Source organism: Uranotaenia lowii, chromosome 1 (assembly GCF_029784155.1).
Source record: "Uranotaenia lowii strain MFRU-FL chromosome 1, ASM2978415v1, whole genome shotgun sequence".
NCBI classification, from domain to species: Eukaryota; Metazoa; Arthropoda; class Insecta; order Diptera; family Culicidae; genus Uranotaenia; species Uranotaenia lowii.
The window spans coordinates 101,147,536-101,255,531 of record NC_073691.1 but is presented as its reverse complement, the minus strand read 5'-3'; the positions used below and the strand labels follow the sequence as shown (position 1 = coordinate 101,255,531).

The window sequence follows — 107,996 nt, the reverse complement described above, 5'->3', positions numbered from 1 at the left end:
AGCATAACATAAGGATTGTTAAAATGAATGTTAAAAATATTCTAGCCACTAGTAATAGTTACCAGCACTAGTAACTATGAAAAATTTACCATGAAATAGTAAAATTTCGCGAAAAACGCCAAATCGAAGAGCTTTACACAATGATTGTTAAAATGAATGTTAAAAATGTTCTAGCCGCAAAAAATAGTTACCAGCACTAGTAACTATGAAAAATTTACCATGAAACAGTAAAATTTCGCGAAAAACGCAAAATAAAAGAGCTTTACACAAGGATTGTTAAAATGAATGTTAAAAATATTCTAGCCGCAAAAAATAGTTACCAGCACTAGTAACTATGAAAAATTTACCATGCCATAGTAAAATTTCGCAAAATTCGCCAAATCAAACAACCTAACATAAGGATTGTAAAAATGCATGTTAAAAATATTCTAGCCACAAGAAATAGTTACCAGCACTAGTAACTATGAACAATTTACCATGAAATAGTAAAATTTCGCGAAAAACGCCAAATCAAAGAGCTTTACACAAGGATTGTTAAAATGCATGTTAAAAATAATCTAGCCACTAATAATAGTTACCAGCACTAGTAACTATGAAAAATTTATCATGCAATAGTAAAATATCGCAAAATTCGCCAAATCAAAAAGCTGAACATAAGGATTGTTTAAATGCATGTTAAAAATATTCTAGCCACAGGTAATAGTTACCAGCACCAGTAACTATGAAAAAATACCATGCAAAAGTAAAATTTCGCAAAAAACGCCAAATGAAAGAGCCTTACACAAGGATTTTAAAAACGAATGTTGAATATATGCTAGCCACTAGTAATAATTACCAGCACTAGTAACTATGAAAAATTCACCATGCAATATTAAAATTTCGCGTTTTTTGCGAAATTTTAATTAGCAATTTTTCATAGTTACTAGTGCTGATAACTTTAACTAGTTGCTAGGATATTCCTACATTCATTTCGACATTCTACGCGTAAGGCTCTTTGATTTGGCATTTTTCGCGAAATTTTACTCGTTCATGGTAAATTTTTCATAGTTACTAGTGGTGGTAATAATTACTAGTGGCGAGAATATTTTTCACATTCATTTTATCAATCCTTGTGTAAAGCTCTTTGATTTGGCGTTTTTCGCGAAATTTTACTATTGCATGGTAAATTTTTCATAGTTACTATAGTGCTGGTAACTATTTTTAGTGGCTAGAATATTTTTAACATTCATTTTAACAATCCTGATGTAAAGCTCTTTGATTTGGCGTTTTTTGCGAAATTTTAATAGTTCATGGTAAATTTTCCATAGTTACCAATGCTGGTAACTATTACTAGTGGCTAGAATAATTTTAACATTCATTTTAACAATCCTTGTGAAAAGCTCTTTCATTAGGCATTTTTTGCGAAATTTTACTATTGCATGGTAAATTTTTCATAGTTACTAGTGCTGGGAACTATTACTAGTGGCTAGAACATTTTTAATATTCACTTTAACAATCCTTGTGTAAAGCTCTTTCATTAGCATTTTTTTGCGAAATTTTACTATTGCATGGTAAATTTTTCATAGTTACTAGTGCTGGTAACTATTACTAGCGGCTAGAATATTTTCAACATTCATTTTAACAATCCTTGTGAAAAGCTCTTTCATTAGGCATTTTTTGCGAAATTTTACTATTGCATGGTTAATTTTTCATAGTTACTAGTGCTGGTAACTATTACTAGTGGCTAGAATATTTTTAACATTCATTTTAACAATCCTGATGTAAAGCTCTTTCATTAGGCATTTTTTGCGAAATTTTACTATTGCATGGTAAATTTTTCATAGTTACTAGTGCTGGTAACTATTACTAGCGGCTAGAATATTTTCAACATTCATTTTAACAATCCTTGTGAAAAGCTCTTTGATTTGGCGTTTTTCGCGAAATTTTACTATTGCATGGTAAATTTTTCATAGTTACTAGTGCTGGTACCTGTTACTAATGGGTAACGTTAACCTCCTAAATTAATTCTTATAACCCTCCGTCAAATCCCATTGCGCGCTTACATATATTTTAACTATCCTGTTGATAAAATGATACACACAGATTTCTCAATCGGCACTGCAAACAGAAACACTAACGAAACACAAGGCCCTCACTCGAGCCTGTGCGCGCCGCCCGGTGACGAAAAGAGGGCCGCCTCGGACCATTCGGAGAGCCGCCGCGCGCTGCATTGTGAGCCGCTGCGTCCTGTTCTTTGAGCCAAAAGAGAGGCCTCACCCGCCGCTCGATTAGGACGCGCGAGAGCTAGCCGTGCCTGTGTGACTCGGCCGCTCGCGCAGATTTCGGATAGTGCATCTCGTCGACGAGAACGAGGGGAAAAGATTGAGCGAGCGTGTTTTTGTTTCGAGCGAGAGCGCGTCAACGGCCAGAACGCAAACGAAGAAGTGTTACGCTCGAGAGGAATGGTTTGCGTGTGCCGCGCGCGTCTAAAAGAGTGCGTTTTGTTGAACCCTGATCGTCAGCAAACAAACGAGGTTTACCAATAAGATTGAGGTTAGGCAAGTCGTTTATGTAAACAAGGAATAGCAGTGGACCCAGGTTACTGCCCTGAGGTATACCAACTCTCAATGATTGGTTACAGCTTCTAATTCCTTTTATAGATACGTACTGGCTTCTACCGGTGAGAAAACTCTTTATTATTTCCAATGGTGTACCTCTTATGCCGTAGAATGAAAGTTTTTCGAGTAATATTTCGTGGTCGATTGTATCAAAAGCTTTTTTCAGATCGAGGAAAAGAAGTCCTGCGGGGTTTTTCTGGTCTAAGGATTTGTAGACATCTAGGAAAAGCTCGTAGGTGGCTGTTGTCGTGCTAGATCCTTCTCGAAACCCATATTGACACTCATATAAAACGCGTTGGCTCTTGAAAAAACTCGTAATCCTAGTGACCAGCAACTGTTCTAGGATTTTGCTTAAAGCAGACAAAATTGAGATCGGTCGGTAGTTGTTTACGTCAACCTTAGATCCTGATTTGTGAATTGGTATAACTTTGGCAACCTTTAAACAGTCCGGATATTTTCCTGTGTATAGGCTTTCATTGAAAACATCTCGTATCAATTCAGAGAAAAATCGATTTTTATCATGTCTTTTTGCATAGTAAATATCTCATACACACGTAAACTCAAAAATCTATCAAAAATAGGCAAGATAGTCCTTTTCATAACCAACACAACGCTACTAAATTTTTGCATATCCGAGCTCTATTAACGCAGCTATCACCAAAATAAAGTGCCCGGATACTAAATGATCATAGCCTTACCAAATATCCTCAATTTTTATTCCATATTCCACATCTTTCTTCTCCATCCTACAAATTTTATTTAATTTCTGCTTATCTTTCATCACATTTCTACATTCCTTCTCAACTCTATTCTCAATGGAATCTTTAATTTACCGACTTTTGTTTTTTTTTAAATAAAAAAAAATTGGTATATCCCTCATCTCAATTCTACATTCCATTCTCTGCAAAAGCTTTTCAAATCTTTTTTTTTTGCATATTCTTCATTTCATCCGAAAATATTCTTCACAAAAGCCTTCCCAATTTGTGCTTTCTCTGTCGCTTTGCTTTTATTTACCAGAGCCGGAACAATCCGCAAAAACACATTCTTGGCAACAGCTTTCTCAAACTGTGCTTTCCTTGTTACTCTGTCTCTGTTTACAAGAGCCGGAATAATTCGATAGTATTCTAAGAAACAGCCTGCCCAACCAGAAGGCTTATTCAAAACAAACAATCAGCAGCAGCAGCCTTAAATATCTGCGCTTTTAACGGCAATTCCGTCTTATTTCCACCGGAAGGCCAAATCAAAACAATCAGCAGCAGCAGCCTTAAATATCTGTGCTTCTAACGGCAACTCCGTCTTATTTCCACCGGAAGACCATATCAAAACAATCAGCAGCAGCACCCTTAAATATCTGCGCTTTTAACGGCAATTCCGTCTTATTTCCATCGGAAAGCAGCCTTAAATATCTGCGCTTTTCAGGGGCAATTCCGTCTTATTTCCACCGGAAGGCCAGATCAAAACAAACAGCAGCAGCAGCCTTAAATATCTGCGCTTTTCAGTGGCAATTCCATCTTATTTCCACCGGAAGGCCATATCAAAACACTCAGCAGCAGCAGCCTTAAATATCTGCGCTTTTCAGGGGCAATTCCGTCTTATTTCCACCGGAAGGCCAAATCAAAACAATCAGCAGCAGCAGCCTTAAATATCTGCGCTTTTCAGGGGCAATTCCGTCTTATTTCCACCGGAAGGCCAAACCCAGACAACCATTTGGTGGGTATTTCGAATTTGCAACGCAAATATACATGCAAATATACCTGTAAACATATCGTATATAATGTAGCAAAACCAGTATATACGTATCATATTGGAGGCCATATAGGTACATCAGCAAACATATTGTTGATTTGGATTGTATTAAATTACGATTTGCACGACTTGTCATGCGCATCATTTACGACTACCCTGATTCTTTTTGGAATATACTATGACAATTTACATCATCATATAGATGATTGAGGTTGTAATATACGATATTTTTCGTAACAATATGGAAAGTTTGACGACTTATTTGGTCGTCTTTTGCGACTTGAGTGCAGGGCTCTCATTTTCCGTCAGTTGAATAAAAAAAAGATTATTATTTTTTTTATACTTTAAATCAATCAGTTTATTCCTCCATAAAAATAATAAAAATAAGATTATTTCAAAGAAATGCGTTTTTTGCTGTCAATTTCAAGTTTATATCGTACAAATTTATTATTTGCCTGATTGCTGATTTTATTGTTAGTACCTGGACTTGATTCCCTGACCATACCATCTCATGATGATTCCTCGACGCTATCTGGAATAAATAAATTCAAAGGGATTTGCTTCAAAGGCATTAAACCAAAAGCAAATCGTATATTTCTATAACTTAAATCTTTTAAATCGTAGAACACGTCATCGATGATCTAAAAATAGACCAACATTTTGAAGCCTCCTTTAATTCGGTTCCAATCATCGATGTCCCATTATCATAAACGATTTTATTGAACTTTTTTGTATTCTTTTACAATTGCCAGCAAATACGTTTTACGAAAATCAGACATGCGAATTAATTTGCAAAGGTGTACGATTGCATGCACATTATTACGAATCAATGCAGCTATATATGTTTTTTATTTCGAATTATTTTATGTATAGCACGACAAAATTTCTCAGTCACGGCTGATCACCGTATATCGGTCGTTTCACGGATTTTTTGCGAATTGTCGTACACAAAGGTCGAGTTCATATGTACATAAATACGAGTCTCTCTTCTTGTCGTAATAAAATTATGCAATGCTTTTAAATACGAAAAAGAATATGCATGGACCGCACATTGTAGGTGCAGATATACGAAAAAGAGTATAAATAACATTCTACACGATGTAATCTGTAAATGAAAATACGACTTCTGGTTGTCTGGGAATCAAAACAATCAGCAGCAGCAGCCTTAAATATCTGCGCTTTTTAAGGGCAATTCCGTCTTATTTCCACCGGAAGGCCATATCAAAACACTCAGCAGCAGCAGCCTTAAATATCTGCGCTTTTCAGGGGCAATTCCGTCTTATTTCCACCGGAAGGCCAGATTAAAACAATCAGCAGCAGCAGCCTTAAATAGCTGCGCTTTTCAGGGGCAATTCCGTCTTATTTCCACCGGAAGGCCAAATCAAAACAATCAGCAGCAGCAGCCTTAAATATCTGCGCTTTTCAGGGGCAATTCCGTCTTATTTCCACCGGAAGGCCAAATCAACACAATCAGCAGCAGCAGCCTTAAATATCTGCGCTTTTCATGGGCAATTCCGTCTTATTTCCACCGGAAGGCCAAATCAACACAATCAGCAGCAGCAGCCTTAAATATCTGCGCTTTTCATGGGCAATTCCGTCTTATTTCCACCGGAAGGCCAAATCAAAACAATCAGCAGCAGCAGCCTTAAATATCTGCGCTTTTCAGGGGCAATTCCGTCTTATTCCCACCGGAAGGCCAAATCAAAACAATCAGCAGCAGCAGCCTTAAATATCTGCGCTTTTCAGGGGCAATTCCGTCTTATTTCCACCGGAAGGCCAGATTAAAACAATCAGCAGCAGCAGCCTTAAATATCTGCGCTTTTCAGGGTCAATTCCGTCTTATTTCCACCGGAAGGCCAAATCAAAACAATCAGCAGCAGCAGCCTTAAATATCTGCGCTTTTCAGGGGCAATTCCGTCTTATTTCCACCGGAAGGCCAGATTAAAACAATCAGCAGCAGCAGCCTTAAATAGCTGCGCTTTTCAGGGGCAATTCCGTCTTATTTCCACCGGAAGGCCAAATCAAAACAATCAGCAGCAGCAGCCTTAAATATCTGCGCTTTTCAGGGGCAATTCCGTCTTATTTCCACCGGAAGGCCAAATCAACACAATCAGCAGCAGCAGCCTTAAATATCTGCGCTTTTCATGGGCAATTCCGTCTTATTTCCACCGGAAGGCCAAATCAACACAATCAGCAGCAGCAGCCTTAAATATCTGCGCTTTTCATGGGCAATTCCGTCTTATTTCCACCGGAAGGCCAAATCAAAACAATCAGCAGCAGCAGCCTTAAATATCTGCGCTTTTCAGGGGCAATTCCGTCTTATTCCCACCGGAAGGCCAAATCAAAACAATCAGCAGCAGCAGCCTTAAATATCTGCGCTTTTCAGGGGCAATTCCGTCTTATTTCCACCGGAAGGCCAGATTAAAACAATCAGCAGCAGCAGCCTTAAATATCTGCGCTTTTCAGGGTCAATTCCGTCTTATTTCCACCGGAAGGCCAAATCAAAACAATCAGCAGCAGCAGCCTTAAATATCTGCGCTTTTCAGGGGCAATTCCGTCTTATTTCCACCGGAAGGCCAAATCAAAACAATCAGCAGCAGCAGCCTTAAATATCTGCGCTTTTCAGGGGAAATTCCGTCTTATTTCGCCATTGTCGTGATTTTACGAATCTCAATTCAGAGATTCACCTAAACACGCCTGTCGCTCGCAAGAATAGATCAATGACTGACTTTGTTTTGTTTGTTTGTCAAGTGCTGCCGAAATAGCAAATGTTCTCATAAAAATTTATTTTATTTTATTCATCTACAGTGTTGCCGAATACAACTATTACTTTATTTTATTCCTAATTAAATTTGATCTATTTTCTGTATATTCTTCATCTCATCCCTACACACACAAAATTTTCAAGGCCGAAATTTAGCAAAAATTTGCTCAAATTTGACCAGCTAGAAACTTAGCAATCAATTTAGCAATATTTTTAAACTATTATTTTAGCAAACGAGCGAAACGAGCCGCCGCAATTTTTACTCAAATTTTTAGCAAAAACCGGAGGAAAAGTTCGCTGGTTCTGAAATTTCAAAATTTATTGTTTTTTTTTTCTCTGGAGAATCAGGGAGAATGTTTGATTGTGAAATAGAATACACAAATTTCCTTCACTTTCATTTTATTTTTCACATTTTTTGCTATTTTCTCTCACACTTTTCGTACAACGGAAGTTCCGATTCCGGCGAGCCAACTGCCGAGCCATTTACTTCAACGAATGCACCGGAGTGTGTGCCGGATGCAGTTCGTTGATATTCCAGTTGTGGTCCCCCTTCATTTCCTGTCTGTTGCGAGTTTCCTGTTGCAGTTGTAACCTGGTCGGAAGAAAAACAAACAAACAATTTTGAATTAAAAATCGGAAAATCTGTACAATTCATAATCGGCCCCTACCTGTACGCATCCGGTGTCGATTTGGTTAGTATTTAGTTGTTGACTTAGCCACCTCTAGAACCACCAACATCGAACTTTCGGCAACGCGCGCTGTTTTTCTTCCAAAGCGGCTAGAAAACCTTCGTTTTACTAAAATCAAGCAAAATTTAGCTTTTTGCTAACTCAACAGTAAAAAAATATTTTTGCTAACGGAAAGTAACAGCGAAATTTTGCTAAGTGGAGCCCCGAAAGTTTTGTGTGTATATGTTTCCCAATTTATCTCACAATGAACTTAAATTTTCCGAGTAACCTTTCATTAAATCTACACACAAAATTTTCGAGGCCAGAAATTAGCAAAATTTTGCTCAAATTTGACCAGCTAGAAACTTAGCAATCATTTTAGCAAATTTTTTTAACTCGAATTTTAGCAAACGAGAGAAAAATTTAGCCGCCGCAATTTTTGCTCACTTTTTTAGCAAAAACCGGTAGAAAAGATCCTATTGGATTTGAAATTTCCATTTTTCCAGGAAATTCAGGGGAAATATCTGTTTATAAAATAGAATACCAATTTTTTTCACTTAATTTATTTGACACCTTTTTTTTAATTACAATTAACACTTTCTTCACTAAAAAACAAAACCGCACTTGGCCGTGGTAGCTGACCATCCGCCAAGCGGAAAACCGATGCGTCCAGATTGGCTTCCTTCTTGTCGATCATCCTGATGGCAATGCTGTCTATTATCGCCGGCAGCAGCAACCTGTAGAAAGAAAACAAAGAATTTTTCAAATTTAAAACCGGACTTTCCATTGGCCAAATCTGCTCTTACCTGTCCGCTCCCGATGTGAATTTATCCACCATTTCCGCATCCAACTGTCCATCACATGCAGCAATGTTGACCGGGCTTCCATTCCGTCGTTATTGTCAGCCCAGTCTCCGCAGGTTCCGCCAGCATCTAATTTACTCAACCGCACTGATTCGCGTCGAACTTTTTGTTCTCGAAGACGGCGGCTGCTTTTCGAACGAAGCGGCTAACTAGGCTGCGTTTTTACCAAAATCAAGCAAAATAACAATTTTGCTATCGCGTAAGTAAAACAACCCTTATTGCTAATCGAAAGTAACCCAATATTTTTGCTAAGTGGAGCCTCGAAAATTTTGTGTGTACACACAAAACTTTCGAGGCTCCACTTAGCAAAAATTTGCTGTTACTTTCCGTTAGCAAAAATAATTTTTTACTGTTGAGTTAGCAAAAAGCTAAATTTACTTGATTCTAGCAAAAAGAAAGTTCATTTTGCTTGATTTTAGTAACATGAAAGTTTTCTAGCCGCTTTGTGTACAGACAGCAGCCGCCGCCAGTTGGGGGAAAACAACAAACCAAAGTGAACCAGTGCGGTTCCGGTAATTGGATGCTTGCGGTTCGTTTGGTGGCTGATTCAACGAAGAAATGGTGGCCAAATGGCGAAACCGGATGCTGCAGGTAAGGGCCGAACTTGGAGTGAACATATTTTCCGATTTTTAGATTCAAAATTGTTTGTTTTTCCTACCAGGTTCCGGCAAACACGACGGTTTTTTCGCAACAGTTCGAAATAAAGAGAGACTACTACTGGCATGTCAACGCGCTGCATCCGGCACAACTCAGGTGCTTCATTGATGAGGGTCGACCTTTGGCAATTTAACGAAAAGTGGTAAATGAAGTTCCGAAAAACGTGAAAAATAAATTTAAAGTTAATTTATTCGTTATTTTTATTTATTAATCGAACATCCCTCGGAATTTGCAGAGAAAAAACAATAAATTTTGAAATTTCAGATCCGGGGCTTTTTTTTACCGGTTTTGCTAAATAGTGAGCAAAAGTTGCGGCGGCTAAATTTTTCTCTCGTTTGCTAAAATTTTAGTTCGAAAAATTTGCTAAATTGATTGCTAAGTTTCTAGCTGGTCAAATTTGAGCAAATTTTTGCTAATTTCCGGCCTCGAAAGTTTTGTGTGTACACACAAAACTTTCGAGGCCGAAATTTAGCAAAATTTTGCTCAAATTTGACCAGCTAGAAATTTAGCAATCAATTTAGCAATTTTTTTCTGCTCAAATTTTAGCAAATTAGAGAAAAATAAGCCGCCTGCATGTTTTACTAAAATTTTAGCAAAAACCAGTGAAAAAAATCCTGCAGAATCTGAAATTTCAATTTTTTATGTTTGTATCTGCAAATTTCGAGGGAATATTCGATTATTTAAAAGATTGCTCGGATAACATCACTTTGAATTTATTTATATTTTTCAAAACACCTTTCACTAACACTTTTCATAAAATGTTTGGATCCTGGAAACGCACCTTCCGGCTAATGAAACCCCAAGCGACCGATCGTCATTCATGCATCGATGATTGTGCCTGATGCAGTGCGTTGAAACTCCAGTTGTCCACTTCCGAACTGTTGTAAAAAACCCGTCAATCTTGTCGGAAATTGAAACCTGGTTGAAAAAAAAAACAAACAATTTTACAATTCGAATATCGGAAAATCTGTACACTACTTGATCGGCCCTTACCTGTTCGCATCCGGAATTGATCTGGCTATCATTTTGCCACCGCTAGGACCACTAGCATCGCGCTTTCAGAACCGCACCTTATCGCGTCAGTTTATTATTTTTCCCCCAACTGGCGGCGGCTGCTGTCTATAAACAAAGCGGCTAGAAAATCTTCGTTTTACTAATATCAAGTAAAATTGCCTTTTTAATTACTAAAAAGAAGCAAAATTTGCTTTTTGCTATCACATTAGTAAAATAATCCTTTTTGCTAATCGAAAGTAACAACAAAATTTTGCTAAGTGGAGCCTCGAAAGTTTTGTGTGTACACACAAAACTTTCGAGGCCGAAAATTAGCAAAATTTTGCTCAAATTTGACCAGCTAAAATCTTAGCAATCAATTTAGCAATTTTTTCGAACTAAAATTTTAGCAAACGAGAGAAAAATTTAGCCGCCGCAATTTTTGCTCCCTTTTCTAGCAAAAACCGGAGAAAAAGATCGCCAGACCTGAAATTTAAAAAATTATGGGCTTTTCTCTGGAGATTTAGGGGGAATGTTTGATTATTAAATACAATACTCAAATTTCATTCACTTTTAATTTGACACGAATGCCAAAGCGTTGGTAAAGTGTCACAAATAAACAAAAAAAAAATTCACTTTTAATTTATTGTTCACACTTTTCCAAAAAAAAATAACACTTTGTAGAACAGAAGTTCCGATCCTGGGGACGCACTTTCCGGCGAGCGAAATGCAATGCCATTCTTACCAACGAATGCACTAAGTTGTGTGTCGGATGGAGCTCGTTGAATTTTCAATCTCGGCCCCTTCCATTTCCAGACTGTTGAGGATTTCTTTTTAAAGTTGTAACCTGGTAGAAAAATAATAAACAGTTTTGAAATTAAAAAGTAGGAAAATCTGTATAATTTATAATTGATCCTACCTGTACGCTTCCGGCGTCGATTAGGCTAGTATATCGTAGTTGACTTAGCCACCTTTAGAACCACCAGAATCGAACTTTCGGAACCGCGCTCAATCGTGTCAGTTTTTTTTTCTTCCCAACACGCGGCGGCTGCTGTCTGTACACAAAGCGGCTAAACAACCTTTGTTTTACTAAAATCAAGCAAGATTAACTTTAAAACTACTAAAATCAAGTAAATTTAGCTTTTTGCTAAATCGACGGTAAAAAATATTTTTGCTAACGGAAAGTAACAGTGAAATTTTGCTAAGTGGAGCCCCGAAAGTTTTGTGTGTATGTGCAGAAATATTGTCAATTGCATGAATTTTTAGACTATTGAGAGAATCTGATTTGACAGGTAACAATTCCGCACTCACTAACATCATCACATTCTTTATATAAACTATCATGTGCTAAAAGTTGAAAAGGGACTATATGAAAAAAGGACCAACATCAAAGTTCAGTTACTTGAAATTATTTCTATCAAAAAATCAACTTTCATACGCACCGTGCCGTCTTCAACAAACTGCGCAGATTGCACCTATTTAGACCCCCGTGCAAATATTTTGCGCGCAGTAAATCTGCTCACAGACCTATACATAGACAATGACACATATCGATATTCTTTACATCTTTGGATAAAATTGAATTAAAAATAATTGCGACTGGTGTGTCAGTAAAAATTGTAAGTGAATCCATAATATTTTGGCTAATTCTTCAGTAATTCGAAAAACGCCCGAATAATGCATGATTTATTTGTTCTGTACATTCTTGTACCCGAATGTACATAATTCTGTTTTCTGTTCGTTTCTTTTCATTTGTTGATCGGTCAATTTTTGTTATTCAACTTCTTGGTTCGCATGCATTTCATAATAAATTTCGCCAAAACAATAACGATTATGCCGTTTGGAAATGTGATTCGAAAATCAGAAGCGAGCAACGGCTGATTTGAAAAACTGACACGGGTTGTCTATGTGTGCGTCAGTGCGAAAATATTTCTGCGTGGAAATTATTTGCACAGGAGTCTAAATAGGTGCAATTTCCGCAATAATTTACCATTAAAATAAAGTAAGTACCTAAGATGACATAAAAAACAAAAGCGAAAAACATTCCCAATTCTATCATGATGGCTGACAAGCTTGATTAGGGAGGCATTGGGCCTTATTCTGCGAGGCGAATGAAGTGACTCGGAGTCACATTAGTCGTAGTCACGTGACTCTAGTCGGGGTATTCCGAGAGGCGACTCACTCACGGTGACTAGTTCATTGCTTCGGAGGCAAATAGTTCATTTTGAAGTTTCAGTGGAAATGAACCAGTTTCATCTGGTTCACCATGCGAACTGTCAAACATTTAAGAACATTTAAAGAAGGTGGAGTGATATTCAATTTCTTGGATGACGTCACATTCACTTTTTCTTTCAACTAAACCTAAATGGAATACCAATTATCTTTACCATTTGCATTTATTAACTTGTTCAATTTCAGATTTAGATTCAAAATTCATAATACTTAAATAACTAAATAATTTCAAAAATAACAAATTCAAAAATCAAACTCAAAATGAAAACTCAGATCTGAAATTACATTTTATTTAGAAGGTCAATTGAGAAAATTGTGATTAAAGTTTATGTTAATTAAAAATGAAGGACCTCATATAAAAACCATATTTCAGATTGAACGTTAAAATGTCAGCGTTGGATTCAGATATGCATATAGACTCATAATTCAGATTTACTAATTTCAAATTGCATTAAAGGTACACAAATCCAGAGGAGTATTATAAGTTGTTGTAACTGTTTTTGAAAAAAATTCGTTTCAAAGTTGTTTTGGTTTTGTTCGTTTTTGTATACTTTTCGGAAAATTTCCTGTTCAATCAAAAAGATATGTACAAAATATTTTAAATATTTAAAATTAACATTAGATCAAGATGGAAATATGCCAGAACCGATTGGCATTATGAATTCAAATTTAATGATTTTTGAACTTATATTTCACATTAGGATTTCAGATCCGTAACAATTTTATTGATAGCTTACTAATACAAATACAAACAAGCGAACTATTAAACCTTAAAAATCAAGTTATCCATAACCCTTGACATTTCTTTGGATCAAAAGCTTGTTGGTATTTGTTTTCTTGAATATGTTTGTTTTTTTTACATCACATCGTGAAAAACTCCGTTTGCAGTTTTATAGAGTTTGAAAAACTTTTTTTTTTTTGACAATTGTGTAATAAATGCGACACAAATATACTGCTTGAATAAATTCAGTCTGTTAAGTTATACCTCAAGAACGTAAAAAATTTAATTTAAAAAAATAGTGTATTATGTGTATAGCACCAAACCGAATAGCGACAGTAGGACTATCGACGCTTTTTTACTAGCGAGATTCCTGTCATTCGCAGGTTTGTTTTTCTTTTTTCAGTCCAGTAGGCGATTTCGATGCAGTACTCGAACATTGTTTATGTTTAACGAGCCTATAGTAAACAAAGAGACGAAATGTCACGATTGGAATTTTCGATTTTCTGTCAGTGTCATTCCAATCGAGCAAAACCAAGCAGTCTTAAAGGCAGCCCTACAGCATGGTTGCAAGCTTGTTATTTCAAAAGGGATCAGACTGCGCCTCTTTGTATGTAGTCTCTTTATTTATGTTATTTACTGTACATTTTCCTTAGGCCATCATTCGCATGCTTCAAGTCTTCTAGGAAACTCGCGCTGCGTCGTTGTTATTTTCAACGTCGCGACGTATGCGACGTGTCGCTAGTAGGCAAAGCTGCTATGATTATTAGCGCTCATATTTTGGATTTTTTCTGCATGCATAATAACATATGAAACTCGTTTCAATGAAATTGAAAAGTTTTTGAAATACTAATACATATACAAAAACATGAATTGCCTACCTCAAAAATCAAGTTAATTTCATTGATTGACAGTTCTTTGAAATTCATCCGGAATGACTATTGCCCAACGTTCGTTCATACTCAGGTGAAGCAAATCAGATCAGTTTCCTGAACAATTTTTCACATCTTTTTATAAATTTTGAATGTGAGCGCATTTCGATTTGTTTGCCAAGTATTAAACTTTTTTTTTACAATGATTTCAACCACTCTTATCAACAAAAAAGTAACAACTCCGTCTGTTTTGATTACCATTAATTTTAAAAGTAAATATTCGCATCACCTCCCATTACATTCCATGGGTTTTTGCCACTGAGTTCATTCGCATGAACCCACCGAACTGTCAAAGTACCGAAACCCGACGGTTCCAAAAACAAACGAAAAAAAAAACGGCAAACATCCGGGCCCGGAAGGCCTTCAACAATCTACCGTTCGGAGGCAAGGTGACACATCTGCTAGGGGCCATCCAGGACTCGTAGATGACCGAGGATGCCCGGGTCATGGCCACGATTCTGTTACGGCGACTGTTCTGGGCCGAGTTTTAGGAGTTCTACAACACTGCCGCCGGAATCGAATTAACATCTCGAACAGCAGACTCCGCTAGAGATGGTGGTGTAGATTACCAAGAATCTAATCGACGACGATAGCATCAACCAGTGGCCGGAGATTTGCAGTTTCTCGGAAATGTTCCAGCACCATGAACATCCAGCGGGAGAAATAAGCACTGCGAATACTAGATCCCTCGTCGGATCCGGAGCTGCGGTTCTAGGCCGTTGGAACCTTAATTTCGATGAACGACAAAGAGGACGGTAAAAGAAAATCGAACGCGAAATAAAAAAAATAAATTAACGAGAATCATCTGATTTTTTATTTACTGAATGAAATTATCAACTTAGGAGTGTAAAAGTTACCGCAAAGCTTTTGGTTGCGTTAAGCAGACACATCGACCATTTGTCTGTTTCGAGTCGTTGAAAAAAAAACCTATCAGCCGGCGGCATACGACCCCCGCTGTTGCATTTGCTGCTGGAAAAGAACGTAATTTGGAGTTAGGGTTCATGTTACAAGTTTTTATTATAAGCATTGAATGATTTGATAAAATTTCCGTTCCAAGTTCTTATGTTTTTTTGGCCTTCCACTTTGTTTCCTATCGAGTCACTTGCGAAATAGGTTACGACTCCAAAAGTCACTTGGCATCGACTTGAGTCACGCCATTCGCCTCTGAGAATACGGTGACAGTAAAAAAAGTTCATTCAAGTCACCAAAAGTTCATTCAAGTCACGGCATTCGCCTGCTAGAATACGGTGACTATAAAAAACCAAGTCACTTCACGTCACTCGCCTCGCAGAATAAGCCCCATTATCACATGTATATTACTTTTCTTTAGTTTATCAGTGATTTCACTGAGAATAAATGAGAAATCTGTAAGTTGTTGCTTGTGGTTAAAAATTCCAGCCGAAAAATAAACATGTTTTTTAAATCTTTGAAACCGTATTCCGGATCCATGGTGTTAGCAAATGCGCGAGTAACAGAACAAGTGGATAATTCGAAGATATCTAAAGGAAATTGAGATATGAACGTGGGTACCAACCTAGTAATATTTTATTTCCGTGAAGACTTTTAAGAGTCACCTACGTATTGGGATTGTAACGTACGTTAGCATTATGATGCTCAACCTTTTTCTCAGTATCACATGTGTCTTCGCTACTAGACGTGTCACTGCTGCTACTTCCAATGCTCGAGCTTGTTGAATCTGTAGGACTGCTTCTGTGTTCTTTCGCTTTGTTGGACACTTGAATACTGGCCTCAAATCCACCGTTGACGAAATGTTCTGACACGTGTTGTCGAAGTGCATTTGCCGATGTAAAATGTAATAGACACAACTCACAAGAGTATTGTGAAATATTTGCAACCTCACTCTTCGAGCAAACCGCGCTTTCCATGTGGTTGTGTTCTGCGAACTTTGACTTAGTTTCATCTGTATCTTCAAACTCGTTTACGTTCCTAAAATAGTTATGTTTAAAATCATTCAACAAAAGTTACTTTTGCTACGTTCGCTATATTACCTTTGCTCAGTTTTCATACTGAAATTTTTCTCTTCAATCGCTTTTTGCATATCAGACCGCTCGTTCAATTTGTTATTATTTGGCAATTCAGAACCACTCAACTGCTTAACGTTAAGTTGTACTTCAGCCTCCGCGTGCTTATGACTTTTATCAACAGCTAAAAATTAGAGAAGAAACTGGGGATTATTTATCTTGTTACAATAAAATAATGTGTACATATTTAGATAATTTGTGAAATAGCTTCTACACTATCAAGCACTTTTGTCTTAAATATGCAATTTTGAAAATATGTAATCATTTTGAAAGTCTGCTGAACGTATTACATTCAAATTTTGTAATAAAACATAAGTATTGGAAAATAACAAATGTTTACTACACCTGCTATAGCGTAAGTAGACGGCGAGCGATGAGATTGTGACAGCCGCTTTACTTTACTCGGGGCTAATTGATCTGGTTGCCATATGTCAATTGGATTGCGAACCTTTCTTCCATCTGGTGACCGAAAGTGCCAGCCCCTATGCACTTGCAAAGCGTTCAGAATATGAAAAGTCTTTTGACACATATCGCACTGATAGGTAGCTTCCTCTTGAGTCCGGCCTGGAGGAGCACGTGATGATTGACCACCGTCGAGAGAAGAGATACGTAAATTGTCTGCATTCCTACTACCGACAGTTGTTTCGCTATGCGCATGTAAGGAATGATAGGACAGCTCTGTTTTATCGAAAAACGTTTTTGAACACAATTCGCAGCTTGATGGGTTCGGTACTTTAGGATGTTTTTTGTACCGGTGGACCCAGAGAGATTTTTTAGTACTATAAACACCTCCACAATCTTTACAAGAATGGTCGGTTTGATCATATTCTTCGTGCGTATTCATATGCATACTGAGTCTTTTACTGGTGTTGAAGCATTCGGAACAATAGCGACATTGAAACCATAACTGAATTTGTGGTGCGCTGGTTTCCGGCAGTCTGAAAGAGAGAAAAAACTAACATTTATCAATCATAAAGGAATCGGATCGATTACTTCATAATATTTCAAATAATGAAGATCCTATTGTTAGATATAGCTATACGATTAAAAAAGAATAATTGTTTACCTCTCCAAATTGCTGTGAACGGCTTGAGTGTGAGTATTTAAGTCTTCGTTCGTCATATACACTGTATGGCACACTTGACATTCGAATGCTGCTGGAGCACTATCGATCCCTACCGTTTCGTCAGCTATTAGTGCACCCTGATGTATGAAAGTTAATGGGTTCAGTAAGGATATACCTAAATTATTGGCGTGTATATCATCACGGATACCATGTTGGCGGAACAAATGAACACGAAGGCCTTTATCGTTCATAAACTTCGCATTACACTGATTGCAGTAGAAGAACTTTTTATCCATTCCATGAATTTCGCTCATGTGCTGACGAAGAGCATCGATATCTGTCAAAACAAAATCACACAACCCACAGTTGAGAGTTTTACGATGTACAGCCATGCTGTTATTTTCATCTAAACCACTGCCGGTTGATGAATTGGATACTTTCACCAAATCTTTTTCTTCGTTTTTTTGGTTTATCACATCGTCGACCTTCGTTGTGTGTTGTCCCTTTATGTGTCCTTGCAAAGCGTCAATAGAACTGTAGGTGTTTGAACATTGCTGACAGGAATAGAGCTGCACCTTTGTAACAGGAGTGAAATTATTATGGTCTTTAAAACAATGTTTGATAAACGGATCCCGGGTGTTACAACGGAAGTCACACTTTAAACATATAAAACTACCATGTTCTAAATGTTGATGATCAATCCAATCTCCCATTTGAGAAAATGGTTTATCGCACTCCATGCAACTGAAACGTGTTTTATTGCCCGTTAAAACCTGTTCCTGAACGGAACTCTGTTGCTTTGAATGTCTTGAAGCACTTTCACCATGTGTGCTTTGCATATGATCTCGTAGCTCCGTTTGCCTGGGAAATCCTTCAGAACATTTACAGCACTGATAGATTTGAGGCAACTGATTAGGATGTTTTGCTTCCATATGACGCAATACGTTATAATACTGAAAAGTATAGTTATACTTAGCAAATGACCGATCGACAAATAACTATTCTAGTTTAAACTCACATTATTGTATTGTTTATTGCAAACTGGGCAATTCTGAGGATTCCGCAATTGGGAAGACGACGTTACGCCTTCCTGATCAAACACATCATATCCGTATTCATCTTGTCCTACTGTTTGTGAAAGCAAACGGCACTGATGAACGTGATCAACATGTTTTGAATTATTATCGAAACGTTCTCCACACGAACAGCATAGAATAAAAATTATACAATCGTAATTTTTTAAATGCTCTCCAAGCAGACCGGGATTGTCGAAAGTTTGTTGACATGATTTACAGGAAGACGAAGAACTTGCCTTGTTCCTTTCAACCTCGGGATGACTCTCCAAGATGTGTTGATGGAGGTTGATCTTCTGTTTGAACTCTTGGTTACAAATTTTGCAACCCTGGAAATATAAATAACAAAAAACCAATATGAAACGTAGAATATAAATACCTAAATATATTTTGATGAATGTATGACATCACGGGAAGTATACGAAAGTAAAATTTTACCATCCTCCGCCCAGTTAAGCGGTTTTTCAACTTCTAACATGTGTAATAAAAAAAACGATTTCAGATTTTTATTCACTTTCTTTTCCAATACATCTCAAAACTCTTCTACTTCCAATAAAAAATTAAGTGGAATACGAAAAATGTACGCGATACTTGCGAATGATCAGAGGGCTCTAGGAAAAACTATCTCATCTGTAGGAAACGGTTCTTTATTCCTGATGTTTGCAATTTAAGCTTCCATTCACGAATAAAACACAAGAGCCACACACGAAATACCAAAACAAACAACTACTTACTGGGAGAATGTTCTTGGTGTGACAAAATGCGTCCATTTTTCGACTATTCGTAGAATTTCGCGGCATAAATGTCACACAAGGATTTTCATTGAAAAAACAGTTTATTTTCGAAAAAAAAATTATCGAGGCTCATATGACAGGAATATCTACGGCATTGAAGTCAAATGATAGGAATAATAGAGATCTATGGCATTGAAGTCAAAAATTGCGAAACTGTGCGATAACAGCAAAGTGTTTTTGTGAAACTTTGATTGCGTTTTTCTCGCTTTGCTTTTTGCACCATGTGACAATTATGCTTCCAACGGCAGAACAGAAGAGAATATATAAGAATAACAAGGAAAATTAAAAAAAAATGCAAGTTGTCTATGACCGGACACCATATTTTATTCTATAGCCGTGTCGTGATTTGCGCCTTCTTTCGCTCCAACGGGCTGCCTGAAATCAGCGTTTGTGGTGATCCGCTTTCCATTGCGCTCAAGTTTAGCGCTTATTATTGATTTCGGGGAAAACCTTAGGGAAAAGCTTCTTGGAAGAACCTTCTTCGGAAAAACATTCTTCGGGGAAACCTTCTTCGGAAAGCCTTCTTCGGGAAAACTTTCTACTGGGAAACCTTCGAGGAACCTTATTCGGGGAAGCCTTCTTCGAGAAAACCTTCTTATGGGAAATCCTTCTTATGGGAAATCCTTCTTCTGGTAACCTTCTTCGAGGAAGCTTCTTCGAGAAACCTTCTTCGAGGAACCTTCTTCGGGAAAGCCTTCTTCGAGAAAACCTTCTTCGGGAAAATTTTCTTCGGGAAAATTTTCTTCGGGGAACCTTCTTCGGAAAAACCTTTTTCGGGGAACCTTCTTCGAGGGAACCTTTCTTCAAAAGTGGGTGATGTTAGGCCGATGACATAGTGAGAGCGATGCGAATTGGCGAACGCGGCCAATGCGAACTCGAGCGGTGGAACAAATTGACATTACTGTGCGTTTAGATAAAAAAATTATAAACGTCGTTGGTGAAATGTATAGACACTATAATTTCATATAGTCTGGCAAAGAGAATGACGGGAGCCAATCGAACTGTCATTCGCGCGGAGCCAATCGAGCATTCTATGATAATGTTCAAGCTCTTCATAACTCTCTCCAGTAGCAAAATAAAAAATAGTTTCTAAGATTCGTAAATTACATGCTATTTTTGTCACTTCAACTCGAAATCGCTTTTGAAAAATATTTCAATCATTAAAATCTATAGGTGAACAAAAATAGTAAAAATTATGATAAATAACTTAAGTATATGTTAGAAAAACGTCAGAAAAGCTTTGTAAATCTCAATACTCCAACCACGGTTTTCCAATATTTAGAAAGTTTGCTCGATTGGCTCCGCGCGAATGACAGTTCGATTGGCTCCCGTCATTCTCTTTGCCAGACTATATGAAATTATAGTGTCTATAGTGAAATGGCATCATGGCTGACTTCCGACCAAAACACATTGAGTCCTTTTATTTAAGCGTGCGCCAAGAAATTTTCAAATCAACGTTGCCACAAATTCATTTGAATCGTTTGTGTATCTCATTCTTGCCCGTAAGAGTATATTTCACGCGAACACAAACGATTTCTGGCGAAAACAGCAAAAGCAACAAAAAAAACATTTCCACCCCGGCAGAGGGTGGTGGTTTGTACAAAATATTTCGATCCCAACCGATGTTACTCAAACCGTTTGGGCGCTCATACAAGCAGTGCCATACACGATGCAAATCGTGTTCACAGCGACAAAATTTCATCTAATTTCATCGCATTTGTACCAATGTTGTGTAGTCTGTGGCCCGCTTAATGTATGTAGAGATACTCTGGTGGATACACATTTATGTGTGGCAACGTTGCATATAATACACTGTTATTTTTTTAAAAACAACTGTCAAAAGTTCGGAAGTAAGTTCGGGATCGGAAGTCCGGACTTCCGAAGTTAAATTTAGTGCTGGCGCTATAATATGTTGTTGTTTCCCGGCCACTACATATGGGTACGAACACAGTGAGCGCGAAGCGAAATGCGAAGCGAAATATTCATTCACCGGATGAATTTCGCAAGTTCGTTTTTGAAGGCCGGCCACAGTGCACGCGAATTGCGAAGCGGTTCAACACTGAAAAAAAACTTCTGTGTTTTGCAAAAATTATTCACACGTGAAAAAATCTTTGCAAATTTATTTGCTTGAGCTTGATCAACTACGGTCCACCTGCGGCCCCTCCTGGCCAATGGCATAATGGTTGCACTCCGTGATTGGCTCGAGATAATCAACATTGGACAATGAACCAAATGAAAGGTGCTGGGAACAAGCGACACATTCTCACTGTCCAATTTTGAGAATCTCCATCTTTAACATGAACCAATAACGACGCCGGCCAAGTCCATGTAGTCGATAGGGGGAAAGGATGTGCAGCACATGTGATGATTTGTTTTGCGGAGACCGGCTGTACGCCATCCCTCCACAAATCTCACGCTGAGTAATTGGGGATAAGGGTAACGTGGCATGGAATATCACCTTGGTAAGTGATTGACCACTTCAACGCAAAACTCCTAAGCTCCTAACATCACAAGAACTTCTGATCAATCACAAAAAAAAAGAAATTTAATTAGCGATTTTTCACATGGTTCATCATTTTTGAGGATTTCAAAAACACTTCCCAATGTTGTTTCTTTCACGGGCTTCTTTATATCCATGACAGTCGGTCAGAATATGCTGCACAGTAGTTTGGACGCCGCAGAATTGACATATAGGCGGAGAACTTCTATCGAACAGGTACGCATGGGTTAGTCTTGTATGGCCTATCCTCAATCTTGTTATTACACGTTGGTCCGAGGGACATTTCCGGTCTGTATATTTTGATGGTGAATATTTGTTTTGCCTTAGGAATGATTGATTTGAACGCCACTTGTTTTCCCATGTCCACCACATGTTGGTTTTGATGGTGCGTATAGCGTCTTGCGCAGGAATTCTGGAATTAGCTGGAGGTTTAGCAATTGCTTCGGTAGCTTTTACTTAGCTCGAAATCAATCAAAGCAAAAGTCCAAAGCATTTGCTTAGTTTGGTATGAATAAACATTTGCTTAGCGGATGTGTACTAAAGTCTTAGAACATAGCTTTTGCTTCGAAAAATAGAGCTATCCAACCAGCAGAATCTGAAGTTTTCTAAAGTAAAATGAAAGAAGACGATCAGAAAATTGAAAAGTACGGCTAAAGTAGCCTTGAAGTCGACGAAGCGGGTGGTGGGTGTAAGAACGACCGGAATTTTTTGTTAGTGCGTGCTCGTATGTTGATGTTTAAAGAAAAATTAATACATATTCGAATATTGTCAAACAAAAAATGGTTCAACTTTAATATTTATCATAAGCTCTCCCATATCAACGTGCACAGCCCTCACCTTGGAAGTACCGGTGACGACAAAGACGAATTCTACGCGCAGCTGGAGCGTGAATATGACCGTTGCTCAAAACATGATATCAAGATCGTCATCGGGGATTTTAACGCTCAGGTCGGCCAGGAGGAGGAATTTAAACCGACAATTGGAAGGTTCAGTGCGCACCAGCTGACCAACGAAAACGGCCTCAGACTTATTGACTTCGCCGCCTCCAAACGAATGGCCGTACGTAGTACCTTTTACCAGCACCGCCTCCCACACAAGTACACCTGGAGATCACCGTACCAAACGGAATCACAGATCGACCACGTTTTGATCGACAGCCGGCACTTCTCGGACATCATCGACGTCAGATCCTGTCGAGGCGCCAACATCGAGTCAGACCACTATCTGGTGATGGTGAAGATGCGCCCAAAACTCTCCGTAGTGAACAACACACGCAACCGGCGCCCGCCTCGGTTAAATATCGCGCGACTGAAGCAACCTGATGTCGCGGCAGACTACGCGCAATCGGTCGAAGCAGCGCTGCCGGCAGAGGGCGAGCTTGACGAAGCCCCTCTCGAGAACTGTTAGGATACCATCAAGACAGCCATCAACAGTGCTGCGGAGAACGTCATCGGTTATGTGGAGCGATCTCGACGGAACGACTGGTTCGACGAGGAGTGTAGGAGGGTGATGGACGAAGAGAATGCCGCGCGGGCGGCAGTAGTGCAAAGAGGCACCCGTCGGAGCTCGAGGAGCTGGAGCAGCTGCATCGTTCCCAAGAAACACGAAAGTTCTATCAGAAACTCAACGCAACCCGCAAAGGCTTCGTGCCGCAAGCCGAAATGTGCCGGGATAAGGACGGAGGCATCCTGACGGACAATCGTGAGGTGATCAAAAGGTGGAAGCAGCACTTCGATGAACACCTGAACGGCGCACATGCAGGAGATCTAGACGGTGGGGGAAGGTACATCGCCGGCGTAGCCAACGACGTAGAGGAGCCACTCCCAACGGTGGGTGAAGTTAAGGAAGCCATTCGCCAGCTGAATAGAAAAAAGTCGGCTGGGAAGGATGGTATCGCAGCTGAACTCATCAAAATGGGCCCGGACAAGTTGGCCGATTGCCTACACCGGTTGATAGTCCGGATCTGGGACATAGAACAGCTACCGGAGGAGTGGAAGGAGGGGGTAATATGCCCCATCTACAAGAAGGGCGACAAATATGACTGTGAGAACTACCGAGCGATCACTGTCCTCAATGCCGCCTACAAAGTGTTGTCCCGAATCCTACTCCGCCGCCTAACGCCACAAGCAAACAGATTCGTGGGAAGTCATCAGGCCGGCTTCATGGAGGGACGGTCAACGACGGACCAGATATTCACATTACGGCAAATCCTCCAAAAATGCCGGGAACACCAAGTCCCTACGCACCATCTATTCATCGACTTCAAAGCCGCATGCGACACGATCGACCGTAACGAGCTATGGAAAACCATGGACGAGAACGGCTTTTCCGGGAAGCTGATCAGACTGATTAAGGCGACGATGGATGGAACGCAGTGCTGTGTGCGGATTTCGGGTGAATTGTCGAGTTCATTCGAATCGCGCAGGGGGCTTCGACAAGGTGATGGTCTATCTTGCATGATGTTTAACGTGGCGCTAGAAGGTGTTATTCGACGAGCGGTGGGCGAAATGCGGGGCACGCTGTTCAACAGATCTTGTCAACTTATCTGCTTTGCCGATGACATTGATATAGTCGGCAGATCATCTGCGGCGGTGGAGGAGATCTACCGCAAACTGAAACGCGAAGCAGGAAGGATTGGGTTGATGATTAATACGTCCAAGACGAAGTACATGCTGGCCTGTGGATCCGAGACCGACCGAACCCGCTTGTCCAGTAATAACAAGGTCACGATCGACGGCGACGAGCTGGAGATAGTCGAAGACTTTGTCTATCTCGGCTCACTGGTGACCGCAGACAATGACACCAGCCGTGAGATCCGGAGGCGAATTATCAGCGGAAGTCGTGCCTACTATGGACTCCACAAGCAACTGCGGTCGAGAAGACTTAGCCCTCGCACGAAGTGTAACCTGTATATGACGCTCATTAGACCGGTTGTTCTCTACGGGCACGAGACATGGATATTGCTCGAGGAGGACCTGCGTACACTCGGAGTATTCGAGCGACGAGTGTTAAGAACCATCTTTGGCGGCGTACAGGAGAACGGAGTGTGGAGGCGAAGGATGAACCACGAGCTCGCGCGACTCTACGGTGAACCCAGTATCTAGAAGATGGTGAAAGCTGGCCGGATACGCTGGGCGGGACATGTTGCGAGAATGCCGGACGACTGTCCTGCAAAACAGGTGTTCGCTACGAATTCGGTAGGAACAAGACGAGCGGGAGCGCAACGAGCGAGGTGGTTAGACCAAGTGGAGCGTTATCTGGCGAACGTGGGGTGCCCGAGAAATTGGAGAACGGTTGCCATGGACCGAGTGAATTATAGGAATTATGTTCGTCAAGTTATGTCGTGAGACGGTATACTATGTAAATAAAAATAAAATAAGCTCTCCCACATGTATTCGGATCGGGATAATCCGATGTATAAAAAAAATAGGCAATAGGCGGGCATTTTAATTTAGATTTTTTTTTAAATCTTAGGATTATAAAAAAAATTATATAAAAATGAGAGATCTGTATAATCTTATTATAATTTATTTCTTACTTTGAGCCAATTGGGACTTCTTCCACTAAAGCCGGATTTTTTTTAAATTTTGGAATATTTACTTATTGATTTGTTTATTGTCATCTTAGACGAATGATTTTATACAACGACAGGAATATGAAAAAAGTTGGGTTATCACTTCGACTTTTCTTTATCCATGTTGAAAATACCTTTTTGAATTGTTTTGAAGCGAAATATTGCTAATTTGATAAGTTCATGACGTTATTAAAGAATTTTTTATTGGAAAAGTCTGCTACCGAGCATGCTTAGAAAATAAAGCAATTACTATGAGATTTGTCGAGCAATTGCTTCAGATTTGAGCTTTATTCATACCAAACTAGCTTGTTCTAAAAGTAAAAGCTCCTGACTGAGAAAACAGCTGTCAAAAAAACTTTATTCATAACAACCGAAGCAATTGCTTTAAGCGACTGCTCGACTGCTCGATTCAGTTTAGCAAAAGCAATTACTAAGTTTTTTTCATACCACCCATTTAGTGGCATGAATTAGTGAACCTGTATATAAGAGAAGTGACATCTGAAACACAAAATTCCAATCGAGCAAAATAACTGTCAAAATCGATTCCAATCGATCCGAGCTTTTTGTCGCAGAGCTTTTACCTTTCTTATTGGAAACTCAACCAAGGGAGGTATTCACCCTTATTCTCGTTTACGACGTATCTGTCGTTCGTTCGAACGGATACTTTCGATCGAATTCGAAAAAGGTATTCTTGTTTTCGTTCGGATGCGATACTTTCGGTTTTGGTGTTACCAGATGAAGTAAGAAATTTCGAAGCCTAGAGATCTAGCAATCATCTGTCAAAATCACGAGTCAAGCATGTAAACAAATGTTTTTCTTTGAAGTATTGTGAAAATTTGGCCGAATCAGATGGACAGTTCGAGGCAATGTCGGGCTGGTCTTCAAGTTCCGGTCAGTCGAATTATCGGCGCATTTATGCAGAACGAGCCGGAGCCGGTGCCCTGCCGGGTGAAGCGATGCTTGATCGGAAACACCGTACGGGACCACATAACTTAAGAATCATCATTTGTGAACTAAAGTTGGCTATTCGGAATGATGCCTTGACTAGCGCCTGGCGGGCTGGACCGAACCGGATAAATCGGGGCAACGAGCAAGTCGACCCAATAAAACGAATCCAACATCAGCTGCAGCAGCTGCGACCGGTCGAGATTGGGGCTGCTTCTGAGGAGCCGCCCTGACGAAGGAGGGATAAGTTTCATGGCAAAACTCCGATAAACAAAAAAAATTAAAATTTAGTTTAAATAAAAATGACTTCTTCGAATCTTACATTTTTGTTTTGCAAAATTGCTCCAGAAAAATCCCATAATTTTACCCTCCTTTTGAAACCACCACAAATTTCATATACTGGCTTAAAATGTCTGAAACATTTGGGTCAATTCGATCAAATCTAATAATTATGAACAATTTTTTTTATTTTAACCACAGCCTAAACGGGCCCCTTTTGCAATTTCGTAACTTATTTTTTCCATTTTTGGCCCTTTTAACGAATTCCGCAGCATCTGCATTCAATTCCAATTGCTTTAAACGATCATCATTCGCAGCAATAGACTTGCGTTTGTCAGTCCATAGAAAAAATACTTACGATCGAAAACGGGAATGCAGTTTTTTGTTCGTACGAACGATGTTCGAAAGATCGAACGCCTCTCGTTCGTTCGAACGAAAACAAGAATGCAAAATTGCAAAACTTTCGAACGAATGCCATTCGATCGAAAACAAGAATAAGGGTGATTGTGATTGTTGTTATAGTTCAAACAGATAATTTTTAAGCTGGTCATAAGAATTTATGATTAGGTGCAATTTTTTTCAATGCTTTGGTGAATCGTGTTCCTAGTTAGAAAACTAACTAATTATTAACGAAATTCAAGTCATTCATACCGTTTATCGCGATCCTTCGGGCATCGAGTTCAATTTTGTTTTGTTGGATTGAAGGAGCGTTCACTTTAGAGCTTGAACATTGAGCCAGAAAACAGTGCTGGGGATTTTTTTTGTCCAAGATTTCGGCGATGTTGCCACATATTTTATTTTAAGAGGGATCAGATGTCGCTTCTCTTATATGAAGGTTCACTAGTATGAATAAGGTTTAGCAATTGCTTCGGTAGCTTTTACCGCAGACACCAGATAGTGGTCAGTCTGGGTATCTGGTGTCTGCGCTTTTACTTAGCTCGAAATCAAGCAAAGCAAAAGCCCAAAGCATTTGCTTAGTTTGGTATGAATAAACATTTGCTTAGCGGATGTGTACTAAAGTCTTAGAACATAGCTTTTGCTTCGAAAAATAGAGCTATCCAACCAGCAGAATCTGAAGTTTTCGAAAGTTAAATGAAAGAAGACGATCAGAAAATTGAAAAGTACGGCTAAAATAGCCATGAAGTCGACGGTGCGGATGGTGGGTGTAAGAACGACCGGAAAGTTTTTGGTTAATGCGTGCTCGTATGTTGATGTTTAAAGAAAAATGAATACATATTCGAATATAGTCAAACAACAAATGGTCTAACTTTAACATTTATCATAGCTCTCCCACACGTATTCGGATCGGGATAATCCGATGTATAAAAAATAGGCATAAGGCGCGCATCTTAATTTAAATTTTTTTTTAAATCTTAGAAAGAAAAAAATCATGTAAATATGGAAGTCTGAATTATGTTTTAAATTATAACAATTTTCTTCCAACTTCGAGCCGATTGGGACTTCTTCCACTATAGCCGGAATTTTTTTAATTTGGAATATTTACTAATTGCTTTGTTTAGTTTCATCTTAGACGAATCATTTCATACAACGACAGGAATATGCAAAAAGCTGGGTTATCACTTCGACTATTCTTTATCTATGTTGAAAATGCTGTTTTGAATTGTATTGAAGTATAATATTGCGAATTTAATAAATTCATGACATTGCTAAAGAATGTTTTATTGGAAAAGTCTGCTATCGAGCATGCTTAGAAAATAAAGCAATTGCTAGGAGATTTGTCGAGCGATTACTTTAGATTTGGGCTTTATTCATACCAAATTAGCTTGTTCTAAAAGTAAAAGCTCCTGACAGAGAAAACAGCTGTCAAAAAAAACTTTATTCATTTCAACCGAAGCAATTGCTTTAAGCAACTGCTCGACTGCTCGATTTAGTTAAGCAAAAGCAATTGCTAGGTTTTTTTCATATCACCTATTGTATCGACAAAATCTCCCTTTTAAAATGCGACACACACTCGCAACGGAACGTCTAAATCATGGGTGACCAAACCATCGCCCGCATCGAACTGTTTATTTGTCAAAGTGTAGTATTGTAGGCAGTTTAGAAGGAAAAATTTTCTTTATTTGTTAGCTTCCATTGAAACCAACGAAATTTCTACTGTAAATATTACGGGAAAATCGATACTCTATATGGCAATTTGTCTTCTGATTTTCACCCATTTTTAAAATTTGCTCATTTTTTGCAGATGGTACTATTTAATAGTTTTTGTAGCTTATTTATTATTTTTCACATAGATTTTTACTGCTAACATTTTTAAAATATTTCATTTAAAAAGTTGTTAACTTTCAATGCGTTTTGATGTGCCATGTTTTAATTTCTGCTTAAAAATTAAAAAGTAATGTGAATTTCAAATATGGTTTTTGTTACGGAAAAAGGTAATTCCCTTGAAATATTAATTTTGACAGCTGCAAAATATCATGTGTTTTAAAGTCGCAAAAATAAACATATTTTGTAATCTTTCGTAAATTTATAGGCTTGCCACACACCCGTCAGATTATAAAATTTTCCTCATATCGATGATAATGCTCGAAAAGTTCGAAACCATTGAAAATCTTTGTTAGTATTCTGTTGAAACTGTTAAAACAATTATTCTATTATAGATAAATATGTTAAAAATGTGCTGTCATTGTGAAAATTAGATCTTTGATTTATTTTTTAAAATTATGTTTCAACTATGATTTTTAAATTATTGCAAATTGTTAAAAAAAAAACAATACTAACAAAATTAAAAAATAAATCAAATGTGATGTGATGTGTGTGTGATGATGGAAAAATTCAAAAAACATTAAAATCAATAAAAGGAAGAATGTTAGCCATGAATATCATGATTTTTTGAATGATAAAACGAAGCTTTTTCGACTTTGCCGGAAAGAAAAAATATCGTTTGTAGTTCCGACATCTTTATCTCCAGTTTCGTTTTTAGACTTAAATTTTTTTAAATTCTGTTTAGGGTCAAAATTTGAAAAAAAAAAAAAAAGTATTCTCTGGATTTTCTATAGGCGCGGAAACTGTTAGAAAATCAAATTTTATAGTACGCATTTCATCTAAGACTGCATTATGAATTGCTGAGGATAGTTCAGTTTGTAAGCTATGATGAATGTGTGGTTAAAATAAGTTTCTGAACAATTTGGTTTGAAAAAGAATAAATGTTCATTAATTTTTGTGCAACGCTGCCGGTTAAACTACGACATCTGAAATAGGCATTCTTGAAGCAGTACGTACAAGTTAAAAGTGAGTTAAAATTTTTTTCAAGACGTTTGCAGTCAATACATATCCTCACATCATTTTGTTTGTTCTGATTTTTAAAGTAAGAGTTTGACAACTCAACGGGATACAGAAGTCAAAAATCATTTTTTTTTGTTTGAAAATTTTAAGACCATGATAAAAATCTAATGTACTTTGGAATTTCCACATTATTAGGCATTCCTGCAACAGATTTACCCGCTCGAATTGTAAACCATAAATTAAAAACTTATAAATTTGACATAATTTGACATCCTATCGATACTTAATTTGGTCTGGATAAACACGAATGTTATTTTAGTCGTAAAAAGTTTTTAATTTAGTAATAAAAATAATAATTTGGGCTGAGAAAAGAGCTCTTGAATACTTTTTAAACTATTTTTCCAGATGATCCAAGTAAAACCAGTAAAAACATGTACCGAATCAGCACTGAAAACCAGTTATTCATTTATTTGCTCTGAATACTTATTTGAAAAAAAAGGTGGTGTGGCCCGCCAGCCTATCTCATTTTCAAAATTTGGCCCGCTTGTTAAAAATGTTGGCCACCCATGGTCTAAATGGAGTTCTTTATCACTGCCTTATAGACAGAAAAACACTATTTCTTTGTTTAAATCAGCTTTCTCTTCAGAATAATTACTTAGTGCTTGACAAAATAGTACAGATAAAAATTAATCAATTCACCTGTTACTTTAAAACTGTATTTCCTTGACTCTAACTATGATTTTGTATCTGTGGGCTGGCGTTAAATAAATAATGAACAACTACAATCACACACAATGGTTTATGTTTTGTTTTGGCGATGCTCAGTGCCTGGATTGTAGACAATTATCATGATTTTATTAAATAAAAATTTTGAATGATTTTTTTTTTTGCATTTGTAAAGTTTCAGCATTAACGCCGCACGGCATTAAAATCGATAACTTTTATCATGAAAACATTTTGTTCCCCTACGTTCAACATATGTAGCTGACTCGAAATAATACTAAAGCATTTGTGATTATCTTGATTGCTCATCGAATCAAAAATAAAAATTATGTTTGTTGTTCGAAACCCATTTTTGGTCTAGTTAAGTAGAGAAGATAGTGACACTTTTGACAAGTGTTTTGATTATTTACTATAAATTCTGTTCTTATTCTAATGTTAACTCTAAACCTGAGATTTAAACAAGATGCATATTTTAACCCTTCATTTCATGATTTTTTATTTTTTCTCGAAAAAATTCTCAATAGTGCGCAATGATGAATACATGAAGGGAAAAATAAGGAAAAAATATTATTTTAACATAATTCGGTTATTTAGCAAAAAATATTAATTGTTGCATATTTGCAACAACATGAAACGGTTACACCTTTTTTTCTTCACACTTGACAACTGGAAATAAATGCTTATTCCTAATTTCTTTTGCACTAATCATAGTTTTCGCACAGGAACTTCGCAAATCTAGATTTCTGGACACCGGAAAGTTAAGAATTTATCTGGGAGTAGTTATGTATGTTGGTTTTCCACCATGGGTGCACGGATTCACCGCAGTTTCTGCCTAAGTATGTGCTCACATACATTCTTGGACCGACCCCATGGCTTCGTATGTAGGTATATTTTGGAAGAACGAGTCAATTAGGTTACTTAGAGGTATTCCGGCATCCGTGCATATACCTGGCCAGCTGGCAGCTGGTTAAACATTCAAATAATCAGTTATAAGAGGAAACACATCTTACCTGTCGGCTTCTTATGGGATTCGAACCCAAAAGTTGTCTCGCCGATACCGGGAATCGAACCCAGCCTGGCACATCGGAACCAGACTCGCACCAGCTTATCCACTAGACTACAAAGACTCTCGAGAAATTAGCTAGGAGTAGTTATGCGATAATATACCACCTACTGAGGAAATTATTTCTTACGTTTGCTTGAAGGTGCTAAAAAAACGAACACACACATATAGGATCTCAGTGAAACTTCATGTTTCTTTGAAGAGATCTAATTTACTTAACTCTAAGGCGTACATCTTTCAAGGATTTTATGGCTAGCATCTTACCACCAGACCACGGAAAGAGCACTATATGTGTCGTGATCGGAATTCGATCTCATGGACTCTGGCTTAGATGGCTGGAACGCTATCCTCTAGGCCACGACCGGCGGCAAAATGGAAAGCTTCTTACCTATACAACTTTTCTGAACATAACCTTGAACAAATCAACACATATCAATTCCGAAAACGTATTTAAATTGGTTCTGATAAAGATTCTTAATCTTAAATCATACCATAACTATATGCCAGTTTTAATAAACAAACTTGATATTGAAGAGCAAAGTCTCAATTTAGTTTTGAAGGAATGATCCATTACAAATTACATTAAACTATTAAATATCATTTGTTGGCAAAATTAAAAGAACAATAAAGATTTCTTCGGAATGAGCATTAGAATTTGGAACATGATTCTAAAATTAGAATTCAAACTTGAAATCAGTTTAAGAATAAAAAAGAAATAAAAATAAAACTAAATTCGAGAACAAAAAGTTTCAATTTAAAATCAACTTCCAGAGCTTCCAGGAAAAGGTTAAATAGTATAAATAAAGAGCATTTTTCGTCGATTGATAATAAGAAACGGCTTATACTTTAGTAAAAAATAATGAGCATTGTAATTTTCAATCAAATCATTCCTTCATCTCAAAGAAAAAAAAAAGCAAAACAATACTTCAAACCTCGGTTATCGAATGTTGGCAGATAGTACTGAATTTTCAAGTGGAAAAATAAAAAAGCGTATTCGTTGTTTGTTTTTAGATTTTTAAACTCTCTGGATAAAGCCCCGTACTTGAGTTTGAATCACGTTGAATAATATAGAACTTTTGAAAATTGGTGTATGCTTATTTTGCAAGTTGTGAAGGCATCCGACATTTTTTTTATTCAAAAAATGTATTTGTTATACCAATGGGCCGGGGAAAAAAATCAAAATAATGTGTTTAACATACGCTGAATTACAAATCCCAAATAAGTTAATTATTCGGACCCGTCCTAGTTTAAAGTTTGATAAATTTTGAACTTTTTATAGTATTTTTCTAGTTTTGATAACGGTTTAGAGCAAAACTTTTATTTTTTTCACCTCGGGGGCCCTCTTTATTCAGGGGGGGGGGGGCAATTTTTCTCATCCCCCCCCCCTCTTAATACGGCCTGAACATGATAATAAATCATTTATAACGAAAACATTGTCATCGGGAAACAAATACACTGTTTAACGGTGCAAGTTTCGAAAACACACTATGGAACCCATATAACTACCTAGGGTACTACCGTTGCATGGTGTTGCATATTTGCTACAGTTATTGAAAACCCATATCAGAGAAAAAACAAAAAAAAATCTCAAATTTTGTTTATTATGTAAATTACTTTAGTGGGAATACGAAAATATTTTTTTTGAGTCGAAAAAAAAATCTCAATATGAATTACACTAGGCCAAAAATTTGAAAAATTAGGCTTTTTCCACATTCCATATTTTTCAGATTCAAGTGGGTTTTTTTGGTTCCTATGAACACTAAAAATATTTTTTTTTAATTGAACGTGATCTTGAAATTATAAATATTATTCCCATCGAAAAAAAAAATTACTTTTTAGCTAAATGTGAAGTTTAGAACAGTTTTAATTAATTGTTGCATATTTGTAACTTTATGAAACGAAGGGTTAATTACTGTTGTCCTATAGTAGAAAATGCTTCTATGAAAATAAAAATTACTACCGTTTCGTTATAATGAATATTCACACCGTTTTCGAGAATTTGCGGAAACTCGCTTTAGGAAAAAGATTATTTTCAACAATTAAATAAAAAAAAATTAACATTCAAACATACGCTTAGTGAATGTCTTGGCAATTAAACTAAATATTTTATCTCTAAAGCATTGCAGTACGGATAGTTTCTGCGGCAAGAATTCCTTTTATTCCTATTACGCTCTGGATCCACACTGCTTCAACCAAGGCAAATTGCATCTTGAAGTGTATAAAATGTATTTTGTATTTCATTCGAAAATTTTTAAAACGTCTTTCATGCCATTTAATGATTAAAATTTTAAAATCTCAAAAGCTTAGATTCAATTAGTTTCCATAGTTTGGTATTTTTTTCCAAGAACATCATGTTGATCTTCCATAAGTACAGCTTTTTAAATATCAACGAAGGAATAAAATTTAAATTTTATGGAAGGAACTTCCGGGTTAGTGCAAACGATTCTACGATTGAAAATATAGTTAAAAAAAATAATACTTAGCTCTGGATTTTCAAAGGACTTCCTAAAGTTTTGTCGGGACCGCCCTCATCTTCATCCTGCAAATTTCCTTCCGAAATGTCTCTTCTATGATTGTTACCGGGAAACACTTTAATTTTTTGCTTCAAAAAACTTCTTAAAAATTTTCATCGCCAAAATCACGTCTGTCACGTACAAGCACAGCCTACCGAGACGTGAAAAAATCTTTGCAAATTTATTTGCAGAATAAAAACTGTGAGCGGGGAATACGTACCGCGCAAAAAAAACCGCGTTAATTCCGAAACCCCAAGATGGCGAAAATGGTAAAAAACACTGCTGAAACAGCATAAAACACCCATAATGTGGGTATTAGGTGAAAGGAATCTATTAGTAGAAGTCGAATTTTGCAGTCTGACGCTATGAAACGCCATCTTAAAATCCAATTTAGTGGCTTCCGCTCAACTTTAAAATAATTCAAATGACTGCAAATCGCATGAAAACAAATCTAACAAAACCATGACAAAAATATAACAAAATTATGAAAAGATATTTTACAATATTATGACAACAAAAATTACGAATCGCTGACAAAACTTTGTGAAAAATATGGCAAAGGTGATAAAAATATTAGAAAAATATACCAAAACTTTGATAAATTTGACATTAAAATGGCAAAGCCATGACCAAAATATTTAAAAAAAAATCTGACAAAAATTAATAGAATTTACTAAACTAAATAACAAAAAATATTATTGTAATATTTGTATAAACACGAAATAAAAACTTTGACAAATATTTGACAACATTATTGAAAATATAACAAGTGAAATATAAATATGACAAATATAATAACTAATCAAAAATTACAAATATGACAAAATTTTGCAATAAAATAACATAAGGCTGCCATTTGTCGTATTTTGTTCATGGTTCTGTCAGATTTTTGGTCATTTGATTGTAAGTTTTTTTTATAGTTGTCTTTTTTCGTTCGATTATAGTCGTTTTACCATCTTCTCTTCATACTGAAAGTCTTATCCGGTAGAACCGTGTTCGATGATTACTCTGTATTTTAACTCGCCAACTGAGCTACACATATCACAAGCCCATAGATTTGTCTTTGTCATATTTGCCATGTATTTGTAACACATTCTTCATTATATTTTAGGATTTTTGTCATTTTTTGTTAAACTTTTGTTATTTTACTGTCGTATTTGTCATCATTTTTTTTACATGTATTTAAAAGTGTTTTGTTATCTTTTTATCTCATTCTTTATAATTTTGTCAGATTTTTGTCATTATTTTGTCAAATTTTTGTCATATTTTTTATCAGAACTTTGTCATATTCTAGCCCATTTGTCTATTTTTTATCAATTTAATGTCAAATTTTTGCCATATTTTTACCACCTTTGAAATATTTTTTTTATAGTTTTATATATGTGTCAGTTTTGTGATTTTATTGTTAATTTTTTTTATTACTTTGTCATTTTTGTAAATTAGTTGTCAAATATTTATCCATATATTAGTTCTGTCAGGTCATTTTATTGTCAAATTATGATTATAATTTTGTCATATTTTTGTCTAATTTTGTAATATTTGTTATATTTTTCGGTATAATTTTTTCAGCACATTAGTCGTGTTTTATTCGAAGTTTTGTCATTTGTCATTATTTTGTTTGTCATATTTTTGTCATAGTGCTTTCAAATTTTTGTCCTTTGTCAAATTTTAGTAATAGTTATTTATATTTTTGCCACAGTTTTGTTATATTTTTGTCATTATTACTTTATTTTTTAACACTTGTCATATTTTTTGTTAATTTTTTTCAGTGCTTTTCTGCAGTTTTCTCAAAAATTTTGTTAAATTTTTGTCAATCATTTTTCATCTACTTTTTGAGCCCTTTTACTAATTACCTATATTGTGGATGATTCATGCGATTTTCAGTTATTTACTGCCCTTTGAATTAAGCGGAAACCGCCATCTTTGGTTTCAAGATGGCGTCGAACAGTCAAATTCGACTTCTACCTATTGAGCCCTTTCATCCAATACCCAGATGTTGGAGTTTCATGTGCTTTTCAGTCACTTCCAGCATTTTTAAGTTGAATGGAAGGGGACATATTGGATTTCAAGATGGCGTCGGACAACGAATTCCAACTTCTATCCGTTCAGCCCCTTTGCCCTATACACATATTGTGGCACCGGTCATTTATTGCCAGTTAGATTTTGTTTCAATTGAAAAAGACTGACACCGCGTTATTTGTGAAAATCCACGCTAAAGAACCGTGCATTTTTCATAACCAAAACAGAAACGGCAATGATAATTAAATAAATAAACTTTTGAAAAAGATTTTTTTTATAATTCTCATTTGCGATAAAAACATTCCAGAGAATATCTTCAGTGTATGTCCGGATGAACTGGATGAATTCGCGCGATCGAGCCGGCTCTTCGCGAGAAAATTCGCTTGCACTGTGGCCGGTCGATGTTTTTTCAACGTGTTTCAATGAGAAGCGGTTTTTCGCGCGAATTAGAAATCCGCTTCGCACTTCGCTTCGCGCTCACTGTGAATTCGACCTATGTCAGGTTTAAGCGATTCGCATATATTTTCTTCAAATGTGGTTACTTACTTACTTACTTAATGATCCCGCGCCGATCCTCCGGTGCATAGGGCCGTGGTAAAAGACCTCCACTGTTGACGATCCGGGGCCAGCGTCTTCACTTGGTCCCAGTCAAGATTCTCGTCGACAGTTCGGATTTCAGCGGCTAGGCTTCGCCGCCACGAGTTTCTGGGTCTGCCTCTTCTTCGATGACCTTCTGGATTCCAATCTAGCGCCTCTCTGCAAATCTCGTTTTCATCTCTTCGCAGCGTGTGCCCAATCCATCTCCACTTAAGTTCCCGAATCTCGATTTCTAGAGCCCTTTGATGACACCGGCGATGTAGTTCCTCATTCGAGATCCAGTTGCCAGGCCACCAAGCGCGGATGATATTCCGCAGGCAGCGGTTTACAAATACTTGCAGTTTTCGCGTCGTTACCGCATATGTGCACCAAGTTTCGCACCCGTACAGCAATACGGATTTGACGTTTGAGTTGAAGATTCGGATTTTTGTTCGTAGAGAGATCTGGCTTGACCGCCAGATGTTTCGGAGACTCGCCAACGCAAATCGGGCCTTTCTGATCCGGGTTTCTCGGGTGTCTTTCCTGGTACCACCATCAGGCGTTATCTGGCTACCAAGATACTGGAAACACTCCACTTTCTCAACTTGTTGTCCAGCTACCATGAAACTGGAGGGATTTCCTGTGTTGATCTCCATCGACTTGGTCTTTCCGACATTGACTTTGAGACCTGCTGCCTTGGAACTTTCGGTGAGGTCGTCGAGTTTGCTCTGCATATCCGGTTGTGCTTGGGCGAGCAAAACAATATCGTCAGCCAGGTCAAGGTCAAATGTGGTTCGCCGCATTAAATCGCATTCGCCGGTTCGTATCGCATCGCACTCACTATGTCATCGGCCTAACTCTTACGAGCTCCGAATTTTAAATGAACTCTTAAGCAAATGCGGGTTCATGATGGCTCTAGAGCCATCATGTACGGGTTGCGTAACGCTTCTAGAGGGTGAAGGAGTAAGTTCGAGCGTTACGAATTGTGACATAGGGGAGGGGGGGGGGGGAGATATGCTCATGGTTACGTAACAGGTTTTCCTTGTAAAATTTTATTTTATTTGCAGCTAGTTTGATGTCATGCAATTGTCATGGAATCTTCAACATCATTGAAACTGGTTTGTAACCTTTCCTCTTTGAAGATTCTGAGATAGGTTCCTTAACCTTCCTAGGCCGTTCGCAAAATTTTCAACAAATTATTTTTCGCTTGTTTTGACTAGTAAATTGATTTCGTTCCACTGGTCACATATCTTGACCGATAGTTATGACTTTAGATTCATTGTTTAGGTAATTTATTCAAGATTTTAAATATATAAAATTTAAATCGATTTGACTTAGCAGATGACCTATAGAATGCTTTGAACGGAAAACCTTCGAAAAAAGACATCATTTTAAAATTCTTATATCTGCAGTATATGTTGGTGTATCAATTTTTTTCTATATGTTTTGAAATTGTGAAAAATAAATCTTTTCAAAAATATATAAAAATTTCAGGGTCCCATGGGAGTTTTGGCCGTAATCTTGGAATAACCGGAAAAAAAATTCTCACTTTTCAAAAGAGGTAACATTTTTTCTTAGCAGCGCTGTATCTCATTCCTAATTGAACCGATTTCCAAAATTCAAATTTTAGTTTTATTTTGATTACATGATTATCATTTTCACTGAATACACATAGTATCTCAAATATTACTGTTATTCGTAATACGAGAATGAAAACAAGGAAAAAATCGTGATTTTCGAACCCGGCTGTTATGATGCGCAGATTTCTCATTTTGTTATCGTGATTTCTTAAAACTTTTCATAAAACCTGCCCACTTTTTTTATACCCAATGATAGATTTTAATCTCTACAATCGATTGATATGCTTTTTATGTGGTTTTTCAAAAATTTGTAGCAACGTTTTCTGAATTTACTAAAAGGTATCGGAATTCTACCAGTTTTTCAAACGTTTGTAGCAAGCAAGCACAACCCCCCGGGAGAATTTAGATCGAACAAAATCGATTACTCTCCCGGACGTGCTCTCGAAATCTGCCTTTCTATAGCAGACTGGAGGAATCGTCCGCATGGTTACGTAGGGTGGTTTGTGCTGATACGTATGAATATTTTTGAGTAATTCATAGCTAAGTCATTGTCTTCATCATTTTGATTGTTTTTCAGCTTTTCAAAGTTACAGAGACCTAGATCATAAATTATTTTATTTCGGAAGTGCGTGGATGTTGTTATATTCAAAACAATCACAACCAATATTACAACGATTTAATCTTTAAGTTTATAGTACTATAAATATAGGGTTTTAATTTACATGTGAAATATAAGACAAAATATGCATAAAAGTAGTTTAAATCATAATTGGAACTCTTCGTGGTGTTATGAGAATCAAAAGATGCTTTTAATGAATTAGTAATTGTCATATCATTTTAAAAAAAAAAAAGTCGTGTTTTAAAAGGTTAAGACATTGTGTTCCAGGAAAATGTCATATTGCATAATATTTTGAACGACATCTTTTTGTTCAGTGATATTATATGAAATAGACATTCTTAATTTACAAAGTGTGATTTTAATTATTTTACTCATATTTTCTTCAAAAAGATTCATAATTTTAACTTAATATCAGGATTAGACTGCCTCAAATTTGTATGGGAAATTCAAAACCTGTGAAATGTTGTGCGCTGCAAGCTAAAATTGATCCTAGGCCTAGTACAAGATCTCATGCCAAATTTGGGCCAGATCGGACCACGGGAAGGGGTCGCTCAACGAGCCTGAAGTTTGTATGGGATTTTAAGACATTTTGTTCGGGAGAAACATGAAAATCCAGTTTTTCATCAATAACTTTGGTTCCCGTCTGCCAATTTCTTTCAAAAACGGGTTTTCTCAAAGCCTGAATTATGACAAATATTCATGCGAAGACTGCATATCGATAAGAGTTAAGATAAAAAAGTTATTAAGCTTCAAAAATGGGGTAACTTTTTTTACGGTGGTATTCATCACTGTTAATGAGGCGTCAATATGTTCGACCGCTCCGACTCATTAACAGTGATGAATACCATCCTTAAAAAAGTTAGCCCATTTTTGAAGCCTTATAACTTTTTTATCTTAACTCTTATCGATATGCTGTTTTTGGATGAAATATTTGTCGTAGTTTAGGCTTTGAGAAAACCTGTTTCTGGATTTCCATGTTTCTCTCGAACAAAATGTCTCAAAATCCCATACAAACTTCAGGCTCATTGAGCGACCCCTTCCCGTGGTCCGATCTGGCCCAAATTTGGCATGAGATCTTGTACTAGGCCCAGGATCAATTTTAGCCTGCAGCGTATAACTTTTTCAAAAGTCGGGTCATTTGGGGCAGTCTAATCAGGATTCAGAACAAAAAATTGAAAAAAAGAATCGGAATTTATAATGAAAAATTTAATAATTTGAGACAAAAGAATTGCTTATTCTTAGTTCTGAATTCATAACTCAACAAAAATCAGAATTCGAATTCAAATTTGACATTTTTGAATTTAGTATCATAAATTTGAAACTAACAATTTTTGAGTATGATTTTTCAATCGTGAATTTATTCTTTTTTAAATCAGGGTTTAAAAAAGAATGGAAAATTGTGGACTTTTAATTCAAAATTCACCATTGGAAGCAGCTTATTATTATGAACAATGAATTTGTATTGTGAAAGTGAATTAGAAGCTCATAATTTCGATTTAAGAGTTTTGAATTCAGAAAAAAATAATTGTGAACAAAGAAATATGAATCGCGAGTATTGAATTATTTATTTTAAAATTTTATTCATTATTTGGATTTGAAGTTCAGATTAGAAATCTGAAATATAAACAGCATGTATGTATGTATGTAAAAGTAGTATGTATGTGTGTAAAAATGAGGATTCTTCAAAATATCTTAAAACATTACTGAACTAGGTCTCTGAAACTTTGAAAAGCTGAAAAACAGTCAACATGATGAAAACAATTAGTGGTATGAATAAGGTTTAGCAATTGCTTCGGTAGCTTTTACTTAGCTCGAAATCAATCAAAGCAAAAGTCCAAAGCATTTGCTTAGTTTGGTATGAATAAACATTTGCTTAGCGGATGTGTACTAAAGTCTTAGAACATAGCTTTTGCTTCGAAGAATAGAGCTATCCAACCAGCAGAATCTGAAGTTTTCTAAAGTAAAATGAAAGAAGACGATCAGAAAATTGAAAAGTACGGCAAAAGTAGCCTTGAAGTCGACGAAGCGGGTGGTGCGTGTAAGAACGACCGGATTTTTTTGTTAATGCCTGCTCGTATGTTGATGCTTAAAGAAAAATGAATACATATTCGAATATTGTCAAACAAAAAATGGCCTAACTTTAATATTTATCATAAGCTCTCCCACATGTATTCGAATCGGGATAATCCGATGTATAAAAAAAAATAGGCAATAGGCGCGCATTTTAATTTAGATTTTTTTTTAAATCTTAGGATTATAAAAAATTATTAAAAATGAGAGATCTGTATAATGTTTTAAATTATTACAATTTATTTCTTACTTTGAGCCAATTGGGACTTCTTCCACTATAGCCGGATTTTTTTAAATTTGAAATATTTACTAATTGATTTGTTTATTGTCATCTTAGACGAATGATTTTATACAACGACAGGAATATGAAAAAAGTTGGGTTATCACTTCGACTTTTCTTTATCCATGTTGAAAATACCTTTTTGAATTGTTTTGAAGTGAAATATTGCTAATTTGATAAGTTCATGACGTTATTAAAGAATTTTTTATTGGAAAAGTCTGCTACCGAGCATGCTAAGAAAATAAAGCAATTACTATGAGATTTGTCGAGCAATTGCTTCAGATTTGAGCTTTATTCATACCAAACTAGCTTGTTCTAAAAGTAGATTTCGAGAGCACGACCGGGAGAGCCATGGATTTTGTTCGATTTAAGCTCTCCCGGGGGGTTGTGCTTGCTTGCTACAAAACGTTTGAAAATCTGGTCGAATTCCGATATCTTTTAGTAAATTCGGAAAACGTTGCTACACATTTTTGAAAAACCACATAAAAAGCATATCAATCGATTGTAGAGATTAAAATCTATCATTGGGTATAAAAAAAGTGGGCAGGTTTCATGAAAAGTTTTAAGATGTTTTTTTAACGACTGTTACTTGAATTTAAGGTGATTTTTTCGGCTTTCAGTCAGTTCAAATAGCAAAAACGACTATTTATTTAACGTTCCAACGTTTCAATCCATATAGGATCGTCATCAGGGACTGTAAAATTTATTGTGTGTAAACAAAATTTCAAAAAGTCTTCACAAAATTAACCGATTCTTACCTAAAATGTGTCGTATTTCTTGTCAGGTTTGATTCGGCTGATCGGGTAAAGCTGTCATTTGTGTTGTGTAAAATCCGTACTTCCTCCTATTTTCTGGATTATATTTCCGCAGCAACGATTTTCCACAGTCACTACTTTTCACTTTTTGTTTTGCTTTGATCTGTTACAACTAGTCTGTGCTATTGTTTTTTGAGTGTTGTTGGATTTGTGTTTCTGTGTTGGTGGATTTATGTTTTTGGTTTATTTTTCGTATGTGTTGGATGGTTTTAAAAATGTTTGCGTATGATGTATGTATGTTTTCGGTGTCTTTTTTTAGATTTATTGCATGTTTTGTTGTTTTAATGTGGCAACTCTCCAGAATCAACAGTTTGTTTTCGTTGTCACATCTGTCGATGATATCCGCTTTATCGATGTCGAACAGATGATCCATAGCTATTTCATGTTCCAGTAAAGCTGTTTGTTGGCGAAGTTGTTGAATTGCGTAATCCTGTTTCGTGTATCCGATGTTCCATAATCGCTTGAGTTCGTTTGTTTGAGTCCTGTGTTGTGAAATCCGTTGTTTCAGTTTCCTCGTAGTGCATCCAATGTAGCATGCCTCGCAGTTTTCCGTTTCTTGTGTTTCCTCCTCTTTCCAATGTCCTTTGCAATTTATCCTGTAAATTACATTTGTTTGTTCGTCGCGTGGTGTTTTGTCTTTTATTATCGGGAAAAGGCATCCAATAGTCTTTGCTTGTTTACTTGCTGTTCGTATATTTGCATATTCCGAACGCAATGTTTTTGTTATGTTGGCGCTTAGGCCATCAATATTTGTGAGCGAGCGTGAAATTTTATTTTCTTCTACTACCATAGCTGTTTGGATGTCACTTTTTTCATTGAGACGATTAATAATCCCATTGATTAAACCAATTGGGTAATCATTCAATCTCAAGTTGGTGCGAATAATTTCGTTGATTTCATTGTTGTTTGCTCGGGATGAAAACAATGAAACACGTTTTGCGAAGGCGGTTGCTACGTTCAACTTTTGATGGAGTGGATGGAAAGAGTAGAAATTCAAAAAACGGCCAGACGCGATCGGTTTCATGTACCAATCGGTGGTGATTTTTCCTTCTTCGTTTCGGTGCAACATCATGTCTAAAAATGGCAAATTTCGATCTTTTTCAACCTCAACGGTAAATTGTATGTTACTATGTTGTGAGTTGAATACGCTTTGGACATATTCCACAGAGTCTTCGGGAAGAATCAGGAATAAATCGTCCACATATTTTCTTATATGTGGGAGCGGGATGGCACTCTGTGTGGCTGCTGAATCGAGCAAATCATCAACCACAATTTCAGTTGTTGCACGGCCATATTAATCGTCTCAATGAAAAAAGTGACATCCAAACAGCTATGGTAGTAGAAGAAAATAAAATTTCACGCTCGCTCACAAATATTGATGGCCTAAGCGCCAACATAACAAAAACATTGCGTTCGGAATATGCAAATATACGAACAGCAAGTAAACAAGCAAAGACTATTGGATGCCTTTTCCCGATAATAAAAGACAAAACACCACGCGACGAACAAACAAATGTAATTTACAGGATAAATTGCAAAGGACATTGGAAAGAGGAGGAAACACAAGAAACGGAAAACTGCGAGGCATGCTACATTGGATGCACTACGAGGAAACTGAAACAACGGATTTCACAACACAGGACTCAAACAAACGAACTCAAGCGATTATGGAACATCGGATACACGAAACAGGATTACGCAATTCAACAACTTCGCCAACAAACAGCTTTACTGGAACATGAAATAGCTATGGATCATCTGTTCGACATCGATAAAGCGGATATCATCGACAGATGTGACAACGAAAACAAACTGTTGATTCTGGAGAGTTGCCACATTAAAACAACAAAACATGCAATAAATCTAAAAAAAGACACCGAAAACATACATACATCATACGCAAACATTTTTAAAACCATCCAACACATACGAAAAATAAACCAAAAACATAAATCCACCAACACAGAAACACAAATCCAACAACACTCAAAAAACAATAGCACAGACTAGTTGTAACAGATCAAAGCAAAACAAAAAGTGAAAAGTAGTGACTGTGGAAAATCGTTGCTGCGGAAATATAATCCAGAAAATAGGAGGAAGTACGGATTTTACACAACACAAATGACAGCTTTACCCGATCAGCCGAATCAAACCTGACAAGAAATACGACACATTTTAGGTAAGAATCGGTTAATTTTGTGAAGACTTTTTGAAATTTTGTTTACACACAATAAATTTTACAGTCCCTGATGACGATCCTATATGGATTGAAACGTTGGAACGTTAAATAAATAGTCGTTTTTGCTATTTGAACTGACTGAAAGCCGAAAAAATCACCTTAAAATGAAAAGTTTTAAGGAATCGCGATAACAAAATGAGAAACGCGCGCATCGTAACAGCCGGGTACGAAAACTACGATGTTTTTCTTGTTTTCATTCTCGTATTACGAATAACGTAATATTTGAGATACTATGTGTATTCAGTGAAAATGATAATCATGTAATCAAAATAAAACTAAAATTTGAATTTTGGAAATCGGTTCAGTAAAGAATGAGATACAACACAGGAAAGCAAAAGTTAAAAAAAGAAACTTTTTTTCAGAAATTCCACGGTAGCAACCAAAAATTCCATATAACTTTCAATTTTTCTATATGTTTAAAAAGATTTATTTTTCACAATTTCAAAACTTATGAAATAATTTCATTACGTCAAAGCAATTAGAAGATATGGGAATTCTGAGAAGACATTATTTTCGGGGGTTTTTTCCATTCGGAGCAGAATCCAAACGTTCGGATAAGTTACATCAACTGAAATTTTATAGATTCAGAAACTAGAATAAATTTCCTAACTAATGAATGTAAAATCATGAAAATCGGGTAACATAGATCATCAGGGGAACGCACGCAAACTCTCGGGTCATATTGACCCGAACGGCTTATGTGTAACTTTTTTTTTCGGCTTGCCAGTTGTGGCATTTCCGGTGGTCACCGGAAGTTGCTTTTTCTACAGGCTATGTATCTCGTGGTTTTAGTAATATGTTCCAAATTTCATATTTTTCCGATTTTTTTCAAAAGAGTTATGACGATTTTAAAGTTCGCTTCGGGTCATATGGACCCGAACGGCCTAGGAAGGTTAAAATATATATTGAATATCCGTGACATAGCCGTTGGATAACTGAATATTAGGTACACTTACCCCCAAGAACTCAATTAAACCACTGACCATACTGACAGGACACTCGATTTCGTTTTCTGGATAATTTTTCCAACAGTACGCAATGTCAATTCCAGAGTGCACATCGATCGATTTGAAGAAATGCTATCCCAGTTAGGAAATGCCCCCTAACTTTTTAAAAAGTAAACGCCGATAAGTGCAAGTGAATCAGCTTTTTTAGAACCAAAAACTCTTTGGTCTTCGATTACGCTTTTGGTGGCACTCCGCTCGAAAGAGTTGTCACAATTAAGGATCTTGGAGTAACCTTTGATCAGAAGCTCTCGTTTAATCAGCATATCGCAACAACAACAGCTAAAGCCTTCGCTTTGTTTGGTTTCCTGCGACGAAATACTTTGAGCTTTTAGGACCCATACGCTCTCAAGACAGTGTTCTGCTCTTTGGTGCGTGTCTTGGAGTATGCGGCACCAGTTTGGGCACCCTACCACTCTGTCCATATCGAACGAATCGAACGAATTCAGAGAAAATTTCTTCGTTATGCGTTGCGTCAACTGCCATGGAGAGACCCTGTAAGGCTACCACCCTACCCACAAAGGTGTGCTCTTTAGTCTATACCGTCCCTAGGCCAAAGAAGAACATATTTGCAGCGAATGTTTGTATACGATATCCTGACAAACGCTGTAGACTGTCCACAATTGCTCCAAAGCTTGAGTTTGCACGCCCCAGCCCGCCGTTTGCGTAACCAAACCACCTTTTGGCTACCTAGAAGCAGAATAGTTTTTGGACAAAACCACTCGCTTATCGATGTTGTCAAGTCTTCAACGATGTTTCACTCTTGTTTGACTTCAATTTTTAAATGTGCAATCCGTAACGTTCCCTAGCTTTAACATAGTTTTAATTTAAACATAAGTTAATTTTAATATTCGGTCTGTATGGCAGCAGTCAATGACTTAAATAAATAAAAAAAAAACAGACAATTTCTACGATAAAATCGGGCTTAACAGGTACATTTTTCCTACAGGGCATTTATCGTCAAATTTTTCAGGTTCGCCACCTGCCGTCGGTATTGCGTATCTTCAAAATCTGACAAAAAAATTAGACAGAAAATGATTGAATTTTTGTTCTAAGTGTCATGTCAGTTTGATCAGTGATTAAACCTTAAGACGGAAATTTCACTATTTTTTCCCAATTGATTCAAAAATGCATTTTTGACTATCACAACGAACAATTCCTACGAAGTGGAGTATACTTTGCAAAACAAGTTATGCCCATTGAACAAAACAAAGCAAACAAGGTAGATCATCCGTAAACAAAAAAAAAGTAGATCATCAGTTCACAAGCACAGAGCAGTCGTAATAAGACAATCAATTTATTTTATCAGAGAGCTTTCATCAGTGAACACTAAGAAGCGATTTGGATAGATATTAATTCCGTTTTGAACGTTGAAAAATTTTATGTTAATTTTTTTTTGGGAGGGGGGGGCGCGTTACGTAATTTTCTTAGGGGGGTACGTTGAACCGTTAAGATTTGTGACATACGGGGGAGGGGAGAAGGTCAAAAAAGTGCATTTTTTGCGTTACGTAATTTATGGATGCCGCCTAACACGTATTTTTTTTAAATAAAACCCTCACCGAAAAACGCTGTTAAACGTTCGGAGTTTTTGCGGAGTGTCCGACCGGGCGAGCCGAAAAAAAGGGAGCGAACCGTGTTTATTAAAAAGTCCCGTGCGAAAGCCACTGTAGTGGGACAAGTGTGAGGTGCAGCTTAACACGCCGTCAAATTGTGTACGCTGCTAGTGCACGGTTCAATCCCCATCCGTCTTGGAAAGCGTTCCGTTGTTTCTGCGCGCTTTGCCAGGTTCTACATATCCCTTTTTTTTACAAGATGGAAATTTGACTTCAAACCATAACAGCCGGGTGTTTGCTGCCGTGAGTGGGTTCGTCCCACTAAAACCACCTTGGGCTTCGTGTGCCAGATATGCCCCTTGGTTTCACCCTATGATACTACATCAAGGAGTAGGCTGTTCTCATGCACTTATACATCTCACCCTTTTCCTCTTTCTCAATTTTTCCTTAATTTCTCCTTGATCATCGTTCTGCTTTATCTTTTTTCTCCTTCTCCTTTTCCTCTATCGCCAACTTCAGACTAGTACGGAAGACCCCGGTGTGCCGGTTAGGTAACGCTTTCAAAGTAACTCGCGCCCGTCACAGCAACCACTTCCGCAGGATTTCTAACCACCAAGGCATGGCCGATTGAGAAACTACCAAGCTAGAATCCCGACACGATCACCCCGAATGGTATCTCCGCTTTCTTTTGCTGCAGGAAAGATCGTAGCTGAGTACGTGAGACCTTTTAAGTCCCACCACACGTATGACTCCAGATTAGAGTTATACCGCGCCCTAAGATCGCGTTGCTTTTGAATTGAAGTGTCATACGAGGCCCAAGACCTTCCATTAGCTTGTCAAATTTGGTTGACTATCTCGCTCTCTCCGTTCATCATCTTTCCTGATTCTTATCAGATCGCGCATGATTTGTGAGATTTCGTCAACTATAGCACGCCACGACTACTCGTCGCAACACATTTCACTCACTATGTTTTCAGCGTTCAAATTTTGAAGTTGTTGACGCCTTGAATTGAACGTGGGGCAGACAAAGATAGCATGTTCTGCCGATTCTCCGTCTCTACGCATTCCGGGCAATAAGGCGAGCTGATAAGCTTAAACCGATGAAGGTATTGCTTAAAACACCCATGACCCGAAAGGAACTGCGTCAGGTAGAAATTGACCTCTCCATACTTCCGATTTACCCAGTCTGAAAGTCTCGGGATTAGCCTATGCGTCCATCTTGCGTTGTTCGATGCGTCCCATTGCTTCTGCCACTTGAACATTGACGCTGCTCGTTGAATTTTACGCACTCCTCTAACAGCTCTTGCTTTGTAACATTCCATATCCTCCGCCAGAGTTATGTCGATGGGAATCATGCCCGCGATGACAAAAGCTGCATCTGCTGATATGGTCCTGTACGCACAGGAAACTCGCATGGCTATCAACCGATGTGGGCTCCGTAATTTGGATCTGTTGCGCTCTACTTCTATCGCGGAGCTCCAGGCCGCTCCTCCGTATCGTAGTTTCGACAGTGCTACGCTCGCAGGGAGACGTCTCTTGCTACTCTTTGGACCAGTTTGGCATAATCCAGGCCAATGAATCTATGACTTTCGATGCACTTTCACAACAGTATTTGACATGCGCACCAAAACTTAAGCGATGGTCGACCATTACTCCAAGGTATTTCAGCTGCTGTTTCGAAGATGTCGTGTGCCCTCCAACAGTAATCTCCATGTGCACAACTCTTTTATTGGTCACGAGCAGAACTTCAGTTTTATGGTGAGCTATCTGAAGCTTAACTCCCTCCATCCAGATGCCAACCCTTTCTACGGACACCGTTGCAAGGTCTTCTACCTCCTCGAATGTTTCGCCGGTAATCATGAGCACGATATCGTCAGCAAATCCGACTATCTGCACGCCTGCTGGTAGTTTCAGCGTTAACACCTCATTACACATGGCATTCCAAAGCACAGTTCCGAGTTTCGTACGTCAGGATTCGATTTTCGAAGAAGCTTCCTATTATCCTGCAGAGAGTATCGGGAACAAGCATCCTGTGAAGCGCTTTGGCAATCGCTTCCCAGCTGGCATTGTTGAAGGCATTCTTAACGTCGATCGTCACAATGGCGCAGTGACGAACACCTGTCCGCTTCTTTTTATATGCGCGCTTCGCGTACTCTGTCACCATACGGATGGCGTCCACCGTAGATCTCCCTTTCCGAAAACCGAACTGTCTGTCCGACAGTCCACTTCCGCCTTCTGTGTAGAAAATAAGTCTGTTTAATATTATCCTCTCCAGTAGCTTACCAAGGATGTCCAGCAGACAAATGGGTCTATATGATGATGGATGCCCTGGGGGTTTCCCAGGTTTCGGTAGTAGCACCAACTTCGCCGTTTTCCACGAATCGGGAAAAGATCCCTCGTCGAGACACTTTTGTAGCACCACTCTGAAGGTATCCGGACCAGGGGCCTTATTCACCGCAAGTTTCTTAGCGAGAGCCACAAGTTCTTCGTTAGTTACTGGCTCGATGTCGTGGGCAACTGCGTCGTACGGGGTAAGTGGCCACTGCGTCGGGCCATGTTGCGGGAAAAGATGTGCAACGATCTCTCTCAGTTTTTCCGGACACTTTTCGGTCGGCGACCTTGGGCCACCGAATCTCGCCAGTGCAACTCTACAGGCTTGGCCCCATGGGTTATTATCTACGCTCTGGCATAACGCTCTGTAGCAATTTTATTTGCTTGTTTTAATAGCTCGCTTAAGTGCCACCTGGCTGATCGGTAAACGGCACCTCTCGTTCCTCTATCGGCTTCGTTTCTCGCCCGTTGAGCTCGTCGCCTGGCTTTTAGACAGCTAGTACGGAGCTCAGCTATTTCTGAGGTCCACCAGTAAGCTGGTCGTCGCCACCACTTTGATGTATTCCTTCTGGGCATGGTCATGTCGCACACCGCTACCATCATTTTCGTCAGCTGCTCAGCATTACGGACCTGCGATGCTTCCTGCATGTTAAAAGCTTCGGTGCACACTTCCTTATCGAAAACTTTGGTCTTCCATCTCCGCTCATGGACTGGCAGTTGCCTTACTGACACCGAATTTCGGTCTCCTACGCTATAACGTATCGAATGGTGGTCGCTGTGCGTATAGTCGTCACACACTCTCCAATTCATGTCAGTTTTTAGTGATGGGCTCGCAAAGGTGATATCTATCACTGACGTTCTGCCTGGCATTCCATGCTTGCGATAGGTGCTGGTAGATCCAGTGTTGCAAAGCTCAACCTCCAGTCTCGCGAAAGACTCTAGCAGACTGAGGACCCTAGGATTGTTTCCCCTACTACCCCAGTTAACCGCCCAAGCGTTGAAGTCTCCTGCTATCACTACAGGAGCCCTTCGTGTCAGTTCGTAAGTGAGTTCATCCAACATTGTGTTGAACTCCCTGATCGTCCATCTTGGTGGAGCGTAGCAGCTGCAAAAGAAGATGTCGTTGATTTTAGCAATCACAAATCCGTCCCGAGGATCTACCACTATCTCCTGGATAGGAAAACGTCCCGTGGCGTAGATAGCAGCTAAGCCGGACCTGTTCGCTGTCCAATTACCGTTTCCAGACGGAATTCTGTATGGTTCTGATAAAAGAGCCACGTCGCACTTTCTTTCGCCTACCGTTTGCTCCAGCAGAAGCTGTGCGACCTCGCTATGGTTGAGGTTTAGCTGGATTGCATCCAATTTTACTGGCTTGCCTTTGCCTCTTTGTATGCCTGGCAGTCTAAGCCACCAGTTTCGTGAGCATTGTCATCCGCCTGCTTGCACAGCATGCATTTCGGTTGATTTTTGCAAACTCTAGCGAAGTGTCCTTCTTCACCACATCTTCGGCAACATCGTTACCGGTCGGGTCCGTTGCAGTTTCGGGATTGGTGACCGAAGTCCCAGCAATTAAAGCAGCGTTGCATTTGTTTTGGTATCCTGGGTGCGGTTCTAAAGTGCCCCACTGACCATCCAACTCTTACACTCCCTGCAGTCAGTAGAATGTTGGCCGCTGTTGGCGAGAGACGAATCGTCGCAATCTGCATTCCACCATACGCCTTTCTCAGTTTTGTAGCTACTGATTCGTTGCTCATACCAGGTATGCTGGAGAGTGCTTTCTCGAGCTCTTCTGCGGTGGTAAACTCATCCAAGTCCTTGCATTCAATAGATGCGACCTGCGATAGCGGGCGAACAGTCGCTTCTTCGCCCAGGGTGCTTTCGACAAGCTCCTTGAAGTCGGCGCTCTTTACCGTCGGGTCTTTTTTTAGCTCGAAGAGCAGTTCACCTTTTTGGGTGCGTCTTGTTTTGGTGACGCTCTCGCCAGGAGCAGATAATTTTGGCTCTGCGCGTAGCTTCCGGAACAAGTCCGCATACTTTATGCCTTCTTTCGCTTCCACGATAAGGGACCCTGCACCCCTGGACAACACCCGTTGAGGTTTTGGTTTTGGGGATGGTTCTGGCTTCATGACGACCTTTCTTTTCGTGTTCTCCTTCCTATTACGAACCATTCGCCAGCCTCCTGCACTACTTTCTCCGTCTGCATCCTCGTAGTCAGTAACCCTCCTTTTTTTGGAGGAATCGTTTACGACGGGGGAGTCGCGATCTCTTTTCGCGGTTCTTCTCGGCTTGGACTCCTTCGAAGGTCCTTGAGAAGCAACTAATTTTACTTCCTCCAATCCCTTCTCCGCAGCCTCGGCTTTCCGCACCAGCTCTGTTCGTTCCTTGACGGCACTCTGCAGAAGCACCATCAATTTCGGCACCCAGGTCTTGATGTGCGTGTGCACGTTGTTGGTACTTCGCACAAACTCCTGCATCTTGTCGACCATGTCGGCTGCCTCCAAAAGGCCACATTTTTTTATGCCCCTTGGTGCACCTCTTTCTGCGACTGGGACCTGCTCCTCTTGCTGTGAACTACTGAGGTTTTCAGTGGACCCATCTGCGGCCGGGCTTCTCCCCGCTTCCTTGGCAACCTCCCTGCCAATCTCCTTTCCTAGCTCCTTCACTTCTTTGCTTAGTAGAGGAGACCTAAGGAGTCCTCTCTTAGCAAAGACCTCTGTCTGCGTTCTTCTACCTTCTCCTTCGTCCGAGCTAACGTCAGTTGTCTCGAAATTCCTTCTGTTTTTGGTGTTGTTGTTGTTTTGGTTCATTTTTAGTCCCACGAGTAGCTAGGAAGATATATGGTCCACTGCGCCAGTGCCCTGCTTTAGCGCAGTAAGAACTTCATTACTGTGGGGTGCGTCCTGGTGCCCCACAGGCTACCGTTTGCGACTGACACATTTTCGACCCGCCAGCCTTCCATCTCATCAGCACGGTCTTTCGCATGGAGGTGTTTCCACGCCCCCATGAGCGGCACACTTTGGGCAACCTTGGGTCGTTGTATCCAATAAGTTCCAATAGAAAAGTCCGAGTTCATTGCGTATTTCTTCATCTATAGAGGGGTTCCGTCAGTTCCGTTTACGTAGTCCATATCCATTGCATTTGTCTTTATAAGATGAGTTTCAGTTCCGTTTTCATAGTCCATTTCCGTTGCATGTGTTATAATTAGAAGGGGGGGGGGGGGGGTGGTTCCAATCTATTCCGAGTCCATAGTCCGAGTTCGTTTGCGTAGGTCAATTAGTGGGAGGAGCATTGCTGAATTTAGTCGCCTCTTACATGGGTCAGTGACCCCGGGGTAGTATTCTGATGCCACCACCCCACAGCATATCCCGACCGCAATGCTTACCCCATTTAAAGCAGCTCTGAAACGACGTCACTGCTGGTTAGGCCGGAATACACCAGAAGACCCACGGTGCACATCTTCATTGCCTTGTTTCGACTACCAGACCCCGGTCAATATTCACCGTAGCGTGGTTGGCCCATAGCAAGAGAATTCAGCGGACGCAGCCTTTCATATCAGGGCTGAATTGAGGAGGAAATTGGATAGCTACTCCCGGAAAACGAAGCGAACGATGGCCATCGAGACTGTGGACGGGAAACCCCGGTGAAGGCATAAAAATGGCAAGTTAAAAAAAATAAAAGTCAAAATCGTAGTTATCTTCTTGTCAATTTAGTGTTTAATGAGCCCTGTAATTTGTCTTGCTTTATTGTGTTGCCCGCTTTGTAAGCAGCGATTGGTCGTTTTCGTCCTCCCTGAGAACATGCGCCGACCCTGAGAACGTGAGTATTTGAGTTGAGCTGGCAGGAAGTGGATGACCAAGTCATAAACTTTCACTTTCAAGTTTCATAACTTTGAAAATCTTTCCAGGAGCATCGGGAGAATACACTAACATTGACCGACGTGTGTCGGAAGTGATATAATTAGATTAAATTTAGCTTAGTTTCAATAATATTTAGTTCATAACTTCTATTCAATTAAATCATGTTTCCCTTCAAAGGATTTCGAATCCACTGGGAAGCACTTTTTGTACATATTTTTGCTCACTTTCTTTTTTTATTTAATTTCTTTTTTATATGGGCAATAGACATTTAGTGAATTATTATTAGTATTTATTTGAATTTGAATTAACAACTTGAATTATTATTGCTATTATCATTTTTATATGCTGCCAGTTCGTCTATTGCCCCAAGGAGCCCACACCAGGCAGCTCAATTGAGCTGTTTGGTGGAGGGGGTGAGCGGAGGGTCCTTGAGCAAAATAAAAAAAAAAGTGTGAATTTTAATGTTTTTAATTAATGTTATAATGCATGTATGGAAATAAACAAACAAACATATACAGTAACTAGCTGACCCGGTAAACTTCGTTTTACCCGTTTCCTAATGAATCGTTGAAAAATGTTTACAGCTCTATAACTTTTCGTCCTCGTGAATCAGTTTTCATGAAAACCGTCTTCAAGTTGTTCGAGTTTTGTCCCGTTTCTAGTTCTAGATTCTTGAAACTATTATACAAACCATCTCGGACCCAAAAAACCCTCGGATACCAAATTTCACTTCATTCCGACCGACCATTCATACGTGATGTTGTTACAAAGAAAACGCCTCCATTTTTATATACAAGAAGAAGTTGATGTGAAGAAGAGATGATTTTGTATGGGGACTCTCCTTTCATAAAAAGTGAGATTCTTGAAACTATTATACAAACCATCACTGACCCAAAAAACCCTCGGATACCAAATTTCACTTCATTCCGACCGACCATTCATACGTGATGTTGTTACAAAAAAAACGCCTCCATTTTCATATATAAGAAGATGTGAAGAGATAATTTTGTATGGGGACCCCCCTTTCATCAAAAGTGAGATTCTTGAAACTATTATACAAACCATCTCTGTCCCAAAAAACCCTCGGATACCAAATTTCACTTCATTCCGACCGACCATTCATACGTGATGTTGTTACAAAGAAAACGCCTCCATTTTTATATATAAGATTACATGAAAATTGCTCGAGATGTGTCATGTTTGATAATGATTTGATATGAGAGCTCCTTCCCACTAAAGTCGGATAGTCTTGAAACTATAATATAACCCAAATTTCATGTAATTCTGACCGCTCGTTCATATGAAGGAAGAGTCTTCATTTTCACATATAAGATTTATATAAAACTTCTCTCCCCTCCTCTCACCTTTAGTTCAAAAATGGGGGGGGGGGGTTTATGGAGAAAGCGTTATTTATTACAATAAATCATATTTTACTGTAAATCGCTTGGCAATTGTTTAAGTTATGTTATAACTCACGTTGATTTTGTATGGGAGCCTCTGGTTTTAAAGGTAGGATGTGTTATTTAGTAAAATAGATTGTTTTTCCACATCAAAACATGCATGTGTACACAATTTCATGAATATCCCATGTGAATTGTATGGGTTGTATATATTTTTTTCAAATTTTTTCACATTTTTTTAAGGGAGCCCCACGTTTTAAAAGCGAGCAATTGCAGTCTGCATAGTGAATCAACTTCTTGTGTCTTTTCGATCTCGTGAACCAATTTTTATGAAAATCGCATTTAAATTGTTCAAGTTATCCCGTTTCAATTTGATTTTGTATCGGAGCCCCCCTTCTATAAATAGTGAGATTCTTGAAACTATTATACAAACCATCTCTGGCCCCAAAAACCCTCGGATACCAAGTTTCACTTCATTCCGACCGCCCGTTCATACGTGATGTTATCACAAAGATAGCGCCTCCATTTTTATATATAAGATTTTACTATTTAAATCAAGCTCCTCGCTCCTCCCAATCTTTATCATAACACATACTAGTTTCGTCATGAAACATTTCAATTTTACTAGGCACGAAGTAAAACAATGCATCATTTCATTGACAATTTTACTAAAACGCAGTCGAATTAACTATGCGCAGCCAAATTGAGCACTTGGTCAAATAGCTATTTAGTAGTTTTACTATGCTTTTTTGTGAGTTCGCTTATTAAGATCATAAAATCGAAGGAGTATAGGGTTACCAACGGGCTCAATTTTAAATGAATTAAACTTTTTGATTATTGTTTCTCATTATTTTCTTAACATCTTGCAATTCATCCTACAGGCCGGATAAAAAAATATTCAAAATTAAACATGATTTCTACTTGAAACCTTCATTATTTCATCTCTATAGTACACTCAAATAAATAATTAACAAAAGATAAGGATTCAAAATCGAAATTCATAGAAAGTTCAGCACTCAAAAACTCGTACTCACAAAACTATGCACTAACATAATATGATTTCTCTTACCACATGAATATGTATTAAAATAATGTTTTTCTAATATAGTTTACTGCCGTTGGAAGCATAATTGTCACATGTTACAAAAAGGCAAAGCGAGAAAAACGCAATTAAAGTTTCACCAAAACATTTTGCTGTTATCGCACAGTTTCGCAACTTTTGTTGACTTCAATGCCGTAGATCTCTAAAGTATATTCCTTTCTTACGAGCCTCGATCTAATTTTTCAAAAATGAACTGTTTTTTCAATGAAAACCCTTGTGTGACATTTATGCCGCGAAATTCTATGAATAGCCGAAAAATGGACGCATATTTGTCACACCACGAACATTTTCTCAGTAGTTGTTTGGTTTGGAATATCGTGCGCGGCTCTTGTGTTTTATTCGTAAAAGGAAGCTTAAATTGAAAAAACCAGGTCTGAATCGGATTATTCGAAAGCGTACATTATTTGGTGACAAACATGAAGTGTTTAAAGGGTTCGATCACTTAAGGGCACAGGGAGCCATTTGCGGCAGCTGACTCACTGTACATGAAGCAACATTTCTTCAAGAAACTGTCAGCTGCCGTGCTGAAAACGTCGCAACCGCGAGAGAAGCGATACCAGAAGAGGACAATCAATCCGTTTCAAGTGAATACGGTCCGGAACAAGTTCCGGATGAAGTTACTCTGGCGAAATAGTTTGTAAACATTAAAAAACAGACATCTCCGGTATTTTGCAAGGTGCGTCAAAATAAAAACTCAAAGCAAAACCAAAGAAGAAATAGTCTGCTAAAACCACCGACAATCACTTATGGCCATCCTGGACAATTTTGTATTACAGTTCCACGGCGAAGGAAGAGTAATATTTGACTAATGTTGTGAAGTGGGTTTCGTTTGCATGCACTTTTCCAAGCGCCAGCAACGAACCCGAAGCAGTTTGCAGAGTTCTTCTTGCACATACTGGGATGTCGCGAAAACAGTGACCCTTCCCCCTCTTTATATTTCCATGATCCCCTCCCGACTATCAAGGACACGTATGCCAAGTTTGGTGAAAATCTATTTAGACGTTCCGAAGTAATAATACATTCATTTATTGAGTGTGACAAATATGCGTCCAATCGTCTCAATGTGACAGTTATGCGTCCATTTGTCCCAGTGTGACAAATTGACTTTGAATTTTTCTCGAAATTTCTAGAATAAACTTTATGTTTCGACAAAGAATTTCGATAATACGTATCAAATTATCACGATTGGCATCAAAAAGTCAAAAACGTCGAAATGTCACATGTGACAATTATGCGTCCAACGGCAGTTTAGTGATCATAATATTGATACTCTTCAAATGAGTAGAGGAATCAATATTTTCAAAAATATATTTTTAGGTTATTGCTTAAAAACCTTAAGTGACCGGTAGTAGTCAATTTCCTCATACTATCTTGTAAGCTCTGCGACGTAGTTCCACCTCCCCGTGGTGCAGAGTGGAAACGTGTCTACAGAATTGACCACCTGTAGATGTACGGCCAAAAGAACTACACGTCACACTTGGTACAGTCAGCTACCGACGGGCTGCGTGCCGAGTGTGGCAAAAACGTAGTGCGACTGGGCACCCTGGTACCAGTGCTCAGTTGCAAGAGGGAGGGGTCGTAACGTGTATAGGGTAGTCGCGACCCCGATATGCGGGACGACCAAATGTTTGGCTAGTTGCGATCGATCTGCCTTTCGGGGAGGTTCCTGGCCCCGATTCGCGGATACAATTGACTCACGACAGACAGAGGGGCCTTGTGCCGTAACATGTGGCGCCCAGTGGGTGGGCCTCAGGTTGAGTCTCGAAGAGTCGAGATGGAGAAATAGGATGTGTGGTTATCTCCAGACCCGAGGAGAGGCGAGTTGTTCTCGTCTCGAATTGGATCAAGAGACGTTATGATTGAGGGCTCTAAAGACACGAGGAGAGGGGAATGAGTGTACTCTCGAATCGTGTCAAGAGGATGAGTGTTAGAAGGTCTCGAGTCACGAGGAGAGACGGGTCAAGACGGCTCAAATTGTGACAAGAGACCGAATGTGTGGGACTCGAGTCACGAGTAGCGGCGAACGGACTGCCAACCCGTAAGTCGTGAATCGTGACAAAGAGTGGACGATAATTGCTGGTGTAGGACGTATAACACGAGTATTTGCCGTGGAGCGCATTGCGCGAGTATGGTCTCCCATCCCTGGGTACAGCCTTCGTTGCAGGTCCGGATGGGAATTATGGCCAGTGGCCCCAGGTGGATTTTATGACGTAGGGGTACATAGTATCATGAGTCGTCCAATTGCACCCATGGACCCAGAGTAGCAAACTGGGGGGACGCGGTGGCTCGCCGTGCCTTGGAATGCAATCCGTAAAAAGGATTTACCACCTGGGTGATCAACTAATAAAAAAAAAATACTATCTTGTAAACAAAACCCCTTATACATTCGCTAACAGGTGTCGAATTTAATCATTTGGCTAGAAACGAAGAAAAATGTACTTTATTCCTGGTAGTAATAATAAGATAAGTGCTGTTTTTTAAGTGAAATGGTAGAACAATGATGCCATCACAGAATAATGTCATGGGCGGTGAATGGCTAATTGATAGTAATTCACTTACATAGCTTTTATTGTTGGCGGCTTCGTCGGTAAAAGGATCTATACTTTTTACTTTTTCAGAAGCCATTCTAGATAAGGATTCATCCGCCATAACCACTGCATACAAGTTGATACAACTTTTTCGTTTCAAATGTCCGATGAACTGTCCCTTACTTCCAAATTGCCTCAAACACTTGAAGCACACATTTCTTGGCAAATTACGATATTTTTTACGCATATGACTCATAAAATACTTGTAGGATGGATATCGTTTATTACAACAGTTGCAGCTCATGAGTTGTGCCTGCTGCAGGAATTCTGCATTGTTCAGGATGAAGGCCAGTTTGTTTGGTGTGACAAGATGGCTATACTTAATCGGGTTGCTGTAATCGTACGACTCGTTTTGAGATTTCAGTCTCATTTTTATCTTTTGCTTGAGATCGATTCTTGGTATACCAGTCGAAGTGCAAATACTGGCCGTTTCTTCACCTTCGTTGTGCTGGATTTGAACCAAGCCATGGATGTTGCGCTCATGACGACGAGCGTTGGCTCGATTGGAAAAGGTTATATCGCACACTGAACACGCGGCTATTTGCTGGCGTTGATCTCTCTCGCTCTCGAATAATGTCTGCAAATGTGGAAACTCGTTTTGTCATTCGGAATGTTGAACTACCTTGAATATTGTTTATTGTCGTTATACAAGTGTAAGATAGAGTGGCATTGAATGTATGCAAAAAAAAAACAACAAATAACCCATTTGCCAATGACACAAAAAATATAAAAATGATAAAAACGTCAAAAAAGAAAAAAAAGCTCAAATTACAGAAAAGAAAAAAAAACAAACCTTCAGACAACCTTGTACAGTACTTTTATAGTCTACATCGAAACTGTTGCCTAGATCTTTACTGTTGGTATCGAGGGATTCCGCAAAAAATTGAGAAGAATCTAGTTCCTGGACCGCATCACGCTAGAAAGAAAAGCAGAACAACAAGATTATTATAAGCGTTCTTAAGTTATCAAAAACTACGATACATGGAAAATTAATTGGAGAGGGGAAAAAGCCCATATAAAATAGATTGGATTCGTCTCACATGCGCGTCATTTACATCAACAGATTACAATAATTTAAATCTATATGATACATCGAGTACTTAAATTTATCGCACAATTCAATTAACGCTATTTTCTCTTAAATCTAAAATTGCGGAATTTACATTTAAGTGTGTGTGTTTCGAGAGATGTGAAAATCAACTTCCGATGAAACGCGGTTGAACGTTCGGATTGTTCTTATGAGAGGTGCATTTCGACCGTAATTAGTGGGAGCACGCGGAACAACCGGAAAAGATTGAATGCGAAAATCTCTGGGTCTACTGTTAAAATTTAAAGTTCTAAGATTTCAGGGACAGTCTATATTTATGTCAGATATAAAAGATGCATAAAAAAAGCTCGACAGAACAACAGTGTATCCAGTTCAATTGAATCGCATCTGTTATCATCAGAGGACTGAACCAGCTGTCAAATCGCTTACAAACGCACCGAACCAAATTTTTGGTACCAGAACGTCAGTGTGGTTCCCGTAATTAAACACTTCACCCCATAACAGACTCGAAATAGGGTAACATTTTGGTTGCCAAACGCATCTGTTGTTGTCATACTGCAGATTCAGAATAAATTTAATAAGGATTATGCTGAAAACTCTGCATTTTGTGCCAAACCATAATTTATTAATGTTACCAAAGATCCCTTTGATTGACATTCCCGAGCCGCTGATATCATTTTAAGTATTATCAAAAAATTGCCTCTGGTTGAAATTGTTTCAATGAAGACGGCCATGTTGCCCATATAAAGCATGGATAATCATGAATCTGGACGCACTGTTTATTATACCATAGCGCCCCTAGTTATCGGATCTGGAATGTTTTGACAGTATTTTGTTCGGAAATGTTTCCTCTATTAGTGCTGAAAATTTAATAACGATTCGTTTTGTTCCAAAAAAGTTACACGTGATGGAAGCTGCGAGACGAAAATTAATTTAGGACACCCTCGCAAAAAAACCCGACGTGGTCGGGTTCAAAAATCGCGAAATCCGTAAAGATGGTCAAATCGACTGTGTGCAGCGTTCTCAAACGTTTCCGTGAGATGCATACTATCGATCGGCAGGCTCATACCAAGCGTTTTAGTGGATCTAAGGATCGGAAACTGCATTTGAAGGTGTTGAGAACGATCAAGGTAAACCCAGGGCAGTCGAACTATGACATCGCCAATAAATTCTGCGCTAAGGAGTACGATCTTATCGGGCCAATAAGCAACCAAACCGGTCATTGAAGAAGAATTTAGCAGCCAAAAGACGGGCCCGGAAGTTGTACAACGAAGCACGACGGATGCATCCTCATGGATGACGAAACGCACGTAAAGATGGGTTTTGGGCGGCTTTCTGGCTAAAGCCACTTGTCGAGGTGATGTCTCCACCAAGTTCAAATTCGTTTTGGCAGATAAGTTTGCAAGAAAGTGTTTGATCTGGCAAGGTATTTGCATCTGCGAACGAAAAACCCCGGTTTTTGTGGAAAACAAGACCATGGACTCCGAAATGTACAAGGAGTAGTGCCTGAAAAACGTTTTTTTTTCGTAAATTAGATCACACAAAGGACCAGTAAAGTTTTCGCCAGATTTGGCAAGCTGCCACTACAGCAAAGAGGTATGTACATTGGTATCGGGCCAACGGGTGGATTTTGTCGAAAAGGACATCTACCCACCCAACTGCCCTCAATTCCGCCCTGTCGAAAAATTTTGGGCAATTGTCAAGCAGAAGATGAAGAAGAATGATAGGACGACTCGGGAGCAACAGAGATGAAGAGATTGTGGAATAAAATGGTCGCTGAGGTCAGCGAATAGGGTGTCCAAACAATGATTAGTGGTACTCGACGAAAAGTTCGAAATTTCATCAAAACAACATCGGAATATTTTTTTATTATTTTTCCTTTTAAGTGCTATAAAAAACCTACATTTTTAGTACAAAACATTTTTATTTCGTTTACAGAGCTTCGAGATAGACTCTTATTAATGCGTCCAGATTTATGATGATCCATGCTTTACGTGTTTCACTCGTTTCAATTTGCTTCTTAATGCGGGTTTCTTGACTGAAAACATGATACGGAAATGTTTGCTTTCTTCAGCCCCTTGGTTATCATATGCAGGTAGATTGACAGGATCGTCGACGATAGACTTCCCCGCCACGAGTTTCTGGGTCTGCCTCTTCTTCGATGACCTTCTGGGTTCCAATCTAGCGCCTCTCTGCAAATCTCGTTTCATCTTTCCGCAGCGTGTGCCCAATCCATCTCCACTTAAGTTCCCGAATCTCGATTTCTAGCGCCCTATGACACCGGCGATGTAGTTCCTCATTTGAGATCCAGTTGCCAGGCCACCAAGCGCGGATGATATTCCGCAGGCAGCGGTTTACAAATACTTGCAGTTTTCGCGTCGTTACCGCATATGTGCACCAAGTTTCGCACACGTACAGCAATACGGATTTGAAGTTTGAGTTGAAGATTCGGATTTTTGTTCGTAGAGAGATCTGGCGTGACCGCCAGATGTTTCGGAGACTCGCAAATGCAAATCGGGCCTTTCTGATCCGGGTTTCGATGTCTTTCCTGGTACCACCATCAGGCGTTATCTGGCTACCAAGATACTGGAAGCACTCCACTTTCTCAACTTGTTGCCCAGCTACTATGAAACTGGAGGGATTTGCTGTGTTGATCTCCGTCGACTTGGTCTTTCCGACATTGACTTTGAGACCTGCTGCCTTGGAACTTTCGGTGAGGTCGTCGAGTTTGCTCTGCATATCCGGTTTTGTTTGGGCAAGCAAAACAATATCGTCAGCCAGATCAAGGTCGTTCAGCTGCTCCATTGTTGAAGGATTCCACGGCAATCCTCGGTTCGGTGCACAGTCGATCGATCCAGTCAGAATCTCATCCATTACGATGAGGAAAAGTAACGGTGATAAGATACATCCTTGTCTCACTCCAGCAGTTACCGGGATTGGTTCGGACAAGACACCATTGTGCAAGACCTTGCACGAAAATGCCTCGTATTGTGCTTCGATAAGATGGACTAGTTTCTCTGGGACCCCTCGTCGCCTTAGAGCCGCCCAGATGTTTTCATGGTTAAGTCGGTCGAATGCTTTTTCGAAATCAACGAAACCAGCAGAAGAGAGTCCTGGAATTCGTTGATTTGTTCTAGTATGATTCGTAGCGTTGTGATGTGGAAAAAAAAACGAAAGATCGGGTCGATTAACGTTTAACTCCGGATGCCAACCCGGAGTTTTTTTCGTAGCTTGCTGTGATTGAGGTGTCGAATAATTCGATTTCGATAAAAATTCAAATGCTGGTCTGATGGAAAATTTAAACGAGTAAAAAATGGATAGAAGTTATATTCGAAATTGAGTTTGCATTTCCGGTTGGGCCCATGTTTTTTTGTCTTTTCGTAAATAATTCTATTAAAACATTGCAACTGAAAAATTCATAATACCCAAAAATTAAATTTAAAACATTTGGTATTTTGCCTCCAGTTGAAGAATCGGAAAAACTGAATTTCAGGAAGGATGAAATTTGAAATTTTAACTATTGGATTTTGGGAATAAGCTTCTATTAATGTTAGTGAAATATTTAAAAAAAATATCTGCACTCAGAAAAATACTATTATGTATGCCATAAGATTCTCTTGTGAAGTGGCGCCATAAGAAAAATCATTGAAATTCATAAGATTGTCTTATGACGCGAATGAATTTTGAAGATGAACGCCTATTGCAATGAGAGGTTGTTGCTTTTCATAAGAGGTTCTTATGGAAACAGTAAATCACTTTCTAATAAAAATAATTTTAGATATTTCATGCTGAAAACATCCCCTTTATTATTTGCCAAATTTGATTGAAATCAAATCATTTATGGTCACCATCAGCAGTGCATCAACAGACGCTTCCATCAAAGTTTTTTTTTTGCCGCATCCCAATCTTCGACCTTGTTAGATCAGATAGCTGAAAAGTAAACAAAAATGTATTTCAAATTACTAATATGTCGCTCACATCAGAAACAACATATCGGACTTACCATTCCGGAAATGACAATAACATTTATCTTTGAAGTAAAACTAGTAACTATGAGCTGGCGATTGCTTCGTTCTGTTAGATGATGAAAAAACTGTTGAAATGAACGAATGTGTTCATTACTTTCACACAATGCCGTTTCTTCTATTTTTCATAAGAACATCGTATGGAATTTGAAAGAATTTCATAAGACTGTAACGAATGAATTTGTCCCAACACTCAGCCGCTTTAGCGCCACCTTCGGAATAGAAGGGCGGCTGATGCGTGTATTTAGGGTGCCCGGCTTAATCCTCCCTTCTCAGGGCGGGTTAAAATAGTTCAAACGCACTCAATTTCATCCAGCGTTTCCAACGTATACCAATCAGGGGTCCTAACACTTTTCCCCAGGATAAAAACAGATTTAGCCTCCACAACGGTGCAATTATTCAGTAAATTTAAAATCCCCCCGGAAGATTCGTCAACCATTCCCCAAGTAGAACCCCAATAGGCATACTTTTCACAATTTTGTATTGGTCTGACCAAGTTTCTGCCTGCCTATTCGTGACGTCACGTTTAACTTTCATACAATGATTTTCTCTTACAACTATCAAACCTGTGCAATTTTTTCGGTTCCATCTTCCGGGTAGATCTGGCATCAATGCCGAATCGGTTCTATGAATCCAAGGCAAGAACCTAGTTGGGTGGCTGCGATGATCTCTGCTTCCGAATTGAACTGGCTCCGTGAACTTTGAGCCAAGACAGCTTTCTACACTGAACGAAGAGGTTAGTTCTGGTTCCGACCACGTGGTAGCGGGATAAGCAATGGCGGCTAACACACACAAAGCGCCGGCTGAGACCGGAATTTACAAATGGAAAATCTTCCCTTGCGATCTCAGAAGTTGGTTCATCAATACTAGGAAACGATTGAGTTCCAAGTTTTCCCTCTTGATGATTAGGGTTACCAACTTCACTCCTTTGAGGTCGTCGCGTGCAGTTTTTGGCGGATTGTTGCACTCCACGTGCGCCTCCACGTTGAACAGTGGGAACTACCTGTTCAACGGCGTAATTAGCATTCAACAAATTGAAATTCATAGATCTTATCAGTTTTTAATTGTTCTTACCTCAACTTTCTGCTTAATAGTTTTTTTTTTCAATTTGGTTTTTAACAATGTGTAGTGCCTAGCGTTACCCTAAGGTAATGTCTAATTTTGAAAACGAAAATTTATTAGTTTTATGCTCTTACGTTCGAAACTAATCACTTACAGAAATCGCACTTTAACTTTGCACGCAGATTTCTCGCTATTCAGACGTACAGAGAGCTATAATAGAATTCTAAATAAAAGATTCGTTTAGACTTTGTTCTAACAGATCACATTAGACTAAGTAGGACTCACTTTTTCATCCCGTAAATTTGGTAATTTTGATGTGGAAATTTAAATCTTTCTCGGCTTAGAAAGATTTCGTGTGCCTCACTTTCAGTAGGTACTATCGGCTTCTGAGAAATTTTGGGAACAAAACAATAGCGCCAAAATAAAATGGACGAAAAAAAACTTTAACCATTATTCGAATATTTTAACAGCATGCTTTGAAGTTTTTGTTTATTTCTGGTTCATTTTTTTTTCGTCAGTTGTCAGAGCTAGCGTTTAAACCTGCAGAAAAAGGAACAGATTATCGGATCAAAATTTTTAGATCGTATACGACATGTATCACGACGTGAAGAGAATATTAAGATTATTTGTTTTCTAGGTAAGTTCGCTTAACATAAAGAAGAGTGTTCGAATCAATGCTAAAATTTTGTTTTGCTATCACAGCCGGAGATATTGATCTTGCCCGACGAGTGCATCCCCGGTCAAGTTACTTAAACGGATTCTCTTGGAACATCCTGACTGGACACCTGGTATGTTGTTCAGTTTATAAAAATGTACAGGTAAACAATTTTTTTTTGTAGTGAACAACAAGGGAGCTATTTTCGTGGAAACTCTGCTGGCTGATTCGTCGACCGTAAGTTGATTATTATCGACAATACGCGAATTCCAACGACGAGCTCTGTCCGCTCAAAAACTCGGAGCACAAAATATTTCAAAAATTGTGTTTGAAATTTGTTGTTTGATTTCTTGACGTACTTTTAAAAAAAGGTTATGTTGATTTCATTCAGATCCCTCAAGCAAATGGAAACAAAAACCGGCAATCGGTCCGTTATTGCGGCATCGAATTTATCCATCTCTTAAACACAAAGCCAATCAAAGCGTGCGAAGAACGGAACATTAAAAATATAACCCTGAGAACGTCCTGGAGGATTGTATAGGATTAACAGATCCCACAGATACCAATCGGGAAAGTTTCGGTTCTCGGTTTAAGAATCCTACTTGGAGGAGAATCCGCCCTGACAGCATCAGGATCAATCGGCATGGCAGGAGGCATATACAGGGTGGCCAGCGAGTTTCAATTTCAAAAACCCGGTTTTCCCGAATTATATTTTATGGTTTCCCTCGTTTCAAAATGCGCGAATAAATTTGTCCATTTGACCAAAACTGAAGATATGTTTAAGTTGAATGTAAAAGTGTGAGAGGACTTAGTTCAATCTTGAAACTCAAAAGTTATTCGAATTATGGTGATCGTAATACGGTAAAAAAAAAAATCTAGTTGTCCGAACCTTAACCGAAAATTGTTACTTTTTTCAGTCTTTCATATTATCTTCGTTTTTTTATAAGAGAAACTGTTATATTTTTATTATTCGCATATATAAATCATAGTTTTGATATGATGTTTATATTTTTATTATATTTTTAAAATTTCAAGTTGAAATTCTAAATTTTTCTATTGAAATCTACTGTTTGACATTCTGATATTTTTTCTTCTAAAGCTCTTAAAACAGATTCAGATGAACCTTATTCATGATAAGCTATCTGATATTTTATTTCAGTTCTCATATTGAATACTGAATCAATTGGATACCTTTGACATTTTTATCAGAATGCGCTGAGTTCTAGATTATATGTCCTATCTCAAAAATGCATGTTTTCATTCCATTTTTTATGTAATGTAAACAAGAACCACACAAAAACTTGTTTTCTTGTTACTTGTATTCTGTGCGTTTATCAATAAACCGAATAAAATGGTGGCATCTTTCAAAAGTTAAAATTGAACTAAATATTAGAAGAAAATATTTTCGCAACCAAATAAAATAACTTCTTCGAGGTCATGTCGTTTGTCAGAATTTTTATTTTTGAACTTACGTTTTTTGACAATTTTTCAACGCAAACAAAATATTTGTTTTTTTTTTAAGATTTTTTTTAATGTTTTATTAATCAAATGAAAATTTAAAGTATTGTTATCAAATATTATCGATTTTTGAGGTACTGGAAACTAAATTGCAAACAGCTGAAAATAAGTAAAGTCAGATAAAAAATTATCATTGTTCAATCTATTCAGAAAATACCATTGTTCATTAGATTTAAAAAAAAATAGCTTTTCAGTAAATTGTCGACCGAGGTAAGACTTCACCTAAGGTTCTATTAAAATAATTTTTTTTCATCAAATAATCCGTTTTTTTTCCTGTTGGGAGAGAGAGTCCACTGCGACCATTAAGTTGATCTACACTCAGAAATGAAAAAAATATCAAATTTATTTTTATATATTTATCCTGTAATTTATAGGCGAATAATAAGTTCAGTCATTAAAAAATAAGTATCGCGATATTATTTTTTATGCATTGGAAACATTTCTGCGTGAGAAATAATCCAGTGCATAAAATTTAGATCCGAAACATTTCAAGCTGTCACTTTTTTCTTTTTTTGGCGCTTGATGTTTGTTGCTGCAATTCAGAACTCGAAAAATTTATCGTCTTCTCCGGTACTGCTGGTGGCGCAAGTAAATGTTTTCGGGACTATTTAATACAGCAGAATCATGCTCGAGAATGAAAATGTAAGTACCACTGCCATCCGGAGTCTCATAAAATGAATTGAATAGTTTTTTTTCCCATTCATTCACAGATTAAATTGTCTGAAAATGTTGCTGCAGCAGTTCCGGTGTGTTGGCCATTCTTCTGGAGCAGCTCGGAAATTTTTTGGCTCAAGTCAAACGACCGGGTGAAGGGTTCATATTATAAAACCCACAGGAGGTGTCCATTGCCCGGAATGATATTCCGCTGGTGATTCCACGATCACTAACAGAACTTTATCGAGAATGTTCGCCATCAGCATTTCGAGTGAATCAATCGATTCGCTCGGCGGTGTAGTTACGTTACGCGGGCACATCCAGTAACAGTTGCAGTATCACTGCAATTTCTGTTTTTTTAAGTTTAAATTTTGTTTTTATATTAAGCATTGAATAAATAACATTTTAAAACATTTATCTCTTTATTTTATTTGTTCCGAATTTTTTTCCGGAATTTTATTTCATAGGACTGCTATAAACGCCGTTTAATTATTTTTACGACCACCAGATGTCGTTGTTGTCCATTTCTCAATGCATAAATTTTAATCGCAGAAATATTTCTCAGTGAGAAATATCGCAGTAATTACACCATGAGAAATATCCTTGTGCGTAAAGAGGGAGAAATGGGAAAATACCTAAAAAATAATTGTTTGATATTTTATTTATTTCTGAGTGTATTGTGGTATTACCCCGCGTTATAATTTTTACTTTGCTATGCTACTTGACACCCCTGCACTATTGGTTGAAGTTGCTGTTGTTTACCGGTAGCACTACGAGCACACACATAATTAGGCAGGATCTCCAAGTGCAATCTAAGTTCCCTTGAAAAGATCCATCCACATGCATGTGCTGCATTATTGAGGCGTACAATTCCAAGGTATACATGGCTAGCATTTCACTAATGCTAAAACCACCAACCTTCATCATACTATGTGTGCCAGGTTATGTCACGACCGGGATTCGATCCCATGAACGTTGGCTTAGAAGACAAGGATGGTATTCTCTAGGCCACGATCTGCTGGCATCCGATATTTTAGGACTTTTCAAAATAACTCCCCCAGTGTAAATGTGTTTGATAGATTTCTGCTAATTTTTCCAAGTTTCGTTTCAGTATAACGTGTTTTTATGAAAAAAAAATGAGCGCCTGAAGCCGATTCGAACCTCGTCAATGGATCGATGGAAAAAGCTAATTTTCCGAGTGGAGTCGCAACAAGCGCTCAGAGCTGTCAAACCTCATGATCAAAGCAGAGTGCATCCAGCTACGGGTGGATGCATATTGAGGAAAAGTAGGCAAGGGGTACCAAAAGTTTCTCATTGGTGGGGGTGGAGACGGAGCGCTTTTTGACAGCCAATTGTTCGCCTACCATGCCTACGATTACGATTGCCTATCACAAGATGGACGATTCCGTGCATTGGTATAAGAACACACCCGAAGCTTTACCCGCCCTGGATCAAAGTAGCAGAGAAAACACAGAAAAATCAACAAAACATGGCACTGTGTTGCACTAATAGAACTCACGCGGACAAAAATCGGAAAAAAAAATTCAATTAAATTTTTATTAGAAGGAAGACACACCTCTATGAAAATACAGTGTTGAGATGCTTCAGAATCACTAATAAGAATATGAAGTATGAGAAAATGAAGGAAATCAGAAAAAATTAAATAATTAAATTTTTCGGACGAGATCATTTAGATCCGGCTGATTTTTTTCATGTTTTACGTGGATATTTAACAAGTTCTGAAAAGTTCAGTTCCAATCTCAAGATTTGAAGCTTTTTTAGAGTTTCACCAGTCTCAGTTTTTTTTTACCTATCCTCTATGAAAAGTAATTATGAAACGATCGGATCCGTTTTCCAGATTTCCAGGTCACCCGTCTTTGACTGTTAAACTACACTGCAAAAATTCGATACATTAGGGGTATGTGTCTGCCTATATAGATTTTTGCAATTTGTCTGCCAATTAAAAAATATGTGCCACACATAGGTTCAGGAAATATTTCAGTGGTATATGTAAAACATGAACATTATTAAACTTCACACATAGGTTTTAAATGTGTGAAATATTCGTTTGTAACTCGTTTTTGAGTCTACTTTCTGCCGTTTAAAATTGTGCAGACGATGTTTTGTTTAATAAATTCGATTTTTATGCTGATATAATTTATTTCACAAATTAAAACATGATTTTTATAGTTCAACACCTTGACTGCTGTCCATCATCGGCGGGTCATCATCTGAGCCGTCCGTTTCAAGATTTTTTTCCAGAATCCAAGTCGGAGGTTTGATAATTTTGATCTGAAAGCAGATGATTTCAATAGAAATAGAATCAATCAAATCGATAGAATTAAAAACTCACCTCTGCAAACGATTACCATCCCAGGGTAGTATCATCTGTGAAAGGCCGTTCTCTACTCCCACAGACGGTAGAATCTTTGAAGTGTTTAAAGCTTAAACAAAAATTGCGTGCTCCTTCGGCAGCTTAATTTTTTATCCCTGCTATAACCGAACCAAACTAACTATTTCGATTAAGGGATATCGGAGCGTAAAATAAAACGCATGCTTTTGATGCGAGACAAATGACTGAAGTGAAGTTTTATTTGATAGCGGTATTACACGGTTAACTTATTTTATTCAATTTGGGTAAAACCCAACATCTCTCCCTAGCTTAACAAAATGTGCCCTAAACTGTGCGGACATTGGCTTAGGAGGGAACTAACTTGCCAACTGAGTTACACATATCACAAGCTCATAGATTTGTCATGATTTTGTCATTTGTTCGTCATATTTGCCAAATATTTGTAACATATTCATCATTATATGTTCGTCAATTTTTTGTCATATTTTCTTCCGAACTTTGTCACATTCTAGCCTATAATTTTTCATTTTCATGTCAAATTTTTGACATATTTTTACCACTTATGTAATAATTTTTTTATAGTTTTATACACCTAGGTTTTTTTACGCGGTTTTTTTTACACGGTTTTTTTTTACACGGCTTTTTTTACACGGTTTTCGGGAATTTACACGGTTTTTTTTTTACACGGTTTTCGCGAATTAACACGGTTTTTGAGAGAAAATATTCTAAGTCCTTTTCAAAGGAAAACACTTAGAATCTTTTTGAAGTTGGGAAAATCTTAGCTCTGAGACTAAGAACGTGAAACATGAGACCTGAGACATGAGACTTGGGACTTGAGACCTGAGACATTAGACCTGAGACTTGAGACCTGAGATCTCAGACACGAGACATAAGACATTAGACCTGAGACATCAGACCTGAGACATGAGACCTGAGACCTCAGACACGAGACACGAGACATGAGACTTTAGACCTGAGACATGAGACTTGAGACCTGAAACCTGAGACCTGAGACCTGAGACATGAGACATTAGACCTGAGACATGAGACATGAGACCTGAGACTTGAGACCTGAGACATGAGACATTAGACATGAGACATGAGACATTAGACCTGAGACATGAGACATTAGACCTGAGACTTGAGACCTGAGACATGAGACATTATTATTATTATTGTATTTTTTTATTTATGTAACGTAAGATTACAATATCTTTTAAATTGTTACAATGTGGTTGACTTCTTGATGTAGATTACTGAAAACTAATCGTTCCTTGTTCGCTTTTAACTCTATCTTTGTCGTTTTACTCTATGTATTCCTCTAGTAGACCCCTTTTGAACTCTGATTTCTTATTTAAAAGTTTTAAATGAGTTGGAAGATTGTTCCAATTAACAATACCCCGAACGAAAAATGATTTACCATAATATGATGAACTATGAGATGGAATAAGGATATTTCTAGTGCGTGAATTTCTAAGCGGAATGAGCAGGGATTTCAGATAGTGTGGCTTTCCAGAGTTGAGAATTCTATGAATTATCATGCATGATCGGTACTTAAAGAAATTATCGAAAGAACATCCAATAAGAAATTTATGTAAGTGGGAAACTCGAGAAAAACGAGATAAGTTGAAGACATATCGCACACATGAATTCAGAGCAACTCGTAACTTGTGAACAGATCTCTCCGATGCGTTTGAGTAAATGAAATCACTATAAATGAACAAAGGAAAAACGTAGGCCTTGAATAATCTTAGTTTTGTAGAAACATCCAGATGGCTTGTTGTTAAGTTAAGTCTTTTAATAGAGCCATAAATTTTGCAGCATTGAGCATTAACCTGACGATTCCATGAGAGATCGCGGTCGAAAATAACGCCCAGGTTTTCAGCGTAGTCGACAAAATGTATAGCAGTACATTAGACCTGAGACTTAAGACATGAGACATTAGACCTGAGACGTTAGGCATGAGACATGAGACATAAGACATAAGACATGAGACCTGAGACATTAGACATGAGACCTGAGACCAGAGACATGAGACATTAGACCTGAGACTGAAGACATGAGACATTAGACATGAGACTTTAGACCTGAGACATTAGACCTGAGACATAAGACATGAGACATGAGACATTAGACCTGAGACATTAGACCTGAGACATAAGACATGAGACATGAGACCCATGCCTCATGTCTAATGTCTAATGTCTCATGTCTAATGTCTAATGTCTCATGTCTCAAGTCACATGTCTAATGTCTCAGGTCTAATGTCTCATGTCTAATGCCTAATGTTTAATGTCTCAGGTCTCAAGTCTCATGTCTAATGTCTCAGGTCTCATGTCTCATGTCTCATGTCTAATATCTAATGTCTAATGTCTCATGTCTAATGTCTAATGTCTCATGTCTAATGTCTCATGTCTCAAAAGTCTCATGTCTAATGTCTCAGGTCTAATGTCTCATGTCTAATGTCTAATGTCTCATGTCTCATGTCTCATGTCTCATGTCTAATGTCTTATGTCTAATGTCTAATGTCTAATGTCTCATGTTTTATGTCTCATGTCTTATGTCTCATGTCTCATGTCTAATATCTTAGTTCTCAGGTCTAATGTCTCATGTCTTAGGTCTCATGTCTCAGGTCTCAGGTCTCAGGTTTCAAATCTCAGGTTTTAGGTCTCAGGTCTCTGGTCTCAGATCTCAGGACTCAGGTCTCAGGTGTCATGTCGAAAGTCTCAGGTCTCACGTATCAGTTCTCAGGTCTCATGTCTCAATTGTCAGGTCTCAAGTCTAAGGTACCAGTTTGCAAGTCTCAGATCTCAGGTTTCATGTCTTAAGTATAAAGTCTCAAGTTTCAGGTCTCAAATCTCAGGTCTCAGGTCTAGTTACATGTCTTATTGTTTCAAGTTTCAATTTATTTATTATTTACATAGTATTCCGTCTCACGACATAACTTGACGAACATAATTCCTAAAATTCACTCGGTCCATGGCAACCGTTCTCCAATTCCTCGGGCACCCCACGTTCGCCAGATCACGCTCCACTTGGTCTAACCACCTCGCTCGTTGCGCCCCCGCTCGTCTTGTTCCTACCGGATTCGTAGCGAACACCTGTTTTGCAGGACAGTCGTCCGGCATTCTCGCAACATGTCCCGCCCAGCGTATCCGGCCAGCTTTCACCACCTTCTGGATACTGGGTTCGCCGTAGAGTCGCGCGAGCTCGTGGTTCATCCTTCGCCTCCACACTCCGTTCTCCTGTACGCCGCCAAAGATGGTTCTTAACACTCGTCGCTCGAATACCCCGAGTGTACGCAGGTCCTCCTCGAGCAATATCCATGTCTCGTGCCCGTAGAGAACAACCGGTCTAATAAGCGTCATATACAGGTTACACTTCGTGCGAGGGCTAAGTCTTCTCGACCGCAGTTGCTTGTGGAGTCCATAGTAGGCACGACTTCCGCTGATAATTCGCCTCCGGATCTCACGGCTGGTGTCATTGTCTGCGGTCACCAGTGAGCCGAGATAGACAAAGTCTTCGACTATCTCCAGCTCGTCGCCGTCGATCGTGACCTTGTTATTACTGGACAAGCGGGTTCGGTCGGTCTCGGATCCGCAGGCCAGCATGTACTTCGTCTTGGACGTATTAATCATCAACCCAATCCTTCCTGCTTCGCGTTTCAGTTTGCGGTAGATCTCCTCCACCGCCGCAGATGATCTGCCGACTATATCAATGTCATCGGCAAAGCAGATAAGTTGACTGGATCTGTTGAAAATCGTGCCCCGCATTTCGCCCACCGCTCGTCGAATAACACCTTCTAGCGCCACGTTGAACATCATGCAGGATAGACCATCACCTTGTCGAAGCCCCCTGCGCGATTCGAATGAACTCGACAATTCACCCGAAATCCGCACACAGCACTGCGTTCTATCCATCGTCGCCTTGATCAGTCTGATCAGCTTCCCGGAAAAGCCGTTCTCCGTTTCAAGTTTCAAAGCTGCATAAATTTAAAGGTCTTTTTTTACACGGTTTTCCGCAATTAGCACGGTTTTTTTACACGGTTTTCGGGAATTAACACGGTTTTTTTTACCGCGGTACGTAGGTATATCAGTGTAAAAAAAGACCTAGGTGTATAAGTTTGTCAGATTTTTGTGATTTTATTGTAAATTTTTTATTATTATTTTGTCAGTTTTGTTAATTTGTTGTCAAATATTTGTCCTTATATTAGTTCTGTCAGGTCATTTTATTGTCAAATTTTGATTATAATTTTGTCATATATTTTTTTCTCATTTGTCATAGTTTTGACATTTTTGTGATTTTTTCCTCATATTTTTGTCTAATTTTTGTAATATAAGTGTTGTCATTTGTCACTATTTTGTTTGTCATATTTTTGTTATATTTTACATTTTAGTAATATATTATTCACATTTTTCCACAGTTTGGTTATATTTTTGTCAATATTACTTCATTTATATAACACTTCATATTTTTGTTTATTTCTTTCAGTGATTTTTTGCAGTCTTCTCAAAATTTTTGTTTAACTTTGTCAGTCATTTTTCATCTACTTTTTGATCACTTTTACTCATTTCTTATATTGTGAATGGATCACGCGGTTTTCAGTTATTTACTGCATTTTGAATTAAGCAGAAATCGCCATCTTTGATTTCAAGATGGCGTCGGACAGCCAAATTCGACTTCTACTTATTGAGCACTTTCATCTAAAACCCATATTGTGGGAGTTTCATGTGCTTTTCAGTCACTTCCAGCATTTTAAAGTTGAGTCGAAGGGGCCATATTGGATTTCAAGATGGCGTCGGACAACGAATTCTAACTTCTATCCGTTCAGCCCCTTCATCCTATACCAGGGGTCGGGGAACTTTTTGAATCATTACCCCAAAACATTTTTATTTAAGTTGATATTACCCCATGCCGAAGAGCAAAAAACGTATCCGTAAACACTGAGCGAGCTCTCAAAGCGTGTTATTTGAATGCTTCAGGGGGAAATTAGTGAACCTGTATATAAGAGAAATGACATCTGAAACACAAAATTCCAATCGAGCAAAAGAACTGTCAAAATCGATTCCAATCGATCCGACCGAGCATTTTGTCGCAGAGCTTTTACCTTTCTTATTGAAAACCCAACCAAGGAAGCTATTGTGATTGTTGTTTTAGTTCAATCAGATAATTTTAAAGCTGATCATATGAATTTATGATAAGGTGCAATTTTTTTCAATGCTTTGGTGAATCGTGTTCCTTGTTAAAAAAATAACTGACTATTAACGAAATTCAAGTCATTCATACCGTTTATCGCGAACCTTCAGGCATCGAGTTCAATGTTGTTTTGTTGGATTGAAGGAGCGTCCACTTTAGAGCTTGAACATTGAGCCATTGAGGATTTTTTTGTACAAGATTTCGGCGATGTTGCCACATATTTTGTTTTAAGAGGGATCAGATGTCGTTTCTCTTATATGAAGGTTCACTAGGGGAAATATTCACTTCTGCATATGCCGCTAAATTCTTTACTTTCGAAATAAAACCAACACGGAAAATAAAAAAAAGGTAAAATTTACCTTTTTGCGAGGTGAATTTTTTCCACCCCTCTTTCGAGGTAAATTTTACCTTTTTTTCATTCACCTAGCAAAAAGGTATATTTTACCTTTTTCGCATTCACCTAGCAAAATAGTAGATAATACCGTTTTTCCATTTACTGATTTAAAAGGTAAATGCTGGTTGGTTTTATTGGTTTCTTCAATAAGAATTAAAAAAAATACAAAATTCTAACAAAAATGATATTTATTGGAGATAAATAGGGACTGGTAATTCGGCTTCGCGTTCTTCCGAGCCGCCATGGCCGCTGAATACACCTGCGTTGCGTACATTCATGACCTCCTCTGTTCGGCTAATCCGGTCAGGTTCGGCTTTTCCGGCTGGAGGATGATGTGGAATACACCTATAAGCTCCATGGGACGATCTGAAACAAAAGCAATGTATTACGACGAGAACCAGCACAACTAAATGATATCTAAGAAAACACTTACCATTCTATTCCGATTTTCACATATTATGCACAAAGCAAAACTTGTTCCTGAATGACAAAACAGCTTAACCTCAATAAACGGGTTCGGCGAATAGTCACTTTTTTTCGAGAAGAATTGTACCGTTTTGTTTAGCTCAATCCAGGTCAACTTCACCTCGCTACGAGGTAAGTTTTACCTTATTTGGTTTTACCTTTTTTTCTAGGTGAATTATACTTTTTTATTCAGCTCAATTCAGGTGAACTTCACCTCGCTACGAGGTAAGATTTACCTTTTTTGGATTCACCTTTTTCCTCAGTGAATTTTACCTTTTTTCCAACCTCGATTCAGGTAAATTTTACCTCGCTGTGAGGTGAGTTTCACCTCGAAGAGGTAGAAGCTACCTTTTTGGCTTTCACGATCGTTTACCTTGGCTATCTCGGTAAATTTTACCTTTTTATTATTTTCCGTGAACATATTCATAACATTGCAATATGAAAATATACATTTTTCATTCACAAAATATTAACTGTTACCCCCAAGAATTTCACTTTTACCCCATTTGGGGTAATTTACCCCGGTTCCCCGAACGCTGCCCTATACAAATATTGTGGGGTTTTCATGCCACCGGTCGTTTATTGCCAGTTAGAATTTGTTTCAAATGAAAAAGACTGAAACCGCGTTTTTTTTTCGAAAATCCGTGCTGAAAAACCGTACATTTTTCATAACCAACACAGAAACGGAAATGATGATTAAATAAATATACTTTTGAAAAAGATTTTTTGATAAATAATCATTTGCGATACAAAATATCTGAGAGAATATTTTCAGTGTTTGTCCGGATGAACAGGATGAATTCGCGCGATTGAGCCAGGTCTTCGCACCAGGGGTGCCAGGTGATTTCGTCAAAAATCAGGTCAACGCGAAGTTAAAAATCAGGATTTTTCAGGACACCCCTTGATCCATGAAAACAATAGGGATTTCTGTTTAGATTGCATAAACAAAGGCGCAATACAGATGCTGTAAACACCTTGATTCATGCAACATCAGTACGCAGCTTTTTGGCTGGCCGGTAATTCATATTGAAAAACACACTTTGAATATCATCTGAATCGAAAAATTACCATCTGTTTAATGAGCTAAACTATTTTATAACCTATTTATTCGATTTTATCATAGTTTAACTACAAGTTCGATCATATTTAAGAAGTTTTTATGAAAATCAGGACAAATCAGGACAATTTAGGGACAAATATCCAAAAATCAGGACAACTCGAGAGTTTTTGAAAAATCAGGACGGTCTCTCGAAAATCAGGACAAATCCTGATAAATCAGGACACCTGGCACCTCTGCTTCGCACAAGAATTCGCTTGCACTGTGGCCGGCAGAGATGCCAATATGCCTGATTTTTCAGAGATTGCCTGATTTTTCGAGGCTCTGCCTGACAACCTGAAAAGCCATTGAATTTCCCTGATTTTTCAAAAAATGCCCGATTTTGCCTGATTTTTGCGAATGTGATGAAAAATGGGTAGTAAGGAACTAAATTAGGTACCATTGCTGAAGTTAAAAAGCGAAAATGTGGCTGAATGAAACCAATCGAAAGATTCTCATTAATTCATATCTTAAAAAGGGAATGAAAAGGAATCTTGCGGCTTTGATTCAGTAGAATTATGCAACCAAATAGGCCCACAACACAGTAAAAATGTAGAGTGATGACCAAAAAAAAAAAGGTCATCTCTTTTAGAGGAATTTCCGTTACTTATGTTGCCTGATTTTGCCTGATTTTTATTTCACTAGTTCCCTGATTATTGAAAATATATGTTGGCAACCCTGGTGGCCGGTCGATGTTTTTTTCAACGTGTTTCAATGAGGAGCGGGTTTTCGCGCGAATTAGAAATTCGTTTCGCGCGCACTGTGAATTCGACCTATATCCAGTGTTACCACATCAAAATCTGTACCGCTCATCGAAAAAATCTTTTTCATCTGTACCGAGAACTCAAAAATCTGTACCTAAGAAAACAAAGTTCTGCATTCAATGTGTTCTGCAATTCAATATGTGAAGATTTTGTTTTTTTTTAATCTAAAAAAGACAGATACTTTATTGCACAAAGTACATTTTTTGAGTTAAACACTTTTTGCGAAACTCATTCAATCATTTTTAATTTCTCTCTTTGAAAAACTGATATTCATAAATATTTCTCATTACAAACACTTTGTTTTGTTCATGATGATTATACATAGTTTTATAAAAACGATTTTTGAACGTCATATTTGAAACGAAATTTTTCGATAAGCCGTTCACTCTTAAATAACATTTTGTTCTTATGATAGCGTCCAATGTGTCAACACTCAGACGATTAAGAACTTGGTTTTTATTGGCATTTACATGCGAGAAAATGCGCTCAACCACTGCTGGTGAATTATAATCAGATATTCAATTATTTGTAGCAAATTTGGAAATCTAATTGTTCCATCGTGTACTTCTCAGTAAGGAACTCCTATCGTCAGAATAATAAAGGTTAACTTTTGACTGACTTATTTTCTATTATGTTTTCAATGAACTGGATAAAAGCAAATGTAGAAACTACTTTCAGTTTTTAAAAGTAAAAAATCTGTACAAATCTGTACCAAATTTTGAAAATCTGTCATCTGTACGTACAGATTCTGTACCAGAAATGAGCTCAAAAATCTGTACCTGTCTAGATAAATCTGTACATGTGGCAACCATGCCTATATCATCGGCCTACTCAACGCGGCGAAGCAGCTGTCAATTTGTTCCGCCGCTCGAGTTCGCATTGGCCGCGTTCGCCAATTCGAGCGGCGGAACAAATTGACATCTGCTTCGCCGCGTTGAGTATGTCAGGTTTAAGCGATTCACATACATTTTCATCAAATGTGGTTCGCCGCATTGAATCGCATTCGCCGGTTCGCATCGCATCGCACTCACTATGTCATCGACCTTCCTCCCCCACTTAACAAAATAAATGCTTGGAATGCTTGGATTTCAAGCATTCCTCCCATTGAATTCAAGCATTTAATGGAACAACCGATTCTACTTGAAACAGGTTTCCCGGTTCAGGGTGACAGCTCACGCACACATGTTAACATTTTTTTACCGCTTGTGACTGCATTGGTGTGAGTGTAAGCCTATTCACTCACACACACCATTGCAGCCCGACTATGGCTGCAATTTTTAAGATGAGATTTAGAAAAAAATATTTCGGATATTGAGATTTTCAGAATTGCTTTTATATTTGAGGCGCTTAGGATCAGAGGGGTGCAAGTGCCGAAATGATGATTTCGAGAAAACGGGCCTCAAAGTTTTTTTTCTAAATCAAAATTATCGAATCGCTTTTTCTACTCAATTTTCGATGGAGTGTGTCTCAAGATATCTAAAATGAATGATTCTGAAAGAAAAATCAAAGTTTTTGCGATATTTATGTTGAAACGGCGAACTACTTTTTTTGATATTTTTCACTTGCACATTTCTGATCCCAAGAATGACACTTGCACCCCTCTGACTCCAAACAATATGATCGCATCCTTTTGGAACATGTATGTAAAGCCTAGTCCACACCAGAGTGCCTCCAGTAGGGTGGGTGCATACTGAGGAAAAGTAGGCAAGGGGTACTAAAAGTTTATCATTGGTGGGGGGTGGAGACGGTGCGCTTTTTGACAGCGAATTGTTCGCCTACCATGCCTACGATTACGATTGCCTGTCACAAGGGTCACAAGATGGACGATTCCGTGCATTGGTATAAGAACACACCTAGCTTTACCCGCCTTGGTCCACACTAGGCAACTTGGACTGCGATTTCGGTTGCTGAGACTTGTTTATGTTTACATCTTGGTTGCTGAAGGTCTCCCATATTTGTTGGGAGACTTGAGACGAGACGAGATGCAAATGTAAACATAAACAAGTCTCAGCAACCGAAATCGCAGTCCAAGTTGCCTAGTGTGGACTAGGCTTAACGAGTATTTTTAGTATGACACTAGCTGTTTTGTTTTTGTTCACATATTTGATTTTCTGAGTTTTTGGGCTACAAATTTCCATGCAACTCAGAATGAACAAGATTAGCAAGTTCCATTGGAATCAACTGTTTAGCTGGTCGCTTTTTCTGATAGAATCAACGTATTTTTCCCCTTAGTTTCGTAGCTTTTTCCGCAAGTTGAAATTCCTGTCTGAAGTTGAAATTCCTGTCTGATTTCGTTGGCATTTTCGGAGCCTTGATGAATGACCAGTTGACTATCCAGAAGTGGACTCATTCTCGTTAGCAACTGCAGCAGCAGCAACTTCTGATTCTCCAAAAGAACCGTGGATGTTTAATTTTTCATTTTTTTGGTCCAATTCTACCAGGCCCTTTTCCAAAAATGTTATGTAAATATTCCTTAAAAGACTTAATGTTATTTTTTGTAAAATACCTTCCGACAACGACTCATCTGAACTTTCCGAAGTTTCAGTTTGTTCCGTGGAATAGTATGTGACATCATGATCAGAGCCTGTCGAACAATCTTAATCTTCTGAGCTTTCACCCGAGGGACTTTTCTTAGATATATTTGCCAACAAATTGTTGTTACGTGCGTTTCGTGTCTGTCTTTCACCCTTATTAGCATAAGCTAAATTTGCCATAAAAAAAGAAACCTTTTAGAATTTTTCGTATAAGGTACACCGGGGCAAGTGCAAACGGTTTTCACCATAGTTCAACTTTCACATGTCCTAGAAAAATATGTATATGTTCAAAAATTATCAATTATCGTTCGTTGCATCACTAAAATAGTTCTCAACAAATTCTTGTTGGAAGTGAAAAATAAAAAAATGTTGGTAAAAAGTAACGGTGCTTTTGTGAAAAAATTTCAAAATTTGCACTTGCCCCGTTTATGGGGGCAAGTGCAAACGCAATACTTTTTCCAAACTAATTCACAGATGAGTCAGTGTATCGGTCTTAAAATGAATTGAATACATGTTCCGGTACGTTTTATCAACTTTGATTGATATGTTTGCTGCTTTCTTGCAATATTGATAACTTTTTGGAACTCCATTTTTGGTGACTATTGTTTTAAGCAAAAGATCTTCATTTACTAATGCATTAAGGAATTTCGAACATCCGCTTCAGATACAACACTTTGGATACCCCTTCTGACCATTTTAATATAATGCTGAACCATTTTGATGATGAATTTTCTGAAATGGCTGATGTTGCATGGCTTAAAGGTGCGTTTGCACTTACCCCGGTAGTGTCGTTTGCACTTGCCCCACAGTGTGGGTTGACAAGAACAAATATTATTTTCACAACTTTCGGGGTGTAATGAAAATTTATTATAAATTTTCTGCTTTCACTTGAATATCGATCTCAAGCACTCACCTTTTAACGAAAATTCGGATTTGAATGCCCTTTTTTTGTAGCCAAAATATGCAAAACAAAAACACACTGTTCATGTCTAGTACGAACTTGAATTTGTGTGTGATCAAACAGTGCCATGTTTTTAGTGAAAAATTTAAAGAAAGTTTTGTTTATCTATGTCAGATTGTTTGTTTGGGTCTAAACAACAATTTCTAGAAGAAGAAATATTTTTTACTTTTTTTGTAACAGAGAAAAGATGAACGTTTGCACTTGCCCCGAGTTTGCACTTGCCCCGGTGTACCTTACATGACAATGAGGTTTTTCATGTTTATTAACCTGCCGACGAAGTTTCATCGGAATCTATTTTTATCACTTTTCTATTTAGGGACTTTGGATTATCCGATCAGAACCAGTAGAAGATCCTAAAAAGTCGGAACTAGATGATGGTTCCATAATTGTTTCACTACTTGTTTTCAGTCTTAAAGACTAAAGAGTGCACTTGCACCCTTCTGACACCAAACGAAACAGCATTTTCATTAACACGTTATTTTTAAAAACAGCTTAAAAATATCGAAATAATTTTTTTTTCGACCTGTGTCTTCTACAGAATGTTAATCTATACACTGAACCAAATCTGGAAATAAAATCTACTGGGTCATTTCAATAATTTTTAAAGTTAATCGCTCAAATACAAAGTAATGATTTATCCTGTACAAGTTATTGGAATTTTCAATAGATTCTGCAAGTGTATTTTGTTGATGAAAAACATACTAAAAATTATAGGAAAATCTAATGAATACCATAAGCTTTATAATCCTAATCAAATGTATCAGAAAATCCATTAATTTTCAAATGTTTATTTTTATATAGAATTTATATTCTGCATTCATGTGTGCATTTTTGTGTAGTGTGTCTTGAATGACTGAGAGTTCAGCGCATCAGCTTAAAAAAGTAAAACTAATAATTCCGCAAAACTCCGTGAATTTGGCCGGAAAAACCTTAACAGCAGTGAAAGATTTTCACACCGAGGCCGTCAACGAAGAGAGTGATAAAGGTAAGTGAAAAAACAGATTTAGAGAAATTTCATTTATTTCTAACTCCCGTTCAGTTCGACAGATTCCACCATCCGACCGGACAAAAACCGGAGCAGTTCTAGCGGAAACAAGCTGAACACTCCGCTGGAACAACCAGCACCACATCATCAAGAGTCGCAGTCGCAGCAGTAAACTTGGCTGAAGAAAAACATTTGTGTTTTGGTTTTGTTCAAGTGAACAGAACACGACTTCCTGGATCGCACCAAAAGTAATCTACGATGGCTCCTAAATATTCTTCCGAGGTAATCTCTTGGCAGTAAAACAGGTAAAAGTTCGCAATTTTCCTTACATATTTTATTTTTTCTTTAAAAGGAGCACCACAGACGACGAAATCAGGGAATCTAACAGAAGAAAAAGCTATTCCTCTTCGGAAGACCCGAACGTTAAGAATTCCGGGAAAAGGTGCGGATGCAATAGGATTGTTCATTCACCCGAAGTTAACATTTGTTGGCGGTAAAGTTGTAAATTTGTATTATTCAATCATATTTTTAGTTTGTTTTTGTTTTTCAAGATTGCACTTCGCTGTATCAGCAGAATAATATCATTCAAGAGTCCCCAGAATAGGCTCCATAGGTTACGAAGACTACCGCGTAGTCCACCTTCTGGTACTAAATTTGTAAATTTTATAAACTTTTATGCTATTAATGTTTAATTTTTTTCAAGGTAAGCTCCCAAACGTAGCGTTGCTTGATCAACTTGCCAGAAGCACCTTCATTGATACAACAAGGTGGTGGCAGAAAAACTCTAAAATAAGTTCGAACACTTGCTCGGTGATAAATGCTGCAGGGGTATGTAAAAACTTTTACTATGTAGTTATAACCAAAACAGTTCTCTATCTTAATCCTAAATTTGAATTTGTTTCTAAATTTTGTTCTTATATCTCTCTAATGTTTCGTATTTGATTTGAATACAATAGAGGAATTTCAGAGATCAGAATTAAATATATACAATCGTGATTTCAAAGTAGTCTATGATTCCTTTGAATTCAGCCACAGTATTTGAAAAACTCCAAATACTAGTATCACAGACTAATACTAGTATTTCACTAGCTACTTGCTAGCACCCTCAGTGGGTTTTTTTTTATTTATTAATTGATTTATTCATTGATACTAGTATTTGGGTTTTGCAAACACTGTGGCTGAATACCAAGGAATCATAGACTACTTCGAAATCGTAGTTTTATTTCTCTGTGGTTTAATTCAGCTAAGAGGTTTTTCAAACCTGCTGTTTGAATATAAATAAACAATCAGAATCGAGGTGGAATCTAGTACCGTTTGTAATTTTGAGTCCAAATCTAAAATTGACGGTTCTGAACTATGATAAATTCACTGTAATCTGTAATTAAGATAAGAAAACTGAGAATGGTTCTGTAATCTTATTGGGATAAAAGTTATTTCCCATAAATTTATCATTCAATATGTATTTTTATAATTTTCATGTCGTTATTTTTATTTCTTTTTATTACTATCCAGGTCCACTATGATCGTTCTGCTATGTAGCTTTTCTCTGCTTTTCGAGATTTTTCACATCAATCTGAAGCATCAAAATCAACGGCAGCTGCAGCTCCGCATCAAATACGCGTCAGGTTTTCCGCAGTCATCATATCTGATGGTAAAATGTGTAGATTTATCTTATTTTGTTGTAACATAGTTCTTTATAGGTAAAATTGTAAAATCTAAAGTTTTTGTGATTAATAAAATATTATAATGTTTCAAAGCCAGATGTTTCATTTTTCATAACAAATCAATTTGAAATCGAAAGAAAAATTAAATACATTCATTTCATTGCCTAGAATAATCATTTTTATCAAATTACGACTAAATTACTTTCACTGGAAATTCCTATAAAATTTATCGTAACGCAAAACTATTGTGCGCAAAATTTTGCGCTCACTATAAAAAGTATTGGATTTTCTAGTAGTGCAAAAATACTAGAATTCCCAATACTGTTTATAGCCCGATTTTGCTCAGTGTACTTTAAATTTCCAAAAAACAGATTATCTCAGTTTTGATAAAAAATCACTTGCACCCCTCTGATCCTATAGACACTATAATTTCATATAGTCTGGCAAAGCGGATGACGGGAGCCAATCGAACTGTCATTCGCGCGGAGCCAATCGAGCATTCTACGATAATGTTCAAGCTCTTCATAACTCTCTCCAGTTGCCTAATAAAAAATACTTTCTCAAATTCGTAAATAATATGCTATTTTTGTCACTTCAACTCGAAATCGCTTTAGGAAAATATATTATGATCTATAGGTAAAAAAATAGTGAAAATTATGCTAAATAACTTTAGTTTATGTTATCAAAATGCCAGAAAAGCTTTGTGAATCACAATACTTTAACCATGATTTCCCAATATTTAGAAAGTTTGCTCGATTGGCTCCGCGAATGACAGTTCGATTGGCTCCCGTCATCCGCTTTGCCAGACTATATGAAATTATAGTGTCTATCTGGGGGAGGAAGACTGAAATTTGCTGTATCGTTTTCTGTATCGTTTTTTTACTGTTCGGCAAAAAGCCAGCAATTGTTGAAAAGATTTGTAATCGTTCAAATTTTTTGCTTTAGATGATCAGTTTCGTGTAGCGAGTCATGTAAATGTTGTTTAGGTACTTAATTTAGATTTGGCTGTTTTTAGAACAACCATTAATCAAACCATTTTTATCTATCAGCTTCAAAACTTTAACGAAATTTGAGCGACTCAATACGCCTGATCATGCAAGAATATGCCAGAGCAAAACAAAACCTAATTAAATCATTGTTTCATGCAAAACAAGTGCTTTTCAGCATCAAACAAGTTTTGTAAAAAATCACTAAATAAGAAAGTAAAATTTTTAACCTTCGCACTGGTCGGTAGATTGATGAGAGAAATTTGACGTTAGAAATATTTTTTTCTTTTTTTTATTCAGTCTTCCTCCCCCAGGTGTCTATATCTGATCCCAAGTGCCTCATTTGAAGTTTTTATTTTGTTCATATGATCACAAACATAACAAACACTTTTAGTTGTTCTTTTAATTTGGAACTTTCTGTTATCACCTGTATGGGTTGATCCGATTTTTTTTACGCCACGATGCATATTTCGAATAACAGCGACCTAGTCAGCTACCTTAAGCATTATTTTCTACCTCTATCCTCTGCGGAACTGAAGCAATTCCACTTCGGTCACATGCCGGAACAATCGATGCCACGTACCCTGCTTTGCCTCCAGCAAGATGAAAGGGAAGATTGTTTCCCAGGCGCCTTTCTGTCGCAGATAACAAGCACTTTTATGTCCGTCGAGCTATAAATAAAAAGAAATAAACCAAATCAAACATTTAAATTCGCACTGATTTTAAAGCAACTTACCATTTTATAATCCGACATCTTCCAACAAACAGTGCACTAAGATTGCAAAATGGCCTTTGAAAAACAATTTTTTTCAGGTCTGCTTGGAAAACTAACACTAAAGTTAAAGTGATTATGCACACACGGGGATGATTGATTTTTGTTCGTAGTATGCTCATTATTGAACGTGTATGGGTGTTATCGGTGCAATCAGCTGACTAGACTGATGCACGTTTAAAGTTGGAACCGCAATTTATGGCATCGAACGCAGCCCTACGCGCGAAATGGTTCTTACTTACTTACTTAATGATACCGCGCCGATCCTCCGGTGCATAGGGCCGTGGTAAAAGACCTCCACTGTTGACGATCCGGAGCCAGCGTCTTCACCTGGTCCCAGTCAAGATTCTCGTCGACAGTTCGGATTTCAGCGGCTAGGCTTCGCCGCCACGAATTTCTGGGTCTGCCTCTTCTTCGATGACCTTCTGGGTTCCAATCTAGCGCCTCTCTGCAAATCTCGTTTTCATCTCTTCGCAGCGTGTGCCCAATCCATCTCCACTTACGTTCCCGAATCTCGATTTCTAGCGCCTTTTGATGACACCGGCGATGTAGTTCCTCATTCGAGATCCAGTTGCCAGGCCACCAAGCGCGGATGATATTCCGCAGGCAGCGATTTACAAATACTTGCAGTTTTCGCGTCGTTACCGCATATGTGCACCAAGTTTCGCACCCGTACAGCAATACGGATTTGACGTTTGAGTTGAAGATTCGGATGGTTCGCTCAAGACTTTAAAAGGGCCTGGGGGGGGACTGGGGGCCCCAGGCATACTACAGTAAGTGCTTGCCGCTAGGTGTTGCATATTATTATATTTGAATTGGCAGTTTAAAGGTGATTTGAATATTTTGCATTAGAGCGGTCCTATTCTATTGTCCGACACTGTAATTATTCATCAATTCGGTGGTCTTGAGATTCGTTATTTTTCAGTTTGAGTGCTACTAATAATTGGTAAGTTATAAGTTTTGTACTTAAAAAAAATGTTTACAGACCCCGTTCGATTTTGGCAACATCCAAGCAAAAACCGTTCGATTTTGGCAACATCCAAAAAAGACGGTACTTAAAAAAAATGTTTACAGACCCCGTTCGATTTTGGCAACATCCAAGCAAAAACCGTTCGATTTTGGCAACATCCAAAAAAGACGGTTTTTTTTTGTCACTTTTTTATTTTCATTTCAAATTAATCAAAATTAATATAAAACCTAATATTAGCATGAAATTTTTCAATTCGGCTTATTTAGGGTAACGGACCAATTTTGGACCGCTTTGGGAAGTGGCTATGCTATTTTCTGAAATAAAAAAGTACATGTTACAATTTTTGACTGCTTTATCCGTTTATTAAGAAGATAAAGGCTTTTTCTATCGAAACATATCGCCGTTTGTTGCAATGTAACAAGATTTAGACTTAAAAACGTTTTTCTTTGATTTTTACTCTGGTCGGTATTTTGGACCACCAGGCTTCTATTTTGGACCACCCTCTGGACCTATTTTGGACCACCCTTGAACTGATTTTTTTTAATTTTGCTTAATTTACGACAGCGTCTGATGCGCAATTATGCGGATAATTCAGTTAATCTTGTCTTTTCTAATTCTTGTAGTTAAGTTTTGATTGTTCGATAAGAATAAAGAAAAAACAGAAAAACTCCTCCGTTATATAGTGTGTTTCAAATTTTTGAACATTCTGATAGCACACTGCAATCTCGACGAAATTTGTTTTGCAGTGTTAAATACTGCCCAGTTGGCTTAACTTTATGATCAATTTTCAGAACATAAATCTCCTTCAGGCGGCCCAATGATAAGTTAAGAAAGTGTGACATCATCAACTCCGCGACATCGATAGATGCATTTCGACTCCCAAAACCTTAGTGGATTTGATTTGGCTTCGATTCTGTAGAAAAAATAAATTCAAAAAGATAAAAATGTGCGAGAATTATGCTATGTTTTTAACCATCTATAAGCCAAACATTTTTCGCTGAAAATTCTCAAAAAAATCAGTTTTATCTTTAAATCAACTTTTGTTCCAGAAAAAACAATAGTTGGAAAATTTTTCCAGTATTTTTAAAATTGCATCACCACAGGGGCTGAAAAACAAGATTTTAAGTTCTTTTTCGGTTGTTATTTTTAAACATTTCAACAATTTTAATATTAACTGAGGAGGGTGAGACCTGGTTTATATTTCATCTCTTCTAACTAACTAAGTATGTTTTTTTTTCTCGAAAATCAACCCAGAATGGTTGTGCTTTTAGACCAACCTGCAATAGTTTTCCATGAAGCACAAAAAAAAAAAATGACTTAATAAAAAAAATGGTGCATGTTCAGTTTTTTCATGTTTTTAAGCTTCTTCAAGCTGTAGTTTTTGACAACTGCTTATCAAATAGTTGTCATTACTGTAGATTGTTAGATTAACGAGTTTTAAAGCATAGTGCACAAAACGTAAGTTAAAGCAATGATTGGTTTGGTTTTATGCTGATTGAAGTGAGCCCCGTCTAAAGGAGAGTTTGGGCTTTAGCGAGTTGATTAAATAAAATAATACCAAAATCCCAAATTTAAATTATATTAAGTGATTGAAATAGTGTGCATAACTCTTTCATATCGTTGTACAACGTCTTATTACTTCCATGAAAATTTAACAGCAAGTTTAATACCCAGGTTATGTTGAATGGTCCAAAATATGTTCCTTAAGAATTGAGTAGGACCTATTTTCGACATGGGTCAAATAGCTATTAAAACAAGTTTTTTTGGTTCTTCGAGCTTGCAAACTAGTTTTCAAGTGTTTGCTCATAGCTGTAAACATGTTTGTAGTTGTTTAATTCATCACATCTAGGCATAAAACTTCTTGGAAGTTGAGTCCAATAATGGCACGTCCTCCTGGAATAAGCTTGATTTTTCCCAACTGTGAAAAATACAAACTTTATTTTAAATTTCCTATCCCTTATCAGCTTATTTAAATAAAAAGTTAGATATCATTAGAATCATAAGAAGTAGCTTTAACTATATTTGTTCAAAATTTCATGATAAACATGATTTATGAGAGAAATATTGGAAAAAATCTGCAAGGTGGTCCAAAATATGTACCCGGTCCAAAATAAGTCCGTTACCCTATAATAGTTTTAAACTGTAAAAACACGAATTTTTCCATGTTTTACGGCTAAAAACTAATAAAATTGAGCGAAATTGAAAAATTTCATGCTAATATGAGGTTTTACATCAATTTTGACTAATTTGAAAAAAAAATTTAAAATTAAAAAGGGACAAAAAAACTGTTCGTTTTTGGCAACATTCGATTTTCGCAACATAAAATTACGAGCGTATTGCCAAAAACGAACGGGGTCTGTATAATGTTTTGAATTTTATGTTTTAGAAAGAGGTACATCTTCTGTTGGGCAGAAACATCAACAATGTTGTCAATGTTACCCTGCTCTGTTGAAGAATCCACTGGCCTTCCTAAAGCACTGGGTTGGAAAAATCCGTTTTACATGAAGAACAGTAGATTTCTTAGGATGGAACTACAATTTACTAACGGTAAGTTTTTATATACAAACTTGTGTATTTTTGTATAAAAGAATATTACGATTTCAGACATTCAATTGATCGTCAAATGTGCTTTCGATTTCCAAGGAAAAACGCTATATAGTGCTGGATCCAATTACTCAGGGTTCACCGGAATGGTGCTTTCTATGCCCGAAAAAAAAGCGCAGCCTGGTTATTAAAGATTCTTCCGAGGAGCGGTCTCCGAAGTTTTGTCGAGCAACTAGAAGGTATTGTTTGAGGATTTTCAAAAAAGTTACACATTTGATTGATTGCATTCCTTATTCAGTTTTCAGCCCAAACGAGTATCAGAACTTCCGCCGCTTGAATCGGAATCAGATTCCGACGATGATTATAAGTAAGTAAGAGGGGCATCTCGTCTCAGAAGAAATAGACAATAATATTATTTCCATAATTCCAGCTAGAATTGTGCAATTTTGAACGATTCCTTTTTACTGGCCTCATCGAAATCTATTGAAAAAGTCAGCAGCTCGTCAATGCACAGAGATCGATAACGACGACTGAACCCACGAAAGGTAAAGAGAACGTAACTGAACGACCGTCTCGGAAAATAACTCGATGACGTACTGGCGAAGCAAACGGGTGATCAGCTCCAACAAATTCCACTCCAAAAGCACCCCTCAAGGTTGATCGATCGCAACTTGAGAAACAGTTCAGCATTTTCAACACCCATGAAAGTACAAGATCTTCGAAAATGCGAGATTCGGGCATCAGCATTGCCAGCTCCACAATTTTTTTGATACCAGAAAAAGTTGGCGATATTGAAACGAAACAACAACCATTTGTCGAGAAAACCATTGAGGGCGAGTCTACTTCAATGGTTCGCGAGAATCATCCAAAAATCCGATCGCCCCCAAAAGAATGCCATGAAATCAATGATAGAAATCGACACCATTGTCAACAGGACTCGCCCGACCACCGATTTCGGTAAACGACAGTTTATCTCTTTAACTGGTAGACACACCCATAAAATTTAAGGATCGTCCTTTGTCACCAATCAAAGAACAAATACGTCCTTGGAAACGTAGCAGTAAAGAATCTCCCCCAACGGTGATTCCGGAATCGAAACCTTTACACATATACGACAAAGAGTATCAAATCAAGGTGGGTATATATTCAGGAGGTGTTCCCGAATAACGAATTCCCGATTCAGCCATTTTGGCTATGTAGGCTATGCAACTATACGGAACTCATGAAGTTTGTTTACTAACAAACCCCAGAAAAGCTGAGCATAAAATAAACAAACTCATTGAGAGCCCCGCTCACTTCTCGCCTACTTACTGTGAAAGTCGGAGAACCTAGTGTATCTAAGAACCTTGTATCAAATATAGAAAAAACTTATTGGCTTCTTTCGGCTCTGTATCTTCTTCCAATAACTTGAAGCTTAAACCTACACAGTAAACGAAAATTACCGAGTTCGGTAAATTTTTTACCGAAATCCTAACATGTGTAAATCGTTAGGGCTGTCCCAACGGTAGATGCAAAACACGGTTTTCGACCACGCTAAAACATTTCGGCTGGCACCGGTGGCGTATATTGCTGTTTTAGCACAGTTATCGATTTCAAAATTCCCAACAGTTATACGCCTTTGTTCCAAATTCATGCAAATTTGGAACAGGATTTCAAAATATACGACAGACCGATTTAGTTCACGGTGAGAAAATTTTAGCCAACAATGATTTCTTTCACACATGTTTGGGTAACATTGGGTGTGATAATAGTTTCTTTTTGAGATATTATTTGAATGTTTTTTTTTGCTTCAACCACCCTATACGTAACATAAATTGAGAATAGATGTTAATAAAAACCATATCAAGTATAAATAATACATGTTACATTATTCTCGATTTAATATAATTGAATAAAAAGCTTTTCATTTGGGCTCGACGAATTAGTGAATCCAGTCAGCGTTCTAAAATTTGAAAAAAATAAACGAAAAGAAAATTTTAATACTTTTTCAATGAGGTAAAAAAAATGTTTATTGTTTGTTCTATAATTTTTGTTTCATTTGAGATATTGAGGGATTTTTAGTTTCGTATGGATTGCTCGGAGTTTTCGTCGATATTAGCATATTTTTCTGTATCCATACATAAATTTACAAATAGTGAAACAAGTTTTTGTCAAACAAAAATGTCGACAAATCAAGGGAAAATTTCCTTTGACTTTGGGATGAACATTTCTCGTTTCCTTTATCCGTACCCTAAGTTGCAATGGGTTAACGGCTGCGGTGTGTATGTTTGTGAAAATGATGGATCAACCCATCATTTTCCTGACAGTGTCGTTACACACAATCTCGTTAAACATGGTGTCATAATATGGCCTAAATTAGAAGAGGAGCTGGACATCTTTATTTAGTTTAAATTCAGCAGTAGGTTCAAAGATGTCTATTTTTTTTTCATGATCCATGTTGATAAGATGAATGGGAGTTGAAACACTTGCCCTCCCTTCCGCAGAACAATCGCAACATTTGGTAGTGAAAGTATCACAATTTACCATAATAAAAGTTGATACTTTCAATAGGGCATAATTCGTTTGGTTAGGTAGTTAGATGGTTTAGTCTTGTAGAATTAAAAATAGAGAAAACGTGTGAAAAGTATTACGATGTTAGGTAAAGGTTATGGTATTCGCCTCCCCAATGCTCTAGTAAGTGTGTATTTGCGGTTTATGAATTTCGTTGGCTTATTCTTAAATCAAGCATTTTACAAGAACTAGAGGCTCATTGGATGGGAATGCTGTTGTTGGAAAATGTTATATTTCATTTGGTAAGACGTTTTTTTGCTTTTTATTTAATTATTCATTTTTAGCAAATCTTTACGTTTTTCGGTTTAGTTTGAAATTCATCTATGGAAGTATATATTAGAATGTACGGTTTTGAAGAATAACAATGAGTAGGTAGTCCTAATTACTGATTTCGGGCATTTTACAATAGGCATGCGGTATATTTTAATAGAACCCCTATGTAGATTTTTTGTAAATTATGATGGATTTTAACATTCAACTATGTGAGGTAGGTAGGGTACGGTAAGATGTGCTCTTATATCCATATTCTGGTAAATTTTCATGATTTTGTGATGTTGTGATAGGAATAAGGTAGCCTACTTCTACTATTAATTTGAGCTAGAATTTTTATTAGTTTGAAATAGGCTTGCTCCAAAAAGCAAAACAAACTCTCACATCCATATTTTGGTAAAATAGTATGATTAGCAATGAAATGGAAAAACTCTAAAAAGAAAAACAAAAATTTCAAAATTCAGAAAATGAAAGGCAAAAAATTAGGGAAAAACAGCAAATAACACTTCAATTACTTCATGCAAGAACTAATTCCTTCCTTTATATTTCTCTTTCCTCTCCTTTTCTCTTTCTTTTATTTTCATATACCCCTGCGCATACGATTCGGAGTCATATGATGACTGGCTGGACCCCGAGACAACTATCACGAAACCCATCACACATACCAGTGGAATTGGGGCGGAGACACGAAGCAGACGTTCAACAGACGACGACGAAGGAAGGAAAAACATATAAGATAAGTTAAAATGATTCCTTTAATAACACAAAAATTAAATGTAGTTAGATGCGTGGGGAGTATGTAGAGGCCAGTCTCGAACCCGCCCATGTCCTTCCTCCAACTGGTATCGGGAGGGGTTGGTTTATTATCTTGAACTGCATTTTATCCATATTCCATGGATATAATGAAGTGCTTGATGGTTTAACCAACGTCTCAAGATCGCTTACTATTCTACGCTGCCTTCTCTACACTTTAAATTTTCTTCTCCAAACTATTCTAATTTTCATTTCCAGCGTCAGCTCCCCGAGCTATTTAAACGCCATAAAAAAAAAAAAAAAAAAAAAAAAACATTTCTCGTTTCCTTTATCAATGTCAGCAATAACTTGAAAAAAAATTGCTTTTTCATTTCATTTCAACAAAACTTTATTCCATTGATTCAAAGCAATTTGATTGAATTATTTGAAGAATTGTTTCAATTGACCTTTTTTCCTCGTTGTGTAGTCATTTTTGCTTTTAAATTAATGAAATCCTGGTAGAATAGTTGAAATCATTGTTCTGTCAAAAAGAATATTCGTAGAATTAATTTTAAGACAACTAACCTTGAAACTCAAAACTTATGCAATTTTTCCAATAACATGGGTTTTTTCTTCTCAATTATTGAGTGTCTGCAATGAAAGTGTTTCCGTTTTAAATTTGCTCCTACACCGGTGGGGAGTGGGTGTTTTAGCCGATTCTAAAATTTCAAATTTTGCTTAAACTGGTATACTTAAAACCAATATTTACGCCTGAACCGTTGCAGGTGCTCTTAAACTGTTCGGTAATATTTTCGGTAAAAAATAAACGAATGTCGGTAAATGAAGAATCGATTTACCGATGTTCGTTTATTTTTTATCGAAAAAATTACCGAACAGTTTAACGATTTACACATGTTAGGATTTCGGTAAAAAAAATTACCGAACTCGGTAATTTTCGTTTACTGTGTACATTAAACTATTAGCAGAAAAATGATTACTTATCTTACTTATACGTTTGAAACTCACCTCCTCATTTTCACCTTCCGATTGCGGTTCATTTTTGATTGGATCCTAAAACAAAAATCATTCTAATTAGACAAAAATTACTTCTAATTGAAGACCAATTACCAGTTCAACTTTTGATTTTATAGAATTGGCAGATGCTAATATAATATTAATGCCGTTTTCTCTCAGCTTTTCTAGCTGCTGAATGGTATCAGAATTGACGCCATTTTTTTCCTTGGCAGATCCGTTCTCCAGTGCGCAATTAGCACCAATTTTTTTTACCTGATCCAAGTTGGAAGCCGTACATTCCGAGGAACATTCTCTGCTGGAGACATCTTGGTTGCTATTATTGCGAAGTTTTCGGTCAGCCGCGTCGCAACGATTTTTAAAACTTTGCCATGAATTAAGGTAGCTTATACAAGCATGGCAAATGTTAGCAGATAAGCTGTCTTCCGGAACAACCTGGAACCGGTACAGGAAATTGATTGTTTAATAGATTTCTACATTTTAAATAAATAAATAAATAGATTTCTACATAGTAGGATTGGCTATTTTTTTTTCATCCTGATTCATGCGCAATAAAACATATAAAACAAAGGATAGATACTACAAAATGTAATGCAAATAACTGCATCAAGGATTTTGGATCTATTCTGCTGTTTTAATTCAACTTACTTGTAAATGGACACACGAGTATATTTTTTTGTCTAAACGTTGTTTGTCCGCCGCAAAATTATTGAAAATATGGACACATTCTGTTTCCGGCGCCAGGCAAAGCCGGCAGCAATTTTTTGGATTCATTTTGTGTACGATTTCCGGCAAACAACCTAACAGCCTCAACTACTCTCCATCGAAGGCAAAAATACGCTCATTTCCGCAGGTTTCCTTAAAACGATTTCACCGATCGGCAAACAGGACCTCTGCTTTGCAAAAAGTTCCTACACGCTCATTTTTATATAACCATTTTTGGTTCTTAAATAACCATTTTATGAGTTTTGCTTCAAAACCTCCAATATGGTTATTTTTCAACAATTTTTCTAGAATTTTTTTCAACCATTTTGGTAGTTCTCGAGCATTAACCACAAAATGCTTGAAAAATTCTGTGCCTCATCACCGCCATTTTGTAAAAGATTGATTCCATAGTCGGGTGCGTTTTACGAGGAAAAAATATTAATCAATTTATACTGCTTTAGGGATCAAAATCATACGGCGAACATCCTTTTCCGAAGGTAAGTCAATTATTTGCTAGGTGATCGAAACCAGAACTGAATTTCGAATTGTATGTGAATTCCTACCTTTTTTTTTCAAATTCTTTTCTGAAAACAACTTTTGTAGGGTTACCGGAAAACCGTTCCACTTCGGTAGTATTTTCTATTGGACGGATTGGAGTGTTTTTTCAGCCTGTCGGAATACCCATGTTGGGTAAATGGGTCCATCAATTCCGGCGCTGCCCAGCTCAGAGACTAGAATCGTTTTCGTTTTTGGATTTAGTGGCTATCTTGGAGGAATTTAACTTCGGCTTTATTACTACTAGCAGGATGCTTTTCCTCAGCGCGTCGCCTCACAATATTCGGAAGGAATAAAACGCGCGAATTTGATTTTGGCCACATCCATCAGTAAAACCAGTCGAACGGAAAAAAAGCGCCATTTAGAAAAGCTTCAGTCGGAGCAGAATCTGAAAACATAGTTTTGTTACGGAATCTTTCACTGTCGATAACCGGAAAGCCTGTACAGTTAACATACATGTTTAACAAACAAGAAATAAAATACAAAAAATGAAAACTCGTATTTTTTTGAATTTTTTATCTACAACTTTGAAAATTTCCGAATTTGCTATTCTGCTTTCCGAATTACGGTTCAAAAATAACCATTTTCCCTACTTCTAGGGTGCTGTCTCTTACGATTGAAAAATAACCATATTCGAACTTCTCCCCTAGAAGTCATTTTATGACTTCCCGCGTACTTAAAAACTATATCTCAAACAGTATATACGATTCATCTACAGCTTCAGAAAAAGTGATTTTTAGTGTAAACGTAGCTGTTCTATTAAACTTTACTTCGACGAAAAATTTGACCGATAAAAACGAAACATGAACCTTTAAGTGAAAAAGTGATGGTATCTGTAAAGGTGATGGAATGGTACAAACGATTTCCTTATTTTTTCCTGTAATCGTAAAAATTATCTCGAACCGTTAACCTTACCGTTCAAACTTAAACTTCAAAAATGAGCGAAACGCCGGTCAGAGATGCCAGGGAGTTTTACAAAACATCAGTGAGTAATTATGAGAATATCTCTTATATTTTTTTTATTCTGATACGACTCTATAGAGTTTCGAAGAAAATATAATTTATCTTGGAGGTATGCCCATACATCGTACTAAACGAGGTTTAGTTCACGCTTTCCACGATGCGTTTAAAATAGCTTTTAGTGAAATTAAGCGAGTTATTACGAGTGATTCTTTGCAAATCCATTGTGCAGATAATTACAATTTTATTCAATTGTTGATCCCTAAAACATTCTTAAATTACTACCCATAATCATCCTGATCAGATTAAATATTTACCTTTAAATTTTGCATCTCAATATCTAAACAAATATTGATAAAACATTGAACCTGGCACCACTGATGTAGACTTTGTTTTGGTTGTCAAACGTGAAGAACGAAAAAAATTGCGGTCCAGCAAATTTGTGCGCTATTTCGCCGGATTCGCGCGGATCGTAATTTTCAACACAGTCCGGGAGACGGAACGAAGTTTATTCAGCAATCGCAATGTTCTGTGAGGTAAGTTCGGGAAAATTCTCCATTTATGTGGGTGCCGGTTTGCGACTCGCAGTGATGTACAAATCATGTTACGCAACAGATTCTATCTGTAATTGATTTTTCTGCTCATTTTTATAATGAGCGTTTAATTGCACTGTTTTTAAAAGAAAGTGTTTTTTTTTCCTTTCCAGCGGTTATGCTACATCTGCCGCTAGTTCCAGTCAGGGACTAGACCGATCTTTGAAGCGGCTGAAAGAAGATGTAAAACGCTCTGGAAGAACTTTACGCCGAGATCTGAAAGATGTTCCGGAGGAAATCCGTATTAACCGTTCCGCTTCCAGCGCTCAATCTTGACTGGTTATTCCTTGTTGCGGTATGTTAAACGCGGTGTCTTTAAGAATCACCTTAGCAGAAATTTTTGAAATTCTTATTGCAGGTCACCTAGTTCCAGAAGACCTTCCCGAGGTGCTCTGGTTCAGGAGTAATGGGAAACATTGAACAGCATGAACGCAGCAATGGAAATTTCCCACTACAACGCCCTTCTTCGGGTGTATATGGATAATGAGCAACGGAATTTCTGGCGGATTTGCAGGCCAAGGGCGTTGAACCGAATCGCGTCACCTATCAGCGATTAATTTCGCGCTACTGCCAAGAGGGAGCAAACAAGACTCTGGAATTCCTGCGAGAGCTGCTTCCAGTAATTGAATGCGTTTTCAACGCTGAGCCAGGATAATTTGTTTTACGCTACGTATCGATATAGAGCGGCGCGGAAAAACGACATTCAATAAAATGTTGCAATTAGAAAACATTTTCCATTTTTATCCGAAAATCTCCCATATAAATTAAAAATATTGCGTTTGTATGCGTGCTCTTTTTACGAACGATTCCTAAAACGGTTTGAATAATGTTGGAATAAAGTAAAGTCAAATCGTTACACAACCATTGACGTAAGCGTTTAGGAATGAGAGCTCCTCGAAAAAAACTATAACGATTACAATCCGATGATCTAAATACATTTTCAGCAATCGGTTTTTAAACCTAACATGGACTGCATGTAGAACAGTTCGTCCATACAAGTGTTTTAACGGTTTTTAACAATTACATAACCTAACGACATATTAAAAATACTGTGAATTTGGAATTCACGATTTAACTAATGTATTTCACGGTTTGAATAATCGTTTGCTAAACGTTTTTTTACGCTTCATCAAATCATCGCTTTACTATTAAGGAAACCGTTTGGTTACAATCCTCATTTATGCGGGTTCTCATGGAGAACTCATAAAATGACATTTCCCGGGAAAAGGTCAAAAATATGGTTATTTTTGAATCGTAAATGGTTTAATAATTTCTAGCGTGTTCGAAAGCTTTCAGCCAGTTAGTCAATTCTGCACTCAGAGGAAATCTTATTATAAATTTCATAAGATACATCTTATGAACCACTTTTTTGCGTCCAAACTAATTTTTCATAAGAGTCTTATGAAATTCTTTCAATTTTCATACGATATTCTTATGAAAAATAGAAGAAACGGCATTGTGAAAAAATGATGAACACATTCATTCATAGCATCAGTTTTTTTCATCATCTAACAGTGATATAACTTAAGGTGGAGAAAAAAGCCAAAGTTGCGGTGAACGGATATAAAATAATAAAACAGGTAGAGTTCAGCTTTACGATCCAAAATGTAATGAACCAGCATTTATTGGGCAAAGCATTGCAGGGCTTCATGTTCCCTTTTTTAGTATTTTCTCTTTTCTCATTTAAGCCCGGTTTACAGTTCTTGTGAACTCGAACTCGAACGTGAACGTGAACTCACCACAGTGAAAAAATATTCCGCAGTGAAATGTCAAATCGATCAAATCTTCAAAATTAGTAAGAGGTTTGTTCAACTGCGGGTAGAAATTGGTTTCGATCGGAAAATGACAGATCATTCAACCAATGTTTTGATCGATACTTGTCGAACCAATGCTCAAATTTAAATTCAAATTTCTCAAAAAAACATATTGTTCTTCTTCAAAACATATTCAGCTTTGAAAACGATTGATTTAATAAAATAATCCCAAAGTTCTTATCTTTGAATACAATGAATTTAAATTACATTTTATGAATTTAAAGTACTCCTAAAAAGTATTTATCGATCAAGGAGTAACGAGCTTTAGCGATTCGTTTCTTTTAAAAACTTATTGAAAGGACGTTATGAATATAACATCTACAAGATAGCCATTTTTTGTTCTTGATTAAAAATTGACAAACAAAAATTTCAAAATTACTTTTAATTAGTGAAACAATTGAAAAGGTTTTTATTTAATTAAAATGCTTCAGTACTCTTTTGTTTGTTAATTTTTCTGCTTTTCAGTTCTCCTTAAAACACATTATTTTTGAATGATTTCATAAATTTTCATAATTATTTCCATACCTTTTCTGAAACACACATTTGAACAAAGCGGAATCTATTTTTTTTATTTCAATGGAATCTGGCCATTCGATGATCTTCATTTACATTTATTCGTTGAGAAGCTCTTCCAACAGGTACATTTATTCGTCGAGAAACTCTCCCAACAGGTGCAATTAAATGATGCCCAAGCGGGTTTTAAAGTTAAAAAAAATATCGTATGCGTTTCATTTCAAACTCGTAGTATTTTAAGCCTTTAATTGCCTTCAAATGTGCTTACAAATTAAAAAAAACTAATTTTTTATGAAGCAAAAATTTTTCCGTCATCGGTGAAATTTTTTTCAGAATGCACATTGCCATTCGGACGTGAAAATGAACGCGGAATTTATATTCACCACTCTTGTTCGTTTTCCGTTTTCACGTTCGCTCAGTGCGTTTACACTTCGAGCGGAATGTCAGTGAACGCGGAAAAAATATTCCGCAGTGAAAATCGGGGGAATTGAAATAAAATTAAGATTAAAGGGCTTTGAACAAGGAAATCAGTTCAAAAATAATCTTTCAACCATTCCGCATCTATTCCACCTAGTTTCGCAGCCATGAAATGCAGCATAGTCGAGTTTTTGAAGAATATAAGTTTTTTCATTTTCACGTTCGAAAGAACTGTAAATGCACCTTTACTCTTCATCGATTACATGCTAAAGTAAATTGTTAAGGTTTTTGGGTTTAATTATAACAATTCCTTTTCCCTTAAATTTGTTTATAAATTCGAATTCAAACAAGCTTGAAATTTCAAAAACAATTCTTCTAAATTTTGAAATACTACTTAAAATGTTCGCAAAATATTTACGTTCTTTAAACTTATTCGATAAGAAACTGTAAAAAATTTCAACTATTCAAAAGTACACGTAGTCACATAATTTTCGCTTCTTGGGTTTTCTAGTTGAACGACGAATCGAACGCTGCTCGGGAACAGCTTCCTGATCAACTTGCTGCTCGAGTTCCGTCTCCATTGGAACCAAATCCGGTAGAGCTTCTTGCTCAGAAAACAAAAATGAATCGGCTGGGAAACCGAAAAAACCTTCAGCATCTGAATCTGAACTGACATCGTCCTGATCTTCTCTCCTCCTTTTAGTATGCTGTTGAGTGATGTTGGTTTGCTGAATGTTGCTACGTCGATCAAAATTATTGGGATGCAGTACCAATTTCCTTCCTCTGCGAGAAACGGGCAAAATCTTCAATTGACGTCTGTGCGCCTGAAGAATGCGACCACCGAGCGAGATCTGTGAAATATTATTCGAAACATGTGTTAGAAACTTTGCAGGTAACCAAATTCTAACATCAGTCGGATTAGGATTTTTATAGTAGATCAGATCACCATTTTTAAGCTTATTAAAAGGATTAGGTAATACCTTGTTTTCCACGGTTATTGATTTATCATCATCGTCAATATTTTTAGTAAAATTTGGTTTAAAATTATGTTTAGGGTTAATTAAGTCCAATAAAGTTTTTGGTTTAAAAGCTAAGAGGCGTTCTGAAGGAAATTGACCAGCTGAATCTAAACAAGTGTTCCTATAATTAAAAAGGAAAAAGCTTATTTGCTCGTCGGTATCCAATTTGTTCATTTCCGGATCCAAAAGAAACTTTTTCCAAACGTCCTTCACCAGTCTGACCATTCGTTCTGCCTGTCCGTTGCTTTCTGGATGGTAGGCAGGGCTCTTCATGACTCGGATTCCTTGTTTTTCCAGAAACACTTTGAAATACTCAGAATTGAACGGTGGGCCTCCATCTGTCACGATTGTGTCTGGTAGCCCGAACCTAGCGAAGATACTTAGAAACACCTTCAACACCTTTCTGCAGTCTGTACCGAACCTCATGTACTCGAGCTCAAGCCATTTACTATGACTGTCGACTACCACCAGAAACGTTTTCTTTTGAAAATGGAAGAAATCTGCATGCAAACGACTAAACGGTTTGTTGGTTTGTTGCCATGACGAATAAGGAACAGTTTTTCTAATTGCTGTAGTTTGATGACAGATTTGACAGGCTTTCACAAAATCCTCAATGTCGTCGTTGATTCCATTCCAGAAAACAGTTCTCCTGGCCATCTGTTTGATTTTACTCATTCCTGAATGATTTTTATGTAGCATTTTCAAAATTTTATTTCTCAAAGACGATGGAATCATTACTCGTCCTTGGAACAACAAACAGCCTTCAAATTCCTCTAAATCATGATGATTAGCGTAAATATTCTTGAAAACTTTATCCAAACGCTCAGGCCAACTGTTACGAGACAAAAAAAGGGTGAGCACTGCTTTCGATAGCGTTTATTAACCGCTTCAAACTGCGGGAAAAACAAAGTAATTAGCGCATTTAACAAGGGGAAATTGTGGTAACTTACATTTCAGTTGCGCTTTATAAAAAAGATTGAGCCCTTTAAATGCTTAAAGTGGAATTGATACGTCCTGCAAGGGCAATTAATATTTAATAAAATGTGGTTCATCCTAACCTCAAATGTGCTTACTTCGTATGTGCTTAACTGTGAATTAACTCCTATTTCCACTATAACTCGTAATGAACCGATTGATTGAGAATCAAAGCTTGAGCTACGCGAATCTGAGAGAAGCAAATTATAACAATAAATTTAACAATAATTAATAAATTTCAATAAGATATCCTGCACCTACGTCTTCCAGAGCTAACCGAGGGAAATACAGCGTAATAGTGACGGCTTTTTCGCTAATAGAGAACGTGGTTTCCGAATTGTCAATCGTCGAGTCGTTCGATGACACCAGTGTGGCCATCGTCGCTGTTTGATTCCGCAACATTCTCCCCCGGGTGTATTCTGGTGCTCTCACGGGATACACGTTTTTCCTGAACGTCAAGCAGCGCCAATCTGGATACGGGCCTGATGTGTCTAGAATTACCTACTTGTACGATTGCTCGGCGTTCGTATCCATCGGAGTTTGGTAGCATTTGGATGATGCGACCACGTTCCCATTGGTTCCGCTTCATGGGATCTACTACTAGAACTAGATCTCCTTGTTCCAGTGACCTTGAATGTTCGAACCACTTTTGCTGCCTTCGTATTACGGGGAGGTACTCATGTAGCCAGCGCTTCCAGAACGCATCAAGTTGGCTCTGTATTAATTCCCAGTGTTTCCCAAGTCCTTTGCGTAAGATAGTAAGTTCAGCATGATCCAGTTGCGCCTTTCTCGGTGTATCATTTCTGTGGTTTCCACTGGAGCTTAAAAGCAGGAAATGGTTAGGGGTGAGTGCTTCCGATTCATCTGATTCTAGAGGCAAGTACGTTAGGGGCCTTGAATTGACAATTCGTTCTGCCTCCACGATCAGCGTCTGCAGCCCCTCGTCGTCGTGTTTTCCTTCGGCGTAGGAATCATTCATAGCCGCTTTTACAGATTGAACAATGTAGTATCTGTTTAATCGACTTTCGATATGCAGGTCGAAACCCCTCAAACAAGTAAGAACCTCGCTGGCGAGGCTTGGTTTAAAGGAACAAATAAACGAGTGAGTCTCTTCTTCACTGGACTCCAAACGTACCTGACGTGTGTGTTGTAGACTTTATTTATTATAAAGAAAACCCCGCTTAATATAAGTGTTAAAAGTATAGCGATAAAATGGTCACTTCAAATGGCGACGAGAATGGTACTTTGAGCGGAAACGGCAAGTTAAAATTATTTTTCTTTTAACGTCAGTTAAAGTAAGTTTTGTTGGTACTTTTTGGTAGGTTTCAGAAATGTTACTGCTGATGTTGGCTAACGCCGTTTGTCAGGAGTTTTTATTTCTCACCTTACCAGTGTTCGAGTACCTTTTGAATAACTTTTACATCGAATGCATTTTTTTGTTAAATATTTGGTATTATAAAACCACCTACATACTTCGTTTTTTTTAAGAAAAGCGCATTTATTGATGATTCACTCCATTTGCGAGTCTTCATTTTCTTTTTATTCATCCGATAGCATCGTTTTTTCGAGCAGATCGAGTAGTTAGTTCCCATTTTGTTCCTATGTTTTGGAACCAGGACTCACTCTCTCTGAGTGACTCACCATCACATCACGGAATAATGTCAGTGCGATCTACGGTTTGTGAATTGAGGAGCTGTTCCAGCAAAACAGAAAATCGTTTGGCGCATTTTAAGAATTTCTGCACAATAGTACCGAAAAGTGGAATTTGTGTTGCTTTGCTGAACCTCGACCTGGATTTGAACCCGGAAGGATGTTGTGAGATGAAATGCTACAGAAATGGATCGCATAAAAATGTTTGCTGATTTTGTTTTACCGCCGTTTTCCCCGAAAAGGTTTTCGGTTTTGTTTGTTCCGGAATTCGGTAAATCGTTTTTTGAAAGGTATGTGCATTTTGATCTCTTTTTGTTTGATTTTTTTATTTGTTTTAACGCTGCAAGATTTGTTTTAATTTTTCATCGGTATTTTTTTTCGGTAATAGACATTTTATCCCATTTTTATCGAGCAACAAAACCATTGTTTATACCATCACACATCCGTAAACTTTGTACACTTATTTGAGAATATTATTCAGATAGGGGCTTGAAATCGTCGATTGCTATAAGATTATTGAATGTAATCAATTAGTATTTTGAATTGAAGCCCGAGAAAGCATTTGGATACTAAAACTAGGAAAACTGAATAACTAGCAAAGGTTTTAAAAGATGTTTGAGCTGGCGTAAAATCATGGGTTTAAAATATACCAATTATTTGACCGATACCATTTTTTTCTAAATCGCCAGCATTATAAAAAAAATAAAAAAATTTGATCGTGGATGGTGATAACTAAATTTTTTTTGGATATTGTCTATGGTTTTGTACGTGTTGTTTGGGAGTTAGAACCGATGGTTTTCTTTTATTTTTTATCATTGTGATATTATTTTTGTATGATCCTTTTGGAGGGAAATATGCTTGTTAGAATAATATTGACGCTGTCTCTGTTAAATTCATATAGTATCACAATAAAACTCTTAATAGAAATTGTATGTTGCCCTCGGAGCTTTTTCTCCAAAAGAGATTGCAAAAAAAAAAGGAAGAAGAGAAGAACGTAGATACGATTTCCTAAATGGCAATTAGGATTGCTCGTTTTATACATTTTTGAAAACCCTTCCGTTGTTGTTTGAGTTTTTTTTTTCTCGGGATAATAGGATGTTTTCCCATTCTCCATGAGGTGGAATTTTTCCTTTACTAAATATCAATGACTGTTTTTTCTTCGTAATCTATTTTAATCTCTTTCGTGTTTAGGAACCACCTTTTGTTACTTTTCAAAAGAGGAGATATGAAGACGACGCTAGTGGTGGTTTACGATTTCGCAGACGTCATATTTGCTTTTCGTGAAGGAGGAGGATGATGAATGAAAAATGTGTTTGCATGGCAGTTACTAGAAAATGTAGGATTAAATTTAAAACTTGTGTTTATATAAAAGCGCCTTTAGGAAGGTTTCGAGTTTTTTGAAAAGTTTAGTCATTAAAAAAAAAAAAAAAGTTGTATTTAAAATACGTTCGATGTAAATTGATTAGAGAATTGCTTTTGATTATCATTAAAAGTTTTTTAACCATAACCATAAGGATGGAGGAGTTGTAGTATCTGTTTAATCGACTTTCGATATGCAGGTCGAAACCCCTCAAACAAGTAAGAACCTCGCTGGCGAGGCTTGGTTTAAAGGAACAAATAAACGAGTGAGTCTCTTCTTCACTGGACTCCAAACGTACCTGACGTGTGTGTTGTAGACTTTATTTATTATAAAGAAAACCCCGCTTAATATAAGTGTTAAAAGTATAGCGATAAAATGGTCACTTCAAACAAGTCGTTCCCAGGCCCCACCCATGTGGGGTGCTCCGGGTGGGATGAAGGTCCAACTCGTAGAGCTTGACGTAAATGTTTCCGACAGTCCCTGGCTTATCTGCGTTCTTAGAACTCGTTCGGCACCTTGGAAATTGGTTCCATTGTCGCTAAAAAATTCACGAGGCGAACCTCGGCGACCGACGAACCGGCGGATGGTGGAAATACATGATGCAGTCGTCAACGTGTACGCGATCTCCAAGTGCACGGCGCGCGTAGTTAGGCATGTAAAAAGGGCCACCCATCGCTTGACGGCTGACCTTCCTACTCTGACCAGCAGCGGTCCGAAATAGTCAACGCCAGTGTACGTGAATGCTCTTTCGTGGTGAGCCAGACGGGCAGCTGGAAGAGGTGCCATGGGTGGAATAACCGGGCGTGCGCGTTTTAGTTTGCACAGTGCACAGTTGTAGCTTATCTTTTTTACCGCGACTCGCAATCTGGGGATTTCGAAAATTTGGCGCATTTCGTTGACTATCGTTTCGAAATTTCTGTGTTGATAGATTCGATGGTAGTGTTCTATTAGAAGCTTCGTTACATAATGTTTGCTGGGTAAGATGATAGGATAACGCGTATCGTGATGGATATTAGTCACCGCTCGTATCCTGCTACACTGTCTTAGCACGCCACGCTCGTCCAGAAATGGTGCGAGCTTGTAGATTGCACTATGCTTGCCTACCGTAGGTGGATGTCCGTCGTCCTTTGGGCCATGTTCTAAACGATAAATTTCGTCGCCATAAACTTCTCTTTGTACTAATTTCCAGATGGTTTCTTCTGCTGCTCTTAGCTCCGGCTGCTGAGGATGGCCTACTATTTTGCTTTGGTTTTTCAGTTTCGCCAGGTACCGTAGGACGTAAGCCACTGTTCTTTGCAAGAAACCCCATGTTGAAAATTGAGTAAAATCGATGATACTTATAACCTCGACACTGTGGTGATTAAGTAGAGTTGAACGTATCTCTTGCGTTGTTGGAGGTATGTCTTCGGTAAGGCGTGGCCACTCCTGTTCAGGGAGCTGTACACGGAGAAAAAAGTATAGTACTTCCAATGATAATCCACTTATATTCAATCATATTTCTGATTAATTCTCGGCTAACTATATATATTAAATTTTTAACTATAAATATCATAGAATATCTGATCGAAATTTTGCATTCAATAATACATACAATAGATTGAACTATAATCGTATGCTTGATTTTAAGCATGCAACTATAAATATAATATACTCAATTTTAATTGTATGATTGATTGTATGCATTCAACAATATGTATAGTAGATTCAACTATATCGAAATACTTGATTCTACTATAAATATGATAGATTCTATTTTATTCCTACGATTGATTAAATGGATTCAACTTCAGATATTGTAGATGTAAATTATGTGTATTTTAAAATAACAATATTTTCGGATGAATTTATCTTTTCTTCTTTGAAGTTTATTTCAAATATTGATATAAAAAAACAAAGGAAAAAACTTTAAAAAATGTCCTCATTTTTCTTTTTGCCTGGGGTCTGGGGTGATCCTGGTGATGGTTCCGTAGTAACATAGCGGGAATGTGCGCACATCAAACGATTGACCAGGTTGTCCTTGCGGGAAGGTTAGCCACCTACAAACAAAAAACATAAATAAAAACTTCAAAAAAGAATAATAGACGGAACTCACTTGAAAATCTATCAAGCGCCTACGTTCCGCGGATGATGGTTAGTTTTCCCTACCTCACGGGATCCTCCTTGGAAACGATTGCCGCCATTATTGTGAACCGGAACCTTTCAGAATTCTATTCCGATCCTGTCTGGGCATCCTAAAGACATTCATCGTAAGTCTTGGAATTATCATACGGAATTTTGGTACTCACCTTAAAAATCCAGCTGTTACTGACATTGGCCAGTGCCATCACGTCAAACCAAAGGTCCTCGTCCTCGTAATTGATTGTCGCCGCCATCAGGAACCAACCCTTGCGGGCGAGCGTCGCTGTGGTGAAGGAAGACTAATTTATTGATATTTAGGTAGCTTCCTCTTCGGACCGTTTGTGAGATAAAAAAAACTTACCCGAACTTTTTCAGCGGGTGTAACTGCATGCCGGAAGCTAGTTTGCCGATGCTGGTTGTGGTCGGTAGGTAAAAGTCTCGCTGGGAGACGGTTCCGTCAAGTTCATGTTGTTCCGTTTTGATTGTTGTTCCGTATAGTTGATTTTCTTCTTCTTTTTCACCTGAGGATTTTCTACACGCTCATGCAAGAAAACCCAAATGTATGCTAAAATCCACCTTATTCGAAAAAATCAACTGTATAAATATTTGAATTTCTCATAGATAAAATTAAATTAAATACACATTTATAATTAAAATGAATAGCCAAAAAAATTGTTCTAACTTCACGCTTTATTCTCCGTGTATAGTTGGATGCCAAAACTCAATCATACAGTTGTAGTTAGATCTATCATATTTAACAATCATACCTTGACAATTGAATTCATAATATAAATAGTTTATTGCATAAGATCAATCGGCAGTATGAAGTAAGGTCTATTATTTTTATTGTTGGATGCGAAAAAAATCAACTACACCTCGATGATTGGTAGAACTTGCTCAAATAATTGAAACAACAGTCGTCTTTTTTCTCCGTGTACACACTAAGATTGCAATTATTCCGCTCGGGACTATGATCCTCTGAATCACAGGAAAACAGTTCAAAATGACACTTGAAATGTCAAAAACAAAAGATTTTCCTGTGGCACTGGGAGATAGCAAACCGACTCCCGTAGCACTTAATTTCTCCTGAAATTCGAAAGAAACTTCGAACAAGATTTCAGGTATTTGATTGAATGTCGGGACCGTTTCTTCCTGAATCACGTTTCGCCGTCGTGAATAAAAAAAAAACAAAAGTTTTTTTCGCAACTTGTCTATGTGTGTCGTGTTAAGTTCGTTTTACAGCTTCTTGCACGACAGATTTAATCGCTGTTCAAAGTAAGTTAAATCAGTACGATAAAATTACCAGTTCAAGAGCAATGACAACAGTGTCTAGCTGCTGATTTCCAAGGATTTGAAGGCGTTGTCAAAGAGCGAGTTCTCCGCAACAGGGGCAGTTATGCCTCCGCTGCCAAACTCCTGGGAAGGCTTCCCATAACAGGTTCCATAATCCGTGTTTTTGTTATTAGTGTTCCGTGTGTTCTTCCAGGTATTGTGAACTTCGTGCGACAATTTTTTAAATAGATCTTGTGATAAAATGAAATGTTTGGAAATAAATACTCTATTTATTCATATTCATAATCTGTGTTGCTTTTTCTTTTAATTTTTTTTTTTTTGCATGGTTGGCATTTAAAAAAAACGGTTCCGAATGTACAGGAAACCAATTCAGAATTCCCTACAAATCTCGGGAGGAAAGCGTTTCGAACGCACAGGACATTTTGACAGTTGTTTTCCTGTACTGTTTTGCTGTCCTGAAATCGTCCTGTAATTTCAGCTGTTGAAAATACAGGACGAAATCGTCCCGACCACAGGAGAAAAGATTAAGTGTGTAGAAAGACTGGCCCGCTGAACCACGAACTATTTCTACTGAAGTATGGCCCACTTCCCCATTTCGTGGCTTCGTCTGCGGGGTTGGATTTGGAGGGCACCCAACGCCAATCATTGCTGGTGGAGAAATCAAGAATCTCGGCAACTCTGTGGGAAACAAATGGACGATAATTTCGAGGATCAGACTTGATCCATGCTAGAGCTGTTCTCGAATCGGTCCACATAGTGGATCGTGGTTGTTTAATTCT

At 37.8% G+C, this 107,996-nt stretch overlaps 2 protein-coding genes and 5 long non-coding RNA genes across 13 annotated transcripts; 4 read left to right on the top strand and 3 right to left on the bottom strand.

The window, feature by feature from the left end:
- Nucleotides 1-15,690: 15,690 nt before the first annotated feature.
- Nucleotides 15,691-94,177, bottom strand: LOC129749786 (zinc finger protein hangover). Of its 2 annotated transcripts, XM_055744870.1 has the most exons (10): nucleotides 93,894-94,177; nucleotides 93,342-93,680; nucleotides 93,240-93,284; nucleotides 58,809-58,931; nucleotides 57,987-58,592; nucleotides 18,294-18,677; nucleotides 17,276-18,228; nucleotides 16,555-17,147; nucleotides 16,177-16,333; nucleotides 15,691-16,114 (listed from the first exon to the last, which is right to left on the bottom strand). In XM_055744870.1, the coding sequence occupies exons 1-10, from the start codon at nucleotides 94,017-94,019 to the stop codon at nucleotides 15,742-15,744; spliced, it is 3,699 nt and encodes a 1,232-aa protein (XP_055600845.1). In that variant the 5' UTR covers nucleotides 94,020-94,177; the 3' UTR covers nucleotides 15,691-15,741. The 2 variants fall into 2 exon arrangements, with proteins under 2 accessions (XP_055600845.1, XP_055600853.1); XM_055744878.1 differs by lacking the exons at nucleotides 57,987-58,592; nucleotides 58,809-58,931.
- On the top strand, nucleotides 64,597-65,061 carry LOC129749813 (uncharacterized). The gene is made up of 3 exons (XR_008738176.1): nucleotides 64,597-64,787; nucleotides 64,853-64,938; nucleotides 64,990-65,061. It is a non-coding gene; the product is annotated as an uncharacterized LOC129749813 (long non-coding RNA).
- Nucleotides 81,547-82,161, top strand: LOC129749803 (uncharacterized). Its single transcript, XR_008738166.1, has 3 exons — nucleotides 81,547-81,725; nucleotides 81,780-82,007; nucleotides 82,078-82,161. It is a non-coding gene; the product is annotated as an uncharacterized LOC129749803 (long non-coding RNA).
- On the top strand, nucleotides 87,930-90,040 carry LOC129749807 (uncharacterized). The gene is made up of 4 exons (XR_008738169.1): nucleotides 87,930-88,664; nucleotides 88,722-88,900; nucleotides 88,960-89,028; nucleotides 89,092-90,040. It is a non-coding gene; the product is annotated as an uncharacterized LOC129749807 (long non-coding RNA).
- Nucleotides 94,178-95,263: 1,086 nt separating the features above from the next.
- Nucleotides 95,264-96,786, top strand: LOC129749798 (uncharacterized). The gene is made up of 3 exons (XR_008738163.1): nucleotides 95,264-96,001; nucleotides 96,172-96,353; nucleotides 96,417-96,786. It is a non-coding gene; the product is annotated as an uncharacterized LOC129749798 (long non-coding RNA).
- Nucleotides 96,787-98,311: 1,525 nt separating this feature from the next.
- Nucleotides 98,312-101,737, bottom strand: LOC129738409 (uncharacterized protein K02A2.6-like). 5 transcript variants are annotated; one of them, XM_055729594.1, is made up of 4 exons: nucleotides 101,054-101,737; nucleotides 100,895-100,986; nucleotides 100,772-100,835; nucleotides 98,312-100,714 (listed from the first exon to the last, which is right to left on the bottom strand). In XM_055729594.1, exon 4 carries the CDS (start codon nucleotides 100,554-100,556, stop codon nucleotides 99,267-99,269), a length of 1,290 nt encoding a protein of 429 aa, XP_055585569.1. In that variant the 5' UTR covers nucleotides 100,557-100,714; nucleotides 100,772-100,835; nucleotides 100,895-100,986; nucleotides 101,054-101,737; the 3' UTR covers nucleotides 98,312-99,266. The 5 variants fall into 5 exon arrangements, with proteins under 5 accessions (XP_055585569.1, XP_055585568.1, XP_055585567.1 ...); XM_055729593.1 differs by having other exon boundaries at nucleotides 101,058-101,737; XM_055729592.1 differs by having other exon boundaries at nucleotides 100,895-101,737.
- A 3,985-nt stretch (nucleotides 101,738-105,722) lies between these two features.
- On the bottom strand, nucleotides 105,723-106,439 carry LOC129739789 (uncharacterized). 2 transcript variants are annotated; one of them, XR_008735969.1, is made up of 4 exons: nucleotides 106,286-106,439; nucleotides 106,092-106,223; nucleotides 105,899-106,037; nucleotides 105,723-105,842 (listed from the first exon to the last, which is right to left on the bottom strand). It is a non-coding gene; the product is annotated as an uncharacterized LOC129739789 (long non-coding RNA). The 2 variants fall into 2 exon arrangements; XR_008735968.1 differs by having other exon boundaries at nucleotides 106,092-106,207.
- Nucleotides 106,440-107,996: the final 1,557 nt, after the last annotated feature.

Excerpts from the sequence above, each read along its gene's own strand:
- LOC129738409 (XM_055729591.1), bottom strand. The coding sequence starts at position 100,556 with ATGATTCCATCGTCTTTGAGAAATAAAATTTTGAAAATGCTACATAAA.
- LOC129749786 (XM_055744870.1), bottom strand. The coding sequence starts at position 94,019 with ATGAATCCAAAAAATTGCTGCCGGCTTTGCCTGGCGCCGGAAACAGAA. Across the intron at positions 93,681-93,893 it reads ACTCGTGTGTCCATTTACAA|GTTGTTCCGGAAGACAGCTT; the intron begins GTAAGTTGAATT and ends TACCGGTTCCAG. Across the intron at positions 17,148-17,275 it reads GTTCACAGCAATTTGGAGAG|ACTGCCGGAAACCAGCGCAC; the intron begins GTAAACAATTAT and ends TCTCTCTTTCAG.